The following is a 144,179-nucleotide window of genomic DNA, read 5'->3' as shown; positions in this document are numbered from 1 at the left end:
TGTCAGTAGTCTTGGAGGTCTATTGCGACTCCAGAGGGTCCATGAGAGTTCCCAATGGTGGATGAAGGCACCAGAATGTTTATAATCAATGTTTGGAAAGATGTGAATTATAAAAACCTTTCAGGAGTTTTGCGTATTTACTTGATTCTTTATGAACGACCAGAATTACCTACGAATCTCTAAATATCCTTAATGTTCTGCCTCTAGAAGTGATGAGGCATCCAGAAACTCAAGAACTCATATGGACAGAATTCAAACATGCAGAGATTTTTATGTGCTTCTGATTTAAAAAAAAACACATTTTTTATACCTGGAATTTTTCGAGAAATGGTCTGGAAAGTCAGGGAATTTCATTTTCAAATTTGAGTCGACACCCTGTTAACTCATGCTGGCTATTTTTACATATACGATAGCGCCTGGATACTGGCAGCGGCGGGTAGGAAACCAGCCACTGTATGTGATTTATTATTGGCAGTGGCTGGTATTCAACCCACCGCTGTCAGCATCCAGGCGCTATCCTATATGCGCAAATAGCTAGCATGAGTTAACCGCCAGAAATTTGTATGGCGAAAGACATCTAACGAAAATCTATTTGGTTATGTAGGAAGTTGTCCGCTACTACGACTACCAAATTTTTTTTCGATTAAGGTGATTATTTTCGAGGTATTAAACATTAGATGCCTTTCGCCATACTGATTTCCAAAAGTTAACTCCTAGTGTGCCGCTGTAAGCACGCTCAAAGAAGGCGATTCATTTAGAGGAATTCAACCTTAGGCCCGATGCCCACGTAGCGTCTTTTCAATGCTGAGTGTACGTGGCGTTAAAAAGACGCGGTGTGCATCGGGAAAAAGCGGTAACGCAGCGTCGCCGTGCCAATGCACACCTGCGTTATTTGACCGCTGCGTGCACGTGGCGTTGAAAAAACGCTACGTGGGCATCGAGCCTTAGGTGCCTTTTGCCATACTGAAAGTTAACTCCAAGTGTGCCGCAGTAAGCACGCTCAAAGTGGGTAATTCATTACTCTTACCTCTCTCATGCAAGGGCAACATCAAATGTAACAGTTGTGGATTCCAAATGATGAAAACAATGATTGATCTCTTATGAAATATTATTTGTTTTTACTTATAATTATTACCTGCGATGTGTACACGACTAATCCTTCCTTCGACCATTTTCCAATCGGATCCAGATTAACCCCTCTATTGATGAGAGCTTGCGCCAAATCACGCCGACGTGTTTTCAGACTGTTAGTTCGAATCGTCAGCGGCCGTTGCACTTCAGAAGCTTCTAAAAACTCCAACAGTTCATTCGGAGAAAAGAGCTTCATCAGCATTTGCATGAAGAACTCATTGTATGAATAGTAGACACATAAGTCCTTACACAAAAGTTCCATGTATTCTGTCCTAGACCTATTGGCATCACGATTGACGGAAAAATCAGCCAATACTCCTACAACATCTTTTATCCGTATATGTATATCCTGAAGATTGGAAGGTCCACCTTGATCGTCTTGCTCTGGGAACTGAAACTTCTCTTTATTTGCTGCTAGATCTTGCAATTCTGCATCAGCCAAACGTTTTTCTTCCGCAAGTTTCTTCTTCAACTTTTTCCCAGCTTTCTCAATTGGCAACATGAAACCGGCCTCTTGGTCAGCATCTTCTTCAGAGTCTTCATCACTCTCTACAGTATCGTCATCACTCCCCTTTTCCTCTTCATCGGAGTCAATAAAATCTTGCAGTTTACCAATTTTTGTGCTGGATTCGTTATCGGACATATCGGAATCGTCATCACTTGCCAATATATCTCGACTTTTTTTAATTTTTGATTTTGCATTAGACTCCTCATCGTTTGAGGACTCTTCGTTATCAGATTCAGTTTCTTCATCTATAGGCTTTTTGGCCAAAGATTTGACAACTCCTTTGTTTGCAATCTTAGCATATTTTGCCTTACTTTTCAGCACATCCATCTGGATGGGCAACTGGTTTTGCATGTTATTTTCCTCTTCCGACTCATCGTCACTTGTATACTTTTGAACTTTAGCCGAAACTGAAGCTTTTACTTTACGCTCCTTGTTTTTGGCATTGAGCTCATGTTTCTTAATTTTTTGTTGTTGGCGTTTCTTAGCACGAATTTTTTGACGATGAGACAATTTTTTTGCATCCTCGGTATTTTCTTCATCTGCAAGAAAAATAAATAGTCGTTAAATCTACAAAAACATCGTAAATACGACTTAGTTGAAATATGTTTTTGAATTATTCCAACAATTCGAGGTTAGGGCCAACCAGCCGGACAACACTTACCTTTGAAAATTTTTTTGTTAAAAGTAGGATCCTTTTGCTTTTTGGATTTTCGACCTGGACCTTTTTTCGGCACCTCTGAAAAGTTCACCTTACGCCCCATTTTAATGAACTAGCATAAAAAAAAGCGTTTTTAAAAGACAATTTCAGGGCGACCTAATGGCGATGTACATCCAGTTCCACTGAAGTCAAAACAGAAACAGAAAGCACGTTTGTTTTGACGTTTTGAACATCTGATGATGATGGATGATGCCGAGCCGATGATGCACTGCAGAAAACTAAAATGGCTGTTCGCATCTCGTTTGCTACACGGCGGACGGAACCATATATCGGGATCGATTTGCGATTTGGGCGTAACTTATTTTGCGCATACAACAAATGAAGAAATCTCGCTTAACTTTTCAAAAGGACCTAAGTAACATTTTTTTCAGGAATTAATTTGAATAGCGGAATCAACAGAACAACATGAAAGCTTTTGATTGCAGTACTCAAATTAATTCATGAAAAAAATGTTACTTAGGTCCTTTTGAAAAGTTAAGCGAGAAATATTTAATTCAAGAAAAAAGTGTAAACAATGCAATTGTCATGTATTGTACGGTACACAATAGGATATATTGTTTCTGAATTGTTGCACATATTGTATCAACAGTGTGCATATAATATGCAACATTATTATCTAATGTAAGAATACTTAAGAGCCCCGCACATAGAATACGCTTGCGTTGCGTTTGACAGTTTTTCATGTTCAACTTTTGGCAAGTCAATTGAATTCAACTGAGTTGTTCAATTCACTTGCCCTGTCAAAACGTAGCATAAGGCTTTGGTCCGATTCATGAATTTAAATCAAATTAAACTTAAAAGTGACAGTTCGGAAATTATGATATCCCCCACTCATAAGAATGGCTGGTGCTACCCAGCAAGACCAACAAAACTTCTATCAAAAATGATTGAATATTCGTCAAAAGAAACCTTGCTCTGCGAGCAGGGTTATTTGCAAATTATTGAACTGTCATTTTTAAGTTTAATTTGATTTTAATTCTTGAATCGGACCAAAGCCTAAGACGCACTGTGCTCTTTATGCGAGTACCACACGCGCTCATTAAAAAATATTAACAATACTTAGTCGTTTTGATCTTTTTGCCTTTTTGCCTTTCCCGTACAACAAAGTTGTACCGAAAGGCTATCATTTCACTACGAAAACGAACTTTTTATAGAAGCATCGTAGACCCATAGTGTTATATACCATTCGACTCAGCTTGACGAGCTGAGCACATGTTTGTCTGTCCGTGTGTATGTGTGTGTGTGTATGTGTGTGTGTATGTGTGTGCATAAAAGCTAAGAAAAACATTAGACAACTTTTCATATAGTAATCCTGATCCGATTTTCTCGCAACAAGTTTCATTCGACAGAGGACAAAACCTAGTTGATCACTATTGAATTTGATAACGATCGAACAATGCGTTTAAAAGTTATAAATAAAATGGTACATCGAACCATATTAGCACCATATAAGGTTGGTGTCTTGGATAAATGCGAGAAAGGCATTATCACTACTCGGTGAATTAAGTTGGGTTTTTATGTGAGCACCACTTGCGCTCTTTTACGAATCTCGTTACGAACATCAGCAACACTAAGTCGCACTGAGAACTTGATACGAGTACCACTCGCGCTTATTCAAAAATAATTAACAATACTAAGTCGTATACTGTCGGTGTTACGAACGCGATTATTATTTAACATTGAATCAAAGATTGATTATCAAGCATGATTCATTGGGTCACTTCACTGACTGGTCTCTGCCTGTTTTTACAACATGCATATGATGCATTCTTCTATACAGCATGAAGGGCTCATTATGATGGTTCTACCTCGAGACAATATGTTTAAGATAATAAGTTAAAAGCATGGAGAAATGATAAAATAAATATTGCAGCGCCAACGAGATAATGGCAATAAATGAGAGGCTTGCCTGGAGTTTTACGATAGACAGGTACACATCGCATCGTAGTGTTAAGGTATATTCATTATGTTTGTACATACTTATTATATAAGGCTTAGAAGGTAGTGAAATAAATTAGTTGTTAACAGCAATCCATGTCGATCAGTTGTGATTATTCCAAAACTCCCGAAAATAACAGTCGGGCTCTGTTAAACTTCTTTCAAAAGGTTAATGTATCCGCAAGTAGGCTCCGCCAAAGCGACTGCATGTCGCTCAAAGCGCACAAGCCCAAGTCCTGGTGTTAGGTGGGACGCTAAGGCTCGATGCCCACGTAGCGTCATTTCAACACAGAGTGCACGTGGCGTCAAAAAGACGCAGGTGTGCACCGGGAAAAGGCGGTAACGCAGCGTCACCACGGATGCACACCAGCGTTTTATCGACGCCACTTGCACGCAGCCTTGAAAAATCGCTACGTGGGCATTGGCCCTAAACAGACCTGACACGACGGCCCTTCGACGAGACAGGAGGTTACCCGAACTAAAAATATTGTAGGGTGCTGTCAATACGATACACCGCGCGGCTGTTGTAATGTTTCCAAAAGCGCATTTGCACAAGATTCCACGCGGCGTTTCACATTCGAAAGGAACAACCGCACCTTAGGAAACGCCGCAATGTTATCTCCCCATAAGAATCGAGTATACGGGCAGCAAAAAACGCGGTGCGTCGTTTCCTTTGGGGAGCGCCGCGTGTACTTTTGGGCAAATTCGTTAATATTATAGCGCTATAGCGCAGGCCCAGTTCTAACCGTTCGGGGAATGTTCACGAGGATTTGCTAAACGGTGGCCTAAGCGCCACTCTTTAAGAGAGTTCACCGGTCGTGTATGGTTTGTCCGACTTTTAAAGACCTTTTCGCATGCAGTGTTTCTGACTCTCTCTTAACGAAACGAAACTTAGGGAACGTAGAAGGAGTGTTCACTCATTCGAGCAATAACGAAACGTAATTTAATTTAGTGAGAGTGTTTATTATAGTTCAGGCATTAAACGTACGGAATGGAAAAGAGTAAACATGGCCATGTAATAAAAAGCTCTTCACGTACCTGCGCAGGATTTTTCTTGACTCGATGCTGCACAGAAGCACCAATCTTCAAAAAGACGGTCAAAAACCATTTTTTCTAAATGATCCAAATTGATAACTTGAGTCATGGGGTGTTAGTAGAATACTTGACGATGATGTTAACATAGTTTTGAGTCATTTTATTCGGGTGGATCTTACCTTTACAGTCAATACAAGTTGAGCATGTTGTTGATTTTTAATTCTGTTGAATCTTGTAACATTTATCTTACTGCTTCATTATGTTGGCCACGACGTATACATCACCCAAACCTATTATATTTGGCACCATCACAAAGTGTAGTCCAAAAACTAATAAAGCCAGGCATATACGTTCGTAAATTATTTTTGATCGCGCAGAAAATAGTCTTTATTATGTATAAAATTATTATTGTATTATCTCCTTGCTATATTCATTGTGAAATTCAAAAAGGTACCCATCGGTACCCATCAATGAAATTCACACTGTAGTTTCATTTTTTTGTCAGGAATCCAATCCTGCAGAAATTAGGTTCCGCCACCCTCCGCCCGCTCAGTTATTTCGGTTTTACTGACAGTGGTCATTTCGGTCTTGCCAATCAATTTTGATAAAAAGCAACGCACAATATGTTTTCTCTTCTCCTTCTACTTCTCATTTGTCGCAATACAATGGTGCGACATCAGCTGAAAATTGTCTAGGGGTCGTACACTTATTACGTAGACGTTATTTCTGGTTTTTTCAACCCTTCATGTAAGATTTCTTACATACAAATGATTTTTTTTTATTTATATGTAGGTAAAACGACAGATCCCCCTCCCCCATCAGGGCATACGTAATATGTGTACGGCCCCCTAGTACCATTTGTTCTTGTCTCACGCATACTTTAATTAAGAAAATTCCACGTGATCATGAGTTTTTACAGGCACTTGCGCTCTGAGATTTTGAAAATATTGTTAAAGGAAGTAGGACAACTACCAAGTCATGTCATGTTTAGTCGCCTATGATTTGCGCCTCTACAGCTTTACTTTGTGTAGGAACGAATTAAAATCCATTCTATATGTTTACAATTTCTAATGATGGAATACATTTTTCTGTTAGCACTGCAGTGAGGCGACGACAGAAATTGGTAATTAAAGGAATACCTGTGAAAGTGCTCATAGAAATAGAACTCTACACTGGCGGCGCTAGCCATTGATATTTGATGAGGCACCACTTGGTGCAAGCACGTTGTCTTTGAGAACGTTAGCGTGCTTGCGACGACTGGTGCCCCACCTCTCGTTCCGGTAGTGGATCTCTAGCTTACGGGTCGGTGATGTCGAGAGGATAAACCATCCATTCAATGAAATATCATAATATGTGGCCTGCTAGACCATTTTATTCACTTCTAACATTTTTGACCGTCTTTTTTGGAATTGGTCCCACTGTGTGCTGGCGGGAACGATGAAGCCTCCGATGTCTCGACGATGGCGACGATAACTTCGATGGCGGTCACCGGCGTGTCCGTATTGCGAATTGGCGCGCCGCGATGAAGATGACCTGTGTGCGATATGGCCGATCTAAAGGTGCGGAGTGAGTGACGGCTGGAACGGAAGCATCCGATTTTGATCGGAGAGAGTGTTGTGGCACTTGGCCTGAATTTCCCCGGGACGATCGGTTCCGCCAAATAGATACACACGTACCCAAGCGACCCGGCTTCGCGTACTTATCCGGTTCACCGAGCGGGGAGTGGTGCGTCCTCTATCCTTTGATTAGGATCGAGGTTCATGGCGTGTAATTAACGAGACGCTAAAATTTCCAAAATAATCGATGAGTTGAAAGCAGCGTTGAATAGTGAGAGATATACCTATGTAACCATGAAGCTATATATGCTTCCAAAAAACACAGCCCTACAAGTTGACTTAAAGTGGAAAAGGGCAATTATTAGACCAAATTAATGGTTCATTACTTTGAAATGTTGAAATAAAGCATCAGTAAGGGAACGTCCACAAATTACGTAACGCTTAGTGGGGGGAGGGGGGTTGAGTGAAGTGTGACGATCCATACAAAATTTTCAAAAGCTTCATACAAAAAGTGTGACATAAGGGCGAGGGGGGGTTAAAAAAGTCCGATTTTTGCGTTGCGTAATTAATGGATCTTCCCTAATGTATATATCTGCGTTCTTAATGCTGACTTAGAGTAACGTTGTTTGACAGTTGATAAATAAATGCAACTTCACATCGTTAAAACTGATCTAATGCAATTAGCATTTAGCCGATTTGTGATTGATATATGTGCAATATTGTAATGCATGGTGTTACTATATAAGCTTATATTATGTTACTATATTATATTATAAGTTATTTGCAAAATTGGTTAAATTAGGAACATGGCCAAAACCGGTACAGTTCCCCTATTCCAAAACTTACCTCAAAAGGATTAACCCATCCTTATAAGATTTTTTTTCCCTAATAGACTTTTCATATTATAATTATATACCTACCTGACAATATTAACAAAGGAAAATCTTTCAAATGAAAATCTTTCAAGCAACTCATGAGTTTATCTATTTATTTCATTTTCCACAGAACATCAAAAATCAGCTTTAACCAAATGTGCACTCTGCCGTAAACTATTCTGAGCATCAATCATTCTGTTAGCTTTTGATTTTTTTCCAACACCTAGTTTGGGTAATCCACGATTTAATCCTTCCAAAAGTACACACGCTTTGCAAGGTTGTTGAGATGATACGAAACCACATCTGTTGCAATTTCCTCTAATCGGCTTTTTTACCGTATCTTTGAAAGACAGCTGCTCTCCCGAATGAATAATGTCCATTATTACAGATGGACGTATTTTCTCTAAATCTTTTAGAAACGCACGTGCATGACCACGGTATGCATTAGGCGCGAACACACATTCTGTAGAGAAATAAACTAATTTTTTGAAGTGGGCATACATCACTATTTCTTTTTCATATGCATACTTTAGGGGTTTCACGCGTGGTATAGAATCAACGTCTTTTCCACCAGTTTTGATATCACAACACCTGCGCAAGCGGGCTGTATCTCCTCGAAGAATATTCATCAGTACAGTTTCAGCTATATCGTCGGCGTTATGCCCTGTAGCAACACAGTCGACCTTCATCAAGTGAGCTCCTCTATCTAGTGCTTGACGTCGAAATACCCCACAAAAAGTGCAATTATTTGAGCGGCCTATTTCAGATACAATTTTATCCATTGTCCATCCGTACAGTTCCTCATAAGATAATATTTTCAGTTGCATTCCATAATCATCTCGGTTTCTTTTTACCGTTTCTAGACTATCATCGCGGTAGCCAGTAATTCCTTCATCGATCGATAGCAGAACCAATTTCAATCCATAGTTATATCGCTCATTCAACACTTTAAGGACATGAGCTAACACTGTACTGTCTTTTCCACCACTGGCCGCAATAGCCACCCGATTATCTCGGCTAAAAAGCGCATTCTGTTCAATGGTATTGTGGATTTCCGTTTCAAACGCCAGGAAAAAGCATTCTTTGCATAGCGTGTCTCCTGTTTTCGGACGCTGTAGATACAAAAACACATATTAAAATACGTAACGAAAATCAATATTTATTTTGGATTTCGGCTCGGAAAATAATAACCCTGCAGCCGAATTCCGGTCAAAAAATCTCTTGTAAGAGAAGAAATTCTCGAAGAGATTTTCGAATTTTTTTTATTTTGGTATTCCGACGAAAGCGTGAAAGAATATTTTTGACAGATGAAAAATAAAACGAGAATTTAAATTTCTTCGAAATTTTCGATGGAGAAATTCGATAAGAGATTTTTCTTGGATGTAATTTGAAGGTATAATCGGTATAATTGTGTCTTCACTTCCCATAGGAGTGTAAAATAATACGGGAAATATTCTCGGTTCCCTGGGCATGCATCCATTGTACTTATTTGCCACTCAAGATACATTCTCATGCAATGGCAAGAATAGAAAAGCTTTCATTTAATAACTGTGGGAATGCTAACAGAACGTTAAGTTAAAAATAAGGCCAAGTTTCGTTTGGAATGTAGAGCCATTGAAGAAGAAGAAGAATCGCGTTTGATTGATTATTTGATAACATTTTTTTTTCAAGGTGAACATTCTAAAACATCCAAATTATTTCAATATCATGGTATGTCCACAACCAACTATCATAAAAAAGCTAAGCTACAGCTAAGTTAAAGCTAAGATAAATGTCTACTCTGGCCGGCACCTAACGCAGGTGGGCATAGGCGCGGCGACGCTGCGTGGTAAACATCGGCGAAAATACGCTATACGTGGGCATCGAGCCTTATAAGGCCTTATAAGCCTATTAGGCTTTCTGCGAGCATGTACGCACACGCACATTTAACTCACACTTTTACTCAGTTTGTTTGCAACCACGAGCAGCTGTCATGGCAAAATCAAATGGGATTGTTTGCAACCACGAACCTTTCGTTCGGGTTGGTGAGAAATGTCGGCAAGACCCTAATAGGTAAAAACGCCACTAAGTCTTATCATTAGCAAGAATTGAAGTCGTCAGGCAGTGATTTAGATAGGGTAAAGTGCCCAATAGTGGACCCCAACCAATAGTGGACCCTCCAGCCATGCATTATTACAGCACAATGTATATATTATGCTATGAAATTCCATCGGGAGAACCTACCTTACAGTCCTATGATTTGATTAGGGGAACAAGGGGCAATATGGACACCCTAAGGTTTTATTCAATATTAGGTGATTTTAATTGAATATAATTCGGATTTCTACCAATTACATGATACTATTACTTGTTAACTACCAGTTCTGTTTTGAATCGTATTGAAAATAAGGCAATTTCAATTAAATATGACGATTTTGTAATAGTTAATTTTTCACTACTCTCGGGACGGTAGCGGGGCAGATTGGACACTCTTATGAAATATGAAGAAAATGATCTTACTCGTGATTATATGCCATCGTAACTAATGGTAACCTATTTTATTGATCATCCAACAAAAATATTACCCAATTGTTCATCTTCCTGTCATGTTTTTGTATAAGACACCTAAAATTGTGTTTGGATCATCAACATCCGAAAATCTATTTCCCTTTTCTTAAGCGAGGTCATATATGGTCGATTTCCATTTTAATTCCATGGTGAATAGAAGAAGAATGATTACGTAACGCAAAAAAATGCCACTTTCTAACTTTTTGTATGGAGCATATGATTTTTTTATATGGAACCTCACACTTATTGCAAGACACCTTCCCAATCGTCTATCTTTAATACATTGCATAATCTATGTATGCTTTATCCACCCTACTGGCATCGTCAATCCTTCCAATGGGTTGTACCGATTTACTTGCCAACGAGATTACCAAATCTATACAAAACACTTCCTTTTTTGTTGCACTTTCAGCGACTTCTATGGTATATATGTCATGTACTGGAACTTTTATAGCGATTTATAATTCCGCACCATGATAACACAAAAATAACACGATATGAAATCATAGATCGATGAGTTTGAGGTTATGTTTTTAATTTTTAAGGTGTCAGTTCTACCCCTATATAGAGTGTTCAGTTTGCCCCAACAGTTGAACATATTTAAAAACGGTTGGAAATTTTGTAAAACTCGTAGAAACTTGTCACAAATACATGCCAGAGCACTGTGAATAACAGAATTTTGCTATGGGATAACCAATAATTGAAAAGTCATCTTCTATGGTAAAGTAAAGCTTATTTTATGGAAGGTGTTATAATTTTTAATCATTCTAACAGATATTCTAACTTTTTTGTCAAATGTATGCGCTAAGAAGATAAAACAATGACTTCTACGCTATAAATTAGTTGTAGAATAATGGTTGAATTAACAAGAATATTGGGGGTGTCCAATCTGTCCCGGGTGTTCATAATGCCCCCTGGTCTCCTACATGCATTGGAAATGCTATGGAAAGTAAAATTAGATAATTTTTTTTTATTTTGTAAAAAATAAACACGAGCGTGTCCATTATAGGAATATTTTAGGGGGTCCATAATAGGGAAGAAGAACGTCCCGAAACGAAACATGAAAATCGAATGAAGTGTCTACTATAGGGAAGCAATTTCCTATTATGGATCCCCAGGGGGTCTACTATAGGGCGAATTCAGTCAGACTTTAAAATGCTAATTTCAACGAATAACGTCGTGCATTTGATTGTTTTATGTATGGATCGTGAAGAGGGGATGCAGAACTTGTTATTAGATATCAAGCAGAATTAATATGTTAAAAATGTCTACTCCGTATGACAGGAAGAGCACAATTTCGGGGGTCCACTGGCATTTTACCCTACAATATAACTTTATCATAACAGCTTTCTTCTACAGTTCAATTTTATTATTTTATTTATTCAGACTAAGGCCGAAGTGGCCTGTGCAGTATGTAAGAGTCTTCTCCATTCGGCTCGGTCCATGGCAACACGTCGCCAGCCACGCAGTCTACGGAGGGTCCGCAAGTCATCTTCCACCTGATCGATCCACCTTGCCCGCTGCGCACCTCGCCTTCTTGTGCCCGTCGGATCGTTGTCGAGAACCATTTTCACCGGGTTATTGTCCGACATTCTGGCTACGTGCCCGGCCCACCGCAGTCGTCCGATTTTCGCGGTGTGAACGATGGATGGTTCTCCCAACAGCTGATGCAACTCGTGGTTCATTCGCCTCCTCCACGTACCGTCCGCCATCTGCACCCCACCATAGATGGTACGCAGCACTTTCCTTTCGAAAACTCCAAGTGCGCGTTGGTCCTCCACGAGCATCGTCCAGGTCTCGTGTCCGTAGAGGACTACCGGTCTAATGAGCGTTTTGTAGATTGTCAGTTTGGTACGGCGGCGAACTCTATTCGATCGAAGCGTCTTGCAGGTCCAAAGTATGCACGATTTCCAGCCACTATACGCCTCCGAATTTCTCTGCTGGTATCATTTTCGCCAGTCACCAGTGAGCCCAAGTACACAAATTCTTCTACCACCTCGATTTCGTCACCACCGATGCCAATTCGCGGTGGGTGGCTCACATTGTCTTCTCTAGAACCTCTTCCTATCATGTACTTCGTCTTCGACGTGTTGATGACTAGTCCGATCCGCTTGGCTTCCCTCTTCAGTCTGATGTAGGCTTCCTCCATCTTCTCAAAGTTACGTGCCATAATATCTATGTCGTCGGCGAAGCCAAATAGCTGGACGGACTTATTGAAAATTGTGCCACTCGTGTTAATCCCCGCTCTTCGTATTACCTTCCAAAGCGATGTTGAATAGCAGACACGAAAGACCATCACCTTGCCGTAACCCTCTGCGGGTTTCGAAGGGACTCGAGAATGCCCCTGAAACTCGAACTACGCACATCACCCGATCCATCGTCGCTTTGATCAACCGTGTCAGTTTATCCGGAAATCCGTTTTCGTGCATTAGCTGCCATAGCTGGTCCCGATCGATTGAATCATATGCGGCTTTGAAGTCGATGAATAGATGATGTGTGGGCACGTTGTATTCGCGGCACTTCTGCAGTACTTGGCGAATGGCGAACACCTGGTCCGTGGTGGAGCGTTCGCCCATAAAACCCGCCTGGTACTGCCCCACGAACTCCCTTGCAATTGGTGCTAGTCGACGGCATATAATTTGGGAGAGTACCTTGTAGGCGGCGTTCAGCAATGTGATTGCGCGGTAGTTGCTACAATCCAGCTTATCGCCCTTTTGTAGATGGGACACGACACCTTCCATCCACTCCTGCGGCAGAACCTCATCCTCCCAAATCTTGGTAATGACCCAGTGCAGCGCTCTAGCCAGTGCCTCACCACCGTGTTTAAATACCTCTCCTGGTAGTTGGTCAACCCCAGGGGCTTTGTTGTTCTTCAGCCGGCCAATCTCCTCCTGGATTTCCTGGAGATCCGGGGCCGGTAGAATTATGTCCTGCGCGCGTTCCCCATCACCATACCGCCATCTTCGTCTGCCACATCGCCATTCAGGTGCTCTTCGTAGTGCTGCTGCCACCTTTGGATCACCTCATGCTCGTTCGTAAGAAGGTTCCCGTTTATGTCCTTGCACATATCAGGCTGTGGCACGTGGCCCTTACGTGAACGGTTCAACTTCTCATAGAACTTTCGTGTGTTATTAGTGCGGTACAGTTGCTCCGTCTCTTCACGGTCTCGATCTTCCTGCTGACGCTTTTTCCTCCGAAAAATCGAGTTTTGTCTGTTCCGCGCCTGTTTATATCGTGCCTCGTTCGCCCTCGTGCGGTGTTGCAGCAATCTCGCCCATGCTGCATTCTTCTCTTCTACTAACTGCTCACATTCGCCGTCATACCAGTCGTTTCTCCGATCCGGGGGCACCGTGCCAAGTGCAGCGGTTGCGGTGCTACCAATGGCGGATCGAATATCTCCAGCCATCTTCAAGAGACGCTGCGCCTAGCTGCTCTTCCGTTGGGAGTGCCACTTCCAGCTGCTGCGCGTATTCTTGGGCTAGCCTACCGTCTTGTAGCCGCCCAATATTAAGCCGCGGCGCCCGACTTCGACGCGTGTTGTACACCGTCGAGAGTTTTGAGCGCAGGCAAACTGCAACGAGGTAGTGGTCGGATTCAATATTCGCACTGCGGTAAGTGCGGACGTTTGTGATGTCGGAGAAGAATTTACCGTCGATTAGAACGTGGTCGATTTGGTTTTCCGTTTCTTGGTTAGGTGATCTCCATGTGGCCTTGTGGATATTTTTGCGGGGAAAGAAGGTGCTTCGGACTACCATTCCGCGGGAGGCTGCGAAGTTTATGCATCGTTGGCCGTTGTCATTCGATACGGTGTGCAGACTATCCGGTCCGATAACCGGTCTATACATTTCCTCCCTTCCTACCTGCGCGTTCATGTCACCGATGACGATTTTGACGTCCCGCAGTGGGCATCCATCGTATGTCTGCTCCAGCTGTGCGTAGAACGCTTCTTTCTCGTCGTCGGGTCTCCCTTCGTGTGGGCAGTGCACGTTGATGATGCTATAGTTGAAGAAACGGCCTTTAATCCTCAGCTTGCACATCCTTGCGTTGATTGGCTGCCACCCAATCACGCGTTGGCGCATCTTTCCCAGCACTATGAAGCCGGTTCCCAGCTCGTTGGTGGTGCCACAGCTTTGGTAGAAGGTAGCCGCCCGATGCCCGATTTTCCACACTTTCTGTCCTGTCCAGCAAATCTCCTGCAGCGCCACGACGTCGAAGTTGCGGGGATGTAATTCATCGTAGATCATCCTGTCGCAACCTGCGAAACCTAGCGACTTGCAGTTCCATGTTCCAAGCTTCCAATCGTGATCCTTTATTCGTCGCCTAGGTCTTTGCCGATTATATCGAGTCGCATTATCTCTTATATTGTTCGTAATTATTGGTTTTCCAGGCGGCTTATTGGGCCTGCGCAAACCTCCTGTCTCGCCGGAGGGCCGTCGTGTCAGGGCTGTTTAGCGTCCCACCTAACACCAGGACTTGGGCTTGTGCGCTTTGAGCGGCACACGGTCGCTTTGGCGGAGCCTACTTGCGGATACATGCAGCTTTTTTAGAGGTTTAACAGGGCCCACTGTCAAACCCCACCACATCCTAGGCAGGCGCCACAACTCGCAGATGGCCTGGGGAGGGATCGTCAAGCCCTTGGACAAAGTCCCTGCTGCCCCCTGTCTACAGTTCAAGTTACAGATAATTTATATTTTATGCTCATAAGTAGGCGATTTGTTTCACATTTTATGAGGATATCTGACTATCTGAGGACAAATCTAATGGAACCCCCAACAAGTTTGCACATTCAATTGCTTGTTAACATTTAGTTGCAGTTGATTGGGTTTTGCCCTGAAAAAATGAGAGATCGGATTGGAAATCGAGACCTGCCATCGTCAGCATGGCGTCGCTTTGTAGCAGGCATCTTACTGCACGACTGCTATGCTCACAGCTTGAGACTCTTGTTCACGGCTTTTGTCATGTTTTTTAAGGTTACAAGATTGATTGCATTCGTTACAAGGGGCAGCAGGGACTATGCCCAAGGGCTTGACAACCCCTCCCCATGGCCACTGCGAGTTAGGGGATCTGCCTAGGATGTGGTGAGGTTTGACAGTGGGCTCTGATAAACCTCTACAAAAAGCTGCCTGTAAGCCCTATCAAACCCAGTCAAACATGAACGTATATGGTGTTGTGTAGGATACTGTAGTGGAGGCGATAGAGGTACTGCTCCATACAGCATGTATGTTGTATATCGTTTCCAATTTAGCATCTTGTATTGCATCATGTACGATTTGATGTTGACTGGGAAACAACCGTGTGCCGCTCAAAGCGCACACGCCCAACACGAGTTCCAACCGGCACATCAGGATTAACACCAGTGAGATCCTGAATACGGTATACTGGTCACGACAAGCGACACACACGCGCGAAAGTAATGCAAAATAAACGACATGTAAAATAAACGTAAATTAACAAAATATGTCTGGCTGAACATTCTTATTTAACCTCAAATAGAGATAAAATAAGGGTTGCTTATTGACATTAGCTTTCATAGAATGAATCATATACAGTTGGTTGGTTTCCTACCCGTCGCTGCCAGCACCAGGCGCTAACGTATATGCAAAAATAGCCAACATGAGTTAACCATCCGAAGTTTGTATGGCGAAAGGCATCTAACGCGGGTTTTCTAAACAGTAGGAACTTTTCACGAAAAACTATTTGGTAACAGTTATGTAGGAAGGTGTCCGCTACTACGCCTATCAAATATTTTTTCGATTAAGGTGCTTATTTTCGAGATATTAAACATAAGATGCCTTTCTCCATACTGATTTCCAAAAGTTAACTCCTAGTGTGCTGCTCAAAGTAGGCGATTCATTACCAACTACTGTAGCTTCATGAGGCAAGCCTACTTTAACAATCAACATGCTTACATCTGTAACGCGCTCAGCAAGAATCATCCCAAGTCACACATCGACAAGCGGAAGGAGCCTGCTTGTGTTTGGAGCTTCGTGCTGGGATGGACTACCATTCGAAGTCAAACAGAAACCAACTCATTCATTTTATAAAACCGCTTTGAGAAGGACTATATTGAATTAATTCAATACTTGTTTAGTTTAAATGTCGGCTTTTTTTCTCTTCTTGTTTTTTTGTGTGCAAATTTGTCTTTTCCAAACATGTGTTTTGTACAAGATGTACAAGATAAATAAATAAATTGAAATATTATGAATCGCACCACCATACACTACTAATGGTGTACGAAATCGTTTAAAGATTTCGGATGGAGTTCGTTCGAATCCCGCCGGGGATGATGGACGGTCACGCCTGTTACAATCGACGAGTAAAACTGGTTTGTTTTTGGTACACAAGGTAGTGTGGCGGCCCGGGTCCATGGCACCCCAAAAATCCAGACATAGCGGAGAACCAGGGTACGATTTTCAACAGATTCTGTCAATTTGTTTCGCGGTTATATGGAGTATATGGACATTGTAGGTCAAACATTAAAAATTCGAGACAAAGATTCGAATCCAATTTCCTCATATAATTTAGATGCTTCGTTCTTCGTATAGTTCGAACATGGCTCCGCCAAAGTCCGGTGCATTTCCCGAGGCATTTCCTAAAGTGGGAGTAAGGACTCTACTTATTCCTATATGGCAATAATTTTCTTACCTTGAGGAACGCTTTTCGGCTACATCCAGTTGTGCACAAAACCGGCATTCCGTATATTTTCGATAGTATTCGGGGATTTCAATAATCAATACACACGTTTCACTCCGTCTGCGTTTCAAAAAATAAACTTAAGAATAATTATTATAGAAAACAGAACCAGAAGACAAACTCCCGCACCGTCGTTGTTTATTTATGTTTTGTTTTCAACTTGCACCTAGAGGTGTCGCAAATTAATCGATTACTTCGACCAATCAATTCGGCACCAACATTTCAAAAGGGCGTAACTGCTTTTGTAAACAAAAGCTTCTCTCGTCGCTGGTGGGTTTATTTGAGCCCACCCACGCAATCCAACACCATTGATGGAAGCATCGAATCCTCTTATTTCATTTAATGGTGCTGGATTGCGTGGGTGAGCACAAATAAGCCCACTAGAGACGTGAGAAGCTCTTGTTTACAAAAGCAGTTTCGCCCTTTTGAAATGTTGGTGAATTCATCGTTGTGATAATCGATTAATTGCACTGAAAACCAAAACTACCCAAAAATGGGTTGTTTGCACTCAAAACCGTGGTTTGGGCCAATAACCCAAATTTGAGTAAAATGATTTTTCTGGCACTAGGTAGTTTGCCTTTAACCCCATGTAAACAATTTACCCAAAGCTGAGTTTAATTTATCCAAAGCGGACCTTAATCAACCCAAAATAGAGAATATTGAATTTCCTCTAATTTGGGTTATTAGGCTGAGCAACCTCGGTGAGGTGTTTGCATCTTGCTCTAGTTTTGATAGCTCTAGGGAGAAAGGAAAACTACCCAGAATTTGGGTAAATTTTTTCTGCGATATTCTCATCAGTGCGTATATTGAACTCAAAGTTTGGGTTGATTTATCTGTCCGTGTGGGTCCTAAAATGAAGAATCGATTTTCGATTTTCTTCAGGTAATACTATAATGGCAGACTGGTGGTACAAGTACCATGGTACATGCACAGACAAACAGACGTAACACTAGAGAAAATACCATCGACCATGGCTTCAACGATCAATTTGAATTTAATTGATTACGCAAATCACAACTAGAGGCGCTAGTGTCGTAATCATTCGGGTTTGACTATAGATAGTGGAATATATAGATGAGCGAAGATAAATCCTCTGTCTCCAAACGAACTGTCAAACGTGTCTCCAAACGAGCATGACGTCACGATTTCAATGGAAACGTTAAGGGCTGTGACGTCATATGCGCGTGTGCACGGGCAAAAAAATCGACTCAGCCATGCTTTCGCTCATCTATAGATTCTACTATCTATAGGTTTGACATTTCACTCCAGCACCTTCTGGTGACGATGTCATACAAAACATCGTTTCGTGTAACATGCTCGCATGATGGTGGTAGAGGAGTTGAGCGATGGATTTTTCAGAAAAATGTTCAAGCTGTTACGTCTGTTTGTCTGTGGTACAAGTACCACAGGTGTGTCCTTAGTTTTCCAGATTTTAATCGACTCAAAAATCAAAAGGATTAGGGTAACCAACTTGATTTGGACCTCTATACATATTTTGGACCCTCCTGGCGACATTTTTCTGATTTCTGAACTAAACACAATGCCGCTGCTAATTCCCCCATTGGCTTCAGGAAATTAATATTGTTCAGCATCTGTTTCACTGGTTTCCCGTACAAAAAAGCGATATTTAGATGAAAAAAAATTATCGTCAATTGACAGTTCTTCTATGAGAACTGTTCTATGAAAGTGACAGCTTCGGACTTGCAGGCCTGTTCAGCGGTTGTAAACAAGTCTGCACTCGGCAGTGTCACATGAAAAGGCCTATACCATTACGTAATTTGTGAAAGGCCCCTCTAGGCAGTGTCACATGAAAAGGCCTAATAGCAAACTGCGAAAAGTCATAATCCAAAACTGAAAAATTTGAATGAATACGTAAATAAATATAAATATTCAGTTTCATTCCCTAAATTCAAAAGCTTTCGGGCGTTTCTTAAAAATATTTTTTGGACCTTTAACATGGATAGTGAGGTACATATTGAACAAGTATTTATGTGTAATTATTACCACCAACATGATTACTTTTTAGCCTCCGTCGGATGGGTATCTGATTGATTTGATTGACAGCGAATGGCTCACAGATGAACTGCCAAACGATCAGATAATGGTGCCCTTCGAGAAACTGCCTGATCCAGAAGCTGATAATGGAGACTCGCACCTTACGCTAACTGAGCAGGAACAAAAATGGACTGATCTTGCTTTTTCCGCACTTGCCCCTGAACTGTCCATAACAGATCAGCTTAATATGAATGGTGTTTAGGAAAAAATCGGAATGAGTCACACATCGATGTTAAACTAACAATTCAATATAGACTTAGAAATTCAGAAAATTCAAAATGAACAAAAATCTTCATTCTTCTACGGCCTTGACCGAGTTCTCAAGGGAATTTGAAGAAGAACCCGAGACTATGTTTTCAAAGTTAGTGACTAAGTTCACAGCTGGTATTTACAATAGTGGTAGCAGCACGTCAAACCTCGGCAAAACGGAGGAAAAATCAAATAAAAGTGAGATAAGTGATATTACATTAGAAGTGGAACATGAAATATGTAATGCTGAAGCATCGGATACTGCTGCAAACCAGTTGAGTAACAATTTATCTACATCATCGGAGGAATCTCAGCAGGAAATTAATACATCACAAGGCCGCACTTCTATCAACGTCCTGAATCGGTTGATGACTTTGGTGTCGCAGAAACCAACTGTAAGTATACGGTTAGTACGCCGTGTTTATCCTTTTAATGGGACAAATCGGATCGATTGATCAGATGGTGTCTTCCTTTGCTTGTTATCTGCTTGGGCTTAAGATTGGTATACTTTTTCTCTTTTTCGTTCTGTAGAGGGTGGTTTTGTTCTTCAATTGTAATTGTTTATTTCTTTTTAACGATAACCAGTTAGTATATACATACTTTTTGTCGGGTCAAGGAAGCAATTACTGTATCCTGTTGATAAGTTGTATCTAAATGTCACATTGGCGATCATGTTCTTCGTTTTGCTGGTATTGATCGTGAGTCCAATCCTCGCTGTCTCGCTCTTAAAAAACACAAAAGCCTCTTCCGGCGATCAATCCCGATAATATCGATATCGTCCAGGAGCATATGCAATCTTGTGATATTGGTACCGCTTCTTTGCACACCAGCTCTCCTAATCGCTCCTTCGAGCGCTATATTGAACAGTAGATTTGAGAGTGCAGGGTGCTTTAATCCATCTAAGGTAACAAATGACGTCGATATTTCATCCGCAACCCTTACACTTGATTTCGATCCGCCCAACTTTGTACGAATCAGTCGTATCATTTTCGCCGGAAAACTATGTTCAACCATGATTGGCCACAATTCATTCCGTTTCACTGAATCGTACGCCGCCTAGAAATCAATAATGGGCCGTACACTAATTACGTAAGCAATTTTTCTGGAGTTTTCAACCCACTCTCCCCTGTAGTATTTTTCCCACACAAATATATTTTTATTTGTATGGAACGCAAGAAAATGTCAAACACCCCCCTCCCACCATAAGTGCTTACGTAATTAGTGTACGACCCCTAAACAGATGATGTGTCTGCAAGTTGTATTTACTCCCGGAATTTATCAAGGAATTGTCTCAGGGTTAACATGTGATCCGTTGTTGATCGGCCCTCACGAAAACCTGCTTAGTATTCGCCGACGAAGGATTCTTCAAGCGGCCCCAATCTGAACAGAATACGGGACATAATTTTGTACGCCGAATTAAGGAGGGTTATTCCTCGGTAATTGGTGCGCTCCAGTCTGTGCCCTTTTATAGAGAGAAGGCAAATGAGGCCGTCCAGGTAGCAGGTATTTCCGCGCCTTCCCATATTTTCGACATAATATGGTGCAGAACTTCATAAAGCTGCTCACTGCCATGTTTGAGAAGTTCAGCCGGGAGCTGGTCCTTTCCCGCAACCTTATTGTTTTTCAGCTCTTTAACAGCTTTTCTTCGATAATATCTAATCAAGAAGGTCTCGAAGTGTTGCTTCCAACTGGAAGCCACTTCGGTTTTATCTGTCAGAAAATTCCCTTGTTGGCCGTTGCACATGACGGGAGATGACGATGTCTTTCTCCGCAAGCGATTGACAGTCTCATAAAACCTCCACATATCATTCTGCTCAATTTTTTCATGTGCCTCGCTAATCACTTGTTCTTCATACTCTTTTTTCCTCATGCGGTGGGTTCGTTTTTTGGCTGCTCTTGCCTCCTTGTGCCGATCTCTTTTCGATTGGAAACCCGGTACAAATATCCAGCTTCTAGCAACGTTCTACTCGTCTGTCACTCTCTGACACTCCACATCGAACAAACCCGTCCTGGATCGCCTCTGTGCAGTGCCTACCACTTCTCGTGCTGTTGTGCTCACCGCTCCATAAATCGACTCCCATAGATCGTTGATATTGTCGCTAACGTTGATTGCACTTATCCGTTCGTCGAGCTTCTGACGGTACTCAGCCGATTCTCCATCCGCCGACAATCGCTGGATATTGTAACGCATCGTTCGCTGTGATCATTCGTTCGATACAGTTGACAACCGTGATCGAATTTTACTGACAACGAAGTAGTGATCAGAGTCAATGTTCGGACCTCAGAATGTCCGCACATCGATAACATCCGAGAAATGGCGCCCATCCACCAGAACATGGTCTATCTGGTTGCAAGTTTCACCATTTGGATGTCTTTAGGTGTTGATGACGTCTTCAGATGTTGATGTGCTTTCGGATATTCTTTCGTGCAAAGTAGGTGCTACTGATGGCCATCCCTCTGGCAGCAGCGAAATTTACTAGCCGTCCTCTCTACCGACCTGAGCGTTAGCGTCTACGATAACAATTTTCACGTCATGCTTTGAGCACTCTCCGTAGGCTTTATCAAGACATTCATAAAACGTGTCCTTCGCGTTGTCGGATTTATCGTTTGTCGGTGCGTAAACGTTGATTAGGCTGTAATTGCTACAACAGATTCGTTCGCTAATGGGTTTCCACCGCATCACTCGCTTCATCTGCTTGCCCATCACTGTGCCCATCACTACGAAACCAACAAACCAACATAAAGTAATGCTCTGCTTTTCCGCCGCCACTGTGATAGATGTTATGCTTGAATGCAGTGTTGATCGTGGGGTCCACGGCTCGGAATTCACGTTCTCCGGATCTGGGCCATCGGACTTCTTGAATAGCGGTCACGTTCACTCTAACCTTCTGCAGTTTGCGAGCCAGAAGGCTCACTCGTCCAGGGTAATTTGGGGTCCTGACATTCCAGGTACCGAGTTTCCAATCATAGCCCTTATTTCGTTGCCGGGTCGGTTGCCAAAAATAACGTTCTCTTTTCCTTCTATCTCCATTTTTCGTGGTATTTGAGAGGCTTCAGTAAGTTACCTTACCGGAATCGCGTTACCTACAACGCGCTGGTGGGGCTGCCACCTTAGGTATAGCTGACACGATACAACATTTAGTTAATCAGCCGCTGGGTACCAGGCAGACGTATGAGAAATTTATACAAAAATGAGTTATAAATTTCATAAAGTAATGAACGTGTACTATACACATGTGGAAGTGTTAGCTTGACAAATGGATTGCGAGTGATTTGAATATGCGTCCAATTTCGGAATCTTGAGATCATTCTGTAGCCGCTAGGTTGCGTAGGCCGACGGAGATCCTTCGTAGCTTAGTTGGTTAAAGCACTAGTCTAGCGTACTGTAGGGTCGTGGGTTCGAGTCCCATCGAAAGGAAAGTGGTTACCTCCCCTCCAATACATTTTTCAAATCATTATCTTCCACATAATATACATATTCACATATGCGTTTTCATAACATTGTAAACTAACAATTGTCTCGACTTCCCTGGACATAAAAGTATCATCGTGTTAGCCTCATGATATACGAATGCAAAAATGGTAACTTGGCTCAGAAACTTATGAGTGAAATGGTTCGAATCCGCCGAAATAAAAAATGTAAAACGAGGATTTATAATGAAAAAGGAAAGAAACATTTATTACCGCGTGTTTATGGCTTTTGTTTTTGCCTTTCTCGTATACTAAGTATACGGTAAAGGCTATATGATCGCTCCAAAAACAAACTTTTTATAGAAGGCCCGGAGACCCATAGTGTTATATACCAATCGACTCAGTTCGACGAATTGAGGTGATGTCTGTGTGTGTGTGTGTGTGTGTGTGTGTGTGTGTGTGTGTGTGTGTGTGTGTGTGTGTGTGTGTGTGTGTGTGTGTGTGTGTGTGTGTGTGTGTGTGTGTGTGTGTGTGTGTGTGTGTGTGTGTGTGTGTGTGTGTGTGTGTGTGTGTATGTGTGTGTGTGCGCAAAACTACTCAAAAAATGTCATTCATTTTTCGGGCACTTATCCTCAACCGATTTGCTCGCAACAAGTTGCATTCGACGCAGAATCCTGTCCCATTGTTTCCTATTTGAAATTGGCAAGATCGAACTATGGGATCGAAAGTTATGGCCAAAATACAAATTCATACGAAAAAATCGCGTAAAAAATGTCACTCATTTTCGGGCACTTATCCTTAACCGATTTGCTCGCAACAAGTTGCATTCGACGCAGAATCCTGTCCCATTACTTCCTATTTGAAATTGGGCAGATCGGACTATGGGATCAAAAGTTATAGCCAAAATACAAATTCATACAAAAACATCGCGTAAAAAATGTCACTTATTTTTCGGGCACATATCCTTAACCGATTTGCTGACAACAAGTTGCATTTGACGTAGAATCCTGTCCCGTTGTTTTCAATTGAAAATTGGCCATATCGGACTATGGGATCGAACATTATACCATTTTTGCCTTTCTCGTACAACAAAGTTGTACCAGAAGGCTATAATTTCACTCCAAAAGCCAAATTTTGATAGAAGGCTCGGAGACCCATAGTGTTATATACCAATCGACTCAGCTCGAAAAACTGAGCACATGTCTGACTGTGTGTGTGTGTGTGTGTGTGTGTGTAGCCCCGGGAATTTTTTATTGTTAAACACGTTTCATATAGAAGAACTTGACCGATTCGAGTGCAACTAGTTTCATTCGACGGAGAAACTTTCCTAGTTGGACACTATTGTTTTTGTTTGCTAATAACTCATTCGATTTGAATAATATTTCTATTTTTCTTTTAACAAATACGCTGTTTACATGCACACTTGAAGTCATTAATCAATTTAGCCATGACGCAATCCATTACTCTCATAATAATTGCTTAAAAATTACTCAATTATTGAGTAATTTATAAGCAGCGTGATAGAGTTGCATCAAATATTTTAACCGCCAAGATGTAGGCAATTAGCACAGCATTTACAACATTAATTCGAATCCAACTTATCGAATCGAGAAAGGCATAATCACCACTTGGGGATAAATTTGGGTTTTTATGGAAAAATCGCTAAAAAACTCACTCATTTTTCAGGCACCGATTTGCTCGCATTAAATTGCATTCGACGCAGAATGTCTCATATTTTCTTATTGAAAATTGGCCAGATCTGACTATGGGCTTAGATGTTATGGTCAAATTACTATTTATTGTGAAAAAGAGTTCAAAAAAGTCTAGCTCACTTTTTTAGCACTTAGACTTCATCTATTCCCCAAGCAACACAAGTTCAACAAATCTGGTTGCAGTAACCATATTGTGACTGAATCCGGTCATATATAAGTTACTGTGATTGATGTGCAACATGTGTGCTTCTCAGGTCGCTCGCAACAGATTGCATTCGACGCAGAATCTTGTCCCATTGTTTCCTATAGAAACTTGGCCGGATCGTACAATTGGGTCAAAAGTTATGGCGAAAATACTAATTTTAAAACTACAAAATAAAATGCCATTTTTTGCTCTTATGCTCATCCGATTTGATTGCAACAAATTGCGTTTGGCGAGAATTTTTTTATGCATATAAACAAATATGAAAAATAAGACCAATCCACATATTGGTGTTATTTTAGATTTTTCCAAACCTTTTGAACGAACGAGAAAGGCACCATCACCGCTAGGTGGATTAATCTGGGTTTTGTTACATACACTCTGAAAAATCTTCACGTCATATTTACCTGAAAACAAATGTGGTTCTCATCCACCATACTTTTCACGTAAGAGTGACCTGAATGACAAGTAACCTGAACAAATTTTAGTTCCCTTGAGTTACGTGATTTATCCGGTGACTCTGACTGGATCTTCCAGTACTAACGACGCGAAGCTTGAAAGTAGTTACGTGTTTGATCAGGTGAACCTGACGTGATTTGGTCGTACTGGTTACGTGAAATTTTAGTGAAAGCTACAAGACAGCAGGTAACCACTGCATGTTTTGAAATGTATTGAAATATAGTGATTTTGGAATGAATGCAAACATGAACAGGGACTTCCTATAAAAGGGAATCTTTTTCACGTTGTTGATGCATTGATACATTGAAATGCCGTCATTTGGTCATTGCGTTTTGGAGTTATTGCAGAAACACTGTTGAAGAAAAAACAAAGTGATCGGCGGATGTTGAATGGAATTTATCAGATTTGTTGAGAAATGATTTCAATGAGAATCGCTGAGAATTTTAAAACCAGTTTTTTGCTCGAAAATTGCTGATATTGCCGCTGTTAATTAAACAAAAAGTAGTGGAAACTAGACTACAAATTTTATACTAACGCGACCGGAAAACTAGCTCTAGACTTCCAAGCAGCTTCTTTTTCTTTCACATCATTTTTTAACGATTCTAATAAATTTAATTCAACCTCCGTTGATTTTTTCCAAGGAGGAAAAATGCAGATATGGAAAATATCACTTACCTCCGCGAAGCCTCATTATGTTTAGGTTATGTATCATTCATTCTTGTTTACAATGCAGGTCTTCCGCAAATGCCGAAGCTGCAATCACACATTTTTCACTTAAATTGTTTACGTGGGTATACAGTCATATTCACCAAGATATTTAGTAAAAGTTACGTGAATTTCAGGTGAGCATTACTAACGTCACGTAACAATCGTCGTTTGTTCAAGACAGACGAGTTACGTGATTTTTCACGTGAATATGACGTGATGATTTTTTAGAGTGTAGTAATGATGTTGCTGCTGACAGCTCTGACGCATTTTCACCGAGGGGTTCAGCGATTTGGTCGAAACAAATGTGGACAACGGGATTGTCGTCCTCAATACCCCCGCTCAATTTCCGGTGGTCACCAGTCCAAGGCTTGCCCGATGTCGCTGGAACACTCCTGCTGGCAATCCCTTCGTTAGGATATCTGCGAGTTGCTCGTTCGTTGGTTTGTAGCGAACAGCAACCAATCCTCGCTGAATCAATTCTCGCACGAAGCGGTATTTCACATCTACGCGCTTCATGCGACCGTCGACCCTCACGCGCGGAGAAGGACATTCGCGTCTGCTTCGCAGCTATACACGGTTCACAAACGATATCGTCACCAGTTTTCATCCCAATTTTCGTATCGAGTCCAACAAACATCTCGTTTCGCACTAGAATATCCAAGTTCTTTGCACTGAGATGGCCATACCGGCGATGTCATAGTTCGAGCTCTTTCGACACACGACCGCACGAATAGAACGACGATTTGTCTATACACTTTTCTTCTCGGCGAAGGTTGAGCTCGTACAACTTTCCGCGTCGTTCGCCGATGGCGACTATACCCGATTCCCCGGCGATGCTCACCGTACCATTAGCGAACACTATTTGCATTCCGTTCATCTCGATTTTTCGCACCGATAACAAATTAACACTGGCCTCCGGGATGTACAAAACGTCCTTTAATGTTATCGGAATCGATTCACCATTCACCACGGAAAACAGACGGATTACACCACGGTACTTTGCAGTAATCGACTGTCCCTGCTTAGCAACAGCGATTTCCATCGGTTTCTGAATAGGAACCAGCTCTTCGAACAGTCCGCGGTCGTTCGCAATGTGTTCCGATGATCCTGAATCGATGATCCAGCTCACTTCATGCTTCGGGATCTTTGCCGCACTGATAAAACACACACCTTTTCCGTCTCCACCGTAGTACGCACTCGTCTTCTTCCAATCACTCTTCTTTTTCTTGTCCGGGCATTCGGCAACTCTGTGCCCCTCTTGTCCACAGCCAAAACACTTCCACACTCTCTTCTTTTGTTGTTGTTTCAGTGGCCTTTGAGTACGTGAACCAGAAAGCTGCCGCCTCCATCTTCGTCGTAACATAATCAGCATCAACACTCTTCTTCTTTGTCTCTTCGTTTAGTAAACGACACTTGACGAACTCCAGTGTCAATGCCTCCTCCGGCATCGTTTCGATGGCTGTCACGACCGTCGCATACGCTGGCCCCAGCGTCAACAGCAGGTGGCATACGACGTCCAGCTCGTCAATGCCAGCTCCGGTTGCTTTATATTCCCGAACGATCCGGTCGAACTTGAGGAAGTGCTCCTGCAAACTAGCACCATTTTGCCGAAGAGTGATGAGCTGCTTCTTCAGATGCAATCGACTTGCTATACTCCTTCTCTCAAAAATCCGCTGCAGCGCTTGCCAAATCCCTTTCGGCGTCGGTTTGTCGTGAATGTACTCCAACTGACTGTCGTGCATACGGGAAATCAGCAACGATCGGCATCGTTTATCCTTTTTCACCCTCTTTTCCATCGCCTTCGTCTTCTCTCTGCGCACCTCAGCCGTATCCTCCTGCTTGATTTCGAGCTCCTCCACCTCATCCGCCTCCTTCTCAATCGTTTCCATCAGCTCATGCTCGTCGAGCAACGCCAACATCCGAAACTTCCATGCCGGATAGTTCGAGCCATCAAATAGAGGCACACGGGCAAGATCGCCTTCTTTCTCCATCTTATTCACTGCTTCCGAACCGCGAAAATTTTTTACTTTCGGCACTCCCGCACTAGGCACATAACCTTATGAGTGAAATGGTTCGAATCCGCCGAAATAAAAAATGTAAAACGAGGATTTTTAATGAAAAAGGAAAGAAACATTTATTACCGCGTGTTTATGGCTTTTGTTTTTGTTACATAGTAATGATGTTGCTGCTGACAGCTCTGACGCATTTTCACCGAGGGGTTCAGCGATTTGGTCGAAACAAATGTGGACAACGGGATTGTCGTCCTCAATAGAAACCTCGCAGTAACTGTGGAAGTGCTTAATGAACACTAAGCTGCGAGGCGGCTCTGTCTCAGTGTGGGGATGTAATGCCAATAAGATGAAGAAGAAGGGGTACGTCCAGCTGCTGAGATTCGAAGCACAAGTCCTACAACTGTAAGGCCCCAGACCGTAGCAACCTGTTTCGTCGTTGTGGTGAGGAAGGGTACAAGGCACAGAAATGCGAAATGTGGATCTTCGTGTCCCATCGGAGAGATAAACAAGAAGAAGTAGTGCAAGTAACACAACTAAATCTTAACCACTGTGCCCAGCAGCTGCTTTGCCAGCCGGTCTCGGATTCGAGGACCAATGTCGCCCTCTTGTCCGTCCCGTACAACGTCCCTATCGATAATGGCAATTGGGTGGCGGACGGGTCTAGGGTGGCGGCTATTCGCGGGAGCCCCAAGGGAGGCGAATGAACCACGAGTTGCATCAGCTGTTGGCAGAACCATCAATCGTTCACATCGCGAAAATTGGAAGGCTGTGGTGGGCCGGGCATGTAGCCAGAATGTCGGACAGTAATCCGGTGAAAATGGTTCTCGACAACGATCCGACGGGAACAAGAAGGCGAGGTGCACAGCGGGCAAGATAGATCGATCATGTAGAGGACCCTCCGCAGACTGCGTGGATGGCCAAGTGCAGCCATGGACCGAGCTAAATAGAGAAGACTTTTATGTATTGCACAGGCCACTCCGGCTCTAGTCTGGTAATAAATAAACAAGGGAGTTTAGTCGGCATTACCTTCACTGGTCGAGTCCGACACTCCAGTACACTTCCGTGTGGTAGCTTGTCAACTACTTACGTGTGCTGGGTCGTGCGTCAATGAAATCTCCCTTGAAAAAAAAAAAAAAAAAAAAAAAAAAAATGCACACACACATCTTTTTTTACTGCGCGCTGATCACTTCTACGGTGACTTCGGTTGTCTTTAGTGTACTGTACACATTCACCATTTTCTATTACAAAATGTTGGATTAGCTTGTGTATCTCAGTGGTGTTCAGCATTTTAGGCGATTTTCCCTTAATTTGCTTGTCACACAATAAAAATGAATGTTCGCCTTACAAGTTAGTACTTGGACGAAAGATTGCAAATATATCTATCAGTTGAGGATATTAAAACGAATATTGGTGTTAAAATCACTCTGTACGACTTGATCAAAGAAAAAATACAGTGGGGTCCGTGGGCCGCACCTTTGTTTTGCTTGGTCGTTTCGTACGGAATGAATTTAACACCAATATCCGTTTTATTACCATCAGCAGATACAGATATTTAAAAGCTTGGCATATTGCATGGTGACCAGCGAACCGGGAAAACCGGGAGAACCGGGAAAAAACCGGGAATTGAAAATCACCGGGAAAATGTCGGGAAATATGCGGGAAATTCAATAACCACCGGGAAAATTTTCAAATCTGCATTTGTCTCTTTGTAAAAAATAGTGCAGTAATCTAAAACATCATGAGAGAATTGGTAGACTCATTCGCTCATTCCATTCTATTTCAGAGTTTACAATTTTTCGTACAAACCGTGAACTCATACAAATTTCTAAAGCAGGTCATGTATTTATGAATTTATATACCCCAGATACCTAGCTAGATAGTAGATACCCTGAATTTATATAAAGAAGTTTTTTTTTTAAATTTCATCCGTAATCTTGTTTACGGACGAACTATACTTTCAAACGTTAATAAGAATATGAATTTTCGTTTAATAATTTAATTTCGATTGTACACATGTTCTTAGAAAATTAGGTTTATTATCAAATTGTCGAATGGTTTGAATAAATGCGATACAGAGGAGATGTTTAAAAAATTTACGTAGAAATCGTATTTTTTCTGCACTGCCTTTATACGCATAACCGTCCCATGTATATAGGAAATCCCAGCAAACATGAGACAAATATGCGTATGATGGCAGTGCACCTTTGCAAGGTCTTGCTTACAATTCCTTCCAGAAATTTTGCAATGAGATATAAGTTGTTGATTAAAATATGTATAGCAAATTCAGTCTTGAAAAGTCGAGTTTCTGATAACGCATTGGTGGACACAGATAATAAATATAAATTTGAATAATTAATAGAAGTATGTATGACAAGTTTCCCAAAGCAATCAAACAATACCTAAGCTTTGTTGCTTTTTTGAAAAAGTCTATATAATTCTATTTGAAAATGATTAATACAAATTTGTTATTATATTATCTTTATTTTAATTATGTATAAAATATCCAACTAAGATAAATTTGAAAAAGCTTAAAACTTAGAACTCATGGACGATTTAAACGAAATTATGTAGATTCGATCAACCGTTTTGATTTGTGATATTTGTTGCAGGAATTTTACGTTCTTGGCGTAGCATATGTGATAATATTAAATATGTAAAAAATAAAGCGCTTGTGTGTTGTTGAGAAAAAAAATTCTGACATATGACAGGATGATAACATTTTGCATGAAAAATTCAACCGCGATATTTTTCTGCAGAATCACAATGTCTTAATAATTTGTCATTAGCTCATACTTACTTGAATAAAAAAATCAAACTAATAAAGCTAAAAAAATAGTATTATTGAGGCGAGCAAAATCACTCTTCTACATTTAATTGGGCAGTTGCAGTATAAATATTTATATGGCATTTTTTTCTATTTTTAATATTTATAAATCCGTGAGGTCTTTGAATTTTTTTTTCTAATAGTTACATTTCTTTTTGGAATCGGGAAATTTTTCATAATACCGGGAGAAAACCGGGAACTTGAAATTCAAAATCCACTGGCCACTCTGACGGACGAACTATACTTTCAAACGTTAACAAGAATATGGATTTTCGATTAATAGAACGTTGTACACATGTTCTTAGAAAATTAGGTTTATCATCATTGTCGAGAATAAATACGATACAGAGGAGATGTTTAAAAAAAATACGTAAAAATCCTTGTAAAAATCGTAATTTTTCTGCACCTTTGCAAGGTCTTGTTTACAATTGAATCATTTGTTTGAGAAACTACATAAGTCCATTTTACACTATTTCAAGAAAACAACAATAAACTGTTTTTTAACAAATTTGCACCGAATCTTTCGATTTCTTCGATACAGATCAATAGTTTTTGGCAAAACTCAACACCCTGGGGCATTTACAGTGCAAATAATGTAAGCAGTACTCCACAATTGCTCTTCAAATTACGTGGACATATGTAGTTTCTCAAACAAACGAAATTTTTTCATACATTCCTGAACAAAATATTTTTTTTCGTATTTTTTGCAAGAATATGTATTTTTGGACGAAGATTCAGAATATGTATATAAAAATCTCATTTTGGCCAAAAATGTTACATATGCAGTTTCTCAAACAAACGGTTCAATTCCTTCCAGAAATTTTGAAATGAGATATAAGTTTTGGATTAAAATATGTTCACAAGTTGTATACAAATTCAGTCTTGAAAGGCCCTGTTTCTGATAGCGCACTGGACACAAATAAATATAAATTTAAATAATTAATAGAAGTATGCATGACAAGTTTCCCAAAGCAGTTAAAAATGCCTAAGCTTTGTGGCTTTTTTGAAAAAAGTCTATATAGGGGAACGGTTCGGCACTTCATCCTATAGCTCCCATTTCCATCCAATCAAAAACAAAGCAATGAAAAGGTATTTGATATGTTATTTATTTTTGTGATTTTTTCAGCAGTGAGCACGAATGTTAGTAAAATAAGCGACAAGATTGGTACTGTATTTCTCTGTTTTGCGATGAGATGAATATATGTACAGTGAGATGGAAAACGGAACAGTTCCCTAATTATATTAAAATGTTTAATACAAATTTGTTATTATATTATCTATATTTCAATTATGTATAAAATATCCAACCAAGACTATTTGAAAAAAAACTCAAAACTTAGAACGCATGCCCGATTCAAACGAAATTATGTAGATTCGATCAACCGTTTTGATTTGTGTTATTCGTTGCTTAATGCAGGAATTTAACGTTCTTGGCATAGCATATGTGATAATATTGAATATGTGAAAAATAGAGTGCCTATTTGTTAGTTTAAAAAGCCATTTTGTTATGACAAATGACTGAAATGATAACATTTTGCATGAAAAAATTCAACCGTGATATTTTTCTGCAGAATTGTAATGTCTAAATAATTTGCCATGAGCTCATACTTACTTGAATAAAAATCAAACTAATAAAGCTAAAAAATAGTATTGTTTAGGCTAGCAAAAATCACTCTTCTGCATTTAAATTGGCAGTTGCAGTATAATTGTTCATAATATGGAAATTCTTTTCTATTTTAATATTTACTCGCAGCAGACGTTGTCTTGCATAGTAAGCGAAAATGCGCGGTATGATCTGCCCATGCAAAATTACCATTCGAATGTTAATTTTAGTTTTTCATGATTTACTTAACCCTGCCTATGATTTTCACATGAGGAAATATCATATAAACCCGTCGGAAACTATAATGAACGTTTCCGCTGAAGGAATGAAGAAAATCCTTCCAGCCGTTTTCGAGTTATGCGGATACGAACACAACCATTTCATTTTTATTTTATAGTAGATAAATCTGTGGGTTATTTGAATTTTTCTCTAATAGTTATATTTTTTTTGTATCGGGAAATTTTTCATAATACCGGGAGAAAACCGGGAAATAACCGGGAATTTGAAATTCAAAATCCACTGGCCACCCTGCATATTGGCTTATGAAATCACACACTCCTTGATTAACTTGACTTTAAAGAACTTTATGTCGCCGTGACAGCTATGGAGATGCATAGATGATCTCGGTCTTTAGTAACATAAACTAGATGCAGTGCCTTTTCTACCTTGTGATTTCTATTGTCAAATTTGGCTCATCCCATCCCAATCCTAAATTTTCGATTCTCTCTGCAATTTAGCTACAGTTTCAATTATGAAATTACTACTATGCATAATATTTTCAAATTCTCTTATTTCAGAACTATAAAAACTACAAACACACAGACCTACAAAAGTTATGGATGCCAGATTCGACGTCAATTGAATGTTATGATTGCTCCGCTAAGTTTTCTACATTCCGTAGAAAGCATCATTGTCGCTTGTGCGGTCAAATATTTTGCACGAAATGTTGTAACCAAGTTGTTCCTGGAAAAATCATAAACTGTTCAGGTAAATCAACTAATAGCATTACAGTTTGAGAAGTAAAACTCTTATTTTTCGCCATTTAAGGAGACCTGAAGGTTTGCACATACTGTTCAAAAGTAGTACTCACTTACCTAAAATCGTCTAATATTGCGGCCGACTTAAAGTCCGATCTTCGTGCATTGCAAGAGGATCTTTCCAATAAGTTATCGACAGGAACAGTGTCTACACATAATGATGGTGATCCTGGTCTTGCTAATGTTCAACGTCGTAAGATCTCCGTCGGTTACCAAGAAGAACGATTTGCGTCGACGCAGACTCCAACTATGTCGAGCGCAGATAGGAAAACAATACTTCAGCAGTCGAACTCGTTACGTGCGTTGTACGAAGAAATGATCAAAATTCTTCCAAACCAAAACCGGGGGTTGGATTTGATAGGATATCTGATCAGCAACCAAAAGTCCTCTAACAATCGGCAAGCTGTAGCAATTTTGAATGCAATGACAGAAGCAGGCTTTCTCATCCCACTTACATCAAGTGTTGCTGTAGTAAGTCAACCCGATTCTGAAACTGACGAGATAAGCATATTGACTGAATTTGATGAAGGCCTAATGTACAAATTTTTGTGGATGGACGATGATGTTTCGCAGTCGGGTTCATATGAGCTGGATGTCGATTTCAAGTCCAGTTCAGTGCATTTGATGCGACCAAGCGGAGAGGACGACGGAAATCATGGTAATTTAGTGTTATCATAGTAATCATATTTTTCATGTATTCCTAGGCCTTTCGCATGATTTATATTTCAGATATAATTCCTCCTTCAGCACCTGATAATATTGTACTTTATTCCAACTGCCGAGAAGTAGAAATTGAGAACTCTCTCAACTCTTCATCTGGGGCCAAAGCATTATTGGAATCGTTCTGTGAACATGAAGAAATTCTACTAAGTCAGTTGCTTCGAAGCGAAAATCTAGACCCTTCATGGGCCAAAACGTTAATTCCGATAGCGGCTCGCGTGGCCAATACTATACGACCTCAACTATGCGGTTTGGTTGATGCAATGGATATCCGCAATTACGTGTTTTTCAAAAAAGTACCTGGGGGGAAACGAAAAGAATGTCAGATTTTAGGTGGTGTAGCTTTCACTAAAAATGTTGTCCACCGGCAGATGATGTCCCGTATTGAAAAACCAAAGATATTACTACTACAATGCGCCATTGTGTACCAACGTATTGAAGGAAAGTTTGTGAGTTTTGATACGTTAATGTTACAAGAACGTGATTATCTCAAAAACAAGGTCACTAAAATACTTAGTCTTGGTCCAAACATCGTCCTGGTACACAAAAACGTAGCTGGCATAGCGCAGGATATGTTGCGGAACAATGGCATCACATTGGTATTGGATGTAAAACTATGCGTGATGGATAGAATTGCACGTTGTTTGGACTGCGATATACTGACGTCCATCGATTCCAACGTTGGTCAGCCCCGGCTGGGAACATGTGATACATTCCACATTAAAACATTCTACGATGAACAAGGTAAGTAAATGTTTCAATTGAATATAATAACACGGAATCGGAATACAATCATTCTGGAGGCACATATTTACTATTAGACATAAGAAAATATGTAATAAGCTGGCGTTAGAAAAATGCTTGACTTTGACATAAGTACCTAAATATATTTTGACCTCTATGAGATTCTAGACCATGTTCATTATATATTTTTTACATTGTGTTGATAAAATTTTTAGTATTTAGGTAAAAATGTGAACATGGTTCATAGCTTTGAATATTTTCAAGAATTTGTAGGTACAAGTAGTGTTTTTTACATTAATAGCTTCCATGTCTGAATTACTATGTAAAAATTTGGATTGATGCATCCACCGTTTCATTCGTTGAACGAACCCTGCTTCATTCCTTCAATTGTTTGCAGCTTGCCAATCCTACTTTTCTGGAATATTTGTGTTATATTATTGGTATAAAAACCTTCAGTTTGTACTACATTTATTTTTTATTCCAGGGTCATCAAAAACTCTCATGTGTTTGGAACGGTCTTATAGCCCTCGCGGATGTTGTGTTTTATTAAGAGGTGGTAGTATAAACGAATTGGCAAAGATTAAGAAAGTGATATCATTGTTGTTATTTGCTCGTTATAACTGGCGCTTGGAACTGTCGTATCTATGTGACGAATATGCACGACCTCCATCTCCCAAATCGAGTATTTTTGAGTCAAAAGATACCAGCCCGTCTGAAGAATTCAAAATCGACAATGAGCACCAACAGAAAGATTCGAACATGTCCAAAAAATCCGAAGAGGCAATCAAAAAAATTAACGTTAACATTGAAAACGTTGGGGATTTTTCGGATCCACTACGTGCCATTGATATTTCGCCAAGCGCTTTTGAATCAGAAAATTCTTTTGTGCTATCAGTTGAGACGCCATTTGATAATCGTTTTAGAACGGCTCTTAGTAGTACTATACTTTCGGTTAGTCCATTCTTGTATTTTCCTCTACCTTACCTGGAAACCGAAAACGGACGGAAATGTGCGTTACGATGTTTCTTTCCAAACGAGCTGTATTATTCCACACAGTGGAGCGATCGGACACACGATAAACAGAATTATTGTGATACTACCGTTAATAGTTCAATCGATACTATTGAGCTTTCTCCGCCACACGAGTTCACCAAGTATAAAATTATTTCCCCAATAGAAAGCAAAGAGGTACAATCGGTACTGGCCAATTTTAGAGCTTCTGGAGGACGGTATCCTAAACAATCGAAAAGTAAGTATTTTGGGAGATTCTAGAAAAAAATAATCAAATATAATGATTGTAAAAAATAACTATTATCTTTGACAAGTCGACTGACATAGGTATGTAAAATTAAAAGATATTTTAGTTACTAGATAAAGATTGTCGCTTCGGTTCCCTTTGTTCTGCTGTCCGAAACATGTGTGGTACATACCTGTCAAATCGTATGGATTTTCCTTCTTTGACATTTAGCTTCCCTATCCTCGCCAGCAAAAGATGTTCCGGACAGCGACGACAGCGACAATCTTTATCTAGTAACTAAAATATCTTTTGTAAAATTGGATTGTGAATTTTGACATCAATCTATTCTATATGGTCGGGGTTCTGCCAATCCGCACTGAGCGCCAATGAAAATCACTCATTTTTACAGATTTTTACGCATAAAATAACGTGGAGCGGTTCTTCACTCATTTATTTCCTATTCACATGGGACAGTTATGCGATTACAGGCAGATTATTTTTCTGCATGACATTTGTTTGAGAAACAATTCTACACAATTTCGAGAAAACAACAAAAAACTGTTTTTGAACAAATTGGCAACGAACCTTTCGATTTCTTCGATACAGATCAATAGTTTTTGGCAAAACTCAACACCCTGGGCACTTCCAGTGCAAAAACTGTAAGCAGTACTCCATAAATAATTGCTCTACAAAGTGCGTGGACATATGTAGTTTCTCAAACAAACGAAAAAAAAATCATACATTCCTGAACAAAATTTTTTTTTCGTATTTTTTACCAGAATACGTTTTTTTTTTAAGAGGATTCAGAATACATATATAAAAATCTCATTTTGGCCAAAAAAGTTACATAGAGTTACATATGCAGTTTCAACAAACGGTTCATTTGATTTATTATGATTTTCGAACTCAAATCAACGTACACTATGTACGATTGTTTCTATGCGGGGATATAGGGGCAGTAGGGGCAATATGAACATATGGGGCAATATGAGCCACCCTCATTTTGAGCTTATTGACAAGTTTTAGCATATATTAGTTATATGATCTTTAAGAGGATGCTACACATATGCATCAACGTGAAAACCGCATTAAAATTCAATTCAAACATGAAAATACACTTGAAAATGTAAATTTTCGCTGCATAGGCAAAATTATTATAAGATTTGAAGTTTATAAATAAGGTTTTGACACAAAACTGATTAAAATACAAGTCAAAAATACACCACAATCAAAAGATATATTAAAATTGAATATTGTACACACATGTTTGTATTGATACAAATCTGAATTTATCATAAAACTTTTTCTTTTCCAAAACCAGTCTCTATGGGGCAATATGGGCATACCTGTACTGAGCAAGATATCAGGCCTTAAAATACGAACAAGTTCAAATTTCAGTAGTCAAATACAAGAATATTATCATATATGTAAGATTCACTACGGAAAAATTACAACAGCGCATTACTGCGTTTGAAACAGAAAAAATGACCATTGGCCAATTGAAATGTGGCTGTTCAAACGATGAAGAGTGGCAAATCGGTTCAGTCCGCTGTTGTGCGGTTTTTTAATATTATTTGGAATGGAATACTCACAACTGTTGTAGGAATATCATATTCTTCCATATTACGGTACTTTTTTCGCCTAAATAAACGTTTTGGATGGGTGGCCCATACTGCCCCAAATGGTGGCTCATATTGCCCCGTATAGTCGGGAACACACATTGAAATCAATACATTTTCAAAAGTGCATTCCAACAATTTCCAAACGCATTTTTTGTCATTCATCGACGTTATATGAAAGGTAACATTCTCTAGTATAAGTCAACTACATTTGATCGATGTTTTTTGAGCTTTTCAGCGGTTTTCGGAATGATTCCCTTAGGTGGCCCATATTGCCCCGATCACCCCTACCTCTGCGCGTTATTTCCGCGAAGCTTTCCCATTTTTTCTTTTTTTCCGTAATAACAACACAGTCGAAAAGCCGCTTGGTGCGGTTTATCAGAAGCCCGACCATATCATATGATGTAGCTCGTCATCTAAACGCAATGTTGTTTTTATTCAATGCAGATAAAATAAAGAAGCAATATGATTTTGAATTGTAACGATACACTAAAAGATTTTTGTTCTGTTCCATTTATTTCAGTGAAAAAAATAACGGTTCGTAAACGCTGCATTACAACTGCTTCCCAAAAACCTATAGAAACCTACACGAACAAAGATGCGTTAGATTTGGAAAATCATCAACGTCTACCTGTGCTATTCTGCAGTTTTTATTATAACCCTAACGCCCCATCTTCGTTTTGTGCACAACCCTCGTTCATGAACATGCAATTTTACGGCCAAAACGACATTATGCTTGGAGAATTTTTGGAAAGGTACTGTTTCCGTAGTTCGTACATCTGTAAGTCATGCAACTTGCCAATGATGGATCATATACGTCGGTACGTTCATTCGCAAGGCTGTGTTCATGTTAAGCTCAGTGAAGATGTGAGCAAGGTTGACACTGGTACCATACTAGTCATTTCAAAATGCACCATCTGTAATGAAGGAACGAAACCGGCTCCAATGGCCAACGACACTTGGTGTTATTCGTTTGCGAAGTACTTAGAGTTGCGGTTTCACGGACATGCCTATAAACGAAGAGAGATTGAGGGTCAAAGTAAATGTGATCATTCTTTGCATCGAGATCATGTACAACAGTTTTCTTATATGGGGATCGTGGCCAGCTTCATGTACACCTCTATTGACGTATGGGAAATTGGTCTTCCGGCCATGATTGTGCGAATGAAAAATTTGAAGACTTGTGATACGCAGCAAATAGTTGAAGAGGTTAAAAATTTCGCTGTGAAAGGATATGAAGTATATGCTCGAATATTCGACAAATTGGCCGAACTCTCGACTGACACGGATACCTTTTCAAGGCTGAAGAAAAAAGCTAACCAAGACCAAGTCAATTTTAAGCAACGAGTCGAAGCCGTGCAAACCCTTCTTACAGAGGAGATTGTCTCATCAGAAGCAGTCGAAGATTCCATGTTATTGTTGAAGAAAGCAATGGCCGAAACAGTAGAAGAATGGGAAGCTAAGCTACATGAAATCACCATGCAAAGTAAATCTAATTCCTCGAAATTTGGAACAATGACGATCGATAACGGCACAATAGCAACAGAATACCATGATTTGACTAAGCATATGGATGCAACTCAACCGATTGTAATTTCCGCTATTACTAATGAAACAAATGTCGAAGCATCCGCTCAAGATTTCGTAGCAGAAGTTATAAGAACAGATGAAAAGGCCATGAAAGAAGGAGACCGGAAAAGCGTGAAAGGTTATTTGAGTCACTTTTTGTCTTCTTCCGAAAACACACACTTTTTGAGTTCGCCGTTGCCAAGTAACGAACATCATTGTTTAAAATCAGGGCTATTCCCTGTTGTGGTTATTGACCAAGATCTAGCGTCTTGCATTGCGTATAGCTTAGTATCGTTAGATTACAAGAAAGCACTTGACAACATCTATTCAGGAAATATGACGGAACAAAGTCCGCATTTGAAGCGTAAATCGTTAGATACTGGGTAGGGTGTGACTAGTTTTTTCCAATTAAGAATCTAATATGTAAATTTTGCTTCTTAGCTTTACTGTAGAAACAGATGACTCTGGACAAGCTAAATCAGAAAATGTGGATGTCAAGAAAACTAAAAACAATTCGCATGTTGAAGTTCAGTTTCAGGTATTACTAAAAAAAATATTACTCAAACTATTCGAATTACTTTTAACATTTATATTTTTTTATCATTTAGGACTCCTCTTGTAACATTACCTGTAAATTATATTACGCGAAAGAGTTCGACAACTTGCGACGTAATTTACTCGAGGCAGCAAACAACGCCAGCGACAACGTCAACCAAAACGTTACATCTAAGCCTACGAGCGATTCGAAAACAATGGAGGATGAAATCAATCTGACCCGAAGAATGTTCGCTCGTTCGCTCTGCCGAAGTGTAGTGTGGGAAGCTCGTGGAGGTAAAAGTGGTTCGAAGTTTAGCAAAACTCTCGATGACCGGTTTGTGTTGAAGGAAATGTCCAAAACCGATGTTTCGATATTTGAAAACTTTGCGCCAAACTACTTCGAATATCTGACGCAATGCTCTGATAAGCAACAGCCAACGCTGCTGGCAAAAATTTTCGGAGTTTTTAAAGTGACAATCAGGAAGGAGTAAGTATATACCCTGATAATTGTTTTTTTTTGTGTAGATATAAATCTCGCGCTTAGTTTCATAGGGGCGTAACTGTATTGATCGATTTCTCTTCATCGATGTCTTCTTTTTATTATTGTACCGAGTTGCGCTGGTTTGTCGATGATTTAATGGTTTGGTATGCTAAAGGATGATTGTATCTTGCACCAGAATCAATAATTACGGTTGTAGCTTTTGAAACAATTGAGTTATTTACAAAATATAAAATCGATTAAGAGAAATCAAGAAATCGGGGGGGTGGGGGGTGGTTTGGGTCTTTCGTTTAGGGTGTTTGTGCTCATGCATTTCTTCTAAAATCCCGGCCCCTAGCTTATGCTAGTTCGCCGACTGGCTGGCTGATACACTGCTCCACTGCAACGTTGTCTCGATCCCTCGGCGGATGTGCCACAAACTTCCTAACTCGAATCCTCTTGACTTCTCCCGGGGTCGAGGATGGTCCACCAGTTCCGGTGAAGGAAACTTCCGCACTGATGTTGTCCCGATTACCGGCGGCTGTCGCAGAGTACGCTTTCTCGCAATGTGGCCGGCTTCGTCTTCGGGTTGCAGAGGTGGCCCGACAGTTCCTGTGGAGTCCCGCTGGCAGCTTCAGCAGAATGATCAGCTGAATAATCGGCGGCGTCATTGGAAATCACACGGAGCTACTAACCTATGCGTGCGTGTCCGGTGACGATTGGTAAACTAAAGAGGACTGTTGCTAGGCTGCCACGTTATCGAGCTCTGTAATGGCGATGGATGCTATGATGGCACATGATTCGATGCGTATGGCAGAAGACTTCCGGTTCGCTGGCGCCCCGAGACTAAACACTGCACACTGTGCTGGATTTCGCTTATTTGATGGTCTCTTCTCCATCGACGCTGCAGCTGCAGCATCCGCATTCCACATACCTTTTTCGCGACACATTCGCTCTGCGACGGACGTTGTCCGCCCTTATGGCAGGAATTCTTCTACGTGCCTCCGCAAACCTCAGGCAATCGAACACCACGTGCTCTGAAGTCTCCTCTGCGTCAATAGACGCCGGGCAGAATGGCGATGACGCAATGCCACACCGGTGCAATTATTTGCGGAAGCAACCGTGTCCGGACAGGAACTCCACGGTCGCAACGGCTGGAAGTGGGTTGCCGGTAAAATGCTGACACGACGCCGAAGCAATCTACTAGCCAAGCCACCTCTCGCCGGTATTCATTATTCTCAATTTTGCACCCATCCTAAATGTTGAAAGCGTATTAATTAGGGGAACTGTTCCGTTTTCCATTTGACTGAACATATATTCATCTCATCGCAAAACAAAGAAATACAGAACCAATCTTGTCGCTTCTTTTTGCTAACATGCGTGCTCCCTGCTAAAAAAATAAATCAAATACCTACCTTTTCATTGCTGTGTTTATGTCGGGATAGAAATAGGAGCTATGAGATGAAGTGCCGAACCGTTCCCCTATCACGTAATTTTTCTTTAAATTATTTATGATTTTTTGAAACATGTTGCAAAGATTTTGGTGGCAAATTGAAGTCACACGTTAAAAAATACGAGCAAACAAAACGTGTAAAAACAGAATCCTGTGTAACGGAATTCCATATAAGAGAGGGTCCATATAATCGAGGTATACCTGTATTTAGCATTCATCCTATTTCAGTAGAATATCAGTATTCAAAACAATAACAGGACAAAAATCCAATTTTGAGATACCTTGGTATAAATTAGGTTAACAAGCACACGCGTCCTTCCGTTGTTGAGTGAATGCAAAGGAATACAATGACTGCTAAAATGTGGTACGGATGTTTGTTGATCGTAGGTAGATGACTGATCAACTTTTCGGTAATTAGGTCTTTCCGATCGAACTTCCTTGCACATCAATAGTATTAACTGTAAGAAATCAATAATGCTTTTGATTTTATCACAAGATGACAACAAATCCCTCCAATAACATCGCCAATATTTTTTTACGTAAAAATAATTTTAATATAGACTTGTAGCATATAACGTTTTAATAATATTTTCTTTTCTCAACGCAGCAATACGACGAATGAAAAAACTGTCTTGGTGATGGAAAATCTTTTTTTCGATAGAGAAATAACGGAGAAGTTTGATTTGAAAGGTTCCCTCAGAAACCGATTGGTAGACCCGAATAGACAATCCGGTGAAATAGTGCTTATGGATGAAAATTTAATGCAAAGTATGATATCAACCGATAAAAGCATTCCCTGTTGTTTTTATGGGACAAACAAATGTTTTCTTCTACCACAAGTTAATGCGAGTTTTCCTCACTTTCAGTGTCCTGGACAAATCCACTATACATTCTGACCCACAGCAGGACCGTTTTGAAGGACGCGATAGACAGAGATTCATCATTTTTGGAGAAAAATGAAGTGATGGATTATTCCCTGTTGGTTGGATTGGACAATAAAGAGCGATTACTAGTAGTTGGTATCATTGGTGAGTTATACAAGCCCACCCAATATTTTTTTACATGGTTGGTATTCATTATTTTCTCTGTGAACCTCAACTTTCACAGCTTCTTAAATACCACCTGGATTTACTATGAGTGAAGGTCATAATCGACTAATGCCCAACCGTATAAAAAAAGAACTGGGCGACATTTTACAAAATAATAAAACATCTAAATTTCAGATTACATTCGTACTTTTACATTAGACAAAAAAGTTGAATCTATTTTAAAGCAATCAGTTATGATGGGAGGAGGTCATGGAAAGTTACCGACAGTAATAAAACCGAAGAACTATAAAACACGTTTCACAGAAGCAATGGATCGGTATGCATCATCATGTTCTCCTAAAAAGTGGTATAACTTCATTTTTCTTCTCAGGTACTTCCTAGCTGTTCCAGATAGGTGGGATGGTTTGGCGAAACATAATTCTTGTCATTACCCATCATGATACTTATTGTTTGTAATGTAATATAATGTATTTATATATATACAAAACATACAACATAAACATTAGAATTATTTGCGTTTTGGATAAAAATAATAATACTTCGGTTTATACTCCCAACTTTATTTTAAAATTTTATTCTCAATCTGTTTAATTTATTTTAGATTAAAACCCGTTAAGTGAAATGTTTCTTAACTGTTTGAAAAAAGCTTCGAGAACAAGAATCATTAATAAATAAAATTTACTAAAATTGAAAAAAAAAGTTTTTTAGTATACAATATTCGAATATGTCCATATAGGGGTTGAGTGCTAGTAATGGACCCCTTAACAACTGAAATTTTCTTCAATCGCTTCGCTAGAGTAAGCCTTATGAGAAATTGCCATTCTGCAGTTATCAGCAACGTGTTTCGTACATAAAACACGCAAACACATTCATTTTTACATTCAAAATAAGCATTTTTAAATGACGTAGCTAGTATGGGAGGACGGGGCAAGATCGCGACCCGAGGCAAGAAGAACACCTCTTTATTTTACTGCTATTATGCCTTTTTCTCTCTAAGTAACACCGCACACTGTTAAACTATATTGCCGTTATACGCATAACTATCCCATGTACGTAGAAAATCGAAGCAAACATAGGACAAATATGTGTATAAAGGCAGTATAGTCCAACAAAAGAATTGACATTGAAAATAAAATGAATCTGAAATACAGATAAATTAGCAACAGTTGGTGAAAACTTGGATTTTCTTTTAAGAAATCAAGGGGGGACCATCCAGGACCATTCCCATTGGGACATCCCAAGGAGAATGTTTTTTCAATAACTTTGGAACGACCGATCCGCGTCGACTGCAACTTGTTGCGAGCAAATCGATGCTAAGTACCAAAAAGTGTGTCTAATCTGATTCTTTACCATGTTCTGAGTGTCCTCTGAAAATTTGAGCTCATTTGGGTTAAAACTGATTTAGCACAATCTCAGTGAAAACCGCAGCTCAATTAATCGTTCCAATAATTAGTAATCGAATTTAATCTATACCGTGGTTTTCTGGAGCTAATTGCATAACTCATCAACAGGCAACATTGCTGCTCGTGGCGCGAAAGATAGCACACACAAATTCAGGCTACTATGTTGCACTGCACAATTCAGTGATGCCCTCAAAGAAGTTTAACGATCATGACTAAAGATTTGCAACATGTCTTAAAATCGATTACTAATTATTGGGACGATTAATCAACACGCGGTTTTCGTTGGGTGAAAGCTGTTGAGTACCCCTTTTAGCTATGTAGGTTTTCTTTTAACCTGCGCTTAATGGAGAAACGTCATTAACAGTACCGTGAAGTACCCTAATTTCGCGCACTTAAGATCTGACAAAGTTTAAACGTTCATTAAAAAACATGTAGTGGCCATTTGGAAACATTTGCTACTGCATCACGTAGTAGAAAGATTCTAGGTTCTCAAAAAAATGTTACTTGCAAATTTTGCTGCTATTTAAAAAAAATTGGAGTATGAATCCGAGACCGTTGTATGCTCCTTATTTCGCGCAAGAAAATAGGATAGTTCCTAATTTCGCGCAAAAGTGTTCCTAACTTCGCTCATGTTTGGAATTGAATATCGTTATTGGTTTAATGAAATATAATCAATTAACCAATAGAAGCATGCATCCATTGTTCAAAATATGCAGATAACGGTATCAGACAGCCGTCAGTGACCCATTCTTTAGTCGAAATGGTATGTGCCTATATTTCGACCCTGGAGCTTTGCTTAGATTTTACTCCATGCATTTTAGTTGACACAATTCATAATTCCTAAAATATCGTTTTCTTCTGAAACTATAAATCATATTTGAGGAAAAAACCCATTGTATGAGCAATGTTTAGCTGAAGTATAAAAAAAAGTTTAAGTTTTCGAGATGTCATGAAAGAAAGTCTTAAATTCCGCTATGTCTTTCACGAGACATCTTCAAATATGTGTTTTATACTTAACATATTCAATATTTTATACATTATCGAAAAAGCTGCTGTAGTTTTATCTTAAGTTTAGCATCATTTTACACATCGCACATTTTACACATCGGATTTGATAGCTATTGCAGGCACTGATCAATAAGATTTTTCAAGTCAACATTAGTCGATGTCGGTGGTTATCCGCCTGAAAATTAGATAAAAATCGTATGGGAATGAACTCTTCGGGTTCTATTCAGTGTAAAGCTGTCCTGTGCATTATTTTGCTTTTGTATCATTAGAATGTTGCAAATGAAACTACGCAACAACAATAAACGAAATTAGGCACCATAATTACTCTCATATACCTAATTTCGCGCACAAAGCGAAAGTCTTAATAAACACAAAATACATAAAATTTTACACTTTTCAATAGTAATGACGAATAAACATATCCAACAGAGCATAATGGATACAAATATTTCCAAAAAGTAGCCAGTTTTGTACAGTAAAATCATTTGTTTGTTTGGGTCATGTTCTTCGTCGCTGTGCTAAGCACAAGCAAATATGGCGGTCGATGGGAGGATCAAATTGAAATAATTTTATTTGGTGTACTAAACCAAGTTTGTTTTTCAAATTTTTTCGTGAAAAACATTCAACAACAATGATATTTTGAAATCCGCCAGATTTTTCAATTTTGACTGGCACAAAAAAATTGAAAAAAATAAATGATTTTATAATGCGCGAAGTTAGGGCGCGCGCGAAATTAGGGCACATCACGGTATAATGAAAAAATAAATTTCCCCATACTAATTTGCATGCAAACTTGAAACGGCTTGTGCTAAATCAGTTTTAATCCAAATGAGCTCAAATTTTCAGAGGACACTCAGAACATGGTAAAGAATCAGATGAGCACTGTGGAGCAAAATCGATTTTTTAACCACCCTAATACATACATCACCTCAATTCGTCGAGCTGAGTCGATTGGTATATAACACTATGGGTCTCCGAGCCTTCTATCAAAAGTTCGGTTTCAGAGTGATCCTATAGCCTTTACGTATACTTTGTATACGAGAAAGACAAAAACACAATTGAATTGAAGTAAGTTTTGTTAAACAGATGTGGGGCAATTCAAATATGACGTGCACTACTTTTTGAGATTTCTAGAGCCCCCCTCCCCCCTCTGTCACGCTTTTTTGTATACACTGTCACAAAATCTTAGACCACCTCCCCCCCCCCAAAACCTGTGACATCATTTTTGAACGACCCCCTGTACAGAATGGCTATTTTCTGTTGTGTCGCCTCTAATTCTATCATGAACATTGTACGTCTAAGTTTGGAAGATGATATTAGTATTTCCATATCATAATATATTGTTCTTTATTGCCGTGCGGTCTATGAAACCACCTCCATTCGATTCTCTAGAAATTTTACATCGAACTAGTCTTTCTTTGGCGATTTTTAAGTGCTCCGAGTGAAGATTTTAATGAATATCTTACAAATATGAGGGAAGTTAGGGTAAACTAAGTCATACCTTCACTCACAGTGTCGTGCGGTGCATAAAACCTTTTTCCCTTGATTCTACGGAAAATTATATATGAGATGAGCTCAATTTCGTTTATGTTGGGGCGCTCCGAGCAAAGATATTGACAAATAATATAACACCCAGATCAATCCACCTAGCGTTGGTGGTGCTTTTCACGCGCATTAAAAAAAAGAAAAACACAAGCGAGGTCGAAATAGCACTTAAGGGGGATAGATTTTACTTCTCGCTTAACTTTTCAAAAGGTCCTAAGTAACATTTTTTTCATGATTTAATCTGAATAATGCAATCAACGTATTTCATGTTAATATGTTGATTGCAACACTCAAATTAAATCATGAAAACAATGTTACTTAGGACCTTTTGAAAAGTTAAGCGAGACTTTTTCCATTAATTCATATTCTCGCCCCACTCCGAGCTGAGAGACTGAATTCTTTCGCGTTTCTGGTCCTTTCATTCCAACTGTGGCGATGGTTTATATGTGCGCGTGTGTTTATTACCAAACAGATAGGCGCAAGTTGGAGTTGAAGGGAAGAATATCAGTGTGGAATCTGATATATCTCCACTGGCCAGTGGTTCACCGCGCGGCTGTTGTAATGTTTCCAAAAGCGCATTTGCACAAGATTCCACGCGGCGTTCCACATTCGAAAGGAACAACCGCACCTTAGGAAACGCCGCAATGTTATCTCCACATAAGAATCGAGTATATGGACAGTACAAAGTGCGGTGCGTCGTCGTTTCCTGTGGGAAGCGCCGTGTGTACTTTTGGGCAAATGCGTGAATAAATCGTTTAACTTCACGTAGAAGTAATACTAAGGACACTAATTAACAATATATTGACTATTTTACCCCATTTTCCCTTTTTTTATATTTTTGTCAATATCTTTGCTCGTAGCTCATCAAATTGAGCTCATCTCATTACTGTTGAGGTTGAAATACGTATCTGTAAGGTACAATAAAGTAGCGGAGTTAAATGAAATTGTACAAACTCGTCTTATGACAAGCTCATCTCATGTAATATATTCCGTAAAATCAAGAGAAAATGGTTCATGCATCGCACGACACTGTGATTGATGGTATGGCTTAGTTTACTCTATCTCCCCTTACGTAATATAACCAGACGTCCCGCGTTTCGCGGAATGCTGCATTTTTCAACTTCGTTTTACAAATTTATTACAATTCATACAGCCTTACAAATATTTTTCCAATTTTTTTGGGACAAAATCTATGCAAAATGCATATTTGGTCCGAAATGCATATTACCCTTATGGTCAGTTATGCCCAAAATACTATTTTTATGTCCAAAACACGCTAACAATACTCATTTAAATATTTTTAGTATTGTTTTCACGAGAAAGGCACTAACAGCTCGCGTGGCAAGATCCATGTTTGTAAGTTATTCATCATAATCTTCATTCGGTGCATTTGAAAATTGACAAAGAAAGCATGTATTTCGTTATTTTTTTAAATTGCTTATCTATATCTTTGCTCGGAGTGCGTTCGGACTAACTGCTGCAAGGTTCATAATACACCAATCTTTCACAAGTCCACCTGATGCCGACGTAAGCATATCCATTCCATTCTGGTTTTCAACAGTTCAACAATCAGTTTTTCAATGCATTGAGTTTTTCACGTATTCACAAATCGATGATACACTGACCCCACATATATGGATCACTTTGTAACAATAATTAGTCACTCCATTTTGCACATTGGTTAAAAATGTTTCTTGTACTGCTTTTGTCGGTATAATAACAATAAATTCTGATGATGCAATTGTTTATTTAATGCAAATAATCATGTGTGCTAGCCAAATATGTGTAGTTAAAAAAAACGACGAGGGCAAAATATCCTAACTGGCGTTGGACATGGGAGCATAGGGCGTATTATGCAGTCGCCAAGTCTTTCAGGTGCTCCGAGCGGCAAAAATGAGAGGAGTTGGAGTTAACTAAGTCATAACTCCATCCATGAAACAACTAAACCTTGACTCTACGGAAAATTTTACATAAGATGAGCCCAATTTCGTTGATCTTGGTGCACTCCAAGTAAGGATATTGACAATTATGTAGTTCTAAAAAAACATTTCGTGGACTATATCCTATATTATATGATATATCATGCTCTGTTGTTCAACGTATAAGAAATAATTATTCAGAAACTGACAAATATCTTGGAATTACGATGAAATTGACAAGATGAAAATGGGTGTTCATGTTCAGAATGGATTGAAAATGACAACAAGTGACATCCCTATCTTCATAACATTGGAGGGACATAAGGCACAATGCTGCACGAACCCTCCCAACTGTTTGATCTGTTCCAGCAAAGCTGCGAACAGCAAGCACCCCGGGGGGGGGTTCGAAGTGCCCGGCGTTTAAGCGTGCTGCAAAATCACAGTGCAGGTAACGCAGCTACACCTGAACCACTGTGATGCAGCCCAGCAACTGCTGTGTCAGACAGTTGCTGAATGGGGGACGGATATTGCCATCATAGCAGATCCTTACCGGGTACCCGCCAGGAACGGGTCACCGATGGGTCTAAAATGGCGGCGATATGGACAACGGGGAAATACCCAGTCCAAGAGTTGGTGTCTTCGACACACGAGGGCTTCGTCATTGCCAAAATCAACGGGGTTTTCTTCTGCAGCTGATCTGCGCCTCCTCGATGGTCGATCGAGCAGTTCGGACGAATGCTAGATTGTTTGACGGCTAACTTGATGGGGCGTAAGCCAGTGGTGATAGCGGGGGACTTCAACGCTTGGGCCGTGGAATAGGGAAGCTGATCCACGAATCAACGGGGGCAGATCTTGCTGGAATCACTGGCCATGTTGGATGTGGACTTGGCTAATGTCGGTATCAAAAGTACCTACAGCTGGAACGAGACCGAGTCGATTATCGACGTTACGTTCTGGAGCCCTGGCCAAACGAGTAGTTCGAACTGGAGGGTAGATGATGGTTACACTCACAGCGACCACCTGGCGGTTCGCTACAGTATCGACTATACGACCAGCATTCAGCGGACGGAAGAAGAGGCGAGGCCTAGCCCTCGTATGTGGAAGACATCATACTTCGACGACGAGGTGTTTAAGGAAGCGCTCCGCCGCGAGCACAATACTCTCGGTCTGAGCGGCGAGCAGCTGGTAACAGTACTCTCGCGTGCATGCGATGCCACCATGCCTAGAAAAGTCCACCCTAGGAATGGGAGGCCACCGGCTTACTGGTGGACTCAAGCAATTGCGAACCTGCGCCGCGCCTGCCTACGGGCAAGGAGGCGGATGCAGCGAGCACGCACAGAAGAGGAGCGTGTTTAACGACGGGTGGCGTTCGTGGCTGCTAGAGCCGCTCTTAATACTGAGATTAGATCAAGCAAAAAAGCCTGCTTCGAGGGCCTGTGTCAAAGTGCCAACGGGAATCCATGGGGTGACGCCTATAGAGTCGTAATGGCCAAGACACGTGGGGCGATGGCCCCTACAGGGCGGTCTCCAGAGATGCTGGAGAGGATCATCGCGGGGCTCTTCCCACGTCACGACCCAAGTTCTTGACCTCCCTTTGTGGAGCTGCCAGGGGCCAGGGTGGCCGACGAGGGAAGAGTAACTGTGGCGGAACTTGCGGGGATTGCACAGTCCCTTAATGTAGGTAAGGCGCCAGGACCGGATACTATTCCGAACCTAGCCATCAAAGCGGCCATTGCTGAGGCTCCCGAGATGTTCAGATCTGTCATGCGGAGATGCCCGGACGAGGGAGTCTTCCCTGAAGCATGGAAAAGGCGGAGCTTGGTCCTATTGCCAAAGGCGGGAAACCCACCGGGAGATCCGTCGGCATATAGACCAATATGCCTGCTTAATACAGCGGGGAAGGTGCTCGAACAGATCATCCTCAACAGGTTGTTGATACGCACGGAGGGTGCGGATGGTCTATCGAGTAACCAGTTTGGCTTCCGAAAGGGTAAGTCGACCGTAGACGCTATCTTGTCGGTTACCAAATCCGCGGAGATAGCTATCCAGCGTAAGAGGAGGGGAGTTCGCTATTGTACAGTAGTGACTCTCGACGGTGAGGAATGCTTTCAATAGTGCCAGTTGGGCAGCTATTGCAGATGCGCTCCTGCGTCTTGGAATTCCCAAGTACCTGTACAAAATTCTCAGAAACTACTTCCAGAATCGAGTGCTGGTATACGACACGGAGGCGGGTCGGAAGTGCGTTGACATAACCTCAGGGGTTCCGCAAGGTTCCATACTGGGTCCGGTGTTATGGAACGGTGTCTTGAGGTTGAAGTTCCCAGTAGGCGTGGTAATCGTCGGCTTCGCTGACGATATTACGCTGGAGGTTTACGGCGAATCGATCGAAGAGGTGGAGTTGACTGCAGCCCACTCGATCGTAATTGTGGAGGAGTGGATGAGTTCCAAGAAGTTAGAACTGGCTCACCACAAGACTGAGGTGGTTGTTGTTAACAACCGTAAGTCGGAGCAACAAGCGGTGATAAGGGCAAGCAACTACACGGTCACCTCTGAACGCTCCATCGAACTCTTGGGGGTAATGATCGACGATAAGCTCACCTTTGGTAGCCACGTCAATTACGCCTGCAAGCGTGCCTCCACAGCTATAGTGGCATTGTCCCGGATGATGTCCAATAGCTCTGCGGTTTATGCCAACAAGCGCAAGCTTCTGGCTAGCGTTGCTCTGTCCATACTGAGGTATGGGGGGCCAGCTTGGGGCACGGCCCTGCGTATTAACTGCTACAGAACAAAGTTAGAAAGGACGTTTAGGCTCATGTGCCTAAGAGTTGCGAGCGCGTACCGTACCGTGTCGCACGATGCACTTTGCGTCATCACCGGTATGATGCCTATTAACATCGTTATCGGTGAAGACATAGAGTGCTTCGAAATGCGCGGCACGAGAGGCATCCGTAGGACTGTCAGGTTGGCCTCAATGGTCAAATGGCAGCGTGCGTGGGACAGTTCCATTAAGGGTAGATGGACACATAGGTTGATACCGGAGATAGGGTCAAGAGGCGTCATGGGGAAATCACTTTCCACCTGACCCAGGTCCTTACAGGCCATGGTTGCTTCAGACAGTACCTACACCGGTTCGGACACTCGGCCTCGCCCGAGTGTCCGGTGTGCGCAGGTTTAGAGGAAACGGCGGAACACGTGTTGTTCGTGTGCCCGCGTTTTCGCACAATGCGTGACCACATGCTTGCCACATGTGGTCTGGACACTACCCCGGACAACCTAGTCCGAAGGATGTGTAAAGATGAAATTGGCTAGAACGCCGTTTTATCGGCTATCGTCCAAATCGCCTCGGAGCTACACAGAAGGTTTTTTCTTTCTTCCTTCTTCCTTCTTTATTCTTTCTACTTCTTTTGTTTTTCTTTTTTTTTATTCTTTTTTTCTTTATTCTTTCTTCTTCTATGGTTCTTTCTTCTTTCTCTTTCCTTCTTCTCCGTTTATTCTTCATTCACAGAATTTCAACTAGTCGGCCAAACGGCATTCGGCCAGATGGCGTTCGGCCAAATGACCCTTTCGGCCAAATGGCATTCGGCCAAACGACATCCGACCGAACGGCATTCGGCCAAATGACCCTAAACCATCTCAAACGGCGTACGCGGTTCGAAAGATGATGTTAGATGATTTGAGTGATGGATTTTTCAGAAAAATGTTCAAGCTATTACATCTGTTTATCTGTGCTATAACTATTTTAAAAATTGAAAAATTCGCTTGGTGTTTCTTTCAAAATGGGGCAAATTTTAAGCCAATCTTGAAAAACAGCACTATTACACTAGAAATACTAGAATAAGAGATCGGCGAAGACGCCATCTTGTTTCCAGTCGAACCGTCAAAAACGGTTCCAATTCGACTTGTTTAAATTGAGCATCCATAAGAAGCAAGCAAAAAGTTCAAGTGCTGCCAGTGTTATTTTCACGATTTCATTTCAACGTATGAATTGCCAATACGACAGTTTTCACTCCGCCGGTCTCTGGTTATAGGATTTATATTTTACACCAGCACTTCCAATACATTTTTCAAATCCTAATCTTCCACATAATGTACATGCTATTCACATCAGAGTTTTCAGAACACTGTAAATTAATATCCAAGTCGGGTCCAATACCCGGAAAACAGGCAAATAACTTTGATTGAACAGCACTTTTTCGATGTTTTGTTCTAAATTTTAAAAATACTTGAGGCGTAAAAATATGGGTTATTTGGGAAAGTTGACCTATCTTGAGTGGATTTGTTGCTAAAGCAAACATTCTATCTGTCACTGTTAGTCTTTTCGAGAACCATAATACTTGCTTTGCTTAATACCAACAATATCTCATTTTCGCACGACTGTTTTTACGATAGATTATGAAGAATTGCTAGAATTTGAGAATCGACCAATTTGGTTTTTCATTAGACTTGCAAGAATCTAAATATGTTCAGCTTATAAATGGGTTAATAACCCCCTATACTGCCGTTATACGCATAACCCATGTATATAGGAAATCCTAGCAAACATGAGACAAATATGCATTAACGGCAGTATATGGGGATCAAGTCTCCGCAAGTTTTGAAAATGTCAAACTGTTTATCTTTCTGAAAAATCGATATTTTGAATATTTTCATGAAAAAATAATTGCTTCCTATAATGTTTTTGAATGACTAAATAAATTGTTTATCAAATCCATCAAAAAGCGTATCATATTACGCATGCTACATCCAGAAATTCGAAATTTTATCGAAATGACCCAACCGTTCCTGCGCTCGTCTATGGAACCTATAGTGTCTATAGCTACACCCTCCGGTTTTCGCTGAGACGATTGATATGCAATACTTTGTATCTCGGGGCCATCCTTCCATAGAAAGTTTGTTTTTGGAGTGAACATATAGCCTTTACATACCTTAAGTGTACTAGGAAGGTAAAAATGTTTACCGATCATATATTTTACATTACAACTCCTCAATAAGCTTTATATTTAAGGTATAGGTTCATAAATTTAAAATGAAGGTAACATATTTTCCTATCTTATCACCCCAAATTCATCAGAATTTGTTTTTATAATTATTAAAGAGGTTTTCAGCCCTTGGCTGGCTCACCTCCTACATCAGGGGGTGATAAAAACGAGATATTACTATATTATTTCTTCTTATACTGTACGTATAAGTACGTATGAATAGGTAATGCCAATTCAAGGTGCTGAAAACTCCGATTCCATTATCCTTGATTGGTACTGGAAAATATCCAGAGCGACAGAGCACGGTGAAGGTGTTCGTAACCACTGCCCACTCCACCATTATAAATAGGTAGCGTGTGTTTCTCGTTTTCAACCGCGTGCCGTAGTTAGTGGGAATGAGTTATTTTGTATATTAGGAATGGGAAGGAAGGACCTGAGCACACTATATTCCTCTTTAAAGTTGAGGCACAATCAGTTGTGGTTTGCGGTTTGACCCGACGACAGGGGTCTTCGTATTTTGTTAGTCACGATATTGAATCTGCAGTAATGGTGTGCTAACTCATAACATACATAGTTCATAGAACGTTTTGACCAGAGCAGATAATTGCACAACTCGTTTTCACGGTCGAATTTTGAGCTGAACTTGACCATGGAAATAAAATTATCAGCAAATATGGACCATCAAATAGAGTTGCACGATGACCTTCAACTTTAGGTATATTTATTTATAACTCATATTGGACATTGGTCAAGGAGGTGCTTAACGAAATAGCAAAAGGATATCGTGGAACAAGTGAAACATAATAGTGAACTGGTTGTGAGTGTAGGGCGCTTTTATCGTCCGTGTTGTGCTCAACCTCCAATAGGACACCTGTTGAAAAAGTTAGAAAGTTATTTATAAACATGTTACCTCGATCAGCATTCCTATAGTGCAGAAGCTATAATTTACGACTGATTACAGAACCTGTGAGTAACAAGTGCGTGCGTAAAATGATGAATGGGACAAAAACAGTTGTTCAATAAAAATTAGTGTGTAAGCATATCAACCCTCGTGTCACTGTAATTAAATTTATCTATTGATTTACCACGAATGTGTTAAGGTATGTGCTTACAATTTGTTAGCTATTCTAGGTTAGTGCATTGCACTCTACAACAATCTACAAGATCTACAACCCAATCAACTTTTATGTTCGATTATGTATCTATTATCTACACCGAATTCTGCGAAATACTTTCGAAAGATACTGCAGAAGTTTACTGGGGAAATACTGGGTATTGCAATAAAATATGTTGTAGATTATTAATTTCCAGCATATATTTTTTTGTACTGTAGTGTCCACCATAATACTAGGTAAGCTGTACAACTGATGTAGGGTATAGAGAAAGTTCTGTGAAAGTTAATTATTTTTTCGTGGAACTGTTGATCATATATGGTCTTTTCTAAGGTTTCAAATTATTTCCGATTTTATTCGACATACCTTACTTTTTACACCTTTTCACCCCTAATTTTTCATCACAGATCATTTTTTTCTTCCAGGCCCCCCACGACCCTCCACCATATTTTTACGGTCTTTCATCACAGATCATGCAACAATCAACTAAATCGAAGTTTCGTTGTTAATTATCGTCAGATAATCCAATAATGCGAATTGAAACAAATGCTATAAGAGATGGTACCGTGACCTGCCCTATTTCCGCGCATTGCCTAATACCGTTGATTTTATCCAAATTGTTGAATATAGAGGTACTGTCTGTCATACACATCACATTATTTGGTGAAATGAACAAATATAAATCAGAAAATGTTAGCAAATTATTATTGTGGGTATTTGTGACGTAAATTAGGCGCTAAAAAATAAATGTGAAAATGTATGGCTCGACCAGCCAAAATTTGCATCCGCTTAGCAAAACTTTCAAAATTATGGTTATATTTCCAAGTCTTGTAACTTAATTTTTTAATGATATTTACTTCCAATATCTCATTGAGCCCATTTTTGCAGCTATAACATATGAGCTGAGTACTGAAATGGTATTTAAAAGTCTTGTTTTGGCATTTTTATTGATCAAAACAAATGTCGCGGTATTAGGCCATCTTCTTCGACAGTAGTACCTAACACCGTGACTAAGCTATACCGTAAAGTTGATACTCAGAAAAATAAAACGTAACCATCACATTGAATACATAGACCACTAGACAATATCGTCTAGGTATTGAAACATTCATGTTAGATATCTACGACATTTTATGCGTAGGATTACTAGGGGAGCATCATTCAAATGAATTACATATTGTGATATGTATTATTCCAGTACATCCCCAAAGAGAAACTTCTGCTGGAAGACTTGAAGATGATATACATCTAATGAACATACAAATCGTCTTTATTGTGTCGTTCAGCACATACGAATACAATATCATTTATGCTATATTTACCACAGACTATAGACGTAAATATTTTTCCTGTACAGTTTCCTATAGAAATAGGTAGGTAGAGTATTTTTCATCTGAATACAAATCCTAACATTGTCTTCAAATCTACTACACTCGATTGGGTATCATCTATCTAAAATCTTATTAAATGTGAAATAATTATTTGAAAACTTAATAAACGCTTTTGAAACGTCAATATTGATAAGTTGCTAACTTTCCAAGGAAATTCTTTTCCCAGTAGGTATCTTTGTAAAATAGTAATTTTTTATAACATTTTTTTGTATGTGTGACTTAATAATTTAATTGAAATTTGTATATGATTCAATTATTTACATATTTTATTGTAAATGTGCTCTTAAGCTCATCATTTGAGTTTGTTTGATAGGGCACGGTATTAGGCAATTTTCTGCGCGGTATTTGGAATCTTCTTCGGAATGTACGCGGTATTATGCATATTCATAAGTCAAATGTCGAACACTATTTTCTTCATTTTTTTTATGAGTTGAAGTACAAAACATATTTTTCCCTTCAAGTGTATTTAGTATTAATTAAAGCGACATAGTTTTCAAGGGTGATTGTTACAATTTGAATTTTATATAGCGAATTTATTGTGGACACGTCCTTAACCCCACGGTAATAGGGCATGTCACGGTAACAGTGTTCACAGTGGCTCTACAATTTTTCTTCGGCGGGAAACATTACCGGCTCCTTGGCCATTCTGGGTGGGGAAAAATTATCCGTTTTTTTTTCTCTCAATTCAATGAAAAATGGCGTCAAAATCCACCAATCAGTCTTCAAAAAGCTTCTAAAGGACACTGTAGCTCCTTGGATAAGTGCACGTTTTGGCCAAAACGAATAAACGTTTTAGCAAGATTAAGCACCATCACAAGGAGCAAAAGGGACGTTGGAACTTTATAACAGGCCTTCCCAGAGGTATTTCATCCACTGGCCTTCAAACTCTATTGACCTAGATCCAATCGATCACTCTGTCTAACCCATGTATGAGTCCAGTACCTACACTGAGCTACACACATCATTGGGTCAATTCGCCGCGGTTGTGCTAGTTTTCGTATAGCAGACCCAATTGATTACCAATCTTGTCGAATATCCCTCAACCCCATAACTGAAGACATCAAACGACAAATGTGCCATGCATCTATTTAGTTACTCGTCTTCCACCTGATCGCCACCTTGCTCGGTGCATGGGGATTGGCACTACTTCCGTCGGGTAGCGCGTGGGCTGCTTCGGCAGAAGAGTGAGTGATCTGCTTGTGCTGAGGTATGAGTGTCGTAGCTGCTAACAGCCTTTGTCACCTCGAGGCATTTACTGAGTATGGACTGCGGCAGAAGTTCGAGTATAGACTGCATATCCTGAGGCAGGAGTGTCTTCTTCTTCTTATTGGCATTACATCCCCACACTGGGAAAGAGCCGCCTCGCAGCTTAGTGTTCATTAAGCACTTCCACAGTTATTAACTGCGAGGTTTCTAAGCCAAGTTACCATTTCTGCATTCGTGTATCATGAGGCTAACACGATGATACTTTTATGCCCAGGGAAGTCGAGATAATTTCCAATCTGAAAATTGCCTAGACCGGCACCGGGAATCGAACCCAGTTCCCCTCAGCATGGTCTTGCTTTGTAGCCGCGCGTCGTACCGCACGGCTAAGGAGGGCCCCTCGGCAGGAGTGTCGTAGCGTAGTATTTGATAGCCCATCAGTGGAGTGTAAGAGTGAGCAATGAGCATCCAAGAGTTCGTATACTTATTACGAAAGCATTTTTTGGGTTTTTTGGCATTTGCACCAGTCTAAGTAATTAAGATGAAAAAGAAATCTCAGTCTAGTACTTCCCAGAGGGCTATTTCTCAAGAGTTTTATTTTGTTCACTTCAACAAAAGTGAACTAAATAATATGGAAAATTCGGAAAAGGTCAATATGTCAAAGTCAATGTAGTGAAAAACATGAGTCTCGGTATATTCTACGGTCAATCTCACGGCCGCCGTCGTGAGTGAGACTGGTAATGTCGAGAAAAAATCATTACCGGCATCAACTTTCAATTTACGATTCATCCTCACACATAGAGCCCTGATAGGATGCTCATTTCGCGCGTTACCGCATGAATGTGAGTGGCCTATTTAAACGCGTGGTGAGTTTTTGTCATTTGCTAGGTGAATGAGTACATTTTATTGTGGTGAATTTCTTATTTGTGGCGTAGATTGCAAAAAAGTTTGGATATTTTCTCCACTTACTTGCAAAAATGGAAAATCTCCCCGAATGCTTCCAAAGCTCAGCTCATAATTTTCCCACATAAGCCGAGAGCAACTTATTTGAATTCTTTCTGCAAACATATTGTCACTACAAGGTGCGGCAGAAAATAATGCGAAATTTTTTAAATCTGAATATAGGTTTATTTCGAGTAGCTAGTGACTAATTTCTGTTCAATCAAAGTTAATTGCCTATTTCCGGGGATTAAACCACCCGACTTGGACATGAATTTACAATGTTGTGAAAACTCATAAGGTACCCCAGGGCATGTGGGACCTAAAAACGCTAGTTCAGCAAAATTGTTAACGCATACTTAGAAAATAGGTTATTTCAGAACATTAAACACATCATTATATGCTTTCATTGTTGAAGTGTAGAGGTGTTGGAAGCCCATTAGTATGATGCCTCTAATGGTTTTGATTCCAAATATTTTTGTGTCGGGTGAATTCGTTTATAGCCCTGCTTCATCTGCCTAGAACATTGTTACCATTAAAAAAGTTCATCGATTCACCTGCAGTCATAGTACCCACTTACCTCGTATTTTTACTTGCCCCGGGGGACCTTATGTGAATATGTATATTGTGTGTGTTGCACCCTCCGGGTGCAAAGAAAACAATTTTGGAGTATATTTCCAATAAACTCAACTGAAATATATTTACTAACATTAATAAGCATAGCATAGCATAGCATAGCATATGTGATTGTACAAATCGTGGGTGGCTATACAATGCTCAATTGAGCAATCTACTGTATATTGTCGCAAATTGGTACTTGGGATTAGTACCTTTTCCTATACAGTAGCAGTTGTATACCTGGCCACGTCCTTACAATCACGGAAGGAAGGAAGGAATGTTAGTTCAACATCTACTAGTGAAGATGCAGGGAACCCATACTACCTTCATAGATGTCTCAGGAAGGAAAATTTGTGTTAGTGGGAAAGGTGAATAATAGGGAACTCTATTCGACAATATAGAGCGTTTGTCAATAACAGTATATGCTGTAAAAATAATAAAATATATTCATCAATTCACTTACGAACCGTCCTAAGGAAAAACAAAACAAAACACAAAATTTCGGCAAATCATATATTTACTAACATTAATAACACTTAAAATACAAACATAATTAACTTACAATTTAGTTTTCCACTTTCCCAAACACTCCTAGCTTCGCCTCTGGTGATGAGCAAGAGTCCTAATAATTTATACATTGAAAACATTACAAACATTATTTAAGAGGTACAAACTATCACTTACGGTAAGTATCACTACAAATTCAATCTCCTCCGGAGAACATAAACGGATAACTTGACTTAATCTGTAATATTCACAATTATACGATCAAAACATTTCTACAAACTCGTTAATAACTTTCCCTTACAGCGCAACAAACTACACATATTCCATGATGGAGACTTTACATCGCTTATGTACTTAGTAAACAAACAACAAATACAACATTACAACGATCATCTGTTTCTTTACTCATATTATTGACACTCACACAAACGCACGCATATCCGTATGTAAATTTATGCTGCAGCAAGAAACGTCAAATATAAGGGTGCGTTCACAGCTTTTTGTCGGGATGATGCTTTGACCCTTTCGCGACCAGGTATTTATTTACCGGCGGTAACATTCCCCACCCGTAAACCCTGTGGCTGCTTCCAGGCTGTGCAGGGATTACCATTACTAATCTGCTTTCTAATTAATCAGTTCCGCTCTACTGATACTATTCTGCAACTTGCTTCTTCGTTGGCTGTAGCCTTCTTCCGCTTTGGTCAGGCGTCTTCCCTATACAGGCTGAAGACCCTGTCGAATCAAAATATATTACTGTGCGACTTCATCACACATTTCCGCTCTCCGAGCGGTCTCTCAGCGCCTACGCTCTTCTAGCTTCATACGGGGCCCATATACCGTCCAGCCAAGTTGGGACCGAACAGCTACTGGTTCTCCAGATTCTCCTATTCTAGATTCCAGCGGAGCAATAAGGTGAATGTTGTCGATCCCTATCAACATTTGAGGTGCAACTGAACTGTAACTCGATACATCCAAGCCATTCAAATGATTAAAAACACTCAAGTGCTCCGCATCCATTTTTTGGGCAGGGAGCTCCAACTTCTGAACAGTTCGAGCATCAACAAGATCGAATAGACATGACGAACCTTTGGCAGAAACTTTGATCTTTAAAATCTTCGATTTTCTTTCCTTTTGCTGAACACCATTCGTCCAATACATCTGCAACGGCTGAACCGGTCCATCTGCTCTCAACAATTTTGCCAGCTTCCTATTTATCAAGGTTACCGCAGATCCTTCGTCTATCAATGCTAGGGTATCGACTTTTCTCCATCCGTTGTACAGGGTCACTGGAGCCATTCGAAACAACACCGTTGGATTCAGTTGACGATGACTGTGGCATTGAACCTCTAGCGTCGTACACTCTGACCCAGATCCACTGTGCAGCAAAGGATTGTGAAACTCAGGGCAGCCATCCACCGTACAGCGCTTCCTTATACGACATGGCCGCTCCCCGTGATCGTACATACAACACGGACACAGATCCAGCCGCTCTACCGTCTTCCATCGTTCTTCCATGCTTTGTGACACGAACTCCGAACAGTTTCGACCAAAATGTCCCAATTTCTGGCATACGGAGCACCTCATGTCCCGATGTTGAGCTTCGCTTGACTGATCCGGATTCTCACCCTTCTGACTAGACTGACTGTTCCATAGAGAATTCCCTCCATTCATCGTATGAACGAATCCCTTTGCTTTGAGCTTATCTTTCTTCTTGACCTTCTCATCCACATCCACCTTTTCGAAAGTTGCTTCCAACGCTTTCTCCACAAGACTTTCCATAAAAGCTCCAAACGTTTCCAAATCGACCAACTGTGCACGTCGCTTGAATTCCACCCACTCCATGGCATAGTAGGAAGGCAACTTTTGGATCAAACTTTGCATGAGAATGGGATTTTTGAGATGATCGGCTAATCCCGCAGCTTTGAGATGCTGAGTGAATTCCTCAACTGCACTCCCAAACTCGATTACCGACTCGAGGCTCTCTGCCTTGGGTCCTTCCAATTCCTGGATCCGGTTAGCCAATCTTGTCGACAGAATCTCCGGATTCCCGAATCTCTTCCGCAGCTTCTTGATTATCAACGGCACATTTTCAGGTAGTAAGAGGCGATTTCGTACTGCATCCAATGCCTTGCCCTGCAAAGCTTCTTGCAGACGGACCAAGTTCTCAGCTTTCGTAAATCCACATGACTTATTCGCCTGCTCATATGCGCTAATGAATATTGGCCATTCTTCAGCAGCACCGGCAAACTTCGGAAGACTTCTAGGAAACACTTGCCGGGATGCAATCTGCAACTGCGTTGGAGCTTCCTCAAAGCCACTCGAGCTCCGCTCGAAATCCTCTTCATCAAAGTCAACTGTATGGTCGAAATGCGAACTATAGTTTTCTGTATGAGACTCGAATGACGGTCGAGGGAGGCTTGCTCGTCCTACCCTATTCGACGGTCTCAGACTGCTCTGAGACTTTGGTAGACGAATGTGATGAGGCAGATTTGCAGTTGACAGCTGCGGCCTTTCTTGAGCAAATTCTGGAAATTCATCCCCGCTCAATCCCAAATCGTCTTTGACAGTTCCATCTTCTATTATCTGCTTCAATTCCAGACGTCTCTGCATCATTTTTTTCTGCCGAGCAATCCGCTTCTTCTGTAGCTCAAGAATATTTCGTTGATTCTCCTCCTCAAGTTCTTCTAAACGGTTCCATTCGTCTAGTTCCTTCATCTCCTTTAGCGCCCGAGTTCGCGTCGACTCCGCCGACGATACGCTGACAGCTTTCTTCACACGCTCACGAACACAACTAGTTCTCTGAACCGGAACCGACTCGGATCGCTCAACACGCTTACGATAATGACTCAATACTTCTGTCAGTGCATGCAACAAATCTTTCTCTTCGCTTTCTACTTGCTTCTTGTCTGACTCTATGTACGCCTGATCTCCTGTCTCAATATTGCCATCGTCTTTATTCACGACCTCCTGCGCTTTAGCCCTACTCAGCTGACTTCTTTTTGTAAAATTCTCCTTAGCTGACTTACCGACTCCTGAGCTATTACTCTCCATTTTTCCAGCATGCTCAAGTGCCAGTGGATGAATAGCTGTGTTACCTGCAGCACCCAGTGATGTACGGATGGATCTATCCTCTCCCAAACAGGTCGCGCAATACCAGACGACTTCCGCTACGCTCTCGTCTACGCCGACACACTGGAAGTGGTACCACTCCTGGCATCTCTCGCACTGAACACTGCCATCGAACTCCTCATCTTTATCACAGCACGGGTACAAGTAGGTCATGGTAATAAATTTTGAGAATGCTGCACCCTCCGGGTGCAAAGAAAACAATTTTGGAGTATATTTCCAATAAACTCAACTGAAATATATTTACTAACATTAATAACACTTAAAATACAAACATAATTAACTTACAATTTAGTTTTCCACTTTCCCAAACACTCCCTAGCTTCGCCTCTGGTGATGAGCAAGAGTCCTAATAATTTATACATTGAAAACATTACAAACATTATTTAAGAGGTACAAACTATCACTTACGGTAAGTATCACTACAAATTCAATCTCCTCCGGAGAACATAAACGGATAACTTGACTTAATCTGTAATATTCACAATTATACGATCAAAACATTTCTACAAACTCGTTAATAACTTTCCCTTACAGCGCAACAAACTACACATATTCCATGATGGAGACTTTACATCGCTTATGTACTTAGTAAACAAACAACAAATACAACATTACAACGATCATCTGTTTCTTTACTCATATTATTGACACTCACACAAACGCACGCATATCCGTATGTAAATTTATGCTGCAGCAAGAAACGTCAAATATAAGGGTGCGTTCACAGCTTTTTTGTCGGGATGATGCTTTGACCCTTTCGCGACCAGGTATTTATTTACCGGCGGTAACAGTGTGGAAGATATTGATTTGGAAAATGTATTGGAGGTAACCACTTTTCCTTCGATGGGACTCAAACCCATGACTCTTCAGTACGCTAGACTGGTGCTTTAACCAACTAAGCTACGAAGGACCTCCGTCGGCCTTCGCAACCTAGCGGATACTGAATGAGCTTGAGATTCCCAAATTGGACGCATAGTCAAATCACTCGCAATCCATTTCTCAAGCCAACACTTCCACATTATAGACACTATAGGTTCCATAGACGAGCTGAGGCGAAGGCGAGTGTAGCCAAACGAACTGTCAGTTAGTGTAGCCAAACGAGCATGACGTCACTATTGCAACCCAAGCAACGCAGCGTGTGACATCGCGTGGTACACTGTGAAAAAGTGGAAAAACACACTTAATCGAAATAACTCAACCGTGCCTGCGCTCGCTATGGAACCTATAGTGTCTATATTCCACATGTGTATAGTACACTTTCACATTAGAGGAGCGTTGGCTTGAGAAATGGATTGCGAGTGATTTAACTATGGTGGTTACCTCCAATACATTTTCCAAATCAATATCTTCCACATAATGTACATATTCATATATGACTAATTTCTGTTGAAAGTATATTTGGTTATGTTTACTTGCAAATGTTGCACCGAGAGATTGTAATTGCTTTATTGCAAATTTCTAAAAATGTATACGCAAAAGAAGTGGTTACTAGTTTGTTGCTCGCCCAGAAGACGCCGAATGAGATTGCTATGGCGGTAGGCTGAGACGAGACCTGCAAAGACGGGTTCTTTTTCCTTGTTTTGACACTTGTTCTTCTTTTCATCACAGTTGATCATCGATTCTCAACTGTTTCCTTGAGTGTTTCACCTAAATTCCAGGTAGAATCTTCTGAACGCAATAAAAGTGTTTGCAATTTACGGATTTATAATCTTATTTTTAAAGAGATTTTCCAATCGGGAATAAAACACGTAATCATAACTGTGCAATATTAAGCTGTTCGGCAATTCTAGAATACTTTTCAAAGTGGAAAAGTACTCGTAAAACAAAATCATTCGGAATACTTTTTGAGGGATACTTTCACACAAAAAGGTGCTGGTTGCATCTGACAATTCGTGACAGCGCTTGCTGGTTGCAGATGAAGTTACATTTTTTCCTCTTTGCAAGTCCCGTCCCAGGTGGTAGGATGTCTTTTGGCCACAGTTTATCGCCTTAATCGTCTCTGCTGGATGGATCTAAGCAGAGGAAGCCGGGAGGTGGACGTCTATGCTTTGTACGTATGCCAAACGTGATCAAATCGGCTCGTGGAAAGATTGCTCGCAACCTAGTGCGTTCCATCAAAAAACTTGCCAAGGAAGACAAAATTTCTGAGAACTCCATGCGAGAAACATCAAAGAAGACTTGCATGTACCTTCCAGAGCTTGAGTGAAAAGCCGGCTTTGGCCACTTGATTACGGACCGGGTATATGAACTACGAGTGACTCGTTCAAAAAGATTGCTTTCTTTGTTGAAGACGGAAACAATATGATCCCGGGGTGGCATTGCGCATCTTGATTCGAATGAAATTCTATCGAGTCGAATATGTTTTGCATTACGGCTTTCGATTCGATCTCGAATACGACTCATCGTTCGAGTATACTCGAGGAGGTACAAGAATAACGAGATGTTTTGGAATTATGTAAAAGTCTCATTTTTGTATCTTGAAGGAAATAATGTCATTAGTATACCTACTTTAATAGTTTCCAGACAATATGCAATCTCTAATTATCCCGAAATCCGCCTAAAAACGACTTCAACTAAAATAGTTTTTTGCAGTTTTCACGTATTTCATGACGATTTCGATAAACCGCGTGAAAAATGTATGGGGAAAATCTGCGTCAAAACGTGTATATTTCAAAATCTACGTAAAAATAGTTGAGTTAAATAAAAATAAGAAGGGTAAAACGCGCAAGAGATAACCCAAGTGCATTTAACTAAAACACATGGATACATCAAAGTAATTTATTATCGAATCCTTCTTTAGCTTTAAATTATTTAGCTCAAAATTGGATCTGTGGCATAAATTCGAATAAACATAAAACTTATAATTTGTGTCGTAACAATATCTCAATTTACAAAACATATCGTATCGGCATAATGTTCTAATCGGTTACAACTGCTCAATAAATAATATTCCTTTTTATAGTCATTGAGCACAATTTGCTTGTTTATAAATTAACTGCCAATTCATGCCCTGAAGGATATCTTTCCAACAGGCAATATTTGATTAAAATGGTTTAATTTCAAAACATTGAATGTTTAAGTAGCGGATGTTTATTATTATAAATATTATCACGAAAAAAATTTTAAAATACATTAATCGTGTTTACAATAAGAAATGTTGTAGAAACAAATTCACTGTGCGCTCAATTTTTTCACATCTACTAGGCGTATTTTGAAATTATTTTCAAATAAATAAATTTTAGAGTAAAAATTTCAACCATTTTATGTACGCATACATTAAAGAAAGGGATGAATATTGAAATGCATAAAAAACAACCGAGCCAACAATTAAATTTTCTTTGGAATTTTCGAATATATTCATCTAATCCATGCTGTACGCTTAATATTCAGAGTGACTGTTCGTGAAAACTGCAGAAACAAAAAAGATTTTAGTTGAAGTCGTTTTTATGCGGATTTCGGGATAATTAGAGATTGCATATTGTCTGGAAACTATGAAAGTAGGTATACTAATAACATTCTTTCCTTCAAGATACAATAATGAACCATTTATTCTCTTCCCGTAGAGAAATATGAACAAATATAATTAAAAACTTTCAGCAAAAAATCGCTCTCGAACAACATTCGAAAGCTATAAAGGTGACGAGTGTTTTTCATTCGACTTGAGTCGTTTTCCAGTGTGCTATCGAGTATCCATAATGCCAAAACATCTCGTTATTCTTGTGCCTCCTCGAGCATACTCGAACGATGATTCGTTTTCGAGATCGAATCGAAAGCCGTAATGCCAAACATGTTCGACTCGATAGAATTACGTTCGAATCGAGATGCGCAATGCCACCCCTGTTCTCCGACGCGAAAAGATTTTCAGCAGCGTTGCTGACGCTAACGGCCGCACGGACTGGTTTATTTCACCGAATAAAATTGTGAATGTTCTGGAGAAAATGAAGCTTAAATTCCAAACCAAGCCGGCTGATGTCATGATGTTTGGCTTGGTGGCGTCCAACGGTTAGAAACTGCCGTTCGTTTTCATTTATGTTGGGTTTAAAATCAATACCGAATTATATATCGGTATTTTAAAGGACCAAGTGCTTCCCTGGGTGAAGGCCGAACTTTCCGATGATCATAACGTTGTCGTACAGCATGATGGAGCGCCATGTCACACGTACAATCAACCCAACAATGGCTGAAGAACAACATGACATTTTGGTCGAAAGATTTGTGGCCCCAGTCTGGATCTTAATCCGTTGGGTTATACGATTCGGGCGTATGTTGAAGCACGAACCATCGCACCCTTGTGTGAAGACCCTAACGTCAGCCCTAACATGCGCATGGCAGTCGATGTCGGCGGACTAGGTTCGAAAGGCGTGTTTTAGCTCCAGCGTCGGCTTGAGGATATTATTGATAAAAATAGAGCACACATTCAGTAAATTTGTTTGTAAGGATCTTATAATGATAACTGAACTCGAAAATGTTGATATTATTTGTTTAAGCAGTTCAAATGGGAACTAAATATTTAGGACTTCTGCTAGATCGAAAATTGACTTTAACAATTTGCAAACACATGTTTAGACCAGCCATGTTGTATACTGTACCAATATGGACTAGTTGCTGCAAGAAAGAATGCACTTCAGAGGATTCAAAATAAAATTCTGAAAAAGGATTCTGAAGTTGCCTTGAGACATTGCAACAAAATTTGTTTAATTTATTGTCTAATAAAATAATTTCCAATTTTAGATTAGCTCCTTACACCCTTAGTATAAATTAGGTTAAGTTTAGTTTAATTTTAAAACATTGTAATTCCTACATGTAGGTTTAATTAAACTAGAGGAAAATTCCTAACTACCAGAGGCAAATGAAATGTATTAATGATAAATAAATGCTATTTTCCAATAACAAACTTTGTCTTGAAAGTTTTTTTTGCTACTTTTTATACCGCAAATTTTGGAAAAACACCGTGCTTTGAGCTTATCGTCTATTCAGATTACGAGATATATCACATGATATGAAATAACTTGATGTCGAAAACTTGATCAATCAAATCTCATTTTCACTCTAATATTGTATATGATGTTTCATATCATGTGAAAGAGCTTCTAGTCTGAATATTAAATATTGAAGAGCTTACATACACCTTAGGGGCAAGCCAGAGTAAACGCGACGTGCGATACGACACGACGCGACAGTGCAATTTGACAGCCTGTTGATATTGATTGTTATTCTTTTACGTGAGTCGCGTCGCGTCGCATCGCACGTCGCGTTTACTCTGGCATGCCCCTTATACTTTTGCTTATACTTTTAGATCAAACAAGTGAAAGGACGACTGGTATGCAGTTTCAAGTGAAAAGAACGAGAGGCCATCGTTGTACCAACGGCGGAACAGTTTGCGTGACAAAGGTCGCAAACCTGGCGGCTCGAACGCTAGATAACGATCGGCAACGTGTTTTATTGCTATTTGTTGCCTACGTCCTCTGGATCTACATTGTTCGCGACCAACGACTGCTGACCCTGCAGGATATGATGGGGAAGTTGAGGACCGCAAACATGATGCATAAAAGGTAATATAACTATTAACGAAATCATTCACATTCCTACGTAGACTAGTTTTTCAAGGATGAGGATCCTATATTTGATATACATTTATAAGCGTTCTCTTAGCCATCACACTTAAAATAATGAATGAATAATTTTACAGATTTTCGGTGTTTTTGACAGTTGAACAAAGGAAAAATCGCAGAAAATTTGGTGAAATAATTACCGAACAGTTCTGCTGTTGAGATTTCGGTGAATTGAAGCAAAATTATATTTGATTTTATATCAGTTGAGTTAATTACATTGATAAAATATATTTTTGAGATAAAAATCAATTGTTTAATTAGTATTTTTAGTAGAGTAGAGTGGGGCAAGAGTGCGCGTGGGGTAAGAGTACGTTTTCGATTTTTTTTGAAGTTGTAAAAAAAGATAAACTAGCAGAACTGCATCAGTTTGACAGGTATTTTGACCAACTCATGTCATGTCATGTGTAATTGTAAACGATTTGAATAAACAACAAGGAAGATATGAAGCAAGATATTTTTTTGGTCATTTTGCTAAAAATAATTGTGTTTCCGCAAATAGTATTCCGTTACCATATATACGTTCAATCAGGTGAACACTATACCATTTCGATCATTTATTGTGTATAGTATTTTATGGTGCAGAACATCAATTGGGTTGGTATTCCAAGAGGTCAAAATTACTAACTGTATACATTTTTGGGGCTCTGGGGTACAAGTACGCAGGAACGTGTGGGGCAAGAGTACGCATATGAATCTTCAAGTTCTGATGCCAAACCCGTATCTTGCTAGATGTATGGCGATTTATATGCATTTTTTAGAGGATTCATACAAAAATGGTAAAATAGGGGGAGGGGTGATGAAATGGCCAAATTTTGCGTTACGTGATTAGTGGAGTTTCGTTAAGGAAAATTCCTTTGTTTACGCCACGCAAAACCTGATATAGTTTTTTAGTATTTAAAAAACACAATGTTTTTTTTCGTATGAAAGTTCACATACGTACAGTACGTAATCTTTAAATATTCCACAATATACTTTCAGTAAGCATCAAATGAATGTTATTAGATTCTTGTGTTGTGTTAATAAATACTTACAACACATGATTAGAAAAGTGCGTACTCTTACCCCACCCAATGCGCACTCCAAAACGATGGGGTAAGAGTGCGTTTTTTAGGTGTCTTAAAATAAGGGTTCTGCTAAAACGAATTTAATTATATCCATTATTTTTTCCACTGGGTAACATAAAGGAAGAGTATACGAATCGTCGACATTGATTTGATATGCAGCAACTTGTTTCATGAAGTCCCGATGTTCAGTGACGTTTCTATCGCTCGAAGTAGTTATCACAAGTTTATACATGTCCGTGAATGCTACAGGAAGGTTGTTTGCTGTTTTTTGTTGCATCAACAGGCTACATTTGACCTCAACGATGTGAAGTATTTGAAAATTTATGCACTTATGAGTTATGGTATCTGCCACAAAGTGATCCGTGACAGTTTATTGATTGGGTCTGTGGTATTTCCATTTCATGAATAAGACAACATGTTCGTACTCTTTCATATTCAACTTCATTATGACATTTGCTATTACACCATAGACAACAACAGTACAGATGACTTACTCGATAATAACATTCATAAATAAATATATTCATTACCACATCTCCCTTTGGTTTAAATATAAAATACTGAACATAAAAGTCAAATTATAAAATTATTGAATATAGGGGAACGGTTCGACTTTATCCCATAGCTCCTATTTCCATCCCATCAAAAACAAAGCGATGGAAAGGAATGTTAGCAGAAAGAAGCGACGAGATTGGTGCTGTATTTCTTTGCTTTGCGATGAGATGAATATATGTTCAGTGGGATGGTAAACGGAACAGTTCCCCTATATAATTCTATCTCGTCATGCAGTGTTATATGTGCAGCTCGAAACCGAATTTTTGAACTCACGACAATCAATTTATCTCCTATTAATCGCAAGTTTCATTACTGCGCATCTGGTGCGCTGTATAGCGCATCTGGTTGCGTACAATGTGTACTAGTTGCGCAATGATGCGCTATAAATTGAACGCGAATAAAATCGGTTTTCGCGAGTTCGAAATTCGATTTTCAACTGGAACCATAATATCTTCTATCAAATATCTAAACTTGGCTGTGGTACTGCCGATCTTAGAAGGGTTCTGTGATGGAGTTGAGAAATCCTTAGTATCTTCTATCAATAATTATTTCCGTCCTCGCACATTTTCCTGTATCATCACCAGGGTTTGCAGAAATCGCTCTCAATAGATAACGAACAACGATAAAAGAGAGACAAAAACTGTTCCGAATCATAACAAGCCATGATAACAAATTTATCAAACTTGTATACAAGCGCGAAAAAAACAAACTCGGATAGGCAGCCCCCACAGAAAAATGGTGATTCTCGCTTTGTTTTTGCTCCTTTCGTGTTGGTTACTGCACAGCTGTGTAGAACAAGTTGAAATGCATCATCAGAGCCAGTGCTCCTTACATTTGGAGCTTTCTAAAAGAAATTTATCATGGGGTATAACATCCCGAATCAGAATCTCGCGGTATGCTACATATCGTATAAGTATACAGAGATGATAAGTGAGAGACTTGCTCTTTCTCTTTAGGATTCAAACCCTGATCATCACTGATGAATTCGAGCTTCGGGAAACCTTCATTCCTGTATCTGTGAATAAAAAGAACTAGATAACATATCGATCGAGTTTTAAAATATAACGTAACTCACGTTGATTTTTTGCCATTGACCTATTCATAAAATCCAGATTTTATATTATCACAATCACATAATTTCATTAAATCCAAATAATCCTTTCGACGAAGTAAAGCTACGAACCGGAAGGTTGTTAATCCGACAAAATGTTCCGTTTTTACACTTTCACGCAAAAAAGAGCTGATTATCTTCAATTACCATTTGCTGGGAACTACAGTCGAATGGGTGAATCACGTGAAGGATTTGGGTCACCACCTTTCATACGTTGTCGACAAAGCGTCTAGAACCCTGGGCTTTGTCATGAAAACAGCGAAAATTTCACGAACGTGCGCTCTACATTAGAGTATTGTTCGTCAGTTTGGAGCCCGTATTACAACAACGGCGTAGAACGTAGAATAGATTCATTCAACAGCGTTTCCTGCGGTTTGCGCTTCGAAGACTAAACTGGAGAGAACCGCTGCATCTTCCTAGTTACGAGGATCGCTGTTGCTTGATTGCCTTAGAGCCTCTGCGTATCCACCGGGATGTGAGCAGAGCCCTATGTGTAGCTGATGTACTTCAAGGAAGAATAGATTGCGAAAGAATTTTACAACAAGTCAACATGAACGTTCAACCAAGACCGCTACGGAACAGTTCGATGCTGAGGCTCCCCCTTCGTCGCACTAACTACGGTTCAGAAACTGCAATCTACGGCCTCCAGAGAACGTTTAATAGAGTTTCTTCCATGTTCGACTTCAACTTGACGCAGAATGTTCTTCGTCGTAGATTTTCTTATTTTTTTCGTTGATTGTATGTGATGAGGCTGCATTTTATTTGTTTTAATTTTTTATCTTGACAATGCTATGTACTATGTTATATTTTCTTGACTATGTGCGTTTATGCCATTAGTGTTAAATAATATTTACATACATCATTAGGGCCACTTGTAGTCTGTTGATGAAATCACACAATAAACACATATGGTGTTCGTCATTTCCAAAAAGTTGCTTGAGGTTAGTAGTTTTCTGCTTTTGAAGGCTTCCGTTAAACTTCATCTAAAATGTACCTAATATCACTGCCTATGGAACAGGTTAGTAGTTGTAGAAGCTATTTACCTTCAAGTGCGATTAAAAATATGGATTTTTTTCATATTACAGATTTATTTTTACTAGAAAACATGGTTCCGGCGATTCTCATCACAAACAAACAGGCTTCATAGAAGGCGGTATGCTGCAAGCTGCAACCTCGGTTGCTTCATTCGTAAATAAAATGATTGTGATGGTAAAATAATTACTGATTATTATATATTTCTTAGAGAAATGATAATCCGAAAGAAATTAAAAACAAAAAAGAACTGAATCGTGCGGTAAGCATGGCATTCAAATTACCGAACTTACGGTTAGATTTGACGGATTGTCAAGGAATCTATTTACCGAACTGTACAGTACTTTTTGACAGATCATTGAAAATCCAACTACCGAACGATCTGTAATCCTGTAACCAATTACCGAGTCTGTATATGTTATGTGTAAACGAATGTGCGTTACAGTTCTTTCAACTCGTGCGTTTGAAAAATAACTAAGAAGCGCGTGATTACCAAGAAGGCCGATTTGTGTTTTTTTTTGTATAATCATCTTAAATATTTAGTCTGTGCGCTATCTGGTCGAAGACGGCGCTGTCCATGATTTCATAGTTGACGTATAAACCATTCAAAATTTCATCGAATTTTACTTATTTCACGTTTTCTGGGATAATTAAACCTCTCAGATTAAACCGCTGCAACATCGATACGCTGCTTGTTCCTAACCTTATTGAAGTTCTTACGGGTTAAAATGTTTTAACTTGGCGATGCTTGTCCCAAAATTATTCGAAATACATGCGGAATTGCAATGGTTGTTACTTCAACTATGAAATCATGAGCAGGGCGATCGTGTCTTTTCAAAACATATTATTCGAGGCTTTTCGTGGCATCATCAATGCAAATGGTAGTAGCTTATGTGGAACAAATAACTTAACGCTTTCATACATATAGCGTGGTGGTGTGGCTTAACTGACACAGGGAATACTAGTATCCGACTTAGAACTAGAAGAGAATAACCCTCGCGTTTCCATAAAGCCAGGTAAGAAAATGAGAGATTTTAGAAGACTGAAACTATTTAAGGAATATTTCACTGTCATGAGACGAGCCAAGTACGAGACACTGAAGACGACTTTACAGTTGAGGTCGAAAAACGTATATGTAAAAGTAATACGATTTGGTGGAATTGAATGGAATTGTACTAATTTCTTAAATAGTTTTAAAATCTCTCATTTTATTACCTGGCTTTATGGAAATGCGATGGTTTCCCTCTTCTAGTTCTAAGTCGGATACTAGTATTCCCTGTGTCAGTTAATTTATGTAGTAAATGCATTAATTTATGAAGTAAATGCATCGTAGCTCAACAAGTCAGTTAAATTGTTAAACAGTTAAAAAAGACGTTCCGAAGTGGGGCATATATGCTTTTTCTTCTACCGTTCTCGCAAAAGACGGTTTTCCTCGTGTGATTTAGCCTTTCACATTTTTTCCAAATGGAACTCGTTTTTGTACCACTGCTTGAATCGAACTGGATGATGGTTGTATAACAGACAACAAATGATGCACATTGTTGTTTAAATGTTGGTTACTAGTCTTACTATCTACCCAATACCCATGAAAGACAAAATTGTTTCAGCGCGGTATTCTATGTTACCAACTATTATCATATTTAATAAAAGCAGAATCATCATACAGAGTGTAGTTAATTGTCTGTCATAGACAATATTTACACTTTGGTATGATTAGGAGATTGAAGTGCAATAATTCTGTAATTTGAATACTGTATTTTGGTCATTGTGGTGATATTTTGTCATTGACATTAGAACAATATTATCTCTAACATCCTTTGTTATTTTTTTTTCTATTATTCAAAGAAAAGGTTTTAGGTTATAGTTGGTTGAGGTTGCAAATTGCATATTTGATGATAATTTATTTGGATGTAATCAGGAGGAAATTCACGGTATATATGGTTGCATATTAGTGAAATATCGAACGCAAAAATCATTAAATTTGTAACTGCTATAACTTTCGATTCCCTAGATGAAATATTTTGAAATTTTCATAGCAGACGCCTGGATAATATATCTTTCGAAAGGCGAGTTCAGAATGGATGGACATTTTTTTTCGTTAATAACCGTCACAGGCACACCGTGGTCAATGTTTCAAACCTGTGGAATGTTATGGTTTAAAATATGTTATGCACTGTTGTGTTATTTCGCGAATCATTATTTTATTTACTCGAGAACAACAATTTTTTTAGTTGCTAGGCTTTTTCTTTCCGACAAAACTTGATTATTCAGAAATACTTTCAGTTTGATTTCACTTGTGATTGGACTAGCATCTGGAAAAATTTATTGGTCGTTTAAGGTAGCAATCTGGATAAGTTCATAGCAGTATTTTTGCAATAATATACATAATGGTTCGTAAAACTATATTTAGGCATAAAACTGTTTGTTTTTGGTTGAATCAATATTCATTACGAGCTTCTAAACATTATAGAAGTTGTTTTTATTATTTCATTATTATTATATGAATGCTTACATTTGGTTCTCAAGTTTTCCATTACTGGAGTAACAGTTAAGGCGTAATCAATTAATTAATTTATAGATTATAGTCTGTTTTGTTACTTGGAATTATTTTATCGCGATGAAAAAATGTGAGAACATAAAATATAAATATTGGAATATAATGATTACTCATTTTCAACATAAGTAGTATCACTATTGTTGATTCGATCGAACATTCCAACATCTTCATTTCATGGGTGGTAACTAATGCCATTTGTTGATTTTGCGCAATGCTCTTTGTTTCGCTTATCACAATAAGTTACCTGTAAAAATCATTTTCACAAGCGTTGGGATATTCATGTTAAAAAAAAAACTGACTGCAAATTAGCTAGCATAACGCGATGTTTTTTCTTACAGATAATGTGTTGAACTCCCGAATCTTAGTTTTTGTTTGTCTCCTTCTGGGTTTAGCATACGTTATTATGACCGATTGTAAACATGTACCAAATAGTGGGAGGGCACAAGGGAGCATCCGCTAATTATGCCAGCCAGGAATGGTTTCAATCACCTAATCAGAATTAGACTCATTTGCTTTTAACGTAAGTTTTTGCCTTTCTCGTACAACAAAGTTGTATCGAAAGGCTATATGATCACTCCAAAAACGAACTTTTGATAGGAGCCCCGGAGACCCATAGTGTTATATACCAATCGACTCAGCTTGACGAACTGAGGTGATGTCTGTATGTGTACAAATTTTGTAAACACACTTTTTGGAACTTAACATTGTCCGAATTATGGCCAGAATACTATTTTTATGCCTAAACTAAACTAAAAACACACTAAAAAATACTTATTTATATTTTTTTAGTATTTTTTGCCTGAGAAAGGCACCAACACCGCTAGTTGGATTAATCATTATTTTTTTCTAAAACTTTGCTTATGATACATAGTGTGAGATCGATAATACCACTTAATGTACTAAATGATAATAAGCTCCAACAATTTAGTATAAGTTAGTTCAATTAGCCAAATTCTGATTAAATGTTTGTATGAGGGAGTGCTTCTGTTCAGTGTTTGTGTAATTTGCTGCTAAAATAAAGGGAACTTGAACGAAGTTTTCGATTAGAGGTATTCATAGTGAAACTAGATTGTTGAAAATTAGTTGTGTTATTTCAGGGAAAGCGACGCTTTGCGAGTAAATGAATGTAAGCTGAATGGATTCGACACTATTGTAGTGTAGTGATTAATGGGATGCGTGCAGGGAATGAATCCAAAAGAGAATGAAAAAGTCGCTCACTTATCATCTCTGTATACATATTACATATACAATATGTAGCATACCGTGAGAGATTTTTTCGCAAGCTGTAATGATAAAGAACTGATTCGGGAACCAAATGATAAATTTCTTTTAAAAAGCTCAAAACGCGGGAAGCACTGGTTCTGATGATGCATTCAAGTTTCCGCTTTTCTTTTATCGTTGTTTGTTATCTATTGAGAGCGATTTCTGCAAACAATGGATGCGTGTATTACTTCTGCGAGAAGTTAAAGTTGAGTGGAGATATATCAGCTTCCACACTAAAACTCTTTTCTCCTTCTTCATACGGGAGTTTGGCATAAGGAAGGTCGTGAAATTTATATCATCACAAATATTGCCCTCCGCTCGCTTTCAAATCCACTTCTATAAAACATTTCTTATGCCTGATGAAGATGGTATTAGCATTTCCAAATTATTGTAGTGTGAGCAAGTAAGTCATAAAAAAGCTAAACATAATTTAGTATTGCTTAAATGTACTTGATAGTGCTCAAAAGAGAAGTACGGCACTTACGCATATCTCACATTCTTGAACATGCGATGTTACCAATTTATAAAAGCTGAAGTATAGGTAAAAAAAATACACCTAATGCAACTTGAAGGCATTAATGGTATGATATGGCAACAAGGCATGAAAAATACTTATTGGGTGTTATCTCATCACTAATGGACCATATCTCTTACATATATTTATAAAAAGGAGTAAAATGGTCGAAATATTTGCAATTTTCGGCTGATGTGTAAACGCATATTCAGCAGCAGGACCATCGACAGGCCAAGGCGGCCCATCTCAGGGTCTATAGGAGTGGATCCGAAGGAGTTCTTGATAACATTCTGATGGTGAGTAAGCGCATTCTGCCAATCTCGGAATGTCTCATCGGAGGTAGCAGCGACCATCCGCTCCGATGACGAGTAGTGGGTGGTACAATACTCGACTAATCGGAACGTCGATGAACATCAACAACATTGGTATTGTTGATGCAACGGCCAGTGATTACGGCCGGTTACGACAACTATGTCCGTAGTAGAGTAGTAAAAATCTGACTTCCCTCACAGGTCATAAATGAAAAAAAAAAAGGCCCAGTTAATTTAAGTGAGATTCACCAGTGATAATTACAAACAAACAAAAAATGGCATTAATACATTAACAGAATTCAACTTAATTATCTGGTTACCAATGAAAGCATTTTCATTATGAACAATAGCAATTGCTATGCTAATAAAAGATAAGTGACATGTTACTTTTAAAATGAAATTACAAAGTTTATGATAAGATCTCTTATATTTAGTGAGCATTACATGTTGCATACCATTAATTGTGATTTTGAGCAGATTTTCGAACAAGAAAAAACAATAAACGGTCTGGTTATCTGTACAGATATAATTTGCTCAAATACGCATTCAGCAAAAATATAAATTTTAAAAAGTCTGTGATATTAACACAAATATTTGAAAGCATCAGTAGTGATACACCGAATTGATGATATGTAAAACTTATGACACTTTTCTCAAAGATTTCAAAAGATTCATTTCTAAACGCGTTAACAATATCACATTCGCTACTCGGAAGTATCATTCAAATCTAACAATGGAATTCGTCAACAACGCCAAAACTTGTATTTCCTATTGATTTCATATCAATCACCTAGAATAAGTGTGTTTTATTATATTTATTAGATTTCTTGAGCATTTTCATGAAATCAGCTCTACAGTTGATGGATCATTTTAAATATAAAATTAGCTTCAAAAGGTATCACCATAACTATTACAAATATTCATGATTTTCCTAATATTTATAAAGAGTATCCAAGAATAACAATAAAATATATTTCATTATACTTGAATCCCGAAGAAAACTTTTTGATTTCCCATAAACTGTCGAATAATATAAATGTCGATAAAACTCAAAGGCAGGTCTGTGGTTTATGATAGGATCTTTGGGAGTTTCAAAGTGTCATGAAACAAGATTAAGATCCTATTTTCATATCTTTAAACATTTAAAAATGTTATTTAGCTTTAGCTTAGCTTAGATTAACCGTATACATCTATAATTGCTACTCCGTGATTGATCAGAACTGGTGAAAATTAGACTACTATCAGAGTGCATAGAGTTTGGGATTTACCACCTATTCTCGAAGTACACGTTTACGTAGCTCACAAATATAGATCAATAACCGCACCGGCCAAGTTTGACTCAAACTCAATGATACCTAATTCTTTTATAGATATCTTACTCTGTTATAAACTTCCTTGCATAAGAGGTAAAATACCAGAGGAGTAATACCAAGAATTAATAAGTTAAATAATTCAGGCATAACATACCTGTTATTGCAATACCAAACGCATAACAAATTATCATTCGTTTGATATTAAAATACCTAAGCATATTATGCCTGTAATTAGCATTTTACCACTTATTCAAGGCAAGTTCACACCAACTTATGTTATCGAGGTCGTCGCTCCTGTTCGGGTAGAGACCGAGAATAGTTCTGCATCCCCAGGGAAAGAAAGTTTTGATAATTGGATAGGGTAGATAAACGTAAAAATAATTGTCGAATGCATCTTCCATTACTTACGAGAGTTCTCTGAGTTTTTATAATCCTTTTGAAACCTTTCAATCCTAAAAATGTCCTATAATGTATGTCGATGGCGCAATTTGTAACACTTTAAATTCAATTATTGGTTGGTAGGTGAATAAAAATAAAATAATAAATAATAAAACATAGTTTGTAGAGTATTTCCTAAATATACATTTTAATTCTCATATTTTTACAGCAACGACGATGGATATTTCCTCGATGAAGTATCACTGTCACAGCCAAATTTATATCGAGGACTTGATTTAGGTAAGCATAATTAAGCTTATTTTTCATATTCTACTATTTTAAGCTATGGAAAATAACTTTGATTTAGGTAAGCATAATTAAGCTTTTTTTTCGTATTCTACTATTTTATGCTGTGGAAAATAACATTAAAACATTTTTTTTCTCCTTAAAAACAAGTCGTGAGAAGGAGAGGGCTTAATGAATGCGTTTGCTATAAATGGACGCGTTTTCCCGGTATAAGGCAAACAGATGAAATAATGCTTTCTTTAAATCAACGCATCTGCCTGATAAAAGGGAAAAAGAAGAAATAATTCCTTCTTTAAATGAACGCGTTTGCTCGCTATATGGCGAACATATGAGATGATGCCTTTTCTAAATCAATGCGTCTGCATGGTATAATGCAAAAAGAGAATTAAGTCCTACTTTAAATGAGTCGAGTACTTGCTAGTACCTATTACACGGTGAACTTGGCCGAAAAAAAGCGCAAACAGGAGGCGACGATTATTTCGTAAAACAATTGGTAATCATTCATAAGGATTCTGAAAAAACTTGTATTGAGTAACAATTGTTTTCATTGAAATGAAGATTAAACTTGCAATTCGGGGTACTGGCTTATTTGGGGCAGTGTCCCATTTGGGGTAGTGAGTCATTCGGGGTAGTATCCTTCGGGGTAATGACTTCATGGGTAATAGAATTATGGGAAGTGTCGTAGAGTCGTGGGAAAGACCAGGGTGTCGGTGTGGGACCACTGGTCGGTTTGGGAATCATCTTCCCTAAATATGAGTAAAGTCCCATTCGATTTTGGCAACAAAACCATTACATTTTTGGAACACATTTTTTTGATTGGCGTAAATCTCACAATTGGCGTAAAAAAACTGGTTAGACTTCTAAACCGACGTAAAAAAACGTAAAAAAATCGCACAAAAAAATCTAGGGAAAACACCTAGAGTTTAAAATCCGTTTTTAACTGGATAGATTCCGACGCGTCTACGTACAAAAATTGCGTAAACAATTCCAGAAAAAACCCTTAGAATTCAACATCCACGTAAAACAAGGTCACAATAAGTGAAAAACAAATTAAAGGAAAGTTAATATATCTGTAATCTACCCGTCAATCAGTTCTGGTTTATTTAAGGTCAACTTAAAAAAAACCTTTATTTATTGACGCCTTTGACTTAAAATTTAGAACAAAAAATCAAACAAGTGCAGTTTTTAGTTTTGGCATAAAAATTCGCCCAATTCGAACCAACAATTCCAGTTTACACGTGCAGCTTTTTTTCGTTTTTGTTCTCGATTTTAAAAATAGTTAAAGGTTAGAGTTTTTTAGCGTATTTCAGTACCCAATCTCAAAACCTTATTATTATGATTTAATCAGACTAAGGCCGAAGTGGCCTGTGCGGTATATAAGAGTCTACGCAGTCTACGGAGGGTCCGCAAGTCATCTTCCACCTGATCGATCCACCTTGCCTGCTGCGCACCTCGCCTTCTTGTGCCCGTCGGATCGTTGTCGAGAACCATTTTCACCGGGTTACTGTCCGACATTCTGGCTACGTGCCCGGCCCATCGCAGTCGTCCGATTTTCGCGGTGTGAACGATGGATGGTTCTCCCAACAGCTGATGCAATTCGTGGTTCATTCGCCTCCTCCACGTACCGTCCGCCATCTGCACCCCACCATAGATGGTACGCAGCACTTTCCTTTCGAAAACTCCAAGTGCGCGTTGGTCCTCCACGAGCATCGTCCAGGTCTCGTGTCCGTAGAGGACTACCGGTCTAATTAGCGTTTTGTAGATTGTCAATTTGGTACGGCGGCGAACTCTATTCGATCGGAGCGTCTTGCGGAGTCCAAAGTACATACTCATACAAGTACATCTCAAAACTCCCCAACCGCTATACAACCATGTGACGGCCCAATTTTTATTGCAATCATTCAAACCTGATATGCGTTCCAGTTCAGGAGCAACGATTTTATAATACACTTCAAGCCTCACATAAAACATAAAATACTACCAGACTTGATGGTTTTCAGAACCAAGATATAACAATGATACGACCATTTCATACGCTAGGAGAATAATGAACGCTGCCATAAAAAGAAAAAGTATAGAATCACAAACATATTTTTGCAATTATAATAGGGGAAAAGACGACTTTGGCAGGTTTTGTTCTATTATTGGAAGGGGGTTTTTGTCGACCAAATTTTATGAAATTTGGCCACAATATTCTTTGATATGCAAAGAATATTTTGGCCAAATTAGAGCATAATCAGTCATAAAAAAAAACTCTGACAATAATAGAACAAAACCTTCCAAAGCCGTCATTCCCCACCTGGTTTACAGTTCTTTTTTGAGTGATAAAACGGCCTACTTTTCCATACCAACGAAATGGGTGCTCAAATGAGTTGCATAATACATAGTAGTTTGTGCAACTAGTTGCAAAAAGATAATTTATGGAAAAGTAGGTTGTTTTATCACTCAAAGAGAAACTGTAAACCAGGTATTATGATCAGGAATTGCAAAAATGCAGGCTTCGGAATTCTCACTCATATGAGTGCAGAAATGGTAACTTGGTTTAGAAGCCTCGCGGTTAATAACTGTGGAAGTGCTCAATGAACACTAAGCTGCGAGGCGGCAATGTCCAAATGGGGGATGTAATGTAATGTGACCAGCAAGCGACTCCTATCTGTATTACGTCACTAGCTTGGAAATTCCGCATAGATTTTGGGCAAAAAAAATATTAAAAAACATTTGTGAGACCGTATAAATTAATATAACTTGAAAATGGAGTTGAAAAATGCAGCGTCCCGCGAAACGCGGGACCTTTGTTACATTAATGTAATGCCAATGAAGAAGAAGAAGCAGAAAAACATAAACAAACACTTTTCATATTCCTATGCAGGTCTTCTTCGGGAGAAACGGTTATATGATGGTTTTATATTGTAGATCCAGTTGAAAACCGACCTGAGCTCTCGCGACAATCGCATTTTCTCCCATTTCCAAATGTCGCGACTGCATCGCGAGTGGTGCGCATGATGGCGCACGGCTATGGCATAGATGCGCACTACTCTCGATGCAGTTGCGACATCCGGAAATGGGAGAAAATGCGATTGTCGCGAGAGCTCAGTTCGGTTTTCAACTGGATGTACAATACAGTGACAGCTTATATAAGTCTTGACAAAAACCAATATATAACCTACCTGCTGGTTTTATGTAAATTCCATTTTATAGTTCTGAAGAGAAACACAAGAACATTGTAGAACCTAGATGCTAAGGTTTTACATTTGAAGTCAAAACACGGTTCTCTAGTTTTATTGTGGATCTAATTACATAACAACTGTATAGAGCCAAAATAAAACCATAAGCTTTTGTTCATGCCATTATGAAACCTCTAGCATAAGTCTTCGAAGTATTGTATTGTTACTTGGGATATTTCAGCTACTCGCGAATAGCTAGGTATTTAAATATGATTGCATTTGCATCTTTTTTTAATTACTCTAATCCCGAGAAGTGCGTTATTGCGTCAATAAAAGGGGAAGCACCGGCCTATATGTATTATATTGGTCAAAACTTTTATCAGATTTGATTTTCAGTTTACAAAGATTTTTATGACTGTACATTCAATAAAAAATGAAACTTTTTCTCATAACAATGACATAATGTTCTTTGTATTGCCTTCATAGAACGCATAATCACATGAAGTTAATTATCTTCTAAATATTTATTCTAGTTGCAGTATTGGATTATCGACCCTACAAAGATCGATTTAATCCCTGGTACCCTCATGAGTACATCAGTGTAGATGACTTGAACTATTACCGGAAACGAAGGCCAGCGGATTGTTATGCAGGTGAGTTAGAACATGGACGAGAAAAAAATATTTCGTCAGTCGAGTACATATAGGGAAACTTGTCGGCACTTCATCTCACAGCTCATATGTTCATCCCATCAAAAACAAACTAATAAAAAAGAATTTGTAATTTTTTTTTTCAGCAGTGAGCACGCATGTTAGCAAAAAGAAGCGGCGAGATTGGTGCTGTATTTCATTGTTTTACGATGAGATGAATATATGTTCAGTGAGATGGAAAACAGGACAGTTCCCCTATATATTTTTGCCTTACTCGTAAAACAAGGCCATCATTTCACTCCAAAATCGAAGTTTTTATAGAAGGCTTTGAGGTCCATGATGTTGTATACTAATCGATATAGTTCGTCGAGCTGAGCAACTGTCTGTGTGTCCGGCGATTGTGTCTGTGTGTTTTTTTTTGGTGTGCTAGAAAGCGTCATGGTGTCATTTGAAATTTCTCGCCAAATTCAATAAGTGAATCAATTTAATTTTCGGCTCGTTAATCGACGAAATCTTTGCAATTAATTTAATGAAGATAAACATAATAATAATCTAATATGAGAGAATGTGTTCGTAATGTGTACAATGTACATTGTGAGGAAATTTGTTGTTTCAAGTTTTTTGGGAATGGAATTCGATCAAGTCTGCATATCCTAGGGGGAAACCAAATGATTCCAACAAGAAAGACATTATCGCCGCTAGTTGGATTAATCTGGATTTTTATTATTCAATGCTTTTATTATTCAATATTTTATTTCAGTATTTATTTATTCGTCATATCTTCAACATTTGTTTGTTCACAGGTTGTATAACTGTTTCAAGTCGTACGCGTATCACAACTTATCCGATTCGTTAAGAGAACACAAGTCATTTATGAATAGCACAAACAGGAGAGGCCCGAGGTGACTACCTTGACCAAGACCGGAGGGAATACTAAACCGCGCAGACTCATAGCCACAAATCTTAACAATGGCAAGCCGAGAAGTCAAGTATGGCAGTTATCCAGTCCGGGAGTCCCATTTTTCGCCAGCAGCAGGTCATGTGTCACTTTATCGAAAGCTTATGCAAAATCGATATAAATCGCATCTACCTGGCGTCGCTTCTCCATCTTATTACTTATGCTGGTTACAAAAGACATTAAGTTGATTGTAGTTCCTAACAAATCCGTGATGGTGTACGGATGTTAAAGAGCTTACAGCTAATCCATACAAACTGTCATAGACAATACATTCAAGAACCTTCGACAAACAGCTCAGTATCGAAATAACTCGATGGTTCTGACCCTTAACGCTGGGTAGACACCTTTACGTGGTATGTTACGAGGTAAGATCTACCACGGTAACATTGCCAGCTACAGGCAAATCTTGACCCAACGAATACCTTCCTCATTATCCAACTACGTGATACTTATGAGGGTGTCGCTAAGTCGGTGGCCTCTCGTTAAGTAAGTACTACATTAACACTTCCTTCCTCTTTCTATAGTTACGGTGACAATGGACGTGGCCAGTAGTAGTAATTTTCATGCTTTTGTTATTTTTGACTGGAATCAATGATCACTCCCCTTCTTGATTTCTAATAGCATTCTAGATAAGGATCTCAAAAGTAAAACATGAGTATCACTAGATTCCAATCTACGAATTACACCCTAACAATGCTAATGCTAAAGTATCGAAATACCTCGATAGTTCTCGACGTTGTGTAAGCATCCCGTCTTATAAATTAGAATGATTTCTGCCAGCTTCCATAGTTCGGGAAATTCTAGATAAGGATCGGTTGAAGATAAATGACGTCGGATGTGCAAGAGCTTCAGCGCATTGTCTCAAGAAAAGTGGTGATAGACCCGGATCTTTGGTGGAGTCCAGATCCGAGAGCCGCTTACAAACTTTATCGACTGAAACAATAATAATAGGCATATTCACGTCATATTTGATTATTTTATCAAGTAATTCATCGGCAACTGGCAGTTTAACTTGTTTTTATTTTTCGAAAATAGCGAAATATCTCCAGTTGCGCTTTTCGTTCAGAACTTTTTTGCAAGTCAATATCATCTATAGTGATATAAACATCAATGGAAAGCCAGAGATTTAGCTCCGAAGGAACTATATTGTTTTACACAAATGGAAACATTTTGCGGCTACTTGTATGAAGTGTTGATTTTTTTTATCAAATATTTTTGTACCCAATTGTGGATCACTTTTTAAAACCGCTAGAAAAGTAAAAAAATATTAAGTGAATTGTGAAAAAAGCGTAAATTTTTTCAGAAGCCTTCAGTGGCAAAAAAAAGACTTTCAGTGGTAAGAAATATGAAGTGAATTGTGAAAAGAGAAAGTTATTTTTTTAAATGACTTCCAATGATAAAATAAAAAAAAAATCTTGCGAGTGAAATAGCTGGTTGTCGTGCCAGCGCACTTCAAATGCTCGGAACGATCGCAACCTCTATTCCTGAGTTAGTAATGTACGGATTTTTTTTGAGAAAAACATTGATATCTTAGTAATCCACTAAATCCAAAACGTGAGTGAGTTTAAGAGCATTAAAAACTTTGTGGAAGCCATAGCTTTGATAAAAAATAAAACTAAAAAGTTATAATCAAAGTATTAATTTTTTAGAATCACCCTAACGTTATTATTTGAAATTATCATAACAAATGATACAAACGACATACATCGATGGTTTTTTCAGCAAAGTGCCTCAAAATTAAATAACGAACAACTTTTTAGAATAGCGATTCTCAACCTGGGGTACATGTACCACTGGGGGTACCTTTGATGCCCCAGAGTGTACTTCGGACAAATATGCGTAATGGTGGGCATTGCATCATAATTAATTTAAAAAAATACCATTTATAAAGTGAAAATAATTTTGAAATTAAAAAATAATAATAATAAAGTGAAAATAATTTTGAAATAAAAGAGTTGAGCCAGCCTAGGTCTGCAAACCTCCCTAATGAAGGCAAAAAAAATTGAAACTCTATACAATTATTATAAAAACGTAATCTAAACATAGCACCTTATCAACGACGTGTAACATAACCATTGTATCATAGTTTCGCCACCACCCCAAAGTCTTCCTCGTGAAACTGAATAATAAGGAACTGCTACGAGAATTTCAAATATATGTTCAATTAGTTTTACAACCTTGTAGCTTCATGATGGATAGGATGTTTTCGGGTTGGAAACTTTCTCGACACCTGAGCATAGTGTATCCATTGTGCTTGCCATACACGATGCAATGGTGGGCATAGAAAAGCTTTCAATTAATAACTGAGGACATGCTAATAAAATACTAAGTTGAAAAGCAGACCAAGTTCCAGTTGGAATGTAAAGCCATAGAAGAAGAAGTAGAAGCTTCTTGATGGACTGCGATATGTAGAATTATAAATTCTAGAAATGTATTAGAACACTTTTCATTGCCTACCATACCACAGTGATTTGTTGATTTTTTCGCTGTAGTTTGTTTGGAGAAGACGTTAGATATGAAAAGGGCCTCTTTTGAGAAAATCTTTAAAATGATTAATCCACCTAAAAGTGTGATGAAAATTTCGCTTAACCATCGAAACCAGATAGTGTCATCAGGAAATTTGTAGCGGATGGTATTTCAAGCCCAAGTATTTCAAGGACATTTGAAATCTATATAACTCACGTGTAATTTCGTGTAAATACAAGCTTCAACCACGAAATAAGAATAAACATACAGCAGTTTCAGTGTACTAAAAAGTTGTGTGCGCCATTTTGCGCCGGAACAAGTTACACGATTCTAAGACACCCCTAGAAAAAACACATTTTTTCAAATAACTTTTCAATTTTAAGAGATAGAACATCGTAATGTTCTACAAAAACGTGTATTTTTGTTAGTCAAATAACTTTGTAAAAGGTGGTAAAAATGCCTGAAACATAGAAAAAGGTTAACTCAAAAAACTTATTTTTGGGACCTTCCACAGCAAGTGTCACATATCTCGTGCTATATAAGTCTATATATGTTATCGTGCTATGGGTATGGGCCATGGGGTGTCTTTGTCAAAGTGGCTTGAAATACCATCCGCTACAACTTTCCTTAAGACACTAGGCTCATATCTATTATGTCTCCCCCCCTCGCATTTTTTGCGCAAAAATAATATTTTGAGGGGGCAACCAAAATAAAATTCGGATTATTTTGAGGCTTTTCAAAATAATCTTCAAGAAATCTGAGAAGTTTTTTTGATTTTTTTTAAATTTTATTAAAATTTATTATCCTATCCCCCCTTAAATATTTGTTGAAAAAGAAACAGAATTCATAAAATGTTCTAAAATCTGCATTACTAACAATTCGACTAGAGATGGCATAATCACTTTCGCTATTAACTACCAGAGGTCATTAGGTGCTATGATAAAATAAACCTATTGGATTATATACGTGTGCCATCTTTTGTTCATATAAAAAACTAATCACTACGACATCTGCTGACCGTATTAAGCATAATTTTAGTACAAGTAAATGTATGTGCTGTGTTTTTATTGTAGATAACTTCCTCTTTTTCTTCTTCTTCTTCAATGGCTCTACATTCCAATTGGAACTTGACCTGATTTTCAATGTATTCTAATAGCATTTCCTCAGTTATTAATAAAAAGCTTTTCTATTCCGGCCATTGCATGAATATGTATCTTGTGTGGCAAGTACAATGGATACACTATGCCCAGGGGGTCGAGAATGTTTCCCACCCGAAAACACCCTAGACCGGGCGAGAAATGAACTCGCCATCTCCGGTAATCCAATGCCTTTGCTCGCAAGGCTTACACATCAGAATAAGACCTTAGACATATTAGTAGAGAATTATATAAACCAATAAACAAATAATATAGGATATCTATTGCATTATTAAAAACACGCTCATACATAGGTATAATACCATCATGACCCACATAAATTCAATTCATTCTTTTATAACAGTTGAAAAAAAGTAGAGGGTTGTATCAAAGATACGACCGCAAAATGAGTATAGTGCGATAGTGAATACGAAATTTGATTATCATTTTATGCATGTTTATGCCGAATGGCTAATAGCCGAAATGGTGGCAATTTACTTGGGCTTATTCTACGAGTCGAGTGACGTGAGGTGAGTCGATTTTAGCAATTCTCACGTGAGGTGACCATGTTATTCAAATGGGGCTATACGACTCTTCTCACGTCATTCGAGCAATCTCACGTCACTCCACTCGTAGAATAAGCCCAACTGTTAAAGTGCAATTTCAACATTGGCTGGCGAAATTAAATTTTTCAATTGCTAAATGCATGAATCATTTGTTCACAACAGTTGTATAGAATCTTAGAGAGTTTACTGATCGATGCATACTAAAATCTCCGGAATCCGTTGAAAAACGGCTGAGTTAATGGCTCGTACTTCCTAACCTCTTTTCGTGACGGTCCTAAATTTGAAACATTGGAATGACCCCCCTATCTTACCGAAGGACGTAATTCTACGTCAAAAAGACAATAATATACAATCAATACAAAGCAATTGACTACCCGGCTGGAAATGAATTATTGTAGGCTGCTGTGAATGCGATACATAGCGCGACTTTTGTAATGTTTCCAAAAGCGCATTTGCACATTTCAAGCGCATTTCCATTTCCGCACGCGGTGTTTCATATTCGAAAGGCACATTCGCACCCTAAAAAACGCTGCAATGTTATTTTTCCACAAGAATCGAGCATAATGGCAGCAAAAGCGCGATACGTCGTTTTCTGAGGGAAGAGCTGCACACCATGTGGAAAATTTAGTTCAAAAAATGTATTGGAGGTAACCACTTTGTTGTGGGGATTTAACGAACGACCCCAGTGTGCTAGACAGGTGCTTTCTTCACTAAGCTTCGACCCACGTGAAAAAACCAACTCCAGCGAATTTTTAATATCACTGAGCAAGGCCCATCTAGCGGACAAATTAGTTGAAAATTGAAAGGTGATTACATTTAACCTCCTATAAATAGTTTGTTCAGTTTGCATACGAAAGTTTTGCGCATCAAAAAATTAACTGCTCAACTGCTTTGTAATAAATAAATTTTGATCGAAATTAAGACATTCTAACATGAACTCGGCATATTCATATTCAAAAAATATTTTCCATTGCTGATTATTAAATCATTTTGAGGTTATCTTTGTGCATAATACCATACCATAAGTAAAAGTAAGTTTGAGCATAATAGTGTTAATTTGTTTATTAAAAATGTATAATTTTTTAGATGTGAAGTATACTGCCATCATACGCATATTTGTCCCATGTTTACTGGGATTTCCTATGGGAAATTATGTGTAGAACGGCAGTATACGGAAAGACCATAGGTTCGCTCCAAAACCGCACTTTTGATAGGAGGCTCGGAGATCCATTTTTTCCTTTTCTGGTGTGCCACTGCGATCAGTTATTAGATCTATTGCAGCGTTACCCGTATTCTTAGTGTTTAAGTGCATGTCGAATTACTCCATTACTATTGATAAGCAATGCAGTATCGGTTTTGATCCAGTTGTTGTTTTGTTTTCTCAAGAGCACCATGACAATGTCCCGCTATTTACACCCTTGACACAGAGCAATCCCCTTGAAAGCGCGCCCCTTATCAATAGGAAATCATGCATCGGAGCTCCAGCCACATCCTTGTCTTGCTTCTAGAATATCACCAGTAAAGCTGCAAACCCGGGATTTAGCTCTGTCTACTGGAACCATTTCAAGCAAGAGAATTTGTTCAGTAATAAGAATTTCCGTATGTTCCTCTCTGACTACCATTGTTCATGAAGAGTTAGTACGTATTTATACCCCTAACTCGATTTTTCCAGCAGTCAGTTCAACTTAGGACCGGGTACCGAGGTTTTTGAAATAATTGCTTAAAAATTCGTTTCCGCTACATACAGTTTAGACTCAAACAAGAGGAATTCGAGTCTTTCAACTGTCTGCAAGTTAACATTAATTATGTTTTATTTTTGAGACTGCTGTTGGTAGCGGGGACCAAATACAAGGAATCCTTAATTACCACACTTTATTACCCTAGCTAGAACCGAACTTTTGATAGGAGGCTCGGAGACCCATAGTGTTATATACCAATCGACTCTCTCTTTTGGATTCAATCCCTGCCTGCGTGTCATTTAATATTGTATCTTCTTCTTCTTCTTATTGGCATTACATCCCCACACTGGGACAAAGCCGCCTCGCAGCTTAGTGTTCATCGAGCACTTCCACAGTTATTAACTGCGAGGTTTCTAAGCCAAGTTGCATTCGTATATCATGAGGCTAACACGATGATACTTTTATGCCCAGGGAAATCGAGACAATTTCCAATCCGAAAATTGTCTAGACCGGCACCGGGAATCGAACCCAGCCACCCTCAGCATGGTCTTGCTTTGTAGCCGCGCGTCTTACCGCACGGCTAAGAAGGGTATGACAATATTAAATAATTTGTGGCGCATTTGCGCAGCACATGTTTCCAAAATAAACAAATTCACAATCCAAGGTTCCTGGAGTTTGAGTCCCTCCAAACCACGTGGATTCTTTTTCGCAAATTTAGGGTACTGGTTTCGTGGGAACATTTCCCCAACATTTCCGGCAGTATGCAGACGATTGTAAGCAAGCATAAGATTTTCAATCTTTTTCTCTTCTATTGCACTTTTGCACCATCTGCTAAGCGATACACTGTCAACTCGGAGGAGTTCCTTTCTGAAGTTTCGATTCACAATACCTTTGACGAATTGTGCCTTCAGTTCGCATGTCTTCTCGGATTCCGTAAAGTCACGAGACATTGGATTCGCTTGACATAACATTCGGATCGTTTTTCTCGTTTCGGAGTGAATGTTTCTTTCAGTTTATTCAAAACGGCTTCCATCGAAGCCCTTTCCACCACATGCAGCTCCAGATCTTTTATTAAGAGCTTTGCATCAGCTCACAAAATCGACATCAGAATAGCCACCTGCGTGGCAGCAGGTTTTGCAGTGATACTAGTGGCCTGCGCATAGCAATTTAAATGATCTGCATGCTTCCCCCTGTTCTTCACCGAGCTGGATGTGAGCCGGAACCGGAACATTAATTTTCTCCACTCGACTTCCAAATAATAGTGCCTCCATACAACGTTTCATCACGTTTCATATTAAACAAGAATAATTCAACCATTTCTTATATCATGTTTAATAGTAATGTGACACTGACGTTGACTTCTGTTTGTGGTATATGCGTATAACAATATAACAGGAAACAGAACTCGTCGCCTTCGGATTGGCAAACCAACAAACAATTTGAGCTGAAGAAGCTAGTTTTTGACGAAATTGTTGGAAATTTGTTGGAAATTATACTTATACTACCTACCCTACTAATACTAGCGATGAGCTCGCGTGAAATAAAAAACTATGAATTACATTTATGTTTTAGCATGAGCATTATGACAATTTGTAGTTGCAACGCATTACCGTATAATACGTAGTTGTTACTCCGACTAGAACTTGCGAAATCATTAGGAGACTTGTGATTAGTTTCTCATTTTAAAGTACACGTTTCTGAAACTCATATTTGTTCAGTCAATAATGGCGGCTGATCTACTGCCGTTATACGCATAATTGTCCCATGTTACCTTTGATGAAAAAAAAAAAAACAAAGTCGAGTCAATTTGTCCCACTAATTTAAGAATCGATCTTAAAATTTAACAAATATTTTTGGGATGTTATGAGCGTAGGCAAGACTTTTCCAGGACATAAAACGAATTACCACTTATTTAAACGGTTTTCAGTCTCTTTCATCATCAAACCACAACTTAATTTTTTCGGTGGGACAAATTGACTTGAGTTTGAGATTTTTCATCAAAGGTAACATGGGACAATTATGCGTAGAACGGCAGTCTACGTCTCTACGAAACGCGATCAATAACACAATAATTAATTTACTATTCCACACAAAGCAGAACTAAACACCCGAGTCTCGCTAAACTTCTGCGTTCGATATGATACCGCGTACTAATTAATTCACTTTCCTTCCACTCAAAACAGAACCGCCAAATAATTCATTTAATGAAAAAAAAAACACCTCCACTAAACTAGCTCTAAAAATTATTTCCGATATTGTTTTTATTGTTTTCTTAGAATATATGTCTTTATATATTTTTCAGCTGAACATCTCAAGAGCCACTTTTCGCTATATAACCAATCTGAGCCTTCTATACCGTATGCTACGAGTAAATCTGAGTACAAAGAACACTTTCAAGATTACGGTTATGAGAAGAGGAGACCGCTCATTAGAAGACACACCACACTTCGCTTAGAATCCGGCAGCATGGATAAGAAATCCGAACATCATTCAAATTTTGTAGCGTACACCAAAGAATCCATCGCAAAGTATTATACCATCGGTGTTGTATATAATACTGTTCCAATATTATTTTGTGCCATATTTCAGATCTCGCCCACCATTGATCAAACACGCCGTAAACCTTAAAACGTTTAATGGATCAAAAAAAACTCCTGAGTACTCCGAATATAAATCATCGTTTCTTCCATACAAATTGACTGATTTTTTATACGAACCTAAGAAACCACCTAAAATGAATATTAAAAAAGAACAAAGTTGTTCAGATTCATCGCTGCACAATAAGAAGAAAGCAGAGAAATCCAACTTGAGACTGACAGGCGAGTCAATATTGGAACCAGAATATAAAACTAAATATATTCCATTCACGATTGAGAAATCACAATCTACGCCCCAGTTAAATAACATAAATTTCGCGGGAAATTTCAGCGGAATGCCTTCCGAATATATGGAATGCTACAAAAGCTATGACCATTTCACTAAAAGTGCGCCAATTAAGAAGTTGGACAATTTATGCTTGAGTGGTTTGCTGGATCTCAACCCGGAGTATAAGGACCGATATCAGAACCCACTATTGAGCAGATGCGATCGACCTTCGTATTTGAAGCGAGAAGATAACCTTCATTTGGATGGAGAGTTTATAAATCGTATGCCGGAATATTGCAGTAGCTATCGTAACCCTAATATCAACCATAAACCTGAAAAGGCCAAGCCAAAAGATACCATACTGCATCTTGAAGGAAGCATGAACTACGAGCCAATTTATAGGTAAGCCTTTCTAATACTTGTTATTCTTGTTTTTTGGAAGGTTTCTTCCGAGACAATTGTCTGCCTCTCTTCCACATTATTTCTAGACCAACATTTGAAAAGGGCGTAACAGTCAAATTTTATTCCTTCTGATTCTTCGTCCACATATATAGCTTTATATGTAGACGAAGAATCAGAAAGATTTGATTTTGGCTGCTACGCCCTTTTCAAATGTTGGTCTAGATTTTGCTTCATATTTGTTCGCGCTCTAGCAAATGGCTTTCAAATCTGTAATTGATATCAATTATATACACCCTCATATTTTGTGTAGGACTATTCGATAAAGCCATACGATATTTTTAATTTGTTAGTTTTTGTTTTTTTCTAGAGACCTATTTGAAAAAAATAGCTAATGTTTAAACTGCGAAACATTTTCAGGTGCTCCTACATTGACTTTCCCAGGAATCGTCCGGTTATTTACAAACCGGAAAGTAACATAAAACTGCAAACTTCCGAAGTTAACGTTGAATCAACTGCTCTGGGATTCAGGAAACATCGTAGTAGGATACCTGTACGGAATCAGCATCACGCTTTTACAGACGAAGAACTTGCAAAATTTACAGCACTACCAGAATATCGTAAGGCAAAAAGAGAACTTTTGATAAAACCACGGCCATCGTCGTCCAATAAAAGCACATTAGCGCAAAAGATCCAAGACGACGAAAATAAGGTGGGTGCTAGACAAGATGGTCAGAACGTGTCTACGAAAAAAATACCCAGTGACCATGAAGATAGAGCTATGAAAAAGACGAGTTTTAAATTCATAGTTGAAAATGTAGATGACAATCGCAATTTGAAAGTTAAACCAGAGAAACGCGCTAAATCGCCTATATTAGCAATTCAAAGAGAAAATGGTCCAGTAGAGATGTATGATAAACCGTTGTTTCGAGACAGTAAAAGCTTCATAAGGAGGAACCGTACAAACGTGATCGAGTCCAACACAAAATATGCGAAAAATGCTAGTGATCAGTTTCGGAACTACCACATGGGTAGAACAAAAAATAGAGCCTACGATGAACAGAATGTGGTACCAAAATCCTTTGTAGTACTTAATGCGCCAGTGAAGCACAAAAATAAGCATTGGTTGGGGCCAACTACAATTTATGATTCACATTTGTATTGAATATACTCTAACCAATAAACTGCCATGCTCTCAGTAGATTTACGAAAATAATTAAATGGTATTCAAATTGATTTTATTTTATTTTATTGATGTAGGGGGGGCAGGGATTAAGTCACCGATATAAATTTTGTAACTACCAATGGCGCCCATGCGTCTGTGGCATGGACGTCCTTACGTCCCGAGCCAGCTCACCTTTTATAACCTCTCAGGGTCGGCACAATGTGCTGGGGAAAGACTCACCTGTATAAATTTTAGCTCTCAACCTAAGTTATTTTCAGGTTGAGAGCTAAAATTTATATGGCGCATGCAATAACTTAATCGTTAAATTTGAGATTAACACCAAGCCCAAGAAAAAGCTATATTTATTCTCAATTTAGTGATTTTATTTAAGAAAAAGAACTAATTCGACTCTTATGACTTACTCACTGCCCGAAGATTTCACCTACTTGTAGCGTTGTATTCGTCACGTCGTCGTCACGCCGCCGCGCTCTGGAACACTGCTTCTCTGGATCGCTTCATCCGTCGCAGGGCTGGTGTTCGATTATCGAACTTGGTGGTGCCAGGTCGTTTGTTAACGTACGACCAGTTCAGCGCATCAATTCACTTCACTTTTCTTCTGGAGGAATTAAACCTAGCATGCAGTGCGACACCTTGTCTAATCGGTCAAAACTCGCGGACAGTTCCCCTCGTGTCGACTTAAAAATTCTGCAATTAATATTGTTTTTATTCACAATACTAAATTACACAAAGATAGATGAGTTTAATGCCAATGATGTTGCTGAATAAAAAAGGGTTTTAAAGCCTCGGATTAATAAATGGTGCTACATTTAAAAATGTCTGTAATTTCTTATGAAAACAAGCCGTCCGAGTATTGCTTTTTTAAAGACAAAAATATACATTTTTAATTAACAAATTAACATCATCCTTTAGTATGTGCTGACCCATCTCGCCCCATTTGCAAGTTCGTGTTAGAATGTCTAATTTTCGATCAAATTTATCTATTTCAATGCAGTTAGCACAACATCACGAGCAGCAGGGACTATGTCCAAGGGCTTGACGATCCCTCCCCAGGCCATCTGCGAGTTGTGGGGCTTGCCTAGGATGTGGTGGGGTTTGACAGTGGGCCCTGTTAAACCTCTATAAAAAGCTGCATGTATCCGCAAGTAGGCCCCACCAAAGCGACCGTGTGCCGCTCAAAGCGCACAAGCCCAAGTCCTGGTGTTAGGTGGGACGCTAAACAGCCCTGACACGACGGCCCTCTGACGAGACAGGAGGTTTGCGCAGGCCCAATAAGCCGCCTGGAAACCAAACATTACGAACAATATAAGAGATAATGCGACTCGATATAATCGGCAAAGACCTAGGCGACGAATACAGGATCACGATTGGAAGCTTGGAACATGGAATTGCAAGTCGCTAGGTTTCGCAGGTTGCGACAGGATGATCTACGATGAATTACATCCCCGCAACTTCGACGTCGTGGCGCTGCAGGAGATTTGCTGGACAGGACAGAAAGTGTGGAAAAGCGGGCATCGAGCGGCTACCTTCTACCAAAGCTGTGGCACCACCAACGAGCTGGGAACCGGCTTCATAGTGCTGGGTAAGATGCGCCAACGCGTGATTGGGTGGCAGCCAATCAACGCAAGGATGTGCAAGCTGAGGATTAAAGGCCGTTTCTTCAACTATAGCATCATCAACGTGCACTGCCCACACGAAGGGAGACCCGACGACGAGAAAGAAGCGTTCTACGCACAGCTGGAGCAGACATACGATGGATGCCCACTGCGGGACGTTAAAATCGTCATCGGTGACATGAACGCACAGGTAGGAAGGGAGGGAATGTATAAACCGGTCATCGGACCGGATAGTCTGCACACCGTATCGAATGACAACGGCCAACGATGCATAAACTTCGCAGCCTCCCGCGGAATGGTAGTCCGAAGCACCTTCTTTCCCCGCAAAAATATCCACAAGGCCACATGGAGATCACCTAACCAAGAAACGGAAAACCAAATCGACCACGTTCTAATCGACGGTAAATTCTTCTCCGACATCACGAACGTCCGCACTTACCGCAGTGCGAATATTGAATCCGACCACTACCTCGTTGCAGTATGCCTGCGCTCAAAACTCTCGACGGTGTACAACACGCGTCGAAGTCGGACGCCGCGGCTTAACATTGGGCGGCTACAAGACGGTAGACTAGCCCAAGAATACGCGCAGCAGCTGGAAGTGGCACTACCAACGGAAGAGCAGCTAGGCGCAGCATCTCTTGAAGATGGCTGGAGATATTCGACCCGCCATTGGAAGCATCGCAACCGCTGCACTTGGCACGGTGCCCCGGATCAGAGAAACGACTGGTACGACGGCGAATGAGCAGTTATTGGAAGAATTGAATGCAGCATGGGCGAGATTGCTGCAACACCACACGAGGGCGAACGAGGTACGATATAAACAGGCGCGGAACAGACAAAACTCGATTTTCCGGAGGAAAAGCGCCAGCAGGAAGATCGAGACCGTGAAGAAACGGAGCAACTGTACCGCGCTAATAACACACGAAAGTTCTATGAGAAGTTAAACCGTTCACGTAAGGGCCACGTGCCACAGCCCGATATGTAAGGACATAAACGGGAACCTTCTTACGAACGAGTGCGAGGTGATCCAAAGGTGGCGGCAGCACTACGAAGAGCACCTGAATGGCGATGTGGTAGACGAAGATGGCGGTATGGTGATGGACCTGACAAAACGCAAGCAGGGCATAATTTTACCGGCTCCGGATCTCCAGGAAATCCAGGAGGAGATTGGCCGGCTCAAGAACAACAAAGCCCCTGGGGTTGACCAACTACCAGGAGAGCTATTTAAACACGGTGGTGAGGCACTGGCTAGAGCGCTGCACTGGGTCATTACCAAGGTTTGGGAGGAGGAAGTTTTGCCGCAGGAGTGGATGGAAGGTGTCGTGTGTCCCATCTACAAAAAGGGCGATAAGCTGGATTGTAGCAACTACCGCGCAATCACATTGCTGAACGCCGCCTACAAGGTACTATCCCAAATTTTATGCCGTCGACTAGCACCAACTGCAAGGGAGTTCGTGGGGCAGTATCAGGCGGGTTTTATGGGCGAACGCTCCACCACGGACCAGGTGTTTGCCATTCGCCAAGTACTGCAGAAATGCCGCGAATACAACGTGCCCACACATCATCTATTCATCGACTTCAAAGCCGCATATGATACAATCGATCGGGACCAGCTATGGCAGCTAATGCACGAACACGGTTTTCCGGATAAACTGACACGGTTGATCAAAGCGACGATGGATCGGGTGATGTGCGTAGTTCGAGTTTCAGGGGCATTCTCGAGTCCCTTCTGAAACCCGCAGAGGGTTACGGCAAGGTGATGGTCTTTCGTGTTTGCTATTCAACATCGCTTTGGAAGGTGTAATACGAAGAGCAGGATTAACACGAGTGGTACAATTTTCAATAAGTCCGTCCAGCTATTTGGTTTCGCTGACGACATAGACATTATGGCACGTAACTTTGAGAAGATGGAGGAAGCCTACATCAGACTGAAGAGGAAGCTAAGCGGATCGGACTAGTCATCAACACGTCGAAGACGAAGTACATGATAGGGAAGAGGTTCAAGAGAAGACAATGTGAGCCACCCACCGCGAGTTTGCATCGGTGGTGACGAAATCGAGGTGGTAGAAGAATTTGTGTACTTGGGCTCACTGGTGACTGCCGAAAATGACACCAGCAGAGAAATTCGGAGACGCATAGTGGCTGGAAATCGTACGTACTTTGACTCCGCAAGACGCTCCGATCGAATAGAGTTCGCCGCCGTACCAAACTGACAATCTACAAAACGCTAATTAGACCGGTAGTCCTCTACGGACACGAGACCTGGACGATGCTCGTGGAGGACCAACGCGCACTTGGAGTTTTCGAAAGGAAAGTGCTGCGTACCATCTATGGTGGGGTGCAGATGGCGGACGGTACGTGGAGGAGGCGAATGAACCACGAATTGCATCAGCTGTTGGGAGAACCATCCATCGTTCACACCGCGAAAATCGGACGACTGCGATGGGCCGGGCACGTAGCCAGAATGTCGGACAGTAACCCGGTGAAAATGGTTCTCGACAACGATCCGACGGGCACAAGAAGGCGAGGTGCGCAGCGGGCAAGGTGGATCGATCAGGTGGAAGATGACTTGCGGACCCTCCGTAGACTGCGTGGTTGGCGACGTGTAGCCATGGACCGAGCCGAATGGAGAAGACTTTTATATACCGCACAGGCCACTTCGGCCTTAGTCTGAATAAATAATAATAATAGCACAACATCGCCTACATTACTTATAATACTTTCACTATATTACTGAAAATCTGACCCATCTTACCCCGTGACCCATCTTGCCCCGCCTAACCCTACAAGTGTAGTTATTGCATGTAATTTACATTTACTGTCACTAGTATATTTCTTTAGGCAAAACTGACACCAAAATGAAGTATTTTGGGTTGTAGCATTTTGAAAATGTTACAATTTGGAATTTACACCGTCTATGATACATCAGGGATGAAAGGATAAGGATAACCAGGGGGGTTTTAAGTTTTGCGGGATATACTGCCTATAGAGTTTGTGCAGGTTGGGGATAGTTTTATGACAACTATTTAAGCTGCGGAAAGATGTCAGTTATAATATGACTAGCTGTATGTGCCCGGTATTGCCCGGAATTGCACAGTTGATTTCGTGGTTACTAATACAATGATGAAAACGGTAGGTCATTTGAAGATAAGGGCAAATTGCGATGAATGAACCTTTAGTATTACAAACTTGTCCGTTTTCTGAATACTGACCCTCCTCTTTATCCAAATTAATCTCCCACCCATATATAATTGAGCTCTCCAAAACCGGAATCACCAACACTTATGTCAATATGTAGAATGTATAAAATAAAAGTGGGTTGTAATCCAATTGCAGCAAAATCATTTCAAATACTTAGTGCGAAATACAGCACACTTTTATTCATTTGGAGAACTCAATAGTCTCCTTAAGGTAAAGAATATGTGCTCCATATTTCGCTAAAATCGAACAATGCATTCAAAAGTAATAATGAATTGATCGTTTTAAAAATACCCTTCTCCATACTCTCCTTCCTTCCCATTTACAATAGTTTCTTCAAAAGGAAGTACACGTGTTCCCAATATGATTGAAATCGATCAAGAGGTTCAAAAGTTACACTGAAGCGATCGATAACTAAACAATACCCTTTCCCCACGCGCCTCCTACTTTTTATGACTCCACCATCCTCACTATAATCATTTCCTTAGGTCAAAGAATATGTTTTTTTTTCAAATTTGGTGGAAATCGGTGGAGGGATTTAAAAGTCACACTAAATTGTTAGTTTTCTATAGAATACGTCACACCGTCCCCCTTTTCAAAAGATTATAGGGGCCGTCGTCTTCTTAAGATAAAGAATGTGTGTTCATTACTTGGTCAAAAGTTATGCTGGAACATACATACAAATAAACATACAAACATTGAGTATATAATATATAGATCAGCCCCATCTGTATATGGATGTGGATGTAATGTCAATAAGAAGAATAAGAAGATACAGATGTGACCGATGCGCGATTTACGGCAGTATATGTTTTACCTAATATCCGAAAGCACACCTGGAGACACCCAAATGGTGAAACTTGCAACTAGATAGACCATGTTTTGGTGAATAGGCGCCATTTCTCGGATGTTATCGATGTACGGACATTGACTCTGATAACTACCTCGTTGTCAGTAAAATTGGATCACGGTTGTCAACTGTATCGAACAAAAGATCACAGCGAACGATGCATTACAATATCCAGCGATTGTCGGCGGAAGGAGTATCGGCTGAGTACCGCCAGAAGCTCCACGAACGGATAAGTGCAATCAACGTTAGCGACAACATCAACGATCTATGGGAGTCGATCCATGGTGCGGTGACCACAACAGCACGAGAAGTTGTAGGCACTGCACAGAGGCGACCCAGGACGGGTTGGTTCGATATGGAGTGTCAGAGAGTGACAGACGAGAAGAACGTTGACAGAGGCCGAATGTTGGTGTTCGGTACCCGATCGAATAGAGATCGGTACAAGGAAGCAAGAGCAGCCGAAAAACGAACCCACCGCAGGAAGACGAAAAAACATGAAGAACGTGATTAGCGAGGCGCAGGAAAAAATTGAGCAGAACGATATGCGGAGGTTCTATGAGTCTGTCAATGGCGTGCGGAGAAAGACAGCGCCATCTCCCGTCATGTGCAACGACCAACAAGGGAATTTGCTGACAGATAAAACCGAAGTGGCTGCCAGGTGGAAGCAACACTTCGAGACTTTGTTGAATAGTGGAAGTGACGGTGCATCGGTGAACAGAATAAATATTAGCGACGATAGACAAGCTGTAGAGTCGCCTACACTAGACGAGGTTAAAAAACCTGGTAAAGAGCTGAAAAACAATAAGGCTGCGGGAAGGACCAGCTCCCGGCTGAACTTCTCAAACATAGCAGTGAGCAGCTTTATGAAGTTCTGCGCCATATTATGTCGAAAATATGGGAAGACGGGGAAATGCCTGCTAGCTGGTGGGACGGCCTCATTTGCCCTCTCTTTAAGAAAGACTGGACTGCGCCAATTACCGAGGAATAACCCTCCTTAATTCGGCGTACAAAATTATGTCCCGTATTCTGTTCAACAGATCGCTTGAAGAGTCCTTCGGCGAATATCAAGCAGGTTTTCGTGAGGGCCAATCAACGACGGATCAAATGTTTACCCTGAGACAAATCCTTGATAAATTCCGGGAGTACAACTTGCAAACACATCACCTGTTTATTAATTTCAAGGCGGCGTACGATTCAGTGAAATGGAATGAATTATGGCAAATTATGCTTGAACATGGTTTTCCGGCGAAACTGATACGGCTGATTCGTATAACGTTGGACGGATCGAAATCAAGTGTAAGGGTTGCGGATGAAACATCGACGTTATTTGTTACCTTAGATGGATTAAAGCAGGGTGATGCACTCTCGAATCTACTGTTCAATGTAGCGCTCGGGGGAGCGATTAGGAGAGCTGGTGTGCAAAGAAGCGGTACCATTATCACAAAGTCGCATATGCTCCTGGGTTTTGCGGACGATATCGATATTATCGGGATTGATCGCCGTGCATGGAAGAGGCTTTTGTGCCTTTTAAGAGGGAGACAGCGCGGATTGAATCAATACCAGCAAAACGAATTATATGGTCGCTGGCAATCAACGTGGGTTCATTAGTAGTGGTGGTAGCGAAATGGTGCTGGATGGTGAAAAGTTTGAAGTGGTAGAAGAATTTGTGTATCTTGGAACAGGGTGGCCAGTGAATTTTGAATTTCAAATTCCCGGCCTTCTCCCGGTATTATGGAAAATTTCCAGGTACAAAAAAATATATAAGCATTAGAAAAAAAATCAAAACTCCGCGAATTCATAAATATTTTTAATAAATATAAAAGAATTTCCATATAAACAATTATACACCCAATTTTGTTTTTACAATGATTTTTTTTTACACGGCCGTGTAAAAAAAATCCTATACAAAATGTTTGCAAAGTTGCTCCATTTTGCATGATTCGTCAAGAAATTACAAAACTTTTTTTTAAACGGATTTTCAAATTTTGAACTGAAAACTTTTTTTTACACGGAACGCATCCCCCGTGTAAAAAAAGAATCGGGTGTACTGCAACTGCAAAATTAAATGTAGAAGAGTGATTTTTGCTGGCTAAATAATACTATTTTTTTACTTGAATCGTTTTATTTTTTATTCTAGTCAGTATGAACTCATGACAAATTATTTAGACATTGCGATTCTGCAGAAAAATATCGAAAAATATTTAAAAAAAAATTAAATGTTTAAACATCTCCTATGTATCGCATTTATTCAAATCATTCAACAATTTGATAATAAACCTTATTTTGTAAGAACATGTGAAAGTCCATATTTTTGTTAACGTTTGAAAGTATAGTTCGTCCGTAAACAAGAATACCGAACCTAAGCTGATGTCACGAACCTAAGCTGATGTCACGAATTAATATAATGTGTAACTGTGAATCAAATTTCCATCGTCACAACTCTTTGATGCATCATGAGGATCGCCAAAGACATTTTTTTTTTGTTGAATACAAGATTATTGTTGAAAACGAAGGTGTTTTTCAGCTTTTTTTAATGGCTTTGGAAATGTTTCAATATTTGAAATAAAAGAGGAGCGATACCAAATATATTTATTTGGACAAATTGGAGAACCTAAAAGGAATCGATTGAGATAATTAAAAATTAAGGAAAGTTCAAATCAGATTTAATACAAAAAAATCGGTGCAATCAAAGTTGATTGCTCATGTTCCGGATATGTATAAGTAACCCGGAGTTGTAATTATTGAATGGGGTATTTAGGATCTTCATAAATACATGACCTACTTTAGAAATTTGTAAACTCCCAACTTCCCAAGCACATTGATTCCATCTAAGAGTTAGTGATTAGCCCCAAATCAATATCTGTGGTAACGGATGAAAGTGATGCTACTCTCATACAATAGTCTTGGCTTGTACCACCTACGAATTTGTGCGAACTGCTAATGCTAATGCTAGAGACAAATCTCGGGTAATTATTCAAAATGACGTATGTGATTTTTCAAACAAATATTCAAACGTAGATTTATCTAATCTGATGGCACTCCTATGCATACCAACACCACCATCAGGTAGCCAAAGACTTCCTCTACCTGTCTGTGGTGATGGATTGCTTGGGAGTGCCATCAGATTGGATAAATCTACGTTTGAATATTTGTTTAAAAAATCACATACGTTCTTTTGAATAAGTACCCGAGAAATGCAGATTTGAAAATATTCCCGGTGGTTATTAAATTTCCCGATATTTGCCCGGTTTTTTCCCGGTTCTCCCGGTTTTCCCGGTTCGCTGGTCACCATGTTGGAACATTAGTGACGTGCGATAATGATGTTACCCGAGAGGTGAAAAGGCGTATTGCAGCTGCAAATCGGACTTATTACGGACTTCGTAACCAGCCTAATGGGCCAAACACAATTGATACGTTTGCGTGCGTTTTGACAGTTTTCCCATGAGAAAACTGTCAAAACGCACGCAAACGTATCAATTGTGTTTGGCCCATAAGTCTCGTAGTCTGCAAACGAAAACAAAACTCGCGCTGTATACTATTCTGATTCTTTCGGTGGCTTTATACGGCCATGAAATATTGACGTTAAAGGAGGCTGATCGGAGAGCTTTCGGAGTGTTTGAGCGTAAGGTGCTGCGGACAACACTCGGCAGTAAACAGGAGAACAGGTATCTGGCGGCGCCGCATGAATCACGATATTATTAAGCTTATTTAACACGGCAGACTACGGTGGGCTGGTCATCAGTGTTGTCCTACACTCAAGGCAAAAAAATCTGCTCTTTGATTTTACTCTATCTAAACAGTCTTAACTAAGTAAGTTCAACTAATAGAGGGATATTTGAATTTTCTAAATGTCATATCAAACTGTCAAAAAAATGCACACCGGAGCCACAGGAGCGTGCGTGCTGAAAATACACTACAGTGTATTTTCAGTGCGCGCGCTCCTGTGGCTCTGTGGCCCGCTACCGCATATCAGTCCCATTTCGGTTTTTGGTACTTTTGAGTTAACATCGTGAATAGCATTCAATTTTATCATACTTCCACATAACATGATAAAAAATGAGACTTTGTTCGGGAGAAATGTGAAAAAATACCAAACCAACCTTGTCCCATATTGAATGTACCCGCATACCAGTCCCATTAAGAATTTACATTAGTGGATTGCTCAAAATTCAATTATTTTTCCATTGATTTGAATCGTTTTGCATCAACTCATTGAATGAGGAATAACTCTGCAAAATTTCAACCAGATCGCAGAATGTTTGAATTTATTAGATTTTTTTAAAGTTTTGCATGGAAAATGCGTTTTGAGACTTCATCGGCTATTATCTCAGTATGCGAAAAACCAATATGGGACTGATATGAAAGTACCGGCAGTGAAGTATCAATAAGAAAACACAATAATCCTGTTGAACAATTGAAAAGATATTTTAGTTACTGGACTAGAGTTACTTTAGATACTATTGTATGTCCACTAACAGTGTTTAAATAAGCATTATCACTAAAATAAAAGTGCAATACAAATAAGAGAAACACGATACATAAACTAGACTACTTCTACTCGCGAAAGTAAAACACATTGTTTATTCGATGAAACTTTTCTTAAAATCTATCTCAATACCTCTCAACCTCGTCTCAATCTGCAACAATAACAACGTTCATTTGGCTCACGTTTTGACAGTTCTCAATGCTCGATTGGCTTACAATGGCCGCTTTCGCATATCTCTCATTATAGGATCCCTACATAAAACCAGCAAAAAAGTTATATATCGGTTTTGGTCAAGACTTACATAAGCTGTCAAGCTTGATATAGTATTGTTTAAAACCCACATATAACCTTTACTTCTAAAGAAGGTCTACATAGGAACATAAAGTTTTAAACTTTTCATTCAATAAATACACGAATTTGTAATCCATCACAAATTGTTTAACCCCAAAATTTTTTTTTCATTTTACAGTCAGAAAGAAAATAAATCATGACAGTATTTTCATCGACAGAAATTATTGCATAAATTCAAGTCGACGAAAATATTTCCTTGGTTTGAACAGCATTTTTCGCATGATTGTTAAGATGAAGGAAACGAAAAATTAAATGTAATCCATGTTTACATGCTATGTGCAGCACATTTGTGGTACATAAAATATCGATTAACAGTTGTCACTTTATAATATTTCATTGAAATACTTACTTCTGGAGGTACTTGCATGCGATTCCAAGGGTAAAAAAAATTGTTTATGTTTTTCCCTTCGTTGCTGTAATTTTTGCAACGAAAGCCACCAAGCTTTTAGTTTAGACCAACATAAAACTTTCTGGTCAGAAAATGGTTTCGAAAAAGTCAAGATAAAACCTCTGGCTGTTTAAAATGCTATGATAGGACCAGTTCAGGAGTAACGGTTTTATGTCGGCATATTTTATGCATTTCAAGTTTTATTCAAAAAAATGTCGCTTATCTATATAATAAAAATGAAATGGTCTGTGTTCGTATCCGCATAACTCGAAAACGGCTGGATGGATTTTCTTCATTCCTTCAGCAAATATGTTCGTTATCGTTTCCGACGGGTTTATATGATATTTCCTCATGTGAAAATCATATGTAAAGTTGAGTAAATCGTGAAAAACTGAAACAAAGATTTGTATGAGAATTCCGCATAGGCAGTTCGCAACGCGCATTTTCGCCTACTATGCAGGACAACGTCTGCCGGGTCGACTAGTTTGATATAAATTATGATTTTCATAATCGAAATACTTTTTTCACTATTTATTCGGTGAAATTTGTCACCCTGATTAGTGTCTAAAACATAAATGCATTATTATTAAGCAATCAAAGAGATTATTCGTCGAAATTGCTTCAGAAGTAATTGAATATGACAAATAATTAAATATTTTAAAATATTGAATAATATGAATTAACGAAACGCATTGATTTAAACTAATTATTTTTCATGGTTTTACCTGAAAAAAATCATGACATCCCGGATAAAAATTTACAGTAACTTGTATGACATAACCCATTGAAATACAATAGATTGTGTGGCAAACAATACAAACTATTGTATGCTTATTGTAAAATGTTCACGGTTGTAAAAGATCTTTATTGTACGTACATTAAAATAACAATATATTTAAATGTTTCCGATATATTCTATTGTATTTTTATTGTTCGCTTATGTTTAGTATTGCTCATCCAAAAACTAAACAATTTTTAAAAGTATTCGGTTTGGATGATCTGGAAATCCGTCTAATGTTTTTGAATTAATATAATTTTGGAATATTTCATGGATTTATTATATTGATGAAATAACAATTTAAAACAATAAAATTACAATAGCTTTGTTTGTTAAATAAATAAAATGTTATACCGGTTCTCAAGTATATATTTTCATATTGCAGATCTTGTTGCAGGTCTAGAAATGTTTTGCAATAAAAATTTGATTTCAAAAAATGAAAGGGAACAAAAACTTTTGCTAATAATTTTACTCGGAGAATGGCTGGATTCATTTGAGCGTGTACAGTTTTGTTTATAATTAGTGAAGAGATGAAAATAATGAAACTGTATGGTGCAGAAAGTGTTTTTTTCATTGTAGTTTCTGCTGCTGGGAAAGTGGTAGATCACTATGGCTTCTGTACCGTGGTGAGTATCTAAAGTGTTGAAGCGCGTTAGAGCATCATTAAATACTGGGCGCGAGTATTTTGATCACTCTCACTGTACTGTCATTTTAGATTAGTCACTCTTTTTGGCATCGGTCACTATTTTCGGTTATCATTTCGGTGGCTGCATTCCGTATCGGTGACGTTCGACGTTTGATAGTTCATCAAATAGTAGCGCTGTTATTTGGTCAATAAGGCATTTTATGAGACAGATCGAAACAGCTGTTTTTCTCGTGTTTATCTACTTTGACAATTAGTGGGAGCCCGTTTGTTTGGTAATTTCGCGCCGAACATTCCGATGGGTCCCATCATCTATTCTGCCTGTTTTACTTTTCGTCTACCAGGGGTTTAGAACAAAGTTTTTCATATGATTCTTAAAGCGTGTCGTTAAATAATTCATACCATTGCTTTCTAAGCCTGAAATGCTGAAGAAAACACGAATGAAAAGTGAAATGTTACAAACATTATTTGGTGTTCGGACCTAACGGAATGTTCACGCAGAATCATACCAAAACAAAACATTAGAAGTAAATAATCGGGCCATCGCGAAACGTCTCATAAAATGCCTTATTTGGTCACCTGTCAGCTGCGCTACTGTTTTAGCAGCGCGTTTAGTAGCGACCAGTAAAGTGTCAAGTAATGATACTGCGCTGACAAACGGTTTATACTCACCACCGGTAATCGTAATCTTATACTACAAAAGTTCAATGTACATAATGAACGCAGTGGTTCATCCCGAGCAAAAAATAAATTAAAATTTTATCATCATAATACCTCATGACATACCTGGTAACATGTATCCTTGTTCCTTTACAGAAATGAAGCTTATGATAAATAAAATTCTGCTGCTTGCTGGTCACTGATTGAAGATCGTTCAGTGGCTACCATTGGCCAATCTCACCTACGGGATATAATAAGAACTGATGCAGGTAATTTTTTCTTTTCTTCTCGACGTATTTTTTCTAATAAAACTGATATTCTTTTATAATTTACATTTTTCACAGGTTTATATCTATATGTATTGTCTATTCGAAACAAAGTTAGTACGCTTTTTAAACCGATGTTGGATTTTTCTCCAGATACAGGCAACCCACTTAACTTTGGAAGTAGTGCGCTGGATTCGTCTAAAGATATGCTAAACAACCGGAGGAAAATAAAATAATTTGTAAAACAATTAATTGTATTGTATTTTTATTGTAATATTGGAGTATAATGTATTCTAAATCCTGTTGTATTTCTATTGTAAAACAATAGAAACAGTAATTGAAAACATTTAAAACACAATGTTTTCTATTGTTTTGTCGTTCGAAATCATCCCATTGAAGAACCGTAAAATCAATTGTTTTGCTCCGAATTTTGTATGGAAAATTTTCGATTTTTTTTGTAAAGATACATAACAACCCCCTTTTTAATTGTAAAAGGCCCATTTACCATTCATTTTATCGTGGAAAAGCATTATTTCTCATGTGATTTTATTGTCAAAACTCCATTATATTCAATGGTAAAAATTATGTTTTAAATGGTGTTGTAACAATAAAATTTATGATATTTTAATGATATTTTTTATCCGGGATACCTTTGAGCATGTATAGATCGTCAAAAATTAGAATAAACTATTATTTTTTATTCGACATTACGTATTGTTATTCCTTATCCTTTTTGTTTCTGATTTGTTACGGTTTATTTAATCTTACCTGTAAGTGACAAATGTCTGATTGGAATTGTGTATGTTCCGTTCCTGCATGTTCTTGGGCCTGAAGATAGGCAATTAAAATTATAGATAGAGAAATCCCCAGACATAGACTTTATATTGCTGGTGCCACTTGGCACAAATTAATTGGGGGTGCCCAAATAGGATCTGAATCCTACACCAAATTGAGCTATGTATACAACGGCTTGGCTGTTGTCGACAAAATACAAAACGCAATGAAAACACGTTTGCGGGATTTGACTGATGGACCAAAATCTTATATGGAAACCTCTTCATATCTCGCAATGGGTAACATATTGGACGTTTCTCTCGGGGCACAGAGAGATCGTCGATCATTTTAATTTGTTGAGTGTGTAACTAATTGTTTATTTTGTATGTTTGTAAAATAATTTTATTGTAATATGGCTCCCCGACGAAAACCTTGTAACTCAGGTGTTGAGGACAAGATTCTTCACTTACCTAGTTGTAAGTTAAGTAATTTTAAGTTCTGTCACCAAGTTTGGTGTTATCTTCCTGTTTTCTGGCATCAATGTAAGTGATGCGTCAGGAATTATTTTTCGTTTACCGTTTTCGTTATCTTTATCGTTACCGTTACCGTTAGCAATGCTCGAAGTTCCATCGTTGTATGGAGTATTTGTTTGAGATTGCGTAATTTAAGTCAGATTAGGAAGTAATCGTCCTCCTCAACACCTTTCCTCCAATCAAATTGACGGAATTTTTGTGGATGCTTCTAGACCATCCACAAAAATTTCGTTCCCGTTGGTTGAAGGTTGTGTTACGGTTTATTTTATCTTGCATGTTAGTGACAAATGTTTGAGTGGATTTGTGTGTGTCCCACTCTTGAATGTTCTGTGTTTGGGCCTGAAGATAGGCAATTAAAATTATAAATAGAGGAATTCCCAGACACAGACTTGATATTGCTGGTGCCACATGGCACAAATTAATTGAGGGTGCCCAAATAGGATAAGAATCCTACACAAAGGCTCAGCTATGAATACAGCAAACTAATTGCTGTAGACAAAAAGCGCGATGCGCAATAAAATTATATCTGCGGGATTTGGCTGATGGACCAAAATCTCATATGAAACCTCGGCATTTCCCGTAGTGGGCACCACCTAGCCGTCTCTCTCAGGGCACCAGGAGAGAACGTGCATTATTTTATGTTTGTATAATTTTTATTGTAATATGGCTCCCCGACGAAAATTGGTAACTCAGGTGTTGAGGACAAGATTCTTCACTTACCTAGTTGTAAGTTAAGTAATTTTAAGTTCTGTCACCAAGTGTGGTGTTTCTTTCCTGTTTTCTGGCATCAATGTGTGATGCGTCAGGAATTATTTTTCGTTTACCGTCTTTCGTTATCGTTACCGTTACCGTTAGCAATGCTCGAAGTTCCATAGTTGTATGGAGTATTTGTTTGAGATTGCGTAATTTAAGTTAGATTAAGAAGTAATCGTCCTCCTCAACACCTTTCCTCCAATCAAATTGACGAAATTTTTGTGGATGCTTCTAGACCATCCACAAAAATTTCGTTCCCGTTGGTTGAAGGTTGTGTTACGGTTTATTTAATCTTACCTGTAAGTGACAAATGTCTGATTGGAATTGTGTATGTTCCGTTCCTGCATGTTCTTGGGCCTGAAGATAGGCAATTAAAATTATAGATAGAGAAATCCCCAGACATAGACTTTATATTGCTGGTGCCACTTGGCACAAATTAATTGGGGGTGCCCAAATAGGATCTGAATCCTACACCAAATTGAGCTATGTATACAACGGCTTGGCTGTTGTCGACAAAATACAAAACGCAATGAAAACACGTTTGCGGGATTTGACTGATGGACCAAAATCTTATATGGAAACCTCTTCATATCTCGCAATGGGTAACATATTGGACGTTTCTCTCGGGGCACAGAGAGATCGTCGATCATTTTAATTTGTTGAGTGTGTAACTAATTGTTTATTTTGTATGTTTGTAAAATAATTTTATTGTAATAGATTACAATCCATGCATTGCATGAAAAAGAGCATAGTTTTTGCGATATCAAAAAATAAACAAATAATCAACATGAACGTTGACAGTTGTTCATTTATTAGCTCTTACAGGTTGTATCGACGTCATTAAGTGGTCGTATCATGGTTATATCTTGGTTCTTAAAACCACCAAGTCTAAAGGAGGTTTTAATGCTTGCATTTTTTATGTGAGACTTGGTGTATTATAAAACCGTTGTTCTTGAACTGTAACGCATATCAAGTTTTAATGATTGCAATAAAACTGGGCGTGACATGGTTGTATAGCGGTCTACAAGAGGATGTGAAAACTGGGAAACCTGCATGGAAGGCTTTTAGATTAGGTTTTGAAGTACTCTATAAAACTCTGATAAAACCTCTATGTTACTTGGGATCTATAACGCATCTTCGGCACACGGAAGAAAAAAGTACCCAGCGTTGAGTATTTTTAAACTTACTGTTAGTTATGAAACCTTTCACTGGCTAGACTCAAACCCACGGATGACTCGCGGAATAGCGCGTTTCGGAATAAGTCTCAAATACACTGTTTCCGTTATACTGCTACACAACGAACAATATATTTATTAACCGCGAACAAACTACAAATCGTTCGATACTGTGGACTAAATATTTTAATTCCGACCGACACCGACGAGACACTAGAGCGAATTAAAATTTCTAATGTGTGCTGCGATCACTGCGGTCGACGCGACCGCGACGCGACCGCAGTTAGCTGCCGAAGAGCTACCTATACTTTGACCAACACCACCCAACTCGCTGTTAAGCATTTACATACCCAATAGATATACACATAGTGTGAGAAGAAACATACGACGATGAAACTCACTCGTATTGTCTGTTTTGTTGCTGACTATGTGATTGCCAAGTGAGGTGCATTTGCATCCACACGGATTCAGTCAACATGTCCCGCATTGCCAGGCGTCCCGGAAAAGGTCCCGCATTCCATGATGAATCTGTAAACTCTAGGAAATGTATGGAAATAGGATGTCTAGAAAATTTAGATCCGAATAAAAAAGGGGGTGCTTCAATGAAGATTTTAATAACTTAAATAATCTGGAAAATTGTTGAGTTGAATCTGAAGCATTATAATAACTTGGAGGGTCCAGCGAATATGAGAATAATAATATACATGTGTACCATCTACAAAATCAGAAATATCTGAAGACATTTTGAAAAGATTAGGCCATACAATGTTCCCGAATCTGAAAAAATGCCTGCTTTCAATGTAATGCTTTCAACTATAACTGGATAGTTTCAACAGTTTTGCAGTTATATGATCGCTAAACTTCAATAAAAGCTGCATTGCACTGCATAATCAAATGCTCTATTATTGCACCTGACGTCGACTGACAACCGTTTAGCATCTAAAATGCGTTGAAGTTTTTAAAACGGCATATTGTTGTGCTGAACGACATGTAAACATGTTGTAGTTATCGAGTAAAGGAAAATATGTTAAAGTTGAAGTATCCTCAAATCTGCGAAGATTTATCGACCTACAATACAGAAATACCCGTTGAGAATGTTTCGTCGAAGAGATTCCATGAGCAGGAATCGAACCTAAGCCTCAAAATACACAACATGAAGTTTAGACTGTAAAACATTTCTTATTTCTCCAAAGATATTAGGGTATTTGTTTCTGTGAAATCGAGTAGTTACCATAATACCGATCATACAGATACAGAGTGTTGTATTGTAGTTTCCTTAATATCATTCATATGGCCAACGTGGCTAACATAAAAGATCTCCATCCTGGGTGGCTGATCGCTTTAGTCTTGAACTGGGCCCAGATCAGATTCCTGTTGACTTCCTTTATTTCTTTGACTGAGGGTACATCGTCACGAGCCCCTGGGTCTGCTTCTGCTGCGTTGTCCTGCCAGATTCTAGTCCAGCGCTTACTTGCAGATTTCGTCTCCGCTCTTTCGTAATGTGTGGTCGACGGATCTCCATTTTCGAATTTCTGTTGAAATCGTTTTTTATGGGTTCGTCGATGGAGCTCAGCATTCGAGATCCAGTTGTGGGGCCACCAGGCTCGAATTAGAAACTATAGACATTAGTTGATAAATACTTGCAGTTTTTGCTTGATCTCTGCTGATACACACCAAGTCTCACTGGCGTATAACAACACTGATTTCACGTTATAGTTGAATATTCCAAATTTGGTGCGTTGACTAATCTGATTGAATCTTCATATATCACGTAAACTCACAAAAGCAGCCTTAGCCTTCTTGATCCGAGTGGAACATGTTTATTGCTAGGGAGGCTGCCAGAGCAGCCCACGGTTTAGCACACAAGCAATCGCTTCCACCATGATCTCGATTACGATGAGGAACAGTAGCGGACCACCATGATCTCGATTATGATGAGGAACAGTAGCGGAGCCTCACATCAGCGACTACCTGAATAGGACCAGGCAAAGCTCCGTTATGCAGGACTCTGCATTGTAAAAGCTTCATACTGCGCTTCATACTGATGAGGCCGACTATTTTATTCGGAACACTTTAGTAAAGACTTAACTTCAAAAAAGAAAGATTAGCTTTAAATTTTAATTATGTTTTTTTCTGAAACCCAGTGATCTCTTTTATACTCCATACGGCAAATTTTCACCACATTCTTAGCACATTAGCACCACGCAACGGGGGCCTAACGACATGTACTTTAAAATGACTAGCACACAGTTTTACACAACTTCGCGACAATATGAACGACAGTTCTCTGAAATCAAACTATGATTACAAAATTAAGATCGTATTCTCGGGAATATCAGAGAATGCAAGGCAAATGATTTTTGTCATATTGTGTTTAACAGGGTGACCCCTCAACTTGTCGAGACTCTCTATGATATTTACAATCTATATTATTATTATCAACAGTAGTAAGGGGTGAGGGACATACATAGATCAAGATACTCGTGGTGACTCAAAGTTAGATTGCGTAAATTCAGGACGGAAGATGTTGGGATTTAGGTTTGAGATATTACAGCTGCTCATCCGGATATATGACGTCATTAACGATATTGCGTAGCATCGTGCTCGAACTGTGGTTCGTCAGGGAGCATCTTTCGGGTGGGCAGCGCTTCATGGTACAGTAGCCGTTCGATAACTGCAAGATGTTTACTTCTCAGTTAACGAATGCCGTTCGATAACTGCAACGCATTCTAGACATCAAACGGTTGTCAATCGATGTGAGATGCAATAATGCAATAAAAAAAAAAGATGCAATAAAAGTACATCCAAATGGGCAGCGCAATGCAGCTGTCATTGATTCTAACATCAGTTTGAAGTTTAGCGGTCCGATAACTGCAAAACTGTTGCAACTATCGAATTGCAGTTAAAAAGCATTGCAGTTAAATGACTTGCAGTTATCGAACGTCTACTACGGAACATAAGACAGAGACAAGAAAAAAAGGTATTAGACTTTAATGTTAGACGAGCAAAGAAAAATTTACGTTTACTTTCTTACATCAATGCATTATTATTAAGCAATGCAATGTCATTGATTCTAACATCAGTTTGAAGTTTAGCGGTCCGATAACTGCAAAACTGTTGCAACTATCGAATTGCAGTTAAAAAGCATTGCAGTTAAATATCTTAGCTGCGCACATGCACAGCAAAGGTTTCGAAATGCGAAAAACAATCGTGTCTTGGAGGAACTCGAACCCTCAACCTCCTACTCTTCGACGTTGGCTGTCAAAAATTTTATCTAGTTTTTTTGTCCCAGTCCCAGTTTTATTGTCTGTTGGGCAGGGTTTGCAGAAATTGCTCTCAATAGATAGTGAACAGGGGTCTGCGAAGCGGCCATGTTTTTGATGGCAGCATCAAAATCATCGATTAATTTAACACGAAGGCGTAATTAAAGTCATCGAAAACCTCCCATTGAAAATATGTTTCAAATACCGTGATATTTTGGCGAAGTAGATAGTAGTAGATAGCGAACAACGATAAAAGAGAGGCAAAAACTGTTCCGAATCATAACAAGTCATGATAACATTTTTTTTTATCAAACTTGTATACAAGTGCGGAAAAACAGAATCGGATTTGCAGCTTCCACAGAAAAATGATGATTCTCGCTTTGTTTTCGCTCATTTCGTGTTGGTTACTGCACAGCTGTGTAGAACAAGTTGAAATGCACCATCAGAGCCAGTACTCCTCGTATTTGGAGCTTTCTAAAAGAAATTTATCATGGGGACGACCGAATGGCAAATAGCTCACACAACCTCACTTGATCAGTACAGTTGCTAATGAAGAATGTGTGTAGCCGCCAGACATTCTAAATACTCACAAGTTCTATGCATCTTTTTGCAGTAAGTTTCCAACCCTATCTCAGCCAGAGTGTAAAATAATCGAAATTTTTTGGTGAAGTCCAGCTTTCTTCACTTGTCAGCTCACTTCCAAATACATTCATAGTCGGCTCTGGACTGTCAATATTGAATATTAGTAATTGAATATTTATGCACATTCTACAAATTGAAAAATTATCTAAAATCTGAACACCTTTTTTAATGATTAAAGTAATTTATCCCATATAACTGAATCCGATTTTCATCTGCGAGGCACTTTCAATATAAACAATGCTAATTATGTTTTTTTTTTCTAGACATAGTAAGCACTCTCAGTGACAGTCTAATGAATAAGTTGGTAGAGTAGTCGTCTGACTATGCCATTCTTTATTTTGAATAACCATGCGATGTTTGTCAAAATTCGGACCGAAGTTGTTTCATGAAGATGAATATGTTAAGTATTCGACTGTTGGGAAATTTCCTGCTTCCATCTAAGAGATAGTGATTAATTCCAAGTCACAATCTTCGGTATTGGATGGATAATGCTACTACTTTTATTAACAGCTCTAGGATTGTACCAATAAATGCGCTTAAGACTAATGCAAGGCGTGAATGTGATACTTCACTAAGCAAAATAGATAATAATTTCGCACAAGTTATGTTTGTATAATTCTCACACGGTAGCAGACATAAATTTGGAATACTAAAAAAACTGTGTAAGTTTTATAATATTGGGCTGAATTTGTGAGCATAGTTAGCAGACGTAGTTTTGCATCAAGACTTCGGAAAAGCTAGCGGCGATAAGACGATGAGCTATGGCGTTTATAGCGTGGCGAATTCGACCTGGATCGAGAACGTTTGGAGTGGTAATTGGATTGACGATCACGGTTGCGCTCAGTGCGCTCACTGAAATATAGAACAGTAAAGTTTTAGATCAATGCAAGCAAGTTTACTAGAGTGTGTTTTGATTCTACTACTGTAGTATTAGTATAAAATATTTTTTCTAAGTCAATGTGTGTGTGTAGTAGTTAAAGTTCATAATCTATTCAATCCAAACATAGAATCGTTACTTTTGTCATCAGACCACAAATTTAATAAATGAATCGCCTACTTTAAGCGTGCTTACAGCGGCACACTAAAAGTTAACTTTTGGAAATCACCTTAATTGAAAACATATTTGGTAGGCATAGGCATTCCTACATAACGGGTACCAAATAGTTTTTCGTGAAAAGTTCCTACTCTTGAGAAAACCCGCGTTAGATGTCTTTCGCCATACAAACTGCAGGTGGTTAACTCATGCTGGCTATTTTTACATATACGATAGCGCATGGATACGGTTGCGGCGGTTAGGAAACCAACCACTACTGTATGCGATTCATTGGTATCGAATTAGAATGTATATTGTCTATCCGGAACAAGGTTAGAACGCTTTTAAAACCGAAGCTGGGTTTTTTTTTACAGATACAGGCAACTTTCCCAACTTCGCCTTAAGATGCGCTGAACAACGTATCAATTAGATTGACGGTTAAAACTTCGGAAGGAAGTTTGGTTCGGAAGTCCCGACTTCCAACAATATTCGTATAAGGAAATAGTATTTTTTCGCGTTTGTTACGTAATTAATGGATCTCCCCTAATATGTACCAACCTAATATGTATGTTACGTTTATATTAAGTAAGTGAATTGAATAACTCAGTATAAACTGACATTTTTTAGCTTGTGTTAGCTTTACTTGTAATTTAAGAAAGTTGAATGACATTGTTTAGATTGGAGACGAGCCAGCATCGGGCTAAAAGTCTCCCTAATAAAGAAAAAAAAAGACATTGTTTAGATGTTTTCGATTTTGCTCCACAGCACTCATCTGGTTTTTTATCATGTTCTGGGTGTCGTCTGAAAATTTTAACTCATTTGGATTAAAACTAATTTAGCACAAGCCGTTTCAAGTTTGCATGCAAATTAATATGGGGAAATTTATTTTTTTTTTTTTCCCTGGGCTTTGGATTAAAATTCTCCACAAATATTGATATATTCTAGGAGAATTGTAATCTGTGCTGGTAGGAGTATACGAACTGGGGGTTGGAATCTATTTGAATACGCATGAAGAAAGTGGTTGAGAATTGAATTGTAAGTTCGTATACTCCTATTCGGTTTCCTCAATGACCGACAGGGTGCGTGCTACATGTCGCGGATAGAAGCTAAGGGAGGTGTGGTATAATTCGACTGAATTTATTGAATAAAGAGCCTTTTAATAGTCAGTCAATTGTGCTTAGCCTCCTATTGTGTTGTAACTGAATAATGTCAAAATAGATAATCGATACAGACACCTCCTTTCACAACAATCTATAATTCATTTGAATGTATTCAACATTGGCTCCGTAGCTTAATGTCCTATGCGACATAGTTTTGAAGATACTATTTAGCTGATCCAAGTCTAGCATCCTGTACTAGAGAGTTACTTTAGAAGAGACTTCTCATAATTTTATCGTAGTCAACGTTTATGTAAAAATTAAGTTATAAAATGGAGTGCTCATTATTTCCTGCTAGATCAGTTACAAGACAACGTGGACCACATTGAGGAAAAATTATTCAATAAATCGATATTATCGTCGAAAGGCCCAGCTATGCTGTAACCAAATTAATCACTTATTATATAAATCTTTAACTGAAATTAGAAAAAAAAGCTACTTAATTAAATCCGACTGATATTAAATATAACACTACACTAATTTAAGAATCCCATTTAAAAGAACCTCATAAATAATAAAATGACATTTACTAATATCCATTCTTTTCATTATTTTCCTCACTATCTAACCCGATATCAACTATAATAAATTATGATGGAGCTTCGAAATTAAGAAGACTCGAGCCAACACCAAATGCAGCATGATCCTACTAATATCGTCAGGAATAGGAAGAATCTGAAATCTGGTAAACACTTATTAAAGCTAATAAGTGGTAAGTAGATAGAAAGAATACATACATGGTAAGTGCAAATAACTTATAAATTTATCATATTTTCATTCCATTGCGTAAATGTATATATCATATGTGTTTACTTTGTAAATGATAACCGTACTTTGTTTATATATATGCACATTTGTGAAAAACGTATATATGTTTCTGTGAGTGTGTGTGTATATTATATCAAAACAATAACCTAAAAATTGATTTAGGAAATAGGTGGAAAATTATGCTGAAGTGTTGTTTAGGATGGTTACTGAGAAGTGCAAAATATAGTTGATGTAAAAATTGATGTAGCGGTGTTGGCAGTCATGGGTGAAGTGAATTAAGTGAATCGACTCATCATTAAACACACGACTGCAATATATGTTCAACAAAATCGTGAGCCGTGACTTAAATACTTATTAATACTATGTTTGCACTACGGCATGAATAACATGTTATTCAAATTATCGACAAAAGAAAGCTCATCAAGATAGCCGAATAACATGTTACAAGGCCCTAGTGTGAACATAGTATAAGTCGTGACGTGAATTTGGAAAGGTTGAACGGAATTATGAACAAAGATGGTGCCGACGATTTAGTAATTTGGTTTGACCGTTTGTTGATGTTTCGGTGACTCGTTTCTGAGGCTGGTTTCCTGCTTAAGAGAGTTAAGATAGTGGAGAAGTTGTGAATGTGAAGAAAGAACGATACGGTGATAGTGATCGCAATAATTTTCGGTGATCATGATGACTGTGTTAACATTAACGTAATGATAGTAGGTGAATATGATGCGTGATTTCATTGCTTATACTGAGTGAAATGATTCGTAGTGGCAGAAATTATATACTTTTGTAAAGGTAAAGAAGAAGAAAAGAGTGATGTTGATATTAGTGATGGTAGTTTGACAATACTAAGTGCTTATAATGATGGGGTGGGCTGTTATACAAATCCTTGTTTTCATCAACACGGCCCATAACAGTGACCACATGAGCAACATCGCTTAGGAACGTCTGTGTGATGATGAAAAACGGGAGGCTCATAGAAGCCAATATGGGCGGGGTACAGTGTAGATTAATAGCAAGGGACAGCTGCCATTGTAACCACCACAAAAAAAAAAAAAAAAATTAATATGGGGAAATTTATTTTTTTATTATACTGTTAATGACGCTTCCCCAGGCTAAAAGGAAACCTACACAGCTAAAAGGAATACTCAACAGCTTTCACCCAACGAAAACCGCATGTTGATTAATCGCCCCAATAATTAGTAATCGATTTTAATACAGGTTGCGAATCTCTAGTCATGATACTGCCGTGTCAAGCATATCTGTCCCATGTCGAAAAATATGCAACTGAGAAAAATGCGATTGAAGTTGGAAACGTATTTTTCAGTTTGTAGCTAAATTTTCCCATGAAATTTTGATTGATAAACGTATATCGATGAAAATAGTGTATTTCTAATGGCTTAGTATGTTTCAAAGGAAAAACACTGTTTTTTAGTGAAATTTTTTCAGTGGGACATTTATGCTGCGAAATTGAAGACAAAATTGATAATTCCAAGCATATTTGTCCCAGTGCTAGAGTATCATCAGATTACTTTGCGCTTAGCAAAAGTTCAGTTGGGTCTGTATAATAACCTGATTCAAATTAGGGATCATACACATATTACGTAAGCAATTTTTCTGGGTTTTTTGACCCCCCCTCCCCCATGTAAGATTTTTTTCACACAAATGATTTTTTATTTATATGGTGCGTAAGAAAACGACGACCCCCTCACCTCCCCCCATAAGTGCTTACGTAATATGTGTACGGCCCCTTAGATGCATTAGGTCTTTTCAAAGCGTATTGTAGTAAGGGGCCGTACACTAATAACGTAAGCTTTTGGGGGAGGGGGCTATTACGCTCCATAGAAAAAAATGTGTATAAAAAAGCTGACATGGGGACGAGTGTGTCTGATGTTATACCTTACATAAGAGTAAGGACAGTGAGAATTGGTTCCTATACATAATTTGATCCTGAAATAAATTCAGGATAATTATGTTTCAGCGCAGATGGATTTTTGGAAGAAGCATCAAAATCAGGTTCCGTGGTAACTCAATACCGCAATACTGCGAAGGTGTTTGATGATTCCTATAAAATTTATTTCAGATTAGCATCTGATGTGTCGAGTGGAAAACTCCACCTGCTGTATGAACATTTGAAAACACATGTTTAGGACCATTTTTTCGTAATATCGACGGGAAATTCGGCCCAATAGCTTGCTATTGAAAATCGTTTAGTCACTTCGTTCCGAAGCTATTGCAAAAATCTTGTATATATGTAAATGAATTGGGCCTACCTTATAGTCATGCATTTAGAAGCACGACTACAAAGCGATGATGCTTAGGCGGCTTGGTTGGACTCACGGTCAAAGGAATTTTCGGGTGCAATTAGGCATAAAAGTATTTTCGTGTTAGCCTTATCATATACGAATGCAAAAATGGAAATGCCAATAATGAAAGAAGAAAAAGTGTAAATAAATACATAGAATTCGAATAAAAATGAGAGACTATTCTCACTTAAGTTTTAATATAAATATGCTAAATATGCTTCAATTATTACTTTTCAATTTTCATGATGTACAAGAAAGGCATCAACGATGTTAGGTGGATTAACCTTTTTTACCCATTGAAACTATACCACAACTCATATTCTATCTCTGAATGATTTGATAATGAAAATTAGCCTCTTCGAAGTAATTTAATACATGTTGTTTGAAATTTGTTTCAATGGGACAGTTATGCTTGGAAATTCTACAATGGGACAAAATGACCCGATATTTTTTCGCCAAGTTTTCGAACAAACTATATGTATTTATTTGTTCACCATAAAATATACATTAATTTAGAACGTTTGTTGCAAAAAACTCAAAAATGATAAAAATCGACATGGGGATTGTATGTCATACCCCAGAAACCCATTGCCCAGAAAGTGATTCCCCTGAAATTAATACCCCTGAATGCACCACTCCCCAGAAAAACATTCCCCAGAATACCACAATCCCCAGAATGCCCCCATCCCCCGAAAGACATTCCCCAGAATGTCCTAATCCCCAAAATACCATACCCCAGAATGCACCATTTCCTAGCTTAGACTAAATACTTCGTAATTGCTTCATCCCGGGCAAATGCGTACTTTTAAAGAAGGAGCCGTTAACTCTTTTGACTTATTCCGGGCAAATGCATACTTTTAAAGAAGGGATCATCTACTCTTTTGCTTCATCCCTGGCAAACGCATACTTTTAAAGAAGAAGTCATCTGCTCTTTTGCATTATCCCGGGCAAATGCATACTTTTGAAAAAGTAGTTATCTACTCGTTTGCCTTTTTCCGGGCAAACGCATAATTTTAAAGAAGAAGTCATCTACTCGTTTGCCTTTTTCCGGGCAAACGCATACTTTTAAAGAAGGAGTCATCTACTCTTTTGTCTTATTCCAGGTAAATACATACTTATAAAATGGAAATCATATATTCTTACGACCCATTGCATTTCATACTCTTCACGCTAAAAATGAACTACTCAAAATTGAGTCGAATCCGACTCATTTTCATTAAAAACGGAACAACTCAAAATTTGAGTAAAAGATACTACTTCAATAAAATGATGATTGCACTTAAACTAGAGTCTGTTTGTCGTAACATGCACTTAGATAGATAGATAAACTTGATTCGCATCTGTCGTATTAAAAATTGATGGAAGGTCAAGCTTAACTTTCGCGAAATCATCATTTTATTGAAGTAGTATCTTTTACTCAAATTTTGAGTTGTCCCGTTTTTAATGAAAATGAGTCGGATTCGACTCAATTTTGAGTAGTTCATTTTTAGCGTGTTTTCAACGATTATGCCAAATGGTCATTATGCCAAACGGCATTATGCCAAATGGCATTATGCCATATGGGCTTCCCCCAATATGAACAAAGAGTATAATGGATTATATGCTCCTTCGTATTATATGTGAGCCCTAACAAACATATCAAATGGGCTCCATTCCGGGCAAATGCGTGCTTTAAAATAAGGCAGCATACGTCGTTTTGCCTTATTCCGGGCAAATGCGTACTTCAATATAAGTATTTTTGCATAGAAATGTAGTATCTAGTATTTTTAATTTATAGAAATGTCAGCGAAAAACATAGTTTCTTAGACTGATACCTTTTTCTGGGGAACGGGTCATTCGGGTTTTTTTCTTCTGGGGAATGGGTCATTCTGGGGATTTCTTTTCGGGGAAATGGTGCATTCTGGGGAATATCATTCTGGAGAATTGGTCGTTCTGGGAAATGGAATTCTGGGAAATACCATTCTGGGGAACTGATTCTGGGGATTGGTATTCTGGGCATTGACATACAACCGCAGTGCAACATAGTAGCCTGAATTTGTGTGTTATATTTTTCGCGCCACGAGCAGCAATATTGCCTATTGGTGAGTTACGCAATTAGCTCCAGAAAACCATGGTATAGATTAAATACGATTACTAATTGGTCGGGGTTCTACCAAACCGTACCAAGCGGCTTTTTGACTGACTTATGGTATTTCGTTCGTACAAGGAATACATACGTACATACGTAAATTTGTTGCAGGACATCCTTAGTTATGGAGTCAAGGGATATCCGATGCGATTTCCGATCAATTAAATCTGCTAAACGAAAGCTTGGGCAGAAAAATGGGTAAATTTTTGTTGGTGCTTGGTGCGATTTGGCAGAACCCCGACCAATTATTGGAACGATTATTTAAGATGCGGTTTTCGCTGAGTGAATGCTCTTGAGTATTCCTTTCAGCTATGTAGGTTTTCTTTTAACCTGCGCCTAATGAGGAAGTGTCATTATCAGTATAAAGAAAAAAATAAATTTCCCCATACTAATTTGCATGCAAACTTGAAACGGCTTGTGCTAAATCAGTTTTAAGGCTCAAATTATCGTATGGTGCATGCACGGTATATAGTAGGAGTGTGCTTGGAAATCGTCAGACAATTTAGCTGCAAACATTCTCAAACAAATTCTTTTTTTATAGTAGGCATTGGATTTCACTGGGATCTGTTTAATGACAATAATATTATACTCTATTCTGTTTTTACACATTACATTGCAATGAATAACAAGCATGCTGTGTAAAAAAAAAGTTTAAAATTCAAAGAAATTCTGTGTTTTGATTTTTTTTCCGAATCGTGCAAAATAAATGCAACTTTTTTAAACGTTGATATGTTTTTTACACGGCCGTATAAATCTGATAATTTGCAAAATGTCTTCTTTTACATATATGAAAAAATCCTGAAACGTCATCCAAATCGAAGATCATCGATACAAAAGGGGGTCGCGCTTCTCGCAAACTGGCTCTTAATGCTACGTTTCAACCAGGGATTCTACATTGGTTTTCCAGACAAGTTAGCAAACGTTAATTTGGAAAACATTCGCTACCAGCACTTGCCTGAGCTCCTAATAGGGTAACGGGACCAACAGTGGAGCTATTAGTAGATCCACAAAAGAAAATATTTTTTAAAAAACCGATAATTATGGGAAATTTGCAGCTTTAATATCTTAGCCAATAGATAAACGAATAAATTTGCTAACAAAAATTAGATTGATGCAACTACCAAATATTGCTTGCACCACTATGGGTACACTGTTCTTTTAGTGGTGGTAAAAATTAATTTTGGTTCCCATAGTGGTGCTAACCGTTGATTTCTTATGAGACTTGCCACTATTGGTACAGTTGTACCACTATGGGTACAAGGGAGTCTATTTTATTAACGAAAATCATTGTATTCAATAGTTTTTCAAGCAAAATCTTAGGATAAGTTGCATTTAACAGGATATTCAAAGCACGGCGCATCAATTGAAACTATAGATAGTAGAATCTATAGATGAGCGAAAGCATGGCTGAGACGATTTTGCACACGCGCATATGACGTCACAGCCCTTAACGTTTCCATTGAAATCGTGACGTCATGCTCGTTTGGAGACACGTTTGACAGTTCGTTTGAAGACAGAGGATTTATCTTCGCTCATCTATATATTCCACTATCTATAATTGAAACCATCGTAAAGTGTATAAGGTACACAGTGGGGCAAGTGGGTAAGGAAATCGTATATTTCATGTTCATCAAGTCATAAAAGTTGCTTGTCATAAGACGAGTTTGTACAATCCCATTGAATTCCACCACTTAATTGTATCTTGACAAATACGTATTTCGACCTCAACAGTAAGGCCATTTTTTCACGAATCATTTAATAATATTTTTTCACGAATCATTTAATAATATTTTTTCACAAATCATTTATCAAACATGGAATATTTAAAACACTGACACGCTTGACACTTTGGGTTCCTGATTTAGTATTACCACGTATCACTGTAATAAACAAAAGCCTTCGAATGAGTTTGAAATGGTATCATTTGTTTATATACGCTTAATTGAAATTATTTGTGTTAGGAAAAATAGAGAAATGCATTCAGTATCGGAAAATTTTCACTTACCCCACCCATGGTAAAAAAACAGGCAAAGCAATAAAATATTTTTTTCAAAATTTTTGATTTTCATATCAATATTTGTGTGGCTGAAATTCAAAACTACAAAGAAATCCAGCTTATCAATGTACTAATTGAAAGTGTTATGGAAACCAACATAAAAAATATTAGTACTTATTGACACGCAAAACAACCTGTGCAAAAGATAAAGGTTAATAAACTTTTACTCTGGCATGTTGAAATGGTTTATTTTTCCATGTTTACTTATTTAACGCATCGATTTGAATGGCATGTATGATTGTGAAGTAAAATTGAATAATTATGTGCTGCATCAGTGAAATATTTGCGCTTTTTCACTTACCCCATTTACCCACTTACCCCACTGTACCTTAATTATGGAAACTCTCATTAAAACCCCACTACCTCCACTGTTGATGTTCCACTAAGGGTACGGTTACCCTATATCAGATTGAAAATACATAACTTTGTATTTTATGCATATGTTGTATATTATCCAACAGTGTTATCATTGTCTTTAACATAAATATAATGCAAAACAAAAACTCTCATTAGTCCAACTGCCTTGGTCGTGAGAAATACTTTTTGAGCTTGTAGTGCGGATCGCACAGTAGGAAACAATGAGGCAGGATTCCACGCCTGAAGCTTGATACGAGGAAAACGGTAAAGGTTAAATGCCAAAAAATGAGTAAGTTTTTTCTGCGCACACGTAATACCCAGACATCAATTCAGTTCGTTTAGCTGAGTCGATTGGTATATAACACTATGTGTCTCTGGGCCTTTGCATAGACTACTTTTACTTGCGAAAGTAATGTAAATTGTTCAAAAGCATCTCAATAACTATTTTATTGCAATCGGAATACCTCTAAATCTGCCACAATAGTGGCATGATTTATTTGGCACAAATTTTGAAGTTCTCATTGTCCGATTGGCTTAATATGGTCGCTGAATATCTGAATATCTAAATAAAGGACTTCCAGTTTAACTTGGTAAGTAAATTGAGCGTCTAAACATCATCATCCAACGCACTGAATGATTAACTGGTCTAATCTAAACGTAGCATAAAAGTCTTCTTAGGAGGGATAATAGATTTAAGAGAAACGCTACATATAATACAATAATACTAGATTAAAGATATCTCTATAAAAATAAGGATTGGTACATACCGAGGACTTCTTGACCTTGATCTTGATCGGGAGTATGATTCTGATTCAGAACTTGAGCTTGAACTTGAGGAGTAGTCGTCTTTACGATTTTTCTGGACGACTTTTTTGTCACTTTTGCTCACATCTTCCGTATCAGAGCCCCAAAGATCGTATTTTGAAAGGTCTCCATTATCATCGTCTTCATCGTCATCATCATCTTCTTCTTCCTCATCGCCATCGTCTTTAGCATGGTGCGATTTTTTGTTTCTGGACGGGCTAACTCTAGAAGGTCGAGGCCGAGAAGATACATTGGATTTTCTTTTTTTCTTGCGACCAAATTCATCATATTCGTCATCGGAATCCGAACGGTCTTTATACTCTACAATACCTCGATCATTGTAGCCGCCACCGTAACCTGCAACGAATGCGTAAATAATTGAAAACTAGGAAAATCACCTATAACGTAGAAATTTATAATAATCGGAGCAAAATTATAAAATTTATCAGAATTATATATTATTATAAGGTTTCTCAGAGCGTTAATGAATAAAGCTTTCAATGAATGATTAAATTTGTTATGATTAAATCATTCAACTCTATGATTAAAGATTATGATTAATGATTTATTCATTTCTGACAATGATTAATGATTATGATTAACGAATAAATAAATTTTTGAAAATGATTAACGATTATGATTAATGAATAAAACGTTTGGAGTATGATTAACGATTACCGATCGTGATTAAATGTCGACACAATATGTGTATGATTAATGATTAACGATCGATATGATTAATGATTAACGATTTTGAATAATCAAATTCAATGATTTGCATAGTGATCAATAATCAAGTAACCTTTCCACCAAATTGTTTTAATAAAAATGGATAGAATTGTATGACTATGATTAAAGATTGATGAATAAAAGCGGTGTATGCAATGATTAAAATTGATGATTAATTAATAAACTCAAATCAATCATGAATATGATTAGTGATTAATGATTAAATGTAAAAATGTATGATTAACGATTGATGATTAATTATCAAATCATATTTTTTGTATGATTATGATTAATGAATAATGATTAAATAACCCATTATTAATTAATCATGATTAAATCTATGATTAATCACTAATGCTCTCTATAAGGTTGGTATGATGCAAAACTGTGCTTACTGGCATAGGTAGGAATAGAAGGACTTCAGCTTGCTGATACCAAGGGGTATGGGTGCTTTTTTTTAATCAATTTGTTTATTTAAGGCTTACACGCCGTATTTACAGTTTTACAGAGCTGCAATCCATATTTATTTTACCATTTTCTGGTGTAACCCGACAGCTTTTATTTTTCATTAACATAACTTTTTCTCTTTTTCCAACATTGTGGCCCGTATTTGAGGAACACTGGCTACCACAAACTTTTTTTTGTTTCACTTTCTTCACTTCGCTTTGGACGCCTCCGCTTGTGAGTAACTTCATTATCGTCAGCCAGGGGACTGAAGAAAAGGCTAATACGCCTACTCACCATTCGTTAAATATGGCGTACAATGTTTTTGTTTTAATTTCGTTGATTTCACAAACAAAGCTTCGGAAGTATCGACGGGCTATTTTTTTCGACATAAAAATGCATAGCATAGTTACGGTGTACTTCGTAGATTGGACACTGGTGATACTCATGTTTTTCTTTTGAAATCCTTATTCAGATTGCTATCAGAAATCAAGGTAGGTGTGGTCCTTGATTTCAATCTAGGATAAATATCACAAAAGCATGAGGATTATTACTCCTGGCCACGCCCATCTTCACCGTAACTTAGGAGGGGAAGGAAGTGTTGATGTAGTACTTACTTAACGAGAGGCCCCCGACTCACCCTCAAAAGAAACCACGGAGTTGGATATTGGGGAACGTAGTCGTTGGGTCAGGAATTGCCTGTAGCTGACAATGTGACCGTGGTAGATCTTACACCGGAACACACGACGCAAAGGGGGCGTTATGGGGCTTTTTTCGACATAAAAAAGCCATACAAATACAAAAGACTCGGTATACTTCAACTGATTCCGAGTTTTTGCCAGGAAAAGTTGATTGCCGATAATTAGCACTAACTGCGTTCTGCGTACGAACCAATCACCAAAAATGAGCAGCTGAATTCGGGTATACCACCCAGAAACTGGGTACCAAAAACAGAAGTACCAAAAACGATATTGGGTAGAGTGCCATTGTACCGCGGATGACAGGCGTTTCACCCTCCTGTAAGGCATTTTATGAGACGTTTCGTGGTGGCCCGATTATTTACTTCTAATGTTTTGTTTTGGTATGATTCTGCGTGAACATTCCGTTAGGACCGAACACCAAATAATGTTTGTAACATTTTACTTTTCATTCGTGTTTTCTTCAGCATTTCAGGCTTAGAAAGCAATGGTATGCATTATTTAACGGAACATGTCCAGGCTAGCTTTGCAGAGATGCCTGGATGAGTGCCGTTTCCCTGAGAGATGGAAAAGGCAGAAGTTGGTACTGCTGCCGAAGGCCAGGAAGCCTCCGGGCGACCCATCGGCGTACAGACCAATTTGCCTGATCGACACGACGGGTAAACTGATCGAGAGGATCATCCTCAACAGGCTCACCCCGTACGCAGAGGGTACGGATGGCCTGTCGAGTAACCAGTTTGGTTTTCGGAAGTCCACGGTGGACGCTATCAACTCAGTGCTCAAGACTGCAGAGGTAGCGATCCAACGGAAAAGGCGATGAATTCGATACTGTGCGTTGGTGATACTGGACGTGAAGAACGCATTCAATAGCGCAAGCTGGGATGCCATCGCGCTCTCGTTATACCGGCTTAGCCTGCCGGTGGGACTGTACCGGATCTTGGAAAGCTACTTCCAGAACCGTGTGCTGCTATACGAGACCGATGCCGGTCAGAAAAGTGTTCCTATTACCACAGGACTCTTGCAAGTTCTGGGCCCGGTACTATGGAACCTGATGTATGACGGGGTTCTGAAGCTAAAGTACCCTCCTGGTGTGAAGATCGTCGGCTTTGCTGACGATGTAACACTAGAGGTCTACGGGGAGTCAATCCCCGAAGTAGAACTAACCGCAGAACACGCGATCAGTACTGTGGCGGACTGGAAGAGTGCGAGAGGCCTCGCCCAACATAAGACGGAGGTGGTTATCGTCAGTAACCGTAAGTCGGCACAACATGCAGTTGTTCACGTGGGAGACGTCGCGATCACTTCAAAGCGGAGTCTGAAGATTCTTGGGGTCATCATAGACGACAAGCTTACCTTCGGTAGCCATGTCGAATATGCGTGCAAGAAGGCTTCGACTGCTGTGGCGGCATTATCGAGGATGATGTCCAACAGCTCCAAGGTGTGCGCCAGTAGACGTAGGCTACTGGCAGGCGTTGACGTATCTATCCTTAGGTACGGCGGCCCGTCTTGGGCAAAAGCACTGGGGGTAACCAGTTACCTGCAGAAACTGGAGAGCACCTACCGCTTGATGTGTCTCAGGGTGATATCGGCCTACCGCACGGTATCGCACGACGCATCCTGCGTGATAGCGAGTATGATGCCAGTCGGGCTGGTCATCTGGGAAGACGAGGAGTGTTTTGAGCTACGTGGCACCGGAGGGCCCGCGAGCGTACCAGGGTGACTTCGGTTGCCAGATGGCAGCGCGAGTGGGTTAACTCCTCGAAAGGTAGGTGGGTGGACCCACCGGCTGATTCCTAACATATCAAGCTGGGTGGTAGACCCCATGGGGAAGTTCACTTCCATCTGACACAATTCCTGTCAGGCCATGGCTGTTTCCGACAGTACCACCACAGGTTTGGGCACGCGGAGGTCCCCGTCTGCCCGGACTGCCCAGGTGTTGACGAAATTGCAGAGCACATACTGTTCGTATGTCTTCGTTTCGACGTCGAAAGAAGAGCAATGCTAGACGTTTGCGGCCGGGACACAACTCCGGATAACCTTATCCAGAGGATGTGTCAAGTGGTGGAGAAGTGGAACGCAGTCTCGACTGCAACCACTCAGATTGTTTATTTAGTTTATTTAGTTTATTTATTTACACCGCCTTCAGACAAGCTGTACAGACTGTGTGATTATATTCTAATGTTTAACCTAGAGACGAAAAGATTTATTTAATGATTCGCATTCGACTGGGTCGCACAGACTACTAATTAAAATTTAACTTATTTCGAACTGAATAAACAATTAAGTGACAGTAATATTCAACACAACAAAATGGAAACTATTAAATAGATAATGAAAATACATGGATATTGAAGATCAGCGTATAAAATTGGGTTGAATTATCCGGTTGATAGGTCTCCATACGGGATTCGAGCAATGTATGAATTCTCGACATCGCACACCTGGTGGCCAACTAGCTGCATCCAGCGCGGAATCACGATGACGGGCGTCTACAACGACTTTGAAAGACACATAATCGAGAGAAGAAAGATCTTTCCGAGGGGACACTAGTCATTTAATGTGAAACTTGTTCGGCTCCTATTGATTCGCACACCATGAGCCTTATTTCATCTTCTGTTACATCATTCGCGTTGTTGGAAATGAAAAGTTGGACAGTCTGGTCGTTTATCACTTCAGGATTATCGATATCCATCATTCTTGTTGAAGATAAAGGCTGATTAAACATTGTGCGATTCGAAACAATTTTACTCGAGGAATTCGAAACTAAAGAAGTAACTATCTTGCCAATACGTTCCACTTCCATTCTCAAATGAACTACCTCATCTTTCATTGTTGATTCATTGCTTTCCACCGTTTAGGGCTGTTTAAAGCGAAAGCGGCCGGTTTCAATTATGTGTCTACAGCTGTCACACATCCAGAAAATGTTAGAGTGCAAGCAAGCGCATCCTTCATCATAATTCAATCCCACACATTTTGCGTGAAACTGGTGACGGTCTTCACAGAAACCATCGCATGATACAACGATATCTTCTGGATAAAATTCCTTATTACATTTGCCGCAATGGTCCATCATTAATTAATGCGTTTAGTCCAAACAGTGGGAGATAAAATCCAGAATATCATACACCACAACAGAACGGCTACAGCTTTCTGATGTAGAGCACTGATATTATTTGAAACGACGGTTGTGTCGTTCAATTGTCCGGATGACTGGTGTAGGTGCTGCTGATGAAAGCCGACGATCGTTGCAAAGCGAAAAATAGTTCGTTAAAGCTGCTTCGGTGAAGGCGAACGTCAAGCGAGTAATGTGATTGTGAGAATGGCGGCGACAATCAGTTTATGATCACGGTGGAATCAGAACTTCAAGTGCTGTTTTCTGCTTGCAATAGATCCACGGAATTGGTTATTTGCACGGACAGTTCACGAAGCACAATCGAAACGCGTAAGTTAGATTTTACGTAGGATAATACATCAATACATCACAAATAACTGAAGCACAAAAATAACATGAACCGATCGAAGCGAGAGTCGTGACAGAGAATCTGGCGTGCCGAGCAGCAATCGTCAAGCAGTACTAACTTGTGATTGGTTAGTTAGAGCGAAAAGTGCCGAACGCGGAGAAGTGTGTGAATAGTCTGCCCATGCAGAGGTAATGGCGCAGCGGGTGGCAACCGAGATCGTCACCTCGAAGCATGGCAGAAGTGTGAATGAATAGGCGTATGTATGGACTGCACACGCCGCGCTGGGAGTAGCGCAGGAATGTTGGTTCCTATGACTACTGATACCCCACGGCGTGGCAGAGAAGTGTGGGTGAGCGTCCACGTCAGTCTCACACGGTATGAAAGGAATGAGCACACTAATCAGTCTCACACGGTATGTTTGAGTTGAGCTAGTTTCATATGGTATGAACGAGGTGAGTCAGACTCACATGGTATGTCAGAAGTGGGAACCTAAGTAAAATGTCCCACAAGGGATGCCAGAGCGAGAGTTAGGTCGAATGACTAGAGTAGTACACCCAGGTTTTTTTTTACACGGTTGGAATTCATTAATTTCTCGGTTAACCTGAATTTTCAAAGCTTTTTAAATACCCCCTGAATTTTCTTTGATTTTTTGTGAATTTTTTCGTGGGGTTAACTCATTGTTTCATTGACGCTGAAGGTCTTAAACGACTAAAACCAAAACCTGGGTGTATGTGTCAGCGCGAACTTAATGAAAGAGGTGAGCAGACTCACATGGTATGATAAAGGTAGGCACACAAGTCAGACCCACATGGCATGATAGAGGTGAGCACACAAGTCAGACTCATAGGAGCGTTAGCAATGGGACTGCAAAGGCCCTGACAGAAGCAATCTCTGCCGACGCTGCGGATTGGAGGGACATAAGGCACAATGCTGCACGAGCCCTCCCAATTGTTTGATTTGTTCCAGCAAAGCTGTGAACAGCAAGCACCCCATGGGGGGTTCGATGTGCCCGGCGTTTAAGCGTGCTGCAAAATCAAAGTGCAGGTAACGCAGCTGGCTTGCTCGGCCTCGCCCGAGTGTTTGGTGTGCGCAGGTTTAGAGGAAACGGCGGAACACGTGTTGTTCGTGTGCTCACGTTTTCGCGGCAATGCGTGACCACATGCTTGCCACATGTGGTCTGGACACTACCCGGACAACCTAGTTCGGAGGATGTGTAAAGATGAAGTTGGCTGAACGCCGTTTTATCGGCTATCGCCCAAATCGTCTCGGAGCTAAGGCCAGAAGGTGGCGCGTGGACTCAAGGATGGCTAGTTCAGGCGCAAATAAGAGGTGGTCCAAGGGATCGGAGTCGGCTTCATGGGTCATACCGGTGGTCATGCTCTGTGGTCGAACTCGATCCTTTATCGAACAAGTGGCTGCGCGAAGAACAACATGGTATCGTCGCTTTCGTGGCGTCGGTCAACCGGGCGGGTTCCGAGCCCAAGGACGGAAAGGGTCCCTCGTCAAGGCTGGGGCAGGCGTAGGCCTCGCGTCGGCAAGTCCCTCTGTGTGCTGGGCGAATAGGCCCTATCGCAGAAAGGTCAATTTGGGGGTGCACGTGGCATCATCATTCTTGATACCAGTCGTGCAGAGGGAAGCAGGCGCGAAGTCGACCCTTCTCACCTTTCGAGGACATAGGGCGTGGTAAGGCCACCTGGAAAGCCGGCAACGCGCTGGCACGATACCATGATGTTCTTCTAAAAAGCGAGTTACGATGTTCGGTGCTGCAAGGACACGCAGCTAACCTCGAGGGTGCGTTGTGCACTGGCCCTCCTTTGGAGCATTACTTGGTTGTACCAGAAGGGACTATGGGCTTGGCGGCAATGGAAACGGTTTAGCGGGTCGGGGATGTAGTCCTGCCTCCCTCGGTGATCCCTAACCCCGCACTTCCTGGTCAACCCAGGATGTCTGTTGAGCAGATTCCCCCTCCATTGTTTAGGAAGAAAAAACAAAAAAAAATAGGAGCGTTAGCGTGAGTGCAAGCATGGAGTGCATGGGCGTGAATCAAGTGTTTGAGTAAGCATACAAGTCAGACTCACACGGCATGAGAGAGGTGGGCATACAAGTCAGACCCACATGGCATGAGAAGGGTGGGCACACAAGTCAGATCCACACGGCATGATAGAGGTGCAACAGAGCATGTAGGGTGTGTTAGAGGGTGCGATAGAGTGAGCACCCAAGTAAGACTGAGCGAGTACGTTAAGTACTGCCATCCCCCAGAAGTAGCACTGGGAGGTAGTTCCTGGGGGAAACGATGGCGGAGCCCAAGGGAGTTTAGTCGGTATTACCGGTACGGTACTTCGATACTCCAGCACACTTACGTGCGGTAGTTTGGCAACTACAATGCACGTGTGCTGCGTTAGTGTGTAAATGCATTCTCCATTGTAAAAAAAAGACGGTTGACGTCGCTAACCGCACGGCTACGAAGCCCAAGTGTATTGAAAATCTTTGGATTGGCCTTCATTACATACACGCGCTTTATCGATACAAGACAAAAACTGGGTTCTGCGTTCTTTAATGCACGCAATTGCCCGGGGGTACGCCGTTTGGCATAAAATAATTTGATATAATAGTCGTTTGGCATAATGGTCGTCTGGCATAATGGTCGTTTGGCATAAATTGATTAAAAATAATATATACTCAGAAAAATTACAATTTTAACAGAATAGTTTGTATTGGCATTTATGAAAGTTATAATTTCAATGATTTTTTCCTCCATTTGCACATAGGCTATAATTTCAGTTTAAATGGCTACGCTTTAATTATCAACGATTTACTGCCTGTAATCGCAGAACTATCCCATATGAATAGGAAAACCACCAAAGATGGGACAACTATGTGGATACAGGCAGTTTAGGTTCTTTACAATTTTCCAGAAAACTATCTCTCGAAACCCGTACCATTTGAATCTTTTACTCAGATAATATTTACTAATTCCGAGAAGACCATTCCTCAGAACGTATTATTCATCAAAAAGTGAAAGTAAATGCTTCTAGTAAGTAAAGTGAAAGTAAATGCCTTCTTTTAAAGCACACGTTTGTTCGAAGCAATGCAAAAGGGGAGATCATTCCTTCTTTTATATTACGCGAATTCTCAGGATAATGCAAGAGAGTTGATGATGCTTTCTTTGAAAGCTGCGCCTTCTTTAATGTCAATATCAAGGAGTCTATGTTGAAGTCCAGCCTTAAGCTACGTAAAGAATATGATTATTGAAAATAAGATCATTTTCATTGCGTATGCCAAACGACCATTATGTACGACTATTATGCCAAATGACCATTATGCTAAACGACTTCATGCCAAACGGCTTTATGCCAAACGACTTTTTTTTCGGTTTGGCCTTCTTTATATGCATGTATTCACGGTGCCCCGGTAGACCGTTAATATAAAATAAAAATGTCCATCAAAACCAAGTACTGGGCTCGATTCCTGTGGTAATTCTGCACCTCTGGACCAATTTAAAAAAAAACTCTAGGAGGAATCTCGAGAAATCTTGATTTGAAGTTTTTAGTTAAGAAATTTCAAAAGAATCCATATAAGAATCCAAAAATACCACCAAAAACCCTGATTAATCCACCTAGATAGATGTCCTTCAATTCTTCTTGAACCTGCTGGTCGGAAGTAACCACCAGCGTTGCAGGGTTGCTGTCCGGCATTCTTGAAATATGTCCTGCCCATCGTACCCTTCCAGCTTTAGCTACCTTCTGGGTACTGGGTTCGCCGTAGAGCTGGGCGAGCTCTTGTTTCATCCTTCGCCGCCACACACCATTCTCTTGCACAACGCCAAAGATGCCACTAAGTACGCGTTGCCGTTATTAGAACTATAAATAACTATACTATAAACTGACTTAAGTATGTTTTTGTATGGCTAACTTGCTCGAGTTTAGTATAAGTGTTGCTTTCAATGTTTAATAGAATGAAAGGTAAAAAATAATTTAATTTAGTGTTTATGTTCATAATGGAGAGAAGTAAGACCAGAGTTCGTGTAGAATAATAGTAGTTAGAAGCTGTTATACTCGATCACAGCATTTATTAACCGATCTTTGCTGCTAAATCTCGCCAAAGGTCTAATCAACGGACTAGAAAAAGCATGTTTGATATTTAAGCCAAAGCCTATTCCGGTATCTCTACAGAACTCTGAAACATGATAATTCAAGATATGGTACTTTGACGTGAATGGAAGCTACGGCTTTTTCCAGCTGCTAGCAAAGCCATCAATTACTTCCTCAAAACTATGCTCGAGTTTCAAAGAGCTGTATCTTGCGTACACTTTTTTGAAATCATTCAGAATCTGCTGATTGAAATATTAATTAGAAAATTGTTAATGTTTAAGCAGAGTAATGACGTAATTCGAAATACCGGGATTCTAGTGAACTTTATGCAATTTGTTGATAAATTATCTGTACTTGATTCACCCATAAATTTACTCAACATGGCGCTTCTCGAGCATCTTTAAAATCGTATTAACAATTCCGAACTAGATGTGTAGTGTCGGAGATAAGCAAAGGTTCATTTTGTTTCTTTATTTAAGTGCTTTTAAAAGTTCAAAAATTGATATTTCTTCGTCGTAACCGAAAACCCAAAAGAATATGCACAAAGCTTGTAATTTTTTTTCTTTCTCTTGTGAATTTTTCGTGATGTTTTCCTTGGTTCTAGAGATCTCATTCTATATGCCGAGCTCACTCTTGAAAATCGTAGCTTTTCCTTACCGCCATCTTTAGAGTTATTACCGGTCCGATGATCCTTTTGCGAGGAAATCTCAGAATCTGATAAAGCTCCGTCAATACAATTATTACACCATCTGACGAAGATCTAACCTGTTATATAATGCTAAACAACTATACTACTTTAAACAAATCTTTAAGCTGTTGGTTTTTTTAATCATTATTTTCATACTCCAATCTTTACTTCTGATGCTCGAATTCATCTGTGAATACAATAAAAAAATACAAACTTTAATCTGAATTCAATATTCAACAAGGAATCTGCAGCCTTCACGTGAATTCATGAATGGTTCTGGACGAGCTACCTCTCGTTCTTGAAGATGGACGGCTTCAAGTCATACCAAAAACATATCTAAGTCAGTTTGGTGAGCTTAATCAGTTTTAAAAATTTATAATTTTAATAAAGGCAACAAATGCAAACTGGTTGAAAACAACTTGGACCACTTTTTGGACGGCTTTGAAAGTATTTTGGGGATATTATTGAATTAAAATATAGATTCTTTTGAAATTTCCTTATTAAAAACATAAAATCAAGATTTCTCGAGATTCCTCCTAGGGATTTTTTTAAAAATTGGTCCAGAGGTGCGGAATTACCATAGGAATCGAGCCCTGTACTTGGTTTTGATGGACATTTTTATTTTATAATAACGGTCTACCGGGGCACCGTGTGTATTATTTATTTTGGATTGGCCTTTGCCCTGTATAAGGCAAAACTGGGATCCGTTCAGTATTCGAGTTTCCTCGTACACAAGACTTAAAAGCTGTATGAATTTTTGAACAATGTACAAGAATGGTGATTTAAATAGATATCATTCGTTCAATGACATATTTTCAAATAAATAAGTTGCTAATTCAATGATTAGGAATTGAATTGAATGCGAATGAGGTAAGTATTACGCAACATTGTACAAATGTATCATACATGCCAATCTTCTAATTCAAAGGAAACAATTTGGCTAGAAAAAATGTCTTTTACATTATATCAAAACATTAAAATTCAAGGAAAGATGTATTTCCTGCATGATTCGATGCTTATAAGTATGTTACAGATAGCTTTTTTTTTTAATTTTTTTTTTCTAAATTATTTTCTATAATAATTATTTTTCTATAATTATTTTCCAAATTATATTAAAACAATAGTACACTTATTGTTTCTGCGAAACGGGTTATTCTGAGAAATGTCATTCCGCGAGATGGATAATTTCTGCGAAATGCACCATTCCGCGGAAAGTCGCACTCCGCGAAATGGGTTCCCCCAATGTGGGACTCCGCGGAATGACATTCCGCAATTTGTCATACAATCTACTCATCCATATTCTCTCTTCTTAAGGATGTGCTTTTTGTTGCAGCCCACAGTATCAAAGTGTGTGGCTGATGATTGTTACACTGATTTAAATTGATAGTATATATCTATTTCGTCAAAGTGTATAGTTGCGCTCGGCTTTATCCCGCACATTCAAAGGATAATCCTTTAGAGATTTCGATGGATTCCAAACTCCCTCCAGGAATTCCGATGAAAATATTCCAGAAATTCCGACATGAATGTTCCATGAGTTTTGATGGGAATGTTCCAGAAATTCCGTCGGAAATTCTCCTAGTCGGGAATCCAGCGATGTAGAAACAAATCGTCAAAGGATTCCGAAACAATCTGTCGAGAGATCCCAAATCAAATCGTCGATACTCTCAATAATTCCTCCAGCGATTCCGAAAAGAATCCTCCAGCGATTCATAAGGGAATCTTCCAGGGATGTTGAATCAAATCTTAAGGATTCCGAAGCAAATCGTTGGGGGATTCCGAAGCAAATCTTCGACAGATTCTGAAACAAATCTTCGAACGATTATGGAGGAACTCCGAAGTAAATCAATGAGACATTCTGAAGCAAATCCTCCATGGATAATGGTATCATCATTCTGTGCAATTGTTCTTAAAATACCAACTGCCATTTTTGTAAATCTTCGATGATTATTGAACCAAATTGAACTGTACTTTAAGTTTAAGGTTTCGAGAAATGAGACAGAGCATTAGATTTCATGGTAAAGCCCAATGGGCCTAAGTTGAATTTAATGATATCTTACTCCTTAATGAATAAAGTTCTTTCGTATAGCTAGTTTTTAGTAGTCAGAATAATAAAATGTGTATGCAATACTCTAAAATACGGAATAAGACAAAGAGAATCCACGGCAGCAGTGAGGAACAATATCAACAATATCTGAGTCACGACCTGGATACCCACTACTGAAACATAAGTGCTGTCCAACGAGAGCTTGAAGTAGCTCGAAGTTTCTCCCTGTCCTGCTCATGCCCATTTGGTGACAGAAAAGAACGAGCAGGACGGGAACAACTTCGAGCTGCTCATTGGACAGCACTATAATGAACTGTTTTATGCGCTCTTTTCCTGCTAATCTGCATGAAAAACTGAGATGATCAAATTGAACGAACTCGCACTTTTGCAACCCTTCATCATACAACAGCTGAACGAAAAAAGTATGTTACTTGCAGCGATAATTAATGAATTATTGGCAGTGGCTGATTTTCTACCCGCCGCAGCCACATCCAGGCGCAATAGTATATGCACAAAATAGCCAGCAAGAGTTAACCGCCAGAAATTTGTATGGCGAAAGTCATCTAACGCTGGTTTTCTCAAAATTAGGAACTTTTCATGAAAAACTATTTGGTACCGGTTATGAGGGATGGTGTCCGCTACTACGCCTACCAAATATCTTTTCGAATAAAGTGCTTAATTTTGAGAAATCGAACCTTAGATGCCTTTCGCCATACTGGTTTCAGAAAGTTAACTCCTAGTGTGCCGCTGTAAGCACGCTCAAAGCAGTCGATTCATTGAAATCATTTTCCATCAGCAGTCAGACAGCGTCATAGAATAACTAATTTGGACCAAGTAAACATGTAATCATGAACACCTACAACTAATTTCAAAAAAGTTATAGCATTCGTCTTGTATTATATCTAAATGCTCTATTTTATTAGACATAATATGGGGTAAAACCTGCAGGCTTGCGTTTGGATACAATGAATTATTGGCATTAGCTGATTTTCTACTCGCCGCAGCCACATCCAGGCGCTATAGTATATGCGCAAAATAGCCAGCAAGAGTTAACCGCCAGAAATTTGTATGGTGAAAGACATCTAACGCTGGTTTTCTCAAAATTAGAAACTTTTCATGAAAAACTATTTGGTACCAGTTATGAGGGATGGTGTCCGCTACTACGCCTACCAAATATTTTTCGATTAAAGTGCTTAATTTTGAGAAATCGAACCTTAGAAATGAATCGACTGCTTTGAGCGTGCTTGTTACAGCGGCACACTAGGAGTTAACTTTCTGAATCAGTATGGCGAAAGGCATCTGAGTTTGATTTCTCAAAATTAAGACTTTAATCGAAAAAATATTTGGTAGGCGTAGTAGCGGACACCATCCCTCTTAACCGGTACCAAATAGTTTTTCATGAAAAGTTCTAATTTTGAGAAAACCAGCGTTTTAGATGTCTTTCGCCATACAAATTTCTGGCGGTTAACTCTGCTGGCTATTTTGTGCATATACTATAGCGCCTGGATGTGGCTGGTGGCGGGTAGAAAATCAGCCACTGCCAATAATTCATTAAATTATGTCAAACTGGTTAGCCCAGGGCTTCCCAAACCTTTGGGTATGCGACCCACCTAGCAAAATTCTATATGTTTCGCGACCCACCTATGAAAAAATGCATTTCACCAAGTAGTATTAAGCATTAATGAATCGCCTGCTTTGAGCATGCTTACAGCGGCACACTAGGAGTTAACTTTCTGAAATCAGTATGGCGAAAGGCATCTAAGGCTCGATTTCTCAAAATTAAACAGCTTGATCGAAAAAATATTTGGTAGGCGTAGTAGCGGACACCTTCCTACACTACTGGTACCAAATAATTCGTGAAAAGTTCCCTACTTTGAGAAATCCCGCTTTAGATGCCTTTCGCCATACAAATTCCTGGCGGTTAACTCATGCTGGCTATTTTGCGCATATACTATAGCGCCTGGATGTGGCAGCGGCGAGTAGGAAATCAGCCACCGCCAATAATTCATTGAATCAGAATGTCATCTGTTTCGGCTTCTTCCACATAAAAATATTCACGTTACCTTTACATGTATTACAAATGCAAAAAATGACGAACATGGTATTGTTTGTCAAATGTTAGCGTTTTTATTTTACTTCATTATGGGGACAGCTTTTAGGCATAAATGTTTAAATAATATAGCGTGGTGTTGGATATTTAAAATAAAATGCGGTTTGAACTTAAAATAATGTTCCTGATAAAAATGATCAAAGGGTTAGGGGGGGGGGGGGGGCGTGTGAGATCAAAGGGGTTCATTGCCTGTCGACATTTACCACGCGAATAATAACAAAACAAGGAATAATATTTGCATTTTGGTTGATTTTGTATATCGTTTGTCAATCCTCCCCACGGAATCAAATATTTCCAGCTTGCCACAGATATGCAAGGCAGTAAAGCCTATTTTCCGTTGTGGGATTAGAAGCAGTAAATTGAGCTTTCTGAACGATTCACAGGTTTTTTACAAAATGAACAAAAATGCGAGTGTTACAAATATGCTATCATGGGCAGAATACTTACCGGTTCGTTCTTCAACTTCACAAAACCTAGGAGCGTTGCACAAGTTGCAGGTATGACGCCGGGCCCAATTTACATTGGCACACTTGCTGCATTGCCAGTCTTCAGCGCTGAACAGTCCGCGAGATTTTTCTGCGGCAACTTTTCCAATTTCGATACCCACTTTCTTCTTGTGACTACTCGTATGGGAGCTATCATTGCTGACAACTCCAGCGGTGCTGTTGGAGCTCTTTTCAGCATCAACAGGAGGACGCTCACTGCCGCAACGATTACACTGGCTACGACGAGCAAAATTTAAATTCTGGCATCTGTTGGTTTCCCGTTTCGAATGTTCAGAAGTCGGTGAAACAAAAGGAGGATCAGTAGGTGATTTGCTTGCTAGCAAAAAACAAAACGAAACAATTGGTTCTTACTCGGAATCTGGACAAGTCCAATCGCCGTCTTTATTCGCGCCCGGTCGACGATTTTCTTCCGGTTTGTTACAGGTGCTCATTTGTCGTAAACTGATTTTAGATTAGTGTTTTCTTTAGTTAAATTGCCTGGTTTTGCTAGTAAAAATTATTTTGAAATGTATTTTGCAATATTTTGATGTAAACAAATCAAACGTTATTTATGCGTTATACTCTGTCATATTGCAATATAGGTGATAACGGGCTGTTATGCTGTTATGTATGGTTATGGGCATAACCACACAGCATAACACAATTTCAATTTCAGAACGGAAAATGTTAAATAGAGTGAGGGGTTCGTTAGTCACTTGTGAGTGGCAAAAAATAAAAACAAGCGTTTGAACCAAGCGTCTTAAATCTTGCGACTTTCTGGATGCAAACGATTGCAATCCATGGACTTTGATTTTTTAGTGCGAGTAAAAAAAATGTCGTCGTCAGCCACTTTGGTCGCGAGTGGTATTTGTTGTGCCGGTAAAGGCAGTGCTAATTAAATAATTTTAAATGGCGCGGCGCGGGTTATAATCGTCTTGGTAAGTTATCTCCATCCGCGAAATGTACTCGGTCGTTTTTTTTTGTTAAAAAGTGTTCAATGGAAAGTGAAATTATTCCGCAAATTGTTTGAGTGGAAGCTGTCTGGTAAAAACGTAAGTGAAAAACTATGTTCATGTTTTCTTCCTTCGATAGAACCGCTGTTTCTAATGCATTGAGCAGCGAGAGATGAGAAATATCTCCAGAAAAGAAATTCATGAAGCTTGAAAAGTGTGTAAAAATGGGCAAATACGGCAGGATGAATTTACCTGAAAAATATGCGCATGAGAAGTGATACAAGTAATCTATAGTTGAAAGAAGTTTTATAAATTTATAGGAGTCAAAACAAGAGAGTATTATTATTATTATTTATTCAGACCTATTCAGACTAAGGCCGAAGTGGCCTGTGCGGTATATAAGAGTCTTCTCCATTCGGCTCGGTTCATGGCTACACGTCGCCAACCACGCAGTCTACGGAGGGTCCGTAAGTCATCTTCCACCTGATCGATCCACCTTGCCCGCTGCGCACCTCGCCTTCTTGTGCACTCCTCCTCCTTCACGTACCGTCCGCCATCTGCACCCCACCATAGATGGTACGCAGCACTTTCCCTTCGGAAACTCCAAGTGCGCGTTGGTCGCTCCACGAGCATCGTCCAGGTCTCGTATCCGTAGAGGATTGCCGGTCTAATGAGTGTTTTATAGATAATCTAATTTGGTACGGCGGCGAACTCTATTCAATCGGAGCGTCTTGCGGAGTCCAAAGTATGTACGGTTTCCAGCCACGATGCGTCTCCGAATTTCTCTGCTGGTATAATTTTCGGCAGACACCAGTGAGCCCAAGTACACAATTTCTTCTATCACCTCGATTTCGTTTAGCGCGGATTTCGTCACCACCGATGCCAACTCGCGATGGGTGGCTCACATTGTCTTCTCTTGAACCTCTTCCTATCATGTACTTCGTCTTCGACGTGTTGATGACTAGTCCGATCCGCTTGGCTTCCCTCTTCAGTCTGATGTAGGCTTCCTCCATCTTCTCAAAGTTACGTTCCATAATATCTATGTCGTCGGCGAAGCCAAATAGCTGGACGGACTTATTGAAAATTGTACCACTCGTGTTAATCCCTGCTCTTCGTATTACCCCTTCCAAAGCGATGTTGAATAGCAGACACGAAAGACCATCACCTTGCCGTAACCCTCTGCGGGTGTCAGTTTATCCGGGAAACCGTGTTCGTACATTAGCTGCCAAAGCTGGTCCCGATCGATTGTACAGGGTTGTTACGACTACGCGGATTTCTTGAATTTCCCGGATTTCGCGATTTTCGCGGATTTGGCGCGGATTTACATAACGATTTTAAAGTTTCGCGCGGATTTGGGCGGATTTAGTTTTAGGAGAAAATTTAATAAATAAACAGCTAGATCTAAGGACGTTTATTTGAAGATTAGTTTAATGTCTGTTTACTTACTTACTTGCGGGTCCTGTACACCTCCGGTGGTGCAAAGGGCCGACTTGAAAGATCTCCATCCTGAGCGTTGCCCGGCTATCGCTTTAACCTGTTGCCAGGTTAGATTTCGGTCGACTTCTTTTATTTCTTTATTGAGGCTTCGCCGCCATGAGCCTCTGGGTCTGCCTCTGCTGCGATGTCCCGCTGGGTTCCAGTCTAATGCTTGTTTACAGATTTCGTTTCCGCCCCTCGCCGACCCAGCCCCACTTCCGATCCTGAATTTCTGTTGCTATCGGCCTTCTGGTGACAACAACGATGGAACTCGTTGTTTGAGATCCAGCTGTGGGGCCACCAGACCCGAATTATATACCGCAGGCATCTGTTAATGAACACCTGCAGCCGTTGAGTGTTCTCCACTGATACACACCATGTTTCGCTAGCGTATAACAGCACAGATTTCACGTTAGAGTTGAAAATTCGTATTTTGGTGCGTTCACTTATCTGCCTGTTTTTCCAGATATTTCTTAAACTCGTAAAGGCAGCCCTTGCTTTCTTGATCCGTGCGCTCATTGGCGTCGATCTTGGTACCGCTGTCTGACGCCATTTGGCTACCAAGATATTGGAAGCTTTCAACATTCTCCACTGGTTGCCCGGCTACTGTGAAACTGGAAGGAGTCACCGTGTTTACATCCCACGATTTGGTTTTGTTGACGTTGATGACTAAACCTGCCGAAGAGGAGCGCTCGGCAAGGTCGTTGAGCTTACTCTGCATATCAGAGCGCCGTTGCGCGAGGAGTGCAACATCATCCGCCAATTCGAAGTCATTTAGGTGCTCCATGGTTATAGGCTGCCATAACAGCCCGCGGTTTGGTTCACGGTCAATCGCATCTACCAGAATCTCATCGATTACGATGAGAAACAGTAACGGTGATAGAATACATTCTTGCCTCACACCAACTACGACCCAGATAGGGTCGGACAAGACCCCATTGTGCAGCACTATATACGAGAAGGCCTTGTACTGTGCCTCGAGTAGGCCGATGATTTCCCTGGAACCCCTGTGCGTCTCAGGGCGCCCCACATATTCTCGTGAATGAGACGGTCGAAAGATTTTTGGTAGTCATTGACTACCAAGCAAAGGGACTCTTGGAATTCGTTGACATGCTCCACAATCATACGGAGCGTGGCAATATGGTCCACACAGGATCTTCCGGCACGGAATCCGGCTTGCTGCCGCCGGAGAGTCGCATCGATCTTCTCCTGAATCCGGGCTAGGATAATTTTGCACAGAACTTTAAAACGGTACACAGCAACATAGTGCCCCACCAGTTATCGCATACAGTCAGGTCACCCTTTTATACCTTGCATCCAGTCGATCGCAAAAGTTGCGGTGTCCCAGATATTACGAAATAAACGATGCAGTAGTTGAGCGGATGTCATGGGGTCAGCTTTGAGCATCTCGGCTGATATGCGGTCGACCCCTGGGGCTTTATTTGATTTCATGCTTTGGATGGCTGGTTGAATCTCTAGCAGTGATGGAGCTTCGGTATTGGTGATGGCCTGGCTGGCACTTGAAAAGTTGTTCGAAGTGCTCGAACCAGCGTTTCAGCTGGTCAGTTGGGTCGGTCAATAACTGATCATTCACGTCTTTCACTGGCTTAAGCGTCGTGAGATATCGTAGAGGAGGCGAATGTCCCCGGTTGCGGCGGCTCTCTCTCCTTCGTCGGCCAGAGAGTCTGCCCACGCTCGCTTGTCCTGTCGACATAAGCTTTTTATTTCCTTCTCAAGAGCCGCGTATCGTTGGCGGGCTAAGACTTTGGCTCCTCTGGTTTTCGATCGCTCTATCGCGGCTTTGGCTTCTCTTCGCTCCTCTATCTTCCTCCAGGTCTCATCGGTGATCCATTGTTTTCTCTGGGTGCGTAGTTCGCCCAGATTGTTCTCGCTGGTGGCGATGAAGGCATTCTTGATGGCGGTCCATTGGTCTTCCACGCTGCCACCTTCCGGAATATCTGCAGCACGCGTCTCCAGCTCTTCAACGAAGGACCGTTTCACCGTGGCATCTTCCAGTCGGCGTGTGTTGAATCGTCGTCCAACTCTTTCCTCCTGCCGACGAATCCGCGCAATGCGCAGGCGTATTTCGCCGATGAGGAGGTAATGATCAGACGCGACTACGGCACTTCGGTTATTTCGTACATCAAGAAGGCTCTGTTTCCATTTTCGGCTGTTGGAGATGTGGTCGATTTCATTTTCTGATTTGAGACCCACGTGACCTTGTGAACCGGTCGATGAGGGAAGAGCGATCCCCCGATCACCATGTCGTTATTACCACAAAATTCTGCGAACAGCTCTTCGTTTTCGCTCATTTCTCCGAGACCATGGCGTCCCATAATGCGCTCATGGTTCGAGTTGTCGGATCCGATCTTCGCATTGAAGTCGCCCAAACAGATCTTGATATCACCCTTCGGAATTCTATCTACGACGGCATTGAGTTGACTGTAGAAGTTCTCTTTGTCTTGCAGATCGGCAGCATCGGTTGGCGCATAACATTGGAT

At 39.4% G+C, this 144,179-nt stretch overlaps 6 protein-coding genes and 2 long non-coding RNA genes across 17 annotated transcripts in view; 4 read left to right on the top strand and 4 right to left on the bottom strand.

The window, feature by feature from the left end:
* LOC134211725 (uncharacterized) overlaps window positions 1-2,514 on the bottom strand; it is an 8,746-nt gene extending 6,232 nt beyond the window's left edge. The window contains exons 1-2 of the mRNA XM_062688889.1: window positions 2,301-2,514; window positions 1,136-2,178 (exon numbers count right to left, since the gene is read on the bottom strand). Of these exons, the coding sequence (XP_062544873.1) occupies window positions 1,136-2,178; window positions 2,301-2,400 (1,143 nt within the window). The 5' untranslated portion in view covers window positions 2,401-2,514. The remainder of the gene's footprint in view (window positions 1-1,135; window positions 2,179-2,300) is intronic.
* A 5,343-nt stretch (window positions 2,515-7,857) lies between these two features.
* LOC134211726 (cytoplasmic tRNA 2-thiolation protein 1) lies at window positions 7,858-17,159 on the bottom strand. 2 transcript variants are annotated; one of them, XM_062688891.1, is made up of 3 exons: window positions 16,954-17,158; window positions 8,290-8,873; window positions 8,085-8,224 (listed from the first exon to the last, which is right to left on the bottom strand). In XM_062688891.1, exons 1-3 carry the CDS (start codon window positions 16,999-17,001, stop codon window positions 8,206-8,208), a joined length of 651 nt encoding a protein of 216 aa, XP_062544875.1. In that variant the 5' UTR covers window positions 17,002-17,158; the 3' UTR covers window positions 8,085-8,205. The 2 variants fall into 2 exon arrangements, with proteins under 2 accessions (XP_062544874.1, XP_062544875.1); XM_062688890.1 differs by having other exon boundaries at window positions 7,858-8,873; window positions 16,954-17,159.
* Window positions 17,160-18,809: 1,650 nt separating this feature from the next.
* On the top strand, window positions 18,810-19,346 carry LOC134211724 (anaphase-promoting complex subunit 13). Its single transcript, XM_062688888.1, has 2 exons — window positions 18,810-18,969; window positions 19,028-19,346. The coding sequence occupies exons 1-2, from the start codon at window positions 18,958-18,960 to the stop codon at window positions 19,256-19,258; spliced, it is 243 nt and encodes an 80-aa protein (XP_062544872.1). The 5' UTR covers window positions 18,810-18,957; the 3' UTR covers window positions 19,259-19,346.
* LOC134211723 (putative 1-phosphatidylinositol 3-phosphate 5-kinase) lies at window positions 19,335-43,378 on the top strand. Of its 2 annotated transcripts, XM_062688887.1 has the most exons (13): window positions 19,335-19,700; window positions 33,034-33,223; window positions 33,284-33,931; window positions 34,003-34,737; window positions 35,222-35,986; window positions 38,117-39,545; window positions 39,604-39,700; window positions 39,771-40,186; window positions 42,238-42,398; window positions 42,497-42,658; window positions 42,854-42,995; window positions 43,050-43,140; window positions 43,171-43,378. In XM_062688887.1, exons 1-12 carry the CDS (start codon window positions 19,335-19,337, stop codon window positions 43,117-43,119), a joined length of 5,181 nt encoding a protein of 1,726 aa, XP_062544871.1. In that variant the 3' UTR covers window positions 43,120-43,140; window positions 43,171-43,378. The 2 variants fall into 2 exon arrangements, with proteins under 2 accessions (XP_062544871.1, XP_062544870.1); XM_062688886.1 differs by having other exon boundaries at window positions 43,050-43,378.
* Window positions 43,379-53,965: 10,587 nt separating this feature from the next.
* LOC134215933 (uncharacterized) lies at window positions 53,966-94,340 on the top strand. 7 transcript variants are annotated; one of them, XM_062695007.1, is made up of 8 exons: window positions 53,967-54,052; window positions 54,249-54,499; window positions 67,729-67,984; window positions 78,372-78,442; window positions 82,146-82,265; window positions 91,370-91,595; window positions 91,657-92,334; window positions 92,752-94,340. In XM_062695007.1, the coding sequence occupies exons 3-8, from the start codon at window positions 67,755-67,757 to the stop codon at window positions 93,494-93,496; spliced, it is 2,070 nt and encodes a 689-aa protein (XP_062550991.1). In that variant the 5' UTR covers window positions 53,967-54,052; window positions 54,249-54,499; window positions 67,729-67,754; the 3' UTR covers window positions 93,497-94,340. The 7 variants fall into 7 exon arrangements, with proteins under 7 accessions (XP_062550992.1, XP_062550991.1, XP_062550996.1 ...); XM_062695006.1 differs by having other exon boundaries at window positions 54,017-54,082; window positions 54,223-54,499; XM_062695009.1 differs by lacking the exon at window positions 53,967-54,052 and adding an exon at window positions 54,231-54,248 and having other exon boundaries at window positions 54,361-54,499.
* Window positions 62,716-63,160, bottom strand: LOC134215932 (uncharacterized). Its single transcript, XR_009980372.1, has 3 exons — window positions 62,965-63,160; window positions 62,841-62,901; window positions 62,716-62,778 (listed from the first exon to the last, which is right to left on the bottom strand). It is a non-coding gene; the product is annotated as an uncharacterized LOC134215932 (long non-coding RNA).
* An 11,363-nt stretch (window positions 94,341-105,703) lies between the features above and the next one.
* On the top strand, window positions 105,704-107,149 carry LOC134215931 (uncharacterized). The gene is made up of 3 exons (XR_009980371.1): window positions 105,704-105,807; window positions 106,641-106,753; window positions 106,829-107,149. It is a non-coding gene; the product is annotated as an uncharacterized LOC134215931 (long non-coding RNA).
* Window positions 107,150-114,481: 7,332 nt separating this feature from the next.
* Window positions 114,482-139,828, bottom strand: LOC134211722 (zinc finger Ran-binding domain-containing protein 2). 2 transcript variants are annotated; one of them, XM_062688885.1, is made up of 4 exons: window positions 139,622-139,828; window positions 139,212-139,516; window positions 124,460-124,853; window positions 114,482-114,679 (listed from the first exon to the last, which is right to left on the bottom strand). In XM_062688885.1, exons 1-4 carry the CDS (start codon window positions 139,699-139,701, stop codon window positions 114,628-114,630), a joined length of 831 nt encoding a protein of 276 aa, XP_062544869.1. In that variant the 5' UTR covers window positions 139,702-139,828; the 3' UTR covers window positions 114,482-114,627. The 2 variants fall into 2 exon arrangements, with proteins under 2 accessions (XP_062544869.1, XP_062544868.1); XM_062688884.1 differs by having other exon boundaries at window positions 114,482-114,742; window positions 139,622-139,825.
* Window positions 139,829-144,179: the final 4,351 nt, after the last annotated feature.

The sequence above is a fragment of the Armigeres subalbatus genome, chromosome 2 (assembly GCF_024139115.2).
Source record: "Armigeres subalbatus isolate Guangzhou_Male chromosome 2, GZ_Asu_2, whole genome shotgun sequence".
Lineage (NCBI taxonomy): Eukaryota > Metazoa > Arthropoda > Insecta > Diptera > Culicidae > Armigeres > Armigeres subalbatus.
The sequence above is the reverse complement of the archived record's forward strand: the minus strand, read 5'-3'. Positions and strand labels throughout refer to the sequence as shown.

Coding starts and splice junctions, on each gene's coding strand:
- LOC134215933 (XM_062695008.1), top strand. CDS start 67,755: ATGCAGTTTCAAGTGAAAAGAACGAGAGGCCATCGTTGTACCAACGGC. Junction 67,985..78,371: donor GCAAACATGATGCATAAAAG/GTAATATAACTA, acceptor ATATTTTTACAG/CAACGACGATGGATATTTCC. Junction 92,335..92,751: donor AACTACGAGCCAATTTATAG/GTAAGCCTTTCT, acceptor AAACATTTTCAG/GTGCTCCTACATTGACTTTC.
- LOC134211722 (XM_062688884.1), bottom strand. CDS start 139,701: ATGAGCACCTGTAACAAACCGGAAGAAAATCGTCGACCGGGCGCGAAT. Junction 139,517..139,621: donor TGGACTTGTCCAGATTCCGA/GTAAGAACCAAT, acceptor GGAAACCAACAG/ATGCCAGAATTTAAATTTTG. Junction 124,854..139,211: donor TGAAGTTGAAGAACGAACCG/GTAAGTATTCTG, acceptor CATTCGTTGCAG/GTTACGGTGGCGGCTACAAT.
- LOC134211726 (XM_062688890.1), bottom strand. CDS start 17,001: ATGCCGGTTTTGTGCACAACTGGATGTAGCCGAAAAGCGTTCCTCAAG. Junction 8,874..16,953: donor GCCGAAAAGCGTTCCTCAAG/GTAAGAAAATTA, acceptor TTGTATCTACAG/CGTCCGAAAACAGGAGACAC.
- LOC134211723 (XM_062688887.1), top strand. CDS start 19,335: ATGAACAAAAATCTTCATTCTTCTACGGCCTTGACCGAGTTCTCAAGG. Junction 19,701..33,033: donor TGGTGTCGCAGAAACCAACT/GTAAGTATACGG, acceptor CTCTTATTTCAG/AACTATAAAAACTACAAACA. Junction 35,987..38,116: donor GTATCCTAAACAATCGAAAA/GTAAGTATTTTG, acceptor CATTTATTTCAG/TGAAAAAAATAACGGTTCGT.